The sequence below is a fragment of the Hylobates moloch genome, unplaced genomic scaffold (genome assembly GCF_009828535.3).
Source record: "Hylobates moloch isolate HMO894 unplaced genomic scaffold, HMol_V3 SCAFFOLD_1, whole genome shotgun sequence".
Taxonomy (NCBI): Eukaryota; Metazoa; Chordata; class Mammalia; order Primates; family Hylobatidae; genus Hylobates; species Hylobates moloch.
In genome coordinates, this window is record NW_026652276.1 from 84,995,563 (window position 1) to 85,135,328 (window position 139,766).

General features: G+C 36.4%; 1 protein-coding gene across 3 annotated transcripts; it reads left to right on the top strand.

Annotated features, from left to right (window-relative positions):
• Positions 1-26,603: 26,603 nt before the first annotated feature.
• Positions 26,604-121,390, top strand: ACVR1C (activin A receptor type 1C). Of its 3 annotated transcripts, none has more exons than XM_032755663.2 (9): positions 26,604-26,896; positions 68,883-69,113; positions 93,683-93,922; positions 99,629-99,859; positions 103,468-103,635; positions 105,206-105,362; positions 106,848-106,972; positions 109,343-109,473; positions 114,056-121,390. In XM_032755663.2, the coding sequence occupies exons 1-9, from the start codon at positions 26,824-26,826 to the stop codon at positions 114,179-114,181; spliced, it is 1,482 nt and encodes a 493-aa protein (XP_032611554.1). In that variant the 5' UTR covers positions 26,604-26,823; the 3' UTR covers positions 114,182-121,390. The 3 variants fall into 3 exon arrangements, with proteins under 3 accessions (XP_032611554.1, XP_058297832.1, XP_058297830.1); XM_058441847.1 differs by lacking the exon at positions 26,604-26,896 and adding an exon at positions 42,818-42,931; XM_058441849.1 differs by lacking the exons at positions 93,683-93,922; positions 99,629-99,859.
• The last annotated feature ends 18,376 nt before the right edge of the window (positions 121,391-139,766 follow it).

Consider the following 139,766-nt stretch of genomic DNA (forward strand, 5'->3'; position numbering starts at 1 on the left):
CAGCTCATTAATTCAAGAATCTCAAATTTTGAAAAATAACAGCAATCCAATAAGTAAAAATGAGCCTCTGAGCATCTAAAATAGAAGTCACTGGGTCTATCAACTAAAGCTCATGTGCTTTATTTGCAGAAAAACAATTCAGGCCTTTGTTTGAACCAATTTACTCTTATCTCACACAAAATTTTAATGTGTTTGGGTATCTGCTTGTAGCTCACAGCAAATTTAAAAAGAAACCTACTTATCCTTGGGCATTAGTCAAAAGAAGAGATTAGATTTCCCTCCAAAATATTAATAATTTTGTTGAGGACTGGTTCTGTTCACTTGAATTGGGAGATAGTATTGAAAATGCTTTTAGAAATACAAGAAGCATAAAACAAACACATTTGATTTGACTCTCTCATGAAGGATGTGATTGAGCTTAAGTCTGTTTTCAAAGCCACCGTACCTTTTATTGAAAACAACTGCATCCCTTACCCTTTGCTTCATCCCCTCTCATTTTCCATTTGTGTGTGCAACTGACAATGGTTCTAGTGCATTGATAACAGGTCCAGTCAATTACCAACTACAGAGTTCCTGCAAACCAAAAGAGTGGCTTTTAATCTTATACGCCATAGTTTAATGAGGATCTGGACTTCAAATGGAAAATCTCAAATTGGAGTTACACCATTTTTTTAGCAAAGGAGTACTTCCTGGAGGCTGCCTAAGTTGCATCATGTCAGTGGCTAGACTTGACTTCTCCAGAGAACAGCAAGAGTAACGAGAAAGAGGCTCTATGAATCAGTAGGGGAACCAGTGGGCACACTCAACTCTGGGGTGAAACTACTACTGGTCATCTGGGCAGAGAGATTATGGATCTTGGCATTAAAAACTTTCTTTTGCAGGTGGTACATGGTTACTTCATTGACTTGGAAGGGCTTTTTTTAAATTGTAGGAATATGTGGGAATGTTTATTGCAGGAATATTTTAGGAATATTTCTGAGAGTGGATTTATAAAGTGCTATCCAATGGTATTTCCGTTCGTGAGGGGAGGAAAGAGGCAGTAAAAAGGAAGGGCTTTATTTTCACATTTTAAACAATTGTAATATTTTAGTTACCTAAGGAAAAGTATATCTTTGAATCTAAAGATGCTAAAGATGAGATATCAATGATAAACTTCTGGTCTTTTTTAGTGATATAGGAAAGGGATGTATAGTGCTTTAGTCACTTTTAAGAATCCCATATTTGGACACAGAGCAATTGAGAATTTGACCAAGAGTAGCAGAGTAAGTAACAAAATGGGGGAGAGCTGCAAATACAATGCAAATCACTTGACTTGCATCTACATGTTTGTATGTGCTAGTCTCATGCTTTTGTAATCCATTTGGATGAGTGGCTCACTCTTCAAAGATTAACATTTTATGACCAAATTACTGAGAAATATCCATCTCTAGGTTAAGATGGTGAGTGAAGCATGGTATGAGGGATACCACTGGATAAGAACAAGACAAGGGATAATGTATTAGTCAGGGTTCTCTAGAGCGACAGAACTAATAGAATATATATATATATATATGTAGAGGGGACTTTACTAAGTATTAACTCACACGATCACAAGGTCCCACAGTAGGCTGTCTGCAAGCTGAGGAGCAAGGAGAGCCAGTCTGTGTCCCAGAACTGAAGGACATGGAGTCTGATGTTCCAGGGCAGGAAGCATCCAGCATGGGAGAAAGATGCAGGCTGGGAGGCTAGGCCAGTCTTGTCTTTTCACATTTTTCTGCCTGCTTTATATTCTAGCTGCACTGGCAGCTGATCAGATGGTGCCCAACCAGATTAAGGGTGGGTCTGCCCTCACCTAACATCTGACTCAAATGTTAATCTTTTTTGGCAATACCCTCACAGACACACCCAGGATCAATACTTTGCATCCTTCAATCCAATCAAGTTGACACTCAATATTAGTCATCACAGATAATATATTTGGTTTCACTCTCAAATCTCTACTTCTAATAAAAAGCTTGTCTGTTGTTCAATGCCTATACATGCAGTCAAATGCTTAAATTTGATATAATTTTATATGTAAAGAAATTCATACAATTGGCGACTTATTTACCCAATGATTAAGTGCTTAAGGCAAAAGTTGCCTTAAAAATGATAAACATACATTAGACATATATAACAAAGTTTATTCACTCACTTTCTTGACCACTATATTTAATCACACTTTGTACTTTTATAGAATGTTACATAGTTTGTAAATTATCCAAATATTTTCTTTACCTTACAGTCTTCTATTATAACATTGAGTACATAAAATTATCTTCATCACCACCATCATCACCTTCTCCATCATTATCATCTGCTATGGTTTGAATGTTTGTCCCCTCCAAAACTCACGTAGAAATTTAATTGCCATTGTAACAAAATTAAGAAGTGGGACCTCTAAGAAGACATTAGGCCATGAGGCCCCACCCCATGGGTGAGGTTCATACCGTTATAAAAGAATGAATTTGGACCCTCTTGCTCTCTCTTACTTTCTTGTCTTCTGCTGTGTTATAACGTAGCAAGAAGGCCCTTGCCAGATGACAGTACCTTGAAATTGGACTTTCTAGCCTCTAGAACTTTAAGCCAATAAATTTGTGTTCATTTTAAATTACCCAGCCTTAGATATTCTGTTATAGCAGCACAAGACAGACAAAGACACCATTATTGTTATTGAGCATGTGTTAACAATTTAACACATATCAACTCATTGGTGGCTTTCAATAAACCAATGAGGTAGATATTATTATCCTGATTATTTTTGTGAAACTGAGGCAAAAAGTTTGATAATTTACCCAAATGTATGTACCTAGTATATATAACTGAGGACAGTCTCTTAAACATTATTCTATATTGCCTTTGACCTGGTGAGACCTTAGGCAATTTTAATTTTAGTCCTTGGTTTTGCAAAATGAGCAAACTAAGGCCCATTGAAAGGAACTGGCTTTCCTTTGACATTCAAAATTCTTGATAGAATTTTGATTAGAATTCACATTTTTTGACTTTTAGTCCAGTGATCTAATATTATACTTTGTCCCCTATTTTCTAGGTAATATAATCTCCAACAGAATGTCCACTTCATAAGGGAAAAAAGGTAGAAACCAAAGCTTTACACTCTTTCACAAATACAAAGTTTGGTAGGAGTGGGGACTCAGCCTATTGATGAAATTGGACTCTAGGGATATTTTTATATTCATTATTACCTGTGAGGCCCTGTTAACCAAGATATTTCATAAACAACATAGAATAATGATTCATTTTTAGCCTTTTAGGGGAGCCATTTTATCTCCAGCATCCTTAATTCTAGAGGGTTGTAGTCCAGTATTTTTATATCTATTGTCTTCTTATCATTCATAACTGAATAATATTGAGTTATATCACAAAATCATAGTGTACCTCTCTAATATGTAATAACAATAAATTTAAATATTCACAGTCCTAGAACAAAGTTGAACAGTGCTTGAGTAACTTTGAACGAGACTTGGCTTGCCTTTCTCAGTCCTTGTCCCATTCTATTCCAGTTCGTGATTAGTTCCTTAGGTGTATACAAGACAAATAAGTTGCTTGTTTTGAAAACTGAAACATTATTATTGGTTAATAGGTGTTGAATACAACTAAAGATTCAAGTACACTAAAGAACATGTGGAAAATAAGCTTTCTTCTTCTTAATAGCTGACATTCTAAAAAATATGGAAGGGAAGGTCTTCTAGTATTTTAGGGTGCTCAATAGTATTCAATTGCGAAAACTAAAGAGCATGTTTCTTCTTATAAGTTCTATTAATTACCGAACAGAATCTGGTTTGAATGAATTAATTTTAATCCTTCGTGGTGAGGAATTTAGATTATGGAGTACCCAAAGGGCTTCATTATGAGACAGTTTCACTTATAAGCATCAATCTACCTATTTGCTTTTGAGCAAGATTTAAACTTATGGGTAAAGTATTCCCTTGGGTCAAGGCAGATGCCTTGAGAAGTTGCATTAATAACTATTTAGAGTAACTCTTTATGATTCATGAGCTAAACAGGGTTATTTTCCTGTGGCTCACCAGACCATCTGTAAATTGGCCTGACATAGAGCTTCAAAAGAATAAATACATACTAAAAAATTCAGAGTTAGAAATGAGGCTGTTTTCTTAACTTAATTTGAAATCCCAGTTGTTGTTTTGAGACAGAATCAAGTGTCTTTTATTTTAAGCTCTTTTTCATTGAGGTCTAAATGTTGACTATAGGTTAATTTCAGCATATAAACTTTAACATATGGTAAGCAAGTAAATATTTTTCAGTTATTTGACATGTATTTCCTAATGTTTGAGTATTTTGAGTATATCAAGTAGAAAATACCACAGAAACTCAGACAAAAATAATAATATTGTATAATCACTGGGTCCCTAACTTATCCATTCTCTGAATACAAATAATGTCTCCATGACTTAAATTATGAATAATATACATTTTTAGCCATGAATGTAACACGTTACTTTATAAAAATCAAACAACACAGAAGTGAATTAAAAAAAGTGATTGCCCACCTCCACTCCCTATTTCTTAGGTGTCCATGGTGTATAAAATTCCAGGCTCTCTTTCACAAACATGTCTATGTATATGCATCTATAGGCACATTGAAAATTTTTGTTTTATAAACATTGAGATCAGATTATACTTACTGTATGGTAACCTGTTTTTTAAATCTTAAATTTAGCCACATATAAAGATTAAATTAATTTTTTAACAGCTAAATATTATTCCATCTATCATCTTTTAAAAATTCATTTCCATGTTTATAGATATCGAAATCGTCTTCTAAATTATATTCTATAAAATGATTCCTGGTGAAAAGATTCTCGTAGATCTCCCAATAACATTAATAATAATTTTTATACTTGATTAAAATCCATACTTGACTCAAAATCCAAGATACACACATATGTGGTAAGAAATAAGTCTCCCTCCCACTCCTATTTCCTAGCCACTCAGCTTTTAAAGAGTCCTTCTGGGGATTATTTAGTGTGTATATATGTATACAAAATTTCTCTGCACATAAGCTACCATAATCTATACACTCCTATGTGCCTTGCTTTTTAGCTTAATAATAGATCAATTGGTTTAAACCGCCCATCCCTTTTTTCTTTCTATTATGAAGTGTTCCATTATATGGCTACAGTGTAATTTATTTAACCCATTACATATTAAATAGTTCCTTATTAATTTGTTTTCCATCTTCTCTATTACCTTATACATATGCCATTTTCACAGATGACCATATGTCTGTAGCATCAGCTGTATGTGGAATCGGTGGGTCAGAAACTACATGCAATTTTGTTTTGGAAAATTTCAGATTTTAAACCTTTTGTATGGGGAAGTTGTAACAGTATACTCTTGTACCAGGAATGTATAAAAGCGTTTTCCCTACGATAGTCCAGCACAATTTCTCTCTTTCTCTTTCTCTCTCCCTCTCTTTTTATCATGTCCAAACTGAGAGATTAAAAAATGACACCTCATTATGATTTTGTTTTCTATATTTTAAAATTATCAGTGAGGCTGAAAAATAATTCATGTGTTTAAGAACAAGAACCATTTGTATTATCTTTTCTATTTATATATGTATATATATTTTTTCCTTTTCTTCCCAATTTGATTCTTGGACATTTCTTGGACATTGAAGAGTCATGTAAACTCTTCACATACAAGGCCTTTTACTGGTGATATTAATTGCAAATTCACCTACCCCACCCTCTTCAAGCAAAATTTATCATTTACCATTTGGCTTTGTGATTATTTTGCAATGAAAAAAGTTTTCATTTCTATCTCGTAGAATTTATCATCTATTTTTAGTGGTTTCTGAGTTTTGTTTGGTATTTAATTTCCTCTTCTAATTTGTTTTTAAAAATCACTTGATCTTTTTAGTACGTCTATGGCTTAGTTTTTTCTCCTTTAGTTCTCACATATGCCTGAAAACTATTTGGTTTATTTTTATATACCAAGTTTTAAATCTACTTATACTGATTTAATGCTCAACTTACATTACACAAACTCCTATTTACTGGATTTGATTATATCAGCCATTCCATTAATCTCCCTTGGTTGTTTTTTTGGATATTCCCAAAGGGTTATTTCACAAACTATCTGGTATGAGAGAGAATAATTCCTTGGTTATAATTGTGGCTTCTGAAGTCAGATAGACTTTGATTTCAATTATGACTCTGTTTACTCGCTGTGGCACCTTCAGAAAATGTCAGTAGAAGCTAATGGCCATAGTAGTGGTAATGTCACCATTGTAAGGTTGCTGTGAGGATTAAATGAGATGATACATGCTAAATGCCCGGTATATAGTAAGTAAGTGGTAATGTTAGCTGTTATCTTCATTATCATTATTATTAATGTTGTTTTTGTTAATAATTAATATTACTGTTGTTGTTATTAATTGCCAGTAGAGTCTCAATGAGATAGCTTTCTCTGCTGATCTGGAGAGGATTTCAGTGATGTCAAAGGTGCAGTTAGTGCCCAGGCAAGGTGGCTCACACCTGTAATCTTAGCACATTGGGAGGCCGCCTCCTTGGCGGGGTGGATCTCTTGAGCCCAGGAGTTAGAGACCAGCCTGGACAATATGACAAAATGCTGTCTAAAAAAAAAAAGGTGCACTTAGTGGGAATGTTATTGTCTAAGGTGTTGTCTCTAGTCATGCCATACTACAAAAGCCACAGAATTTTAGAGCTGGTTAGGACCTGTTCGCTAATTGTGCATTGCACATTATCATTTGACTCTCAAGGGTCCTGCTTATGCCCAGTGTCCCCGAAGCTTTTCAAGAAGCCTGCAGACTCACATCCATCTAATTGTGAGATCCAAATCCAGGCCAGCAGGCCTGGTGGGTAACAGGTATAGAAAATAAAGGAGAACGTATTTATAACCATGAGGTAGGTAAAACCTTCTGGGAATTCACAAATTCTGAAGTTATAAAAGAAAGCCTCAACAGATTTTAATATTTAAAAATTCAGAATATTTCTGTGCAATTGATGTCAAAGAACAAAGTTAAAAGACAATTGTCAACCTGGTAAAAAATTTTGCAATATATACGTAAAAAGATAACAACCTTAATATCTAAGGATTTTATGCAAATTAAGAAGAAAAAGACAACCTAATAGAAATTCAAAGGATTACAAATGGCTAATAAATAATGTGAAAATGTTTAAATGCAAATTAAAACAGATATGTTTTTGGCCTTCAGATAGGCAAATACTTTAAATATTTATAATAGCCAAGAGCATGGAGAATTAGGTATTCATACATTGCAGGTAGAATGCAATTTGGGAGTAAGTAAAAAATTAATAATATATGTATACTTTGAACTGACAAAAGTTACTCTTAGATATCTCTTCTACATAATCCTGTGTGCGCATTAAGATATATGACTGAGGGAATTAATTGCAACATCATAAAGAAGAAGAAACAATCTAAATATTCATCCATAGAGGAATGATTGATTTGGAATGCTATATAATGGTTAAAAAGCGTGTAGTAAATTCTGATATGACAAGATTTCCCAAGCATATTATTATATAAAAAAGCAAGTTGCAAAACAAAATGTATGTGATGAGAAATGTATAGTGTGATAGTGTCATAAGTGATGAGAAATCCTCCAGACAAAAGTACATGTCATATGTATATAAACATAGAAAAATATCTGGAAAAACACACAACTAAGTGTTAATTTAGAATGCTTCTAACAAGGAGAGTGAAAGAGTGAGGAGGGCAGGGCAGTGGGGAGGTAAAAGAATATGGGAGATTTTCACTTTTTATTCTCTGTACCTCTTTGTTAAAAACGTTTATAACTAGAACGTATTCATGTGTGCTTCCGTAAATAAACTGGAAAAAAGATACCATGGTTAACCTTACATAATACTGTTTGCTGTGATGTGTAATGGAGTGATTGCTTCTAAAATTTAGCCTAGGATAATTTATATTTTCGGAATTTGTATTTTCAGAATACAATTGGAGAATCAATTGTGAAATTACATTATATATACATCAGGGCATATAACAGGGTTGTTCACAAACCACCAAATATAGGTGCTGGTTTTGCTGCAGCACGTTTTAAGATAATGCCTAGCTCCTCGTTAGAGTGGGACATGGGTTATAATGAGGTGATTTTTGCCGACAAACTGCACCCAGCCCCATCATACTAAATTCTGCTCTGCAGCAAGTAGTGTCACATTCTGGAATGGACTTTCTCTCTCTGCTGTAATCCTACGGAGCTTTTGCTCTTTAACATGTAAGAAAAACTGTGGCAGTATAAAGTTTCCCTGCTGTCATTGAAATTGTGAAATGGACTTACAGTTGTTTGGCAAAGCCCTTGCTCAAGGACCTTGTTAATCTTCCTTCTTGAAATTTCCTGAGAAAGAGATTGATGCCATAATATCACTAAATTTTCTGTCTCTTAGACTGGCCCTTTGGGTCTGTCATTTGTTTTCCTGTTTTTGACAACTATTTGTATAAGCAAACAACAGTGCAAACATGATGGTAAACATCAGTGATATTCATCTGCAGCGTCAGGGAGGCATCAGGGAATGAAGAGGACTGTGACAAAATGGCAAGTGCATGCCCCATCCAAAGAAGGCAGCTCTGTTCAGCTCCAGTTGGTTGTTATCATGTTGGAACAGGGCCCAGTGTTGTAGATTTTCTAATTTTTAAAGAGCAGCAAATTAAAAATTTCTTGATTTTATATGATTTCCCCTCAATTTTTAAATATTGGATAGTGTAAATATAAAATATAAAAATAACTTAGTCAACCCTATAAAACTTACGTGAAAACCAAATGGTGGGGCACCATTTTGCAACCTGTAAAAGTTATTAAAAATACAGAATCTCAGGCCCCACTCAAATGTACTAAATTCAAAACAATATTTTTAACAAGCTTCCCCAATGTCTGTGTACATTTAGCTCAACCACAGCTTCTGGCTAGCTTTCAGTCAGCTATTATTGGGATGGTAGATGGGATCTATCTGAAAGGCAAATTCCCATCCTTTAATGGTGGCTTCCTGGAACACCGATTTGAGGAGGACTGTCAGACTATTCCCCAGGTTGAGGGGAAAAAACAATTGGTGATCTTTTAGTAATGTCTATCTTGGGCACAGGCAAGTGGATAGAGCGGATAGAGGTGATACATGTGCAGTTTCTGTTCTGATCTATGCATAGAGCCATAGTGTAGGATCTATGCTCAAATAATATTTGTGTCCCACCAAGATATGGTCCCACCTTCTTCCCTAAGAAGTTTGTGGGTGTGTGTTGAGATAAAGAGAGAAAGAAAGAGAGAAGAAGGCAGGGAGAGAGAGAGCATTCATGAAAAGTATGTTTGGAATCAGGACTCTGAACCATTACTTCTAGGTTTCTAAACTTGGATTTCTGGAAAGTTTTTGAAACTTGAATAACGTAAATTTTCATCTAGTAGGTGTTGGTCTAATTAAAGTGTTGGGCTAAGAAGAAAAACACTTTCTTTCCCGGGCTGTCAATCCCATTTCTAAGAAGACCTTTTTATTCCAATCTGTCCACTGACTATTCTGCATTCCTCATTCAGGCTGTCTTGTTGGTCACAATTCTGGGGAGAAGTGGCGTGTCTGTGAATATCTATGTGCATAGTTCAAAATAGTTTGTCACTGTTTGCATCAATTAAGATGCTTTTGATTGAAAGCAAGCAGATTAAACTATATAGTTATGTACTATTTATTGCAGGAAACTAGAGGTGGGCACTCTCAGTGTTGGTTTGGTAGATCAACATTGTCATAAAGAACCAAGATTTTTATTTTCGTTTTCTTCTGCCATGCCCAGTGGGTCAGCATTGTCTCTCCTTACGGTCTCAGAATGGCTGCCCTGCTCTAAACATTACTTCCTCATGAGAGTGTCCCTGGCAGGAAGGCAGAGAGTGGGGGCAAAGAGAACCTTTCTCCTTGAGCACTAGTCTCATATCAGGAACCTAAGACTAACCCTGAAGCCTTAGCTGCCCTCCCCTTATGTATCATTGGAGAAAACTGTGTTGTAAGCCTAACCATTGGCGAAAGGGAATGAATTGGACCAATGGCAGTTTACTCCATGGAGCTGAATGCGTTGTAACCAACACATCAGAAAGGAGAGGGTAGTGAGTGTTGAGGAAATAAACAACAGTGTGTGCTACATCATATCTAGAAATCAAAGAACAGGTCGTAGTGCTAGGATGTGGAGTGCCATCTCACACCAAGGATGGCATTTCTAAAGATTAGAGATTTGTGTTCATAAACAACTTGGAGCATAGAAGATGCACAGGAGTGATAACTACTATGAATTCAGTTGTGGTGTTAAGACATATTCTATTTAAAGACTGCTCTAGTATCTGTGCACAGATGGGATGTATTTTGAAAAATTTCCATTATTTCAGGCCATTAACTGGTGCCATTTAATAAAGAGATTTTAGTTAATAAATAGGATTATTATTATACCAGGATATTCAATAAATTCTAGTTCTTCTCAAACCTGGCTATGATTCTGAGTCACACGGGCTTTAGAAATTCCAAGGGGCTATGGATGGATGAATAGCACAAATGTGAAAAATGGAATGGCCCAAGGTATTTGTAATTTGAACAATAAAAAAGCTAACAGACATTTAGTGACCTATACAGAGTAACAGTATATAAAATAAACATGCCTGACCTAAGCATACTGATGTTCTTAAGTGGTGAATGAGGTGTGGTCAGATGTAAGTAGAAACCTTCATTAAAAAATAGAGCAAACCAACTTGTGTTTGCCTCTATCCAGTGGTTTTTAACCTTCTGGGTTTAAAAGCCTCATTGAGAATTTGAACAAGGTTATGGAATGCTTCCCAGAGAGATGCACATTTGCATATTTACAACATGCTTTGAATATTAATAACTTCTTCTCTAGTGTTCTTGGTCCTATTAGAAAAACTAAAGCAGCATAACTAATAACTAACAATAGATACCATTAATTGAGTTCTTACAAGTATTCCAGGTCCAGGTTCCACCCAGATCTACTGAACTAGAAGCTTGAAGAGCTCAGAATACATAATTTTGTAAAGTCCCTTCATTGTTTCTGATGAAATTAATTGGCTCCTTGATTAGTCAGAGAAGCAAGGGCTTTAGAGTCAGACAACCTTGAGTTAAAAATTAAAACTTTGCACTCACTGAGCAAGGACAAGTCACCCAAATCCTCTGGCCCTTAGTTTATATCACCTGCAAGATGGGAAGGATAACTATCCTCAGGAAAATGTGGTAGAGGTAAAATGAGATAATGTATGACAGCATCATAGCATGCCACTAACATATGGTGTGTGCTCTATTTATTCTTTATCATAGGCACTCATAAGGGGTTTGATTTATTTGCAGTGAGGATATTGTCCAAATATTAAATGTATGTTTAATTAAATTATTTGATTTATTTTAATTAAGTTATTTGATTATTTTAATTAAATTACTTGAGCTGAAAAATTCATGGCTATAATATTTACATTAAATGTTAAAAACAGAAATTATGACACTGAAACAAAGAAAAAAATAGCAATGGCGTTATCCTGAGATGGCTTTTATTGGAGCCACATAATGTGTAAACACATTAGCAAAGCGAAGCTTCAGTAAATAAAGCTCACTGACCTCTAGATCCTCAATTCTTATCTTGATTCTAACCCTAATTTTGTAAGGCTTTTGAAAAGTTTTCAATTCCTAAAGCTTTACGATCTTCATGTCAAAAGGGTACCTTCTTACCTGTGTGGAGGGAGACTCAGACAAGTGTCAAAAATGGTTCTGGATTGGGAAAAGAGTAAAAGAAACCATGCTGTATGTTCAATAACAAACCAAATAGAATCTTTATGATGCGATGAACACTGTAAAGAAGAGTAAAGATTTGAAGATTTACTCTGGTTGTCTGCTGAACTACAACAAAAAAGAATATTCTTATTGCAAATGCCAGCTTTAAAAAGGACAAAAATGGGGAGTCAGGGTTAGGCCAAAATGAGGTCAATAAAGGTGTGGGGAAAAATAACTCAGGGAATAGGAAAGGAGAGATAGCAGACAAAAACAGAAGAAGCATTGGTGACTACTGGCATTTTTGGAGGGATTTTAAAGTAATTTTGCATAGCTCAGTAACTTACCTGGGAGATTTTCTGTCATTTCTAATATTAACATATCTTTGACTCAACCAAGGACATAAGGGGTGAGTCAGGAGCATTAAAGTCAACAACAGAGTGTCCAGAAATGGGAATCAGAACAATAAACGCTTAGGGCCATTAACAGCCAATGAGGCCACTATTATTTCTTAGGGGAACAACATAGAAGATAAATGCATGCCCTGAGCACATGAATGCTCTCTCTAAATTGAGAGTGGGGAACAGTGGCTATGAGTCAGTACCTTCATGAAGAACAGAGCCAACTTATGTTTGCCTCTTTTCACTGTGTCTTTACATTTTTTAATCATGGGCCTCATTGAAAATCACAAAGAGATTATACCTGTTCTTCCTAGAGAAGTAGTTTACATTTACATATCCATATATGCACAGTGTTTTGTGAATTGATCACCCCTTCTCTAATGTTCTTGGTCATGTAGGGAAATGGAAACAGCATAACTAATAGCCAGTAACAATAGCTTCAATTAATTATGAATTCATAAAGCTAACAATAACTAGTAGCTACTATTAAGTCCTTACTGTGTTAAAGACATTATGCAAAGCCGTTCATATGCATTATCTCATTTAATCCTCACTTCTACCCTATGAGATAAACAATATTATTGACCCTCATTTTAAGGATGAGAAAACTGAGGCTTAGGGAAGTTAAGTAGCTTGCTCTACTGCTAACGAGTGGCAAAACCCAAAATCAGACTGAGATCTTTTTGATGCCTAGCATATACTCTCAAGTACTCCCTTATACTACTTCTAAATTACTTTTTATAGACACTTGACATCACATGTTTCAACCTGGGCTCTGAGGGATTTGTGAATCATCTGCATTTATATGCTATGTTCTATATGTGTGTATGAGTGTGTTTTTGGGGGTCCATAGCTTTCATCAGATTCCCTTAGAAGATCTCATTTAAAACAGCAAAGAATCAGTCATCTAGCTCTTCCGGAGTTTAGCTCAGAATTAAGTTAGTCGTTTACAGAGTCACATCATTGGGTCACACTAAGCCTCTTCCTTCCACTCCTCTCACCTTACAGAGTTGGTATTATTAAGTTGTTTTGGAATCAAGTTTAAGTCTGGAATTAAGAAACTCTACCAGAAAAAGGTATACAAAATCTACTACTGTATTTACTTTAGGAATATTTTTGAGTATGTTTCTTACTGTATCTTTCAGTGTCATCAAAACAAAATTCCAAGTAATAAATTGTGTTTAGAAGAAAAAAAATCCTATGCATAATAAAGAATACAATGGTGTTTCTCTTTACTCAAAAGCCAACATTTCAGACTCAAATCTGCAATCCAACTTTAGTACCTATGTAGGAGTCTTTGGCCTACATGTTGCATTTTCACTTCCCCCTCAGTCATAACCATCTACTCCAATTTGTATTTTCCTTTTTCTGAATATACATACGTATATTTTATTCCATGTATTCTTATAAAGCATCTCAAATTCTTTGTGGAACAAATAGAAATACAATTAAAAATTTAACTTTTTCTCCATCATTCTCTTCTACCATGCCATGCTTCAAAAGAGGCAGAGCTTTTGAAATTTTGCAGAAATTTGTTCTTTAATATCTTAACCTTCAGTGATGCAAGGAAACAATCCCGTTAGGACAACATAATAGACTAAAATAATATTTTCAATCACTGCTACTTTTCTTGCTGATTATTTAACTAATAGAGGAATGTATCTTGCTTCCCTCCTCCCTGACAAATACTTTTCTCAAGGAAAAATAGATTTATTTCTTTCATGATTGGATTTTCTAGGAAATAGCTGTATTGTAGGTATTTTGTGTTGTGAACAGAATGAAAGTTATATGGTTTGAACTCCAGCATTAAAGGGACAGAGTTCTCTTTCAGTTGTGTACCCCTGAGTACATGAAATTGAAGTCTATCTCAGTGAAAAAATCAACACACTGGCACAGGTGTTGGCCAATACAGTGGTATCTACACATAGAGTCAACATTTTTCTTAGGAAAGAATTTTAAATTGTCTTACGCAGTTACCATAAGTAATTGGTTAAGGGTCTAAACCTTGGTGCCATAGCAAGAGTCTTGGTAATGTTTTAAGTCAGGTTGAACCAATTGTGAGCTTTGCTAGAAGACTGAAAAATTAGGAAGCACTTCAAGACAGTTTCATTGAATGTCTAGTCTAAAAACATGTATCCAGAAAATCTTACCCATAATCTTGGCTTTAATTACCTTCTGTATAAGAGAACTCTCAAATTTTTACTTCCAGCCACAACCTGTCCTCTAAGCCCTAGATTACTGACTTAGCTCTACTTGGCATCTACAGCCATTTCAAACTTAAGGTCGGAAAAGGAATTTGTACACATCCAACCTGACCCTTCTCAGTGTTCCCTCTTGAGTGAATGGCATCTTTGTCCACTTAGTGCCGACATTAGAATCCTGGGGGATACCTTGAATCATTCTACTCAATTCCTACCTCCTCCTCCTCCTCCCTTAACATAATTCTATTTTCTCCATCACCCCTGCTCATACTGGTTTCTGTTAATATCTTTTTTTTTTTCCCAGATAACTGCATAATCCTCCCAGCTAGTGGCCTAGATTTCACTCTTGCCTAGCCACAGCCCACTCTCCATACAGAAGCTAGAGTGACATTTTTAACATTTCCATCTAATTATATCATCTCCTTGCTTGAAATTCTTCAATGACTTCCCATTACTTTAAAAATTAAGACTCAAATCCTTAACATGGCCTAAAAGCTGCCTGCCTCATCTGAATACTTTTTTGGAGTCATCTCTAGCACTTTTCATATCTTGCTACACTGGCCTTATTTAGCTTCCTCTAAAACCAACTGCCTCCTTTCCTTGAATCATTTACACACACACACACACACACACACATACACACACACTCCTAATGCCTAATGTCTGTTCTACTGTCAAGATATGTTTGACTCACTCCCTAAGAAAAATCTTTCATGCCATCTCTGACAGATTCAGCCCATATGGTTTTTATAGTACCCTGTGTTTGCTCTTTGTAATACTTATTGTAATTTAATAAATCGTGTAACTACTTGTTTAAGATATTTCTCTTCTGTTTGACATAAATTCCATGAACAGGGAATGGCATCTCTCTTTTTCACTCTATGTACCCAGTGCCTGGCATATTGCATTTCACATAGTAGGTGTTGAAAAAATTAATAAACGAATTAGGTAATAAAAGATGACCCATTCGAATTAGTTAGAAAGTCCCACTCTAAATAGTTATATGATTTTACCTTGTGGAAATTATTAAAAATTAACTTTTAACTACTATTTAGTTATAGAAAAATTAATTCTAAGCACAAATTTTAGTAAAAATCAGGAATTAAGAGAATGAGCATTTATATTTATTGAGTACTTGCAATGTACAAGGCTTTTAAGTAATTCAAGGAATACTAATTCTAATGTAATTCTTATAATTATTCACTGTGAATTAATGGAAAAGTAAAAAGACCCAAGGAGTAAACTGACCATAGTTACACAGTTATCACATGGTAGAGATGGCAATATTTCCATAGTTTAACAAAAACAAGCCCACTCCCTTGAAATGGGACCAGACATATCTCCTTGTGTATGACAGGGCTATGATAACACCTTCTATGTGGAAGGCATTCAAGAAATATGTCTGAAAAATTATGTCAATTTTTAAAAATTTTGTTAACAAGAGGGGACACTATGACCTAAATCTGTTTGATGTATGTGTCAAGAAACCATTCTCTTCACACAGTAATATTTCTTCATTTATGGAATTAATGAAGAAAAGAAAGATATTAGCAGTACTGTTTCAATATACTCTAAAGATGTATAAAGACCCTGAAAACTTAGAATTTATATAAGACTTTGAGACTTTACGGAAATAATCTTCATCAAATCAATACAGAAAACCATAAATTTTCTGTTTGCCTCTGTGCCATGGCCTGTCAAATAGTTTGACCTCTGAAGTTTGTGAAATAATATGGAAAATCATCTTTCTCCATTTCGTTTTTCCTAAAGACATGAGTTTGACAGGTGTATCAGTGCTATAGCATATGTTCCAGGACTTTGAAGAAGCAGATGACAATGGTTGTCCAATTCTCAGCTCCTACCTTATTTTCTAGGTTTGGTCTCTTAAGGGACAGCTGCAGCAGGGTGATGGAACAGGCCACCTTCTTCAGGGGCAACTCATCTCTGGTGCTTTTGCATGCAAACTTGACTGTAAGTCATCCACAAAGACATAAATCTAGTGCTGCAATGGATTGGGTACTTTGCTACTGTGGGGATGGGGAGTGTCATAGTGGGGGCAGGGGGTGTGTATGTCTGAGCCTCTTTTGGTGCTCTTTTCTTTTATTCTGATATGGTTCTTCTGTGAAGTGGTAAGGCCACACATGTTGGGTGGGGGAGAGTGAGGGGTCTCACTTGAGAGAGTTGGATATTTTTGGGTCCAATCATGTGGTGAAGAGGTGGATTCTTGGAAAAGAATGAGCATTTAGAAGGTGGGCTTTAAGGAGGCAAGAGGGAATGCCTGTTGCTCTCAGAAATTAGCCTCCCATTCATGTTAGAGGCCACTGCCGCTGCCTGAGCCACAGGAGAATGAGCCTGGAGCAGGGTGGGGAGATGCCTGTCTAGAAGAACACAAGATAAATCATGAGCAAATTACATTTTATGAACTATATTTCCTGGTTATGTGTTCCTATCTGGTTTTGTTTCCTTCTTTGTTATCTGTGAGCTTTAAATGGAGTTTGTTGACGTGTTCCAGCCCCGTGTTAACTCTAATACTAGGAATTTAGAAAACAATTTTCTTCAACCTGGAGTATTAGAGAGTGAACATTTTCTTCTACTTGTGGTCTCTCATGTCCCCACTCTGGGCTCATGTACTGGTGGCAGAATGAATTATTGAGAGGTCTAGTTATCTACCTCTCCCCCACAGGACAATATTCTCTGCATTGAAACTTCAGAAGATATTACACTCGATTAAAGCAGATTCTGGTCTTCTTACAGGAATACCTTTAGCGTCTTCTTGACAGTGAGATTTCAAGTTTCTCCATAGACCTCAAATTTCTCTCTAATGGGATTGCTATTTCCTGAAAGTCTTTTAAGAATAAATTTTCCTTCTTCAAAACAAGCTTATAGACACAATATGCATATAGCCGGCTATAGTAATAGCCTGACAGAATCTTGTTTACTGTGAAATATAATTGGTCAACAATAAACATACGATGTCTGAACATTTCTTGTTCGCATGGGAGGAATGGGTGAGAGATCAGGAGGCCATTGTATGGGAGGAAGGAGTAAAAGAATATGAAATAAGAAAGGCTGGAAAGAATCAAAGATGGGCTAGGGTTACTTAACTTCTTTGCATGGGCTGAGGCATATTTTCTTTTAACTAGATTTGGGCCAACAGGCCCTGCCTCAAGTCCTTTGGCCCTGTGTAGCTGAGGTGTAGGGGATGATAAACTTTGAGCTAACTTGACTTTGAGTGGTGGATCAAGTATTGGGCGATGTTTTCTCCCAAACACAGCAGAGTTTCTTAAGAAAAACTTGATTCTCAGAGAATTAATGACTATAGGTATCAGAGTTGTTTTACATCTCTATACAATAGTTAAAGACAGGGTAACAAGTAAATAATACACTCATCTTCCAAAACGTCAGAGTGTGCTGTATATAGTAGTTCATCGTTTTAATGTAGGACAAATCTAAATAAAAATGGGTGGTTTGATAATGATTTGTTATAAACTTATTAATTCCTAAGAGCAGAGACACATTTTGGGGCTCTTATTAGAAAAAAGGTATCCTTTTTGGCAGTAGAATGGGAAAAGCTATCGGGTCACATGGTAATCAAACCGGATATTATTGGATTTGAATTTTTATTGAGATGTTTTAGCATCTTTCTCTTCAATCTCAAATTTGCACCTCTGGAACCTCAGGTGGTAGTGTTTTCTATCACTGTTGTTTTTTTTTTCAGTTTCTTTTCCTACTAGGTTTCATATTTGTAATCTGTTTCATTTTTTACATTTTGTTTTGAAAAACATGGAGAACCAAGTTCCTGTCAGACAAAACAAAAAGAAAAACAGACAAATAGAAGAAAACAAACACAATTATGTGGTCCCTTTCATTTGGAAATAGGTCATTTATGGCAACCAATATCTGTACATAAACTCTTATCATCAGAAAAGGAAAACAGAGATCTAGCATTTTTCAAAGACATTTATCAACCACATAACTAAATACTTGTAAATTTTAATTATATTTAGTATTTCACTCTTTTTTCTCACATAAGTAATTAATAACCTGTTCCTTGCATTTGTCCATTTTTTTTTAACTCAGAAAGGCTTTCCCATAATCTTACCTCATTATCAAATGTTTTGTGTGTAGGAAAATACGATTTTTCCCATTTTGCTGGATGTTAAAAGACCTTTAAGCCAAAAAAGGAGGTTTGCAATTTTACCTGAAGGTAATATTAAGCCATGGAACGTTTTATGTTTTTGATATTGTTTTTATTTTATTGAGACATGATATTTTACATATTTATGGGTTACATATGAGTGTTTGTTACATGTGTAGAATATGTAATGATGAATTTGGGAGTTTGGGGTACAAGGGTTTTTTTTTAAGTTAATGTTCAGTGGCCTCAGGATCATGAACATCACCCTCATAACTCAACATGCTAAAGTGGATTGATGCTCATCTTGTGCCAGATGCTCCTTGGCACTTCCATGCTATGCCATTTAATCTTAACGTCAAGCAGAGGAAGCAGCTACAAATATTACCTTCATTTTACAGATAAGGAAACTAGAGTTTAGAGAGGTTAAATAATAAATAATGCCAGTGTTAGATCAAGCATTGTATTTTAGATGGTTTTTAGTGATATGCTCACATTTGTGCTAGAAGATGATCTCTCTGGCTTATGGCTCTGGAATGGGTCAGAAGAGAGCAAGCCTCAGGAAAGGGAGAATTACCTGGGTGTGGAGTTGCATGCCTCTGATCCCAGCTAATTGGGAGGCTGAGGCAGGGGCATCGCTTGAGCCCGGGAGGTCAAGGCAGTGAGCCCTGAGAGTGCCACTGCACTCCAGCCTGGGTAATAGAGCAAGACTCTTTTATGGAACTAGGCTGGTGGCCGTGAGGTGGAGAGAAGTGAAAAAACTGGAGAGACTTTTATAAAGACTAGAATCCATAGAAACTGCTGATTAACTGGATATGAGGGATGAGGGAGAGAAAAGTGATAAGGAGAAAAATAGGTAATTGGCTTCTGTAGTGACAATTACTGAAATAAAAGAGACAGGAGGAGGAGCAGGTTTGGGGAGCAGGGTTCTGCTTGACACATGTTTGGTCTGACTACTTTTGGGCTGTTTAGGTAGAGATGATAGGATATACAGATTTGCAGTTTAGAAGCAAGATCGAGGCTAGAGACAGAGATTTGGGCATCTTAAGCACATAGCAGAAATCAAAGCTGTAGTTGTGGGAGTGGAGGAGATCAGCTAGGAAGAATGTATGGAAACGAGCTAGGGCAGTGGTTCACAAGATGTGGCCCAGATACCCCTGAGGGTGCTCAAGACCTTTTTGGGGTCCAAAAGTGAAAACTACTTCTGTAAGTAATACCGAGATGTTATTTGCCTTTTCCTCTCTTGGTCTCACACCAGTATACATTGAAATTTTTCAGAGGCTACATGATGTATAATCATGTCATTGATCTGAAGGTCAATGAAATATGCCTTTGCATATATTCCTGTGTTTTAAAAATTTCTCAATTTTAGTTTCTAATATAGCAAATATTGATAGATGTAACCCACTTAAACGTAAATTCTTTGGGATCCTTAAAATTTCTGAAGTGTGAAAAGGGATAATGATATACAAAATTTGAGAACCTTTGTGCTAGAAAATTTTGCCTTGATTCCATAGGCAAGGGTGATCCCCAAAGACTGGAGCGCAAGGAATAACATAATAAGAGTCATGCTAATAGAAAGTTGTCCTGATGGCAACCTCAAGGATACATTAAGATTGGGATAACATGAAGATACAGAGTTGATTTAGTTGGTAATTACAACAATTCGGGTATGAAATTACTCCAGCTCCAACTACGGTAATAGCAGCTAACATGATAATAGACAACAGAAAACAAAAATAAATGTGACTTGCTTATTGACAGAATATGAATTATTATTGAATAAATGAAAAGAGTAATAGATAACTGCATTTGGAGCAATGTGATTGGAAGAAAGATCTTTGATATGGCTTGGCATCATGTCCCCACTCAAATCTCATCTGGAATTGTAATCCCATAATCCTCATGTGTTGCGGGAGGGACTCGGTGGGAGATGATTGAATCATGGGGGCAGTTTCCCCCATATTGTTTTCTTGATAGTGAGTGAGTCTCACGAGATCTGATTGTTTTATAAGTGTCTGGCATTTCCCCTGCTGGCACCCATTCTCTCTTCTGTCACCCTGTGAAGAGGTGCCTTCTGACATGAATTTTTTTTTTTTTTTTGGGACGGAGTCTTGCACTGTCACCCTTGCTGGAGTGCAATGGCACGATCTCAGCTCACTGCAACTTCTGCCTCCTGGGTTCAAGCGATCCTCCTGCTTCAGCCTCCAGAATAGCTGGGATTCAGGCACCCACCACCATGCCTGGCTAATTTTTTGTATTTTTAGCAGAAACAGGGTTTCACTATGTTGGCCAGGCTGGTCTCGATCTCCTGACCTCGTGATCTGCCCTCTTTGGCCTCCCGAAGTGCTGGGATTACAGATGTGAGCCACTGCGCCTGGCCTTGCCATGATTATAAGTTTCCTGAGGCCTCCCTAGCCATGCAGAGCTGTGAGTTAATTAAACCTCTTTTCTTTATAAATTACCCAGTCTTGGGTATTTCTTCATAACAGTGTGAGAATGGACTCATACAGTCTTGCTGCTGGTACATTTCAAGTACAGGAAAAATAATCTTTAATATTGAATAAGGATTCATTAGATGAGCATTATCCAGTAGAAATATAATGAGAGCCATATATATAATCTAATAGCTGTATTAAAATGTAAGAAAAGTGAAATTAATTTTAATAATATATTTTATTTAACCAAAAATATCAAAAATATTATCATTTCAACGTGTAATTAATATAAACATTATTGAGATACTTTGTTTCTTTTTTTGGTATTAAGTCTTTAAAATCTAGTTTGTATTTCATACAGTACACATCAAATTAGACAAGTGACATTCAAGTACTCAGTAGCCACAAGTGGCTAGTGGCTGCCACCTTTGACACAGCAGTTTTAAACTACTCATTTACTTCAGTCAAGATAATCAGAACCCTCACGTTTTTGTCTGGGGTTTTTAATAACTGTCTTCTTTGAGTCTTCCCAGGAAGTAATAGACTTATACTATGCCATCTAATTCTCTTACGTCCTTGTGACCTCATTTGGGTAGGGTGTAATTATGGGCCCATTCTAAGAATATGATCCAAGTGGCGTGACTTGCTTACTTGGAACTGAATCTCTGACCTGCCTTTTATAGGGCCTATATAGAATATAGCTTATCAGCCCAGCATACTGACATTGATCAGTGAAAGAAAAAACAGACAAAATTTGAGTTATGGGAAAATACCCTATCAATAGTATTAAAAGGCTACACCAATCAGTAAGGCAATGAGATGTCATTTTATACCAGTCAGAATGGCCATTATTAAAAAGTCAAAATCAACAGATGTTGGCAAAGAGGTGGAGAAAGGGGAACACTTACACACTGTTGGTGGGAATGTAAATTTGTATGACCTCTCTGGAAAGCAATATGAAGGTTTCTTAAAGAACTAAAAATACAACTACTATTCAACCCAGCAATTTCACTATTGGGTATGAACCTAAAAGAAGATAAATCATTATATCAAAAATACACCTGAACTTGTATATTTATCACAGCACTATTAACAATAACAAAGTCATGGATTCAGTCTAAGTGTCCATCAACAGATGGTTGGATAAAGAAAATATGGTCTATATACATCATGGAATACTAATCAGCCATAAAAAGAATGAAATTATGTCCTTTGCAGCAACATGGGTGGAGCTGGAGGCCATTATCTTAAGTGAAATAACTCAGAAACAGATAATCAAATACTGCATGTTTTCACGTGTAAGTGGGAACTAAACAAAGGGTACACATGGACATGAAGATAGGAAAAATAGACACTGGAGACTCCCAAAGAGGGGCGGATGAAGGAGCCAGGTGGTAAGGGTTGAAAAAGTACCTATTGGGTACAGTATTCACTGTTCAGGTGCTGGGTACACTAAAACCACAGACTTCACCACTATGTATTACATGCATGTAACAAAACTGCACTTACATCCCTTGAATCTATAAAAATAAAAATAATTTAAAAATAAAGAAAAGAATTAGTGAAGGAGTGTAACCACTTTGGAAGGTGGTGAAAACAGATAATATAAGTACTGAAAATAGACTTTAAGATTTAGCAGCAGCAGTTGAGCTAAGAAACAGTTTGATATCTCCTCGTTAACCATGTCCACAGAGGGGTCCATATTTTTCTTCTTTATGAAACCAGAGCTGCCTCGTGAGGTAGATGCATTGAGGACACATATTGCAAAATTTCAATAAAGGTCCTGAAACACATGAGTATTTTCATGGAATGGAAATTAAGAAAAAAAAAAAAAAAGAATAGAAGTGAAACCAAGATTTCCCAAAGCAAAGATTTCTGGGATTAAGAGATAAGATGAGATGAGTGAAGCTGAGTGTGCCATGCACTTCTTTAGGGGTAATGTGAGTTTGGGGAAGGAAAAATGCAGTAAAATGAGAAAAGATTAGGCCTTGATAGTGCATAGCAAATTATTGTAGCATGCCTCCTCACCATATGCTCATTCCATGATAAATTCATGTTCCAAGATGAAATGAGAATTAAGATGCATGGGTTTGGAGATTCTGGAAAGGATAATAATAAAAGGAACCTGCATGATAAAAAAAAAAATCCCAAACAAAAAACCACACCCAACAGATAGTCTTTTTCAAAGCTCAATTATTACACACATTTCTCTGCCTTGTCAATTTGGGATGTTATTCTTCAATGTATCAAATCCTTACAATTTACAGTTCCTATACCAGGTTTCCTTGCTTATATAAGATTTACTCAGACAAAATCTGTTTTGCTGATGGGCTATGAACCCCTCAATTGTTTGTTGTTGTTTTCTTTTGGTTTACGAGAATACAGGAGTCATGATGTAATGTTGCTATGGCAATGAATATGTACAAATAGATGATTAAGGTGGTGGGGGGGGATGTTAAATCTTGAAAAACACATTTGCATGTAAATTCTTTCCAGTGAAATAAAAGAATCTTGCATGTAAATCTTTTTCTGTTATGTGCAAAAATATGAAAGAAGGACGTGTTATATCACATCTTGAATAATGCATTTCTATTGTTTATATTAAATGACATGAACAACTAAATATGGTACAAAGAGTATTTTTTATTAATGGTTCATTTTAAAAGACATTGGATTAAGACCAGATTAATTTCCATGGGTGTGTGTGTGTGTGTGTGTAAATAAAGTATAATTGGGACACATTATAAGGATTAAGATCTTTTCTTGGTTGCCATGAGTGTGGCATTAAGAACTCAAGCATATAAGGAATATTTATAATTTCCTAACAGTACACTTTGCTAGCTATTAGGATTGAATTCACTGAGAGTAGTTAACACCTTACTGCAAAGCTTTCATAGTACTGACATTGGAACATGCACAGGAGGATGGGGAAAATGGTATTTAAAGACCTAGTTTAAAATATTCCTACAAATAAAGTACTTAGATTTTTGATGTACTAACCTTTCTTGATGTTTTACAGAACTTTGAACCAATAATTTAAAAGATCCTGGTTCCTTTATTGGCTGGCCATGTACTGACTGACAAGATACCTAACTACTCTTTTTTTTTTTTTTTTTTTCTATATATACTGTTCTTAAGATAAGGTAAGGATCCTTGCCATCTGATGAGGATTCTTTGGAGCAGTACTGTCCAGTAGAGATGTAATGTGGGCCACGTGTGTAATTTAAAATTTTCTAGTAGTCACACTAAAAAGTAAAAAGAAATAGGTAATATTGATTTAATAATATATTTTATTCAACTCAGTAGGTCCGAAATACTATCATTGCAACATTTAAGCAAGATAAAATTATTAGTAATGTATTTTATAAATTCTTGTTTTTGTACTAAATCTTTGGATCTAGCGTGTATTTTTTATTTACAGCATATGTCGATTCAGTCTAGGCACATTTCAAGGGCTCAATATCCATATGTGGCTAGTGGCTACCATGTTGATAATGCACAATTAGACTAAGAGGAAAGCATTGAGTTTCTGTAGAATATTGAAATTATTCAATATTCGACTTCTTGGAATAATACGCTTTTTTTTTTTTTTTTGGAAAAGGAGCCCTGCTCTCTCGCCCAGGTTGGAGTGCAGTGGCGCCATCTCAGCTCACTGCAAGCTCCGCCTCCTGGGTTCACGCCATTCTCCTGCCTCAGCCTCCCGAGTAGCTGGGACTACAGGAGCCTGCCACCACACCTGGCTAATTTTTTGTATTTTTAGTAGAGACGGGGTTTCACCGTGTTAGCCAGGATGGTCTCGATCTCCTGACCTTGTGATCCGCCCGTCTCGGCCTCCCAAAGTGCTGGGATTAGAGGCGTTAGCCACTGCGCCCGGTCTTTTTTTTTTTTTTTTTTTTTTTTTCAAATGAGAGCTTTGCAACTTGCAGAGGATGTTGCTTACTAAATTTGAGACAAAATAAGTATGTGGGGAGTAAATCCCTGCCATTGTTGTAATGTGTATGGTTTAACAATGCTCTCTCATACACTACCCTTTTTGATCCTGGTCAAAGTTCTGGGAAATAGGGAGGAATTAAGTTCCACTTACTTTTGAGGAAGCGGACCCAGAAAGTTCATTACATTCTGCTATTTAGGCTCCCGGTATCATGATCTATTGGCAGATCACAATTTAAGGTGCAGTTATCAAATAATGAGCAAGCCAAACCAGACAAAATATAATGTGTCCTAGTATTTTTTTGCCTTTTTAAAAAAGCATCTGTTTTGTGGGTGTCTGAAAGGGCTCAGATTTGTCCCACATCTCCAGTTTTTTGTTTGTTTGGATCCAGGATAAAATGAGAACAAAGTTTTTTTGTGCTTAGGAATATTTTGACTTATCCAAGATGGTGGCAGAAAAGATCCTCAGGATGCCACCCACATCTCAAAGTCCAACAACCATCTCATCTCCAATATTGTGATCCTTTGATAATAAAGTCAGTTACATACAACATTTCACCATAGGTCTTTCATAGAACTTAGAACGCCTAGCATATAATTTAGTGCTGAGCTAGGTGAAGAAGCAAGCAATGTTTTACCCTAAAGCAATTTTTAGGACGCTATCACTTTTCAAGGAACCCCCTAACACTAGTAGTAATAACACCAGTATTGTATTCTTGCTTTTTCGCGTTGTTCAGACTGAAATAATTCCATTCACTTTAATGTTCAGGCTCTATAGGTGAATGAAATTTAAGTTAATTTATATACATTGGTAATGTGGCCGTTGTCCTTGTATTTTCAGGCACAATCCACATGGGAAACACACCCATTTGACAGCCTCTAGGGATTAAACAATACTCAAACAAGTTTTTCATATGTTACTTTAAACAATTCTTCCCCTTCCCTTAATCCGTGTGTGTGTGTGTGTGTTTGTGTGTATGTTCCCTTAGTTCTTCAATTGCTGAAATTGTAGCTGCCGAAATTATCTTCCATAGGTGAGGTCTTTTACCACCAGACGTGGGTCACACATTGTAGATGGCCACATCACCTGGCGCAGGTGGTCCAGCTTTGGTCGCCATTTATAGAGGGGAGGGTTCCCAAAAGGCACCCGAGAAGAGATGAAGTTTGTTAAACCAAAGCTTATAGGTCCAGAAGGCAGTCGGACAACTGGTCATTTCCAGGGATGAACAGAGAGGGCGCCCTTCCCCAGAGGCGCAAACGGCCAGGACGCAGGGGTGGGACAAGCGAGTAGGAAGCCCGCGGGGCTCTCACAGCGCAGCCTGGTTGGACTTAAGGACCCTGGATAACAAACGTCAGGAGAGCTAGGAGGCTGGCTCTTCTGTGGGAGGTTATAGAGCGGATCACCTGGGCGCAATCGCCGCGTAATTGAAGTTTCCCTAAAGTCTCAGTGGGGCTTTTCCTCCCGTGCGGAGCCCCATTCCTGAGTATCTAGTCCCGGAGGCTCCGCGCCGCTTCCCCACGCCACCTCTTTATTCGCCCCAGCTCTGGGCGATCTCACTGCCGGGCACAGGGCCGCCTTTGCCTGCCTGCCCTGCAGCAGCAGGCCCGGGCGGCTGCGAGAGGGCGCAGGGGGCGGAGGCGCGGCAGGGGCGGGCTCTGCCGCCCGCCCCACCACCCCCTCCCCGCCCGGCTGCGGGGCCAGTGGCAGGAGCGCCGCGCACCGCCAGCCGCGGGGGGCGTGGGATGGGGGCGGCCGGGGAGGGGGGCGCCCACACTGACTAGAGCCAACCGCGCACTTCAAAAGGGTGTCGGTGCCGCGCTCCCCTCCCGCGGCCCGGGAACTTCAAAGCGGGCTGTGCTGCCCCGGCTGCCTCGCTCTGCTCTGGGGCCTCGCCGCCCCGGCGCGGCCGCCTGGTGGCGATGACCCGGGCGCTCTGCTCAGCGCTCCGCCAGGCTCTCCTGCTGCTCGCCGCGGCCGCCGAGCTCTCGGCAGGTACGGTGCTGGTTTCTCTCCCGACGCCCGGAGCTGGGAGGAGGTCTGCAGGTGGGCACGGGGGTGGGGGACGCCGGGTGCTCCGAGCAAACTGACCTTCGGGGCGGACGGGGAAGCGCCAGTCGGATTGAGGGGGCGCGGGATAGGGTGCAGCGTGGGCACCTGACGTCTGGCAGCCGTAGGGGTAGACAGGTGTGTTGGGGACGAAGCCACCCGGAAGAGGGAAAAGGCAGCAGGGACGTGGGGGAGTAAGTAGTAGGGGTGAGGCGGGTGACTAATTTGTGGGCAGTTTGCAGCGGAGAAAATAGGAGAGCGTTTGTGGGTGCGCGCATGACTGGGAGCTGGGTTCACCCTGCAGGGACCGGGAGGGCTGCAGGTGTGCGTCGGACGCACGCTGTGTTAAGCCCCTGAGAGCTGCTCAAGGATGATGGCATGGTGGTGGTGGGAGGTGGTGATTTAGTCTGAGTTTTAGGAGGCGGGGAATACCCCAAAAGCCGCAGATGCCAAGCTATGGAGGCGAGAGTGGGAGCTTAAATCTGTGTGGTTTGCAACGCACATTGCTTTCGAGGTACGATCTTTACTCAGAGTTCCTGGGGAAAAAAATTCTGGCAAGCGCCCCAGAGTTTATAACAGGTCTGTGCCTTGATAGGCTAAATAGAGCCCTCTACCCAATCTAGAAGCCAGACGTTTCTTTATAATGTTTACTAGAAAGTGGGGCAAATGCATCTTTGGTAAAATCATAATGTGCTGTGACTAAAAGCCCTTTACCTCGAAAACTATTTTCATTACATTGTCCTGGATTATGCAGAGGAGGAGCAGATTCTTTGCTAACTCATTCTTTAAAAATTTCGATCAGACATTGAAGACATTTGCACATAAAAATCTGGTGTTTTCCCATAGAGCTGTGTTTTGTCCGAAGCTGATTTTGATGCATTTTGTTTTCCCAGATGACAATCTGTTTGACATTAATAGCTGTATTCATGGTGGGTCGTTTTCCTCTTAGTGACATGTGCAAGAGAATGATTTGAATGATACGATTGCTGTCATCTACAGATTTCAGTGTTTCAGATGGCCTGAGAGAATCACTAAATACAATATTCAAATATAAATTTGATTATTGAAAAGGATTAATCAACAAAATCTGAGGATTAAAGCATTTCAGTTATCTTTTAGGAAAACAGCCCAAGACTGTCGGAAAGATGATGGGATAAAGTGAAATATTTGCATTTAGAGTTAATAAATTTATAAGTGGGAGAAAACCAACTATGGGAAAGTCTTTAAAAAATGGGTGAAAACTCTGCTAACTTGGGATACTGAAAGTGCTCTTGACAATTTAATGGAGTTTACAAAAAAAAAGTCTTCAAGATATCACAGTTTTGATGAGGTGAAACTGCCTCTGGAGGCTCTCTGTACAACTCTTTTTATTTGGAGGAGCTGATAACTTGGCTGCACACATTTTTACAAAACAGATTCAATTATTTTTTAAATGTAGCTTCAAGGATATATTTTGTTGTATACCCAGAATCTTTAGAAAATTTCAGAGACCTTGAGCATAGCAACATGCCTCATGTTCCTGAAAAGGCATAGAAACTTTTGACATTGAAATATGCAAAAAATAAAAAAAGATAATCCATTCAAAGTCACTCACTTAAAATTTGAAGTCTAAGAAAAATGCGTGATATGGAATAATGTAGTAGAGACGTGTTTATTGAAGTTGAACTTTTACAAAAAACTTTTCTATGTCAAGTGCAATCATTTTCAAATCTCCTTAAGAAGTCTTTACCCCTCTGTGTCCCACGTTAACAATGTATATTGCTACTTACAGTATTTATTCTTAACTTTATATAAATCTCTGGCTATTTAGTAGAAAGATTCAAGGTAGTTTTGTTTTGCTTTTCACTTTTTCAATTGGTTTTATCACATGGTTAGCCAACTGTATTTTTACCTGGTCACTTTTACAAATTACACTGTTAATCATGTTGGCCATTTATGACATGTACTTGCCATTGTTGGAATGTTATATGAGAAGTTGTTCTTGATGTAATGACATAGTCAGTGAAACTGTGTGACAGAAGGCACCACCTTTCATCTGGATCTGCAGAGCAGGCCTGGGACTTTAAATATCTGAACACATGATAAACCAGTAAACCTTTTTTATTTTGGCTGCTCATTCCCCACATTGTTGTCACCTTAGGAGTGTCCATTGCTCCTTTTTGAGAATCTCAGAAGATAACAGCGGGTAGAGACTTAGAAAAACTATTTATTGGTCTGGACTGGAATTAAAAAAATCAGGCTGGCCAGGTGCAGTGGCTCACGCCTCTAATCCCAGTACTTTGGGAGGCCGAGGCATGAGGACTGCTTGAGGCCAGCAAGTTCAAGACCAGCTCAGGCAACATAGTGAGACGCCGTCTCTACAAAAAATTTAAAAACAATTAGCCAGTTCTGGTGGCACACACCTGTAGTCCTAGCTACTTGGGAGGCTGAGACAGGAGAATTGCTTGAGACCAAGAGTTCAAGATTGCAGTGAGCCATGATCGTACTACTGCACTCCAGCCTGGGTGACACAGTGAGGCACCGTCTCTAAAAACAAGAGAAACGAAAAACTCAGGCTCCTCTAAGTTGCTCTGATTATGTAGGTTCTGGATGCCTTGATGTTTGATAAGAGAGACCTGACATAGCTTCACAACATTCATCATGTGTACCCAAAAAAGAAGTGGCAGAAAATGTCCTGGAGTTCTCTACTTTGAAGCTGTGATTTGGATATTACATAGATTTACATATTGTGCATTCTCTTCTAATTTCTTGAAACTCCTTTGTCCTCTGGTCCAGCAAGGATTATTAAGAGCCCAGAAAGCCGTATGTTGTTACTCCAAAAATGGAATGAATATTTCCTTAATAACCAGGGTGAGAGTGAGGGTTTCAAGTAATGAAATTCTTCCCCCCACCCCCCTGCACCCCCTCACCCCCACCGCAAACAATAGTTAGCAGTTTCCGCTAAGAGTTTTCCACAGTGTTGCTGGAAGTGAAAGTGAAAGCTCAGGGCTGACTGAGTTTATAAATGCAAAAGGTGTGGCCACCTTTGCCCTTCTTGAAGCATAGTCATTTATCGGTTGATTGACACAGATGTGGCAAGAGGCTCCCTGGTTCCAAGGAAGACATCTCTGGCCCAGGAGAAACTATGCTTAGAGATTTCCTCTGAATTGCTAAACTCATACAAAAAATAAAGGACTTTGAGGTGTGAAAGTGAGTACCTAAGGATGACACTACATTTTTGACCCAAGCAATAGAAGAATGGACCCTTAATTGGGGTGGGGCGGACTGCAGGAAAAGCTGGTCTGGGGAGAGAAGGGTTGGTGCTGACACATCACAGGAGCTCAGTTTTGGATATGTTGAGTTTAAAATGCCTCTCAGATGCTGAAATGGAGATGTCAAGTAAGAAATTGGTTTTCTGGGTCTGAAGTTCAGGGTATAAGTCTGGACTGATGATAAAAAATTGAGAGCCAAGGGCATTTACTGATAACTTTCCAAAGATGCATTAAACAGAGCCACAGACTTAGCAAATAAGGCAGAGAATACCTTGTTAGATTGAATTTGAGATAAACAATGAATACCTCTTTAGTATAAGTGTGTCACAAGTATGACATGGAACACAAGTATATTAAAAATTAATTGCTGTTTAATTCCAATTTAACTGGGTGTTCTGTACTTTTATCTTGCAAACCAACATAAAAGAAGTCCTGTTTTGAGATAAACTGTTCCTGATGCATGTATTTCTGGCTCTTTTATTAAAAAGAGAAGTGAAGACCTATTTTCTAGTCCTCATCTCTAAAAACCTCTCCTGTTCTAGCTCCGTTACCGTCTTCATGTGCGTCTCCCAATGTGTCACTCCCAACTCTGCACAGGATATCTCTCTTCTTCTGTGTGAACCTGAAAGGATACCTAGCTTTCCCCAATCCTACATGAGTATCTAGACATGAAAATATGGGTGAAAAAAAACAAGAATAACTCTTGATTCCCTTGATTGTTGCATGAAAGCAGTTGGTTTTTCCCAAGTTTGCTGTATTTTGGAAGTGGTTATTTTCAGATGCAGTTTTGGAGTAGTTTCCTTTTGAATAAACTTTCATGCTTCTCTTTTAGGGGAAATGCTTTCAGGCAGTAGCCAAGACCCACTTTGTTGTACTTTTCTTGGCACTACTTGCATCTCTTGCCATAAATAAGGTTAAGAGGAGAGGAGATTGGATAGAGGCAGGAATAGGGAGGCTGCTGAGCCCTGTGGGCCTGTTATTCTGATAATAGTTTGAAGTTTTAGAGCATATTCCTAAGAGAGCAATGACAAGATTTTGGGGAAGGGGCTTGGATACATAAATATCATCCTGAAGCTGTTTAGTTCCTGCTCTAGCTTAGTCTTGACCTACCAAATGATTAATGTTATCTTCAATTTGAGATCTGTAGTGTCCTATAAATGGACAACTGCCGGCATGGATCATTAAAAAGCTCAGATTATGTTGACATATATATAAAGAGTTTATTTTAATAAATAATAGAACAAGAGAATTAATTTTCAAATATAATTAGTAAACAGAACAAAACAAGGAAAAAATTCTAAGCATAAAGAGTGTACTATGTATTATACCTTATCATGAAAAATTTTTTAATTATTTAAAAAAATTTTTGTGGCTGCATAGTAGATATATATATATATATATGTGTATGGGGTACATGAGATGTTTTGATACATGCATGCAGTGTGAAATAAGCACATCATGGAACATGGGATATCCATCCCCTCAAGCATTTTATCCTTTGAGTTACAAACAATCCAATTACATTGTATATTTTAAAATATGTAATTATTACTGACTATAGTCACCCTATTGTGCTATCAAATAGTAGGTCCTATTCATTCTTTCCATATTTTTGTACCCATTAACCGTCCCCACCTCCCCCCCAACCCCCTACTACCCTTCCCAGCCTCTGCTAACCATCTTTCTATTCTCTCTGACCATGAGTTTGATTTTTAGATCCCACAAATAAGTGAGAACATGTCATGTTTGTCTTTCTGTTCCTGGCTTATTTCAGTTAACAAAATGATCTCCACTTCCATCCATATTGTTGAAAATGACTGGATCTCATTCTTTTTTATGGCTGAATAGTACTCCATTGTGTATATATACCACATTTTCATTATCCATTCATCTGTTGATGGACAGTTAGGTTGCTTCCAAATCTTGGCTATTGTAAATAGGGCTGCAACAAACATGGAAGTGCAGATCTCTTCCATATATTGATTTTCTTTCTTTTGGGTTATATCCATCAGTGGAATTGCTGGATCATATGGTAGCTCAAGTTTTAATTTTTTGAGGAACCTCCAAAGGGTTCTTCTTAGTGGTTGTACTAATTTACAATCCTATCAACAGTGTACAAGTGTTTGCTTTTTTCCACATCCTTGCCAGCATTCATTACTGCCTGTCTTTGGAATGTAAGCCGTTTTAACTGGGGTGAGATGATATCACTGTAGTTTTTATTTGCATTTCTTTGATGATCAGTGATGTCGAGCACCTTTTCATGTGCTGTTTGCCATTTGTACATCATCTTTTGAGAAAAGGCCATTCAAATCTTTTGCCAATTTTTTTTATTGGATCATTAGATTTTTTTCCCTACAGAGTTGTTTTAGCTCCTTATATATTCTGGATATTAATCCCTTGTGAGAGGGGTAGTTTGCAAATATTTTCTCTCGTTCTGTGGATTGTCTTTTCACTTTGTTAATTGTATCCTTTACCATGCAGAATCTTTTTAACTTGATGTGATCCCATTTGTCCATGTTTGCTTTGGGCATCTGTGCTTGTGGGCTATTACTCAGGAAGTCTTTGCACAAACTGATGTCCTGGAGATTTTCCCCAATGTTTTCTTGTAGTAGTTTCATAGTTTGAGGTCTTTAATTCATTTTGATTTGACTTTTTTTGTATATAGTAAGAGATAGGGGTCTACTTACATTCTTCTGCATATGGATATCCAGTTTTCCCAGGACCATTTATTGAAGAGACTATCCTTTCCCCAGTGTATGTTCTTGGCACCTGTGTTAAAGATGAGTTCACTGTAGGTGTGTGGATCTGTTTCTGGGTTCTTTATTCTGTTGCATTGGTCTATGTGTCTGTTTTCATGTCAGTACCATGCTGTTTTGGTTACTGTAGCTCTGTAGTATAATTTGAAGTCAGATAATGTGATTCTTCCAGTTTTGTCCTTTTTCCTTAGGATAGCTTTGGTATTCTGGGTCTCTTGTGGTTCCATATAAATTTTAGGATTTTTTTTTCTATTTCTGTGAAGAACGTCATTAGTTATACCTTATAGTATCTTCTTGGTTTTCCATTGCTTTGGTCTTCTAAGTCTTACATTTTTCACAGTCAATAGTCAAAATCTCAAGATTTATCCTTACATTGTTGAAGAAATTGGGATAGTATGTTTAAGAAATTGGGATATGTTCATAAATTATACAGAAATGACTCTTTTGCTAATGGGACTTAGGAATACCCAAACACTATCTTCTGAGTCTCATCTTCAGTTAAGAGGTGACATCTAGAAAAAGGAGGTGAAACAAGGCAAAGTAACTTTTTCTTATTACCTGGAGCTTTTGTCCCCAGTTGCATGGAAAACTTGAATATGCTCTTCTTTTCAACAACTAAATAGCCCAAGGATAAAGGTAGAGGAGCTGTGATAAACTCGAACCCTGTATCCTAATTCCAGGAAACCATTGAAAGGCTATTCAGTCCGGGCAAAATGAAGCCATAGAGGCTGTGGAGCAAGGGACCTCTATTTATAATACCTCACATTAGTCCAGGTCTCATGGAAACTGGCAAGAGTTCCAGGCAATAATTTCAGGGGCAACTGCTAAGTGAGGGAAAAAGTAGAAAGTCTGTGGAAACAGGTGGCGGAATCTCTTCTACCAAGGAAGCAGGTTGTACCCTTCCCACACTTGCTGTGGAAAAGAAGGAAGACATAGCCATGACCATGAGCCCCTTGTTTTTCTTGTTCTTTGAAAGCTGGATCCCTAAAGCATGTGGGCCACTTGGTTCTCTGAAACCTGAACAATACAAATCACTACTCCTCCTACTTAGGGATCCAGTAAAAAGTAAAAGGATGGAGGAGGTGAGTGGGAGTATGAAACAGACAAGGAAGACCTTATTTCCATAGAAGCCAACACTTTGCTCCTTCTCAGGGGCTACCATTGTCTTATGATGTGCCCCTCGAATTCACTGCTCTGATTGGCCAGCCAAGCTAACACGGCTCTGCTATGTCCTGATTCTTCACTTTTTTCCCTCTAGAATAACTTCTCCTTTCTGTTGTTCTCTTCTGTCTTTTAGACAGTAGGCATGCAAAGATACTGTTTCTTTGGAGCTGTTTTAAATTAATCTCAAGAATTCATGGGTGATTCACTCGGTATGACTCAAGAGCTTGGCTTATTATTATTTTTTTTAAAACAATTTAAATTTGCCAATGACTTAAACATCCCAAATTAGATCAATCCACTTTTTCATTAAACTTTTCACTTCAAGAAAATCATTAGGATGCTCCCATTTTGAAAGTGAAACACACATTTTCTCCCAATCTATTTTGTCATTCTTATCTCATGGTTAATAAAAAGACAGGGATGGGTGCTACATCTCTGCATATTGATTAAGTACCTTTTCCTTTTTTTTATGCAACTCCATAATTGACTGAAATAAAGACTCTATGATCAAAAACAGGACGTGAAAAAAATCTAATTCATCAGGATGTGGACATGTTCAAATAGCTAGCAGACCAGATTTTGAATGTTCTCAACATAAAGAAATGATAAATGTTTGAGGTGGTGGATATGCTAATTCTCCTGATGTGATCATTGGACACTGTATACATGTATCAAAACATCACATTGTATCCCATAAATATATACAATTATGTGTCAATTAAAAAAATAATTAAAAACAACAAATATTTAGTTTTTTTAAATGCATACGTATCCAAGAGATGTTAATTTAGAAACTGGTAATCCAGATTAATACAGCTTAAAAAAACCAGATTGTTTTACAACAGAGCCAAAATATATTAAAGAGTATTAACTAATCATGTCTTACAACTTTATCTGATGGCATTTTCCTGGCCTACTCCCCTGGAAGTTTATCTTGTTTTTCTCTATCATCTCCATTTTCGTTCTCCAAGAGTAAAAATTCTACTCTGTGGACATTTGCTTGCTCTGATAGTCATGGTGAGATTGTGTTCTCACTTAAATTCTACTTGCAATCTGTCATTTGTATTTCCAGAAAATAGACATAACACAAAATTTGACAGGTTGAATACAGAATAATTATATAATTAGCAGAAGATCCTTATAGAATAATAAACATGTAACTGAATGAAACTCTTTTTGAAAATCTTTATTTCCTACAGCTACTCTTTAGCTATGTTCTATTAAAAGGCATTCCCTTTTGTAGAGAGAAGAAAGCTGACTTCATTAAAACAACTGGACCCCTTTAGAAGTATAGAGAGTTATTGTGCCAAATCAAGATGATGTTCCCCAGAATGGCTTTTACTCAACTATGCTTTGGATATTGCCATTACCTTGAAGTTTTTTTTTTTTTGCCATATTTCCTTATTATCCTTTTAATATTTATAAGAGTTGTAGTGGTGGCCCCTTTAATATTTCTGAAATAGGGAATTTGAATTTTCTCTCCTTTTACCATGATCAGTCTAGCCGGAGGTTTGTCAATTTTATTGATTTCTTGCAAATAAATAGCTTTTGGTTTTATTTATTTTCTCTGTTTGTTTTCAGTTATTTTCTTCTCTTCATTATTTTCTTCATCTGCTTACTTGAGGTTTAACTTATTGCTTTTTATTCCAGGTTCTTTAGCATGTACATTATATCAAGTGTTGGCAACATTTTCTCAAAGGGTCAGAGTTTATCCTATTTTAGGCTTATGAAACAAATAGTCACTGTTGCATCCACTTAACTCTGCCTTCGTAGTATGAAAGCAGCCATGGACAATACATAAACAGATAGGTGTTGCTGCATTTCGGTAAAACTTTATTTATAGCCAATGGGCCATAGTTTGCTGACCCACATTAAATTATTAATTTAAGATCTTTCTTCTTTTCTAAGTATTTAACTTCTAAGTTTCCCTCTCAGCAACTGCTTCAGCTCATCCATAAATTGTGATATTGTGTTTTTATTTATACTGAGTTAAAAATATTTCCTAGTTTCCTTTGTAATTTTTTGGAGCCGCCTGTGTGTTATTTGGATGTCTGTTATTTAACTGCCAAATATTTTAGTAATTTTCAGAGCTTTTTTTCTTATAGAATTCTACTTTAAATCCATTTGGGATGAAATAACGTAATCTATATGATTTCATTTATTTTGAATTCATTTGTGTTTGTTTTATAGCCTGGCATATGTCTGACCTCGTGAATACTCCATATGTACTTGAAAATACTATGTATTCCACTTTGGATGAGTGGAGTGTTCTGTAAGTGTCATTTAGGTCAAGTTGCTAGACAGTGTTATTGAAGTCTTTTCTATCTTTACTGATTCTCTGTCTTCTTGTTTCACCAGCTATTGAGAAAGGATTGTTGACATCTCTAATTTACTTATGGATTTATGTATTTCCTTTTTTTGTTTTTTTCTAATTGTTGCTTCCTATATTTGAATATTTTGTTTTTGGGTACATACACAATTAGGATTATTATGTCCTCTTGATTCATACTTGTGATTGGGAAAATTCCTACATTATCCCTGGTAATATTTGTTATTATGACATGCTTATCTTTATTACTGGTAATATGCTTTGCCTTGAGATCCACTCTGTTGATATTAATATAACTATCCCACCTTTCTTATGGTTAATATTTATCTACTTTTTTAAACTATTGATATAGTTACTCTGTTATTCCAGTTTTCTTGTGCTGAAAGTCTACATGTTATAAATTTTCCATTCTTTTATGCTTAACTCATATATATCTTTACATTTAAATTGGGTTTCTTATAGAGAGAGCATATGTTTGGGTCCTGCTTTTTTTAATCCTGTCTTACATACTTGTCTTTTAACTGGAGCATTTACAACATATACATTTAATGTATTTACCAGTATGGTTGTATATAATAAATCTGTCATCTTATTTTTGTATCCTCTTTCATTTCCCCCTCTTGCCTTCATTTGGTTAAATTGACTAAATATTAGCTTTATATATTATTTTCAATATTAGTTTCTAAGCTATGCCTCTTTATTTTTAGTGATTGTTCCAAAATTGATAATATTACCATAGCTTATTTAAGAACCTTACCATTATATGCCTCCATTTCCCTCTCTTTGTCTTTTGTGCTATTAATCTCATATGTTTTACTTCTAAATATTTTGCAAACCTTGAAACTTATAGTTATTATTTTGGCTTTACGTATTACCTTTAAAAAAATTTTAAAAATGAATGTACTATTTTACATTTACCCACCTATTTATCACTTTTAGTACTCTTCATTATTTTGTATAAATCAAAGTTTATATCTGTTGTCATTTTCTTTCAACCTGAAGATCTTCTTTCAATTTTTGTAGTTCAGTTCTGATAGCAACACATTCTAATTAATTTTTGTTTAGGGAAAGTTTGATTTTGCTTTACTTTTCCTCCCAAGTTTTATTTTTAAGCTTCAAATATACACTAGAATTAAAAGAATTTTAGTTATCGCCCATATACTGACCAATTGGATTATACCATTATTATTTTATTATATTTGCCTTATCACATATATATCCATTTATCCATCCTTCTATCCATTAATATATGTTATCTTCTGATGCATCTCCAAGTAAATTACACATAGCAGTATATTTCCTTTGAAATACTTCAGCATGCATATTATTACACAGAGTTCAACACTTTTCTTTTTGGATAAAATATTTATATATCGTGACATTCACAAGTCTTTTGTGTGTACTCATGAAATTTTGAGAGATACATTCACCTAATCTTTTTCAGGATATTAAAGATAAACATCATCACAGTGAGCTCCCTCATGTCTCTACCCAGCTATTCCTCAATGCGGTACTCCCAAAGGCATCTGCTGTTCTTTATTCCACCATAGATTAGTTTTGGCTGTTGGGTGTATTGTTTTGTAAATGTCAATTAGGTGAGGTTTATTGATAGTGTTGTTCTCATCATCTATATTTCTTACTGAGAGAAGTGTGCAGCTATACTTATGTATTTGTCTGTTTCTCCCTTTAGTTCCATTAGTTTCTATTTTATATATTTTGAAACACTTAGGCACGTACACATTTACAATTTCCATGCCTTCCTGATGCAATGACTATTTCATTAATATAAGATGTCCCTCTTTATCGCAGTAGTACTCTTCATCTTGAAGTCTACTCTAATAGTAATATAACCATGCCAATTTTCTTATGTTTAGTATTTGCATGTATTTTTTCCCTTTCCTTTACTTTCTATCAGTGTCTTTATAATGAAAGTGCATCCTTTGTACACAGCATATAGTTAGTTCTTAACTTTTACCTTTTAACACTCAGACAGTAATTAAGGTGTTTAGTCCATTAACAATTAGTATAGTAATTGGTAGCCTACCATCTTGCTATTTATTTTTCTTTTTATCATTCTTCTGTTCCTCTTTTTTGGCCCTCTTTTTGACGAGTAATTTTTTTGAGTGTTTCATTTTACTTTCTTTATGGATTTCTTAACTCTCTCTCCTATTATTATTTTTAACTGGTTGCTCTATGTTTAACTGTATTCTTTCTTAATGTTCCTTTTGAATCAATACTGTGTCATTTCACTCATTACTCTTCACACCTGACACTTCAGCCTTCTTACTTCATGCTTCTCTCTTTACCCTGACACCTCCAGTTTTAGTGTAAAGACCTTATAATAGTATGATTAAATTTACCAATAGTATAGTTATATTTACATCAACCAATAATTATGAGGAGATACTTAAGAAAAATCCCTATTCACAAGTGACAGAGCACTGATTTAGATATGATGCAGATTTTAAAACTATTAGGCAAGGAATTTAAAATAACTATGACTAAAAGCTGTAGTGGAAAATGTGGAAAATGTGCATGAACAGTTGTAGCATTTCAGTAGAAGGGTAGAGAGTGTAAGAAAATGTCAAAAGGAAATGCTAAATATGAAAAACAAATAAAAAATGCCTTTGGTGTGCTCATCAATTGACCTGACACAGCCAAAGAAAGAATCATAAATTTGAAGATGGATCACTAGAAATTACCATATAATAGTGTACTTATACTTGTTTAAAGCCATTACACTAAAGAGGGAAGCATCCAGAGGTAATAAAGAGGGAGGAGCAAAAAGACCCAACAGAGCATCCAAGAGGTATGGGGTAATATCAAGTAATATAACATATGTGTAAATGGAATGCTAGAAGGAAACAAAGGGAGAATGGGACAAAAGAAATAGTTGAAGAGATATTGGTTAATAATTTCCAGACATAATGAAAGACATCAAACCACCAAGCACAGAAGCTCGGAGAGCCCAATCCAGACAAATTTCTCTCCTCCCAAACCCTACACCAATAGACCATATCCATCATATTCTAACTGATGACATTCAAAGATAAATAGAAAATCTTGAAGGCAGCTTGCATTAAAAAATACCTCTTACATAAAGAGGAACAAATTTAAGAATTGCAGCAGACTTCTTAGCAGAAACTGCAAAACACAAACCAATGAAGGGACTTTATTTTTTTTAATTTTTAATTTTTTTACAAGAACAGTCCTATTGCAATAAAGTGACAACTTTAAATGCAGTGAGTAAAAAATCGCCAACCCAATATTCCATACTACATGAAGTTTTTTTAAATGAAAGAGAAATAGACATTTTCCAATAAATAAGAACTTATGTAATCCTAGCACTTTGGGAGGCCAAGATGGAAGGATTACTTGTGCCTAGGAGTTTGAGACCAGCCTAGGCAACATACCAAGACCATGTCTTTACAAAAAATGAAAAAAACTAGCCAGGTATGGTTGTGCACACCTGTAGTCCCAGCTACTGGGGAGGCTGAGGTGGGAGAATTGCTTGAGCTTGGGAGGTTAAGGCTGCAGTGAGCTATGATCATGTCACTGCACTCCAACCTGGCTGACAAAGTGAAATCCTATCTCAAAACAAACAGACAAAACCCACAAAAACCTCAAAAGCATGCACCACACCTGGCTACTTTTTGTGTATTTTTTTTGTATTATTGTTACTTGTAGAGACAGGGTCTCACTACAGTGCTCAGGCTGGTCTTGAACTCTTGGCCTCAAGTGATCCTCCTGCCTTGGCCTCCCATAGTGCTGGTATTATAGGCGTGAACCTCTGTCCCCAGCTGCAAGCGCATCTCTTAAAAATACTTTTAAAATGGTAAAAATAATAAGCTAATAATGTAAATAAAATGGAATAAAAATATTCAATTAATCCAAAAGCATGAGGGTAAAATATCCAAGGGATCAAAAACAATGAATGGAAAACAATGAACAATATTGTAGATTTCAATTCAGTTATACCAATAATTACATTAAATGTAATTGGTTTAAGTATAGCAATGAAAAGACTGAGATTGTCAGACTGGGTAAAAAAGCAAGATCTATATGCTATCATAAGAAATCCACTTTAATATAAGAAATGCACTTTAAATATAAAGAGACAAATAGATTGAAAGTAAAACTATGGAAAAAATTATACCATGCAAACACTAACTATAAGAAAGCTGGGGTGGCTATATTAATAACAAACAAAATAGACATCAAAAGATAAGATGCTGCAAGGGATATTCCATAGTGATAGAAATATCACTTCACTGACAAGATGTCATAATGTTGTGTATGCTTCTAGCCATAGAGCTCCAAAATGCATGAAACAACAACGGATAGAACTGAAAGGGAAATAGACACATCTTTAATTATATTTTGAGTCTTCAAACTCCTCTCTCGTATCTGATAGAATAAATAAACCAAACTTTAGAAAGGATATACAAAATCTAAAAAATAATTTTAACTAATTTGACCTAATTGACATTTATGTAACATACCAACTAACAACAGCAGAATACACATATTTTAAAGTGTGCATAGAATATTAGCCAAGATAGACCATATTGTGGGGGCATAGAACAAACCTAATAAGTTTTTAAAAAATTAAAGTATACAGAATATGTTCTCTGAATATAATGGAAACAAATGAGAAATCAACAACAGGAACTTATTAAGCAACAAACTTCTAAATACTCATAGGTCAAAGTGGTTCACCTTAGCTAGATTTACAAAGAAAATAGAGGGAATACACAAATTACTGATGTTAGAAATGAAAGAAGAACATTGCTATCCACCCCACAGACATAAAACTAAAAATAAGGGAATATTGCATTTTGTTCACAATTAAAAAATTTAGGTAAAATGAGCAAATTCCTTGAAAGACATAAACTTCCAAAGACTAATCAAGAAATAATAAATAACCTGAATAGTCCTAAAGAGATTAAAGACATTCATTTTATAGCTCAAAGCTTGAAAACTTCTAACAAAATGTCTCTAATTTCACATTACTTCACTGATGAATTCTATCAAAATTTTTAGGAAGAAATAATGTCTATTCTACATAAACTTCCAGAATGTGCAAGTGGAGGGAACATCTTTCAGCTCATTTTATGAAACCAGTATTACAGTGAAACCTAAACTAGGTAAAGACATCACAATGAAAGAAAACTATAGACCAGTATCTCTCATAGAGATGCAAAAATCCTCAACAAAATGTTATTAAATTGAACAAAAATATAACAGGATAATACATTATTTTCTTGTGGAGTTTGTCCTAAGAATGCAAGCCTGGTTCAACATTCAAAAATCTAATATTTCAATTTACCATTTCAGCAGACTAAAGAAAAACCATATGACAATATCAACAGATGCATTTAAAACCAGATGACAACACTCAACTATAAAACACAGTTGAAATAATTTAAAGTAAACCTAAATGAAAGGAATCCTATACAGTTGGCCCTCCATATCTGTGGGTTTCACATCTGCAGATTCAATCAACGGCAGATTGAAAATATTTCGGAAAAAACACAACAAAAATTAACAATACAACAATAAAAATAATGTAAATAAAAAACCAATATAGTATTAAAACTCTTTATATAGCATTAGGTATTATAAGTAATCTAGAGATTATTTAAAGTATAGAGGAGTTAAGATGGCTGACTAGGGACGTTAGACACTCACCCTCCCCAGAAAGAAGAACGAAAATTGCAAAGAGATAATCACACCTTGAATAGAATATCTAGGAGAGATCACTGGAGATCAACAGAAAAGTCACAGGAAACAACTGAGACACGGAAGAAAAAGGAAGTGAGCAGCCAGCGACTAAGATTGGCTGGGAGCCCAGAGGGGCTTCCTATTGCAGGGAATGGGTAAGTGAGAGACCCTTAGCAGTCCACATCCCCACTAGACTGTTGCCATGGGAGAGCTCCTCTACCTGTACAAACCCTTAGACTAACATGGACAATGATTTAGAGACTCTGCAGGGACATTACACTAGACAGGGAACTTGTACTGGGTCACACACATCCCTGAGACCTAAGCAGCTGCAAAATGAAATAATTGTGAGAGTTCTGCTGTCACTTGGATTCATCCTGCCCTGGTAACCATAGCCCCTGTAGTTCTACATTCTGGAAGCCTCTACTGACCTTCCCCAGTGTCTAGCTAAAGGGCTACAGGGGCACAGTGCTGGCTGGACCCAAAGGTGTTGTGTGGTCCTTAGTACTCTAGTCCACATGGAGTAGTACTACTCTCCGGGGAAGGAACTGTGCAGCACACCAAGGAGGTGGCTCCTGGCACAAAGGAAACCAGAGTGTATACTTTCCATAGCCTGAGAGTTCCCTGTCTGCGGCTGTGAGAAGTAACCCTGTCCCCAGTAGTGGCATGGACTCTGTCGTTGGGCTTGCAGTCAGAGAGTGGGACCCCTTCCCAACTCCACACACTGCTGTAGCAGTTGCTGCCACTGGGAGCTGAGGTGAGTGAGCCTGAGTGCTGATGGACTGGGAGTAGCAACCCTGTTCCCTCTGGTAATGTGGCCCTTGTGCTCAGGCTAGCACATAGAAGAGTGGGGTCCTGTCCCTCACTCATACCACTGCAACACAGCTGCCCTTGCTGCTGCCAGAGGCTGGGGTGGGCTGCCTGTTTGGAGCTGCCTGTCTGGGGCTGTGAGTGGTGACTGACCCCCACTCTCAATGTAGCCTCTGTTTTGGGGCCCATGCAAGGAGGGCAGGATCCCTCCCCACTAACCCCCCAAAACATTGCAGTCACTCCTGCAGCCAGGGGCTGAAGTAAGTGCTACCCAGAACCTAAGAGCTCCCTGTTTGGGATTGTAGTCACCAACTTTGCCCACACCAGGAGCACAGCCTCTGTACTCTAGTGTGTGGCCTGAATACAGGCTCCGCACATTGTTGTGGCCACTGCTATTGCCAGAGACCAAGTGTGCACTTCTCAGACCCTGAGAGCTACCCACAGGGGACTGATAAAAGCAGTTCCATTTATCCCAATAGCATGAATGCTCTGCTCTAGAATGAGTCCTGGAGTCATGTTCTCCACACCCTTCACCACAGATTACCTCACCTTGTCTACTACAGCCCATGCCCCTGCATATCACCAGGGGACCAAGGTCAGACTTTCCCACCCTGGCACCACAACCACAGAGCCCAAGCATGCTACCTGAGAACCTGGGGATCACCCTGCCCATTTCACCACCTCTGGCATCTGTGCACTTCCCTCAGGAACTTTAAGAGCTGGCCCACCCAGCTTGCTGTCAACACCACTGACAAAATATACCCACACATGCCACCTAGGAGCCTGGAGACTGGCCTACCCAGCCCATCACAGATACTGCCAACACCAGCACACACTGCTCAGGACCCAGAAAGTTGTCCCACAACTGCTGTTGCCATTGCCCACAACAAGCCTACCCACCCTGCCAGCATCCCAAGCAGCTACCTGGAGGCCCAAGAATGGACTCACCTGGACCCACTAACATCACAGTCAACATATGCCACCCTGGGTCTAACGACAGGCATGCTCAGCCCACTGCTGCCACCACTCGTGCCTAAAGACTGGCCCACCTGGAATTCCTGTCATCAGCACAACTTCACCACAGCCTCCACTCATAACCATACTCTAACTCACTGAGGAAATCACAGATACCACCGATGCTGTTTACTGCAAAAAAGTTATATAGAGACTACACCCACATGCACCCAAAATCAAACAGGAAGGGCCCTATCCAAACGATGTCATAGATACATCTTCAGGAAAAAGTCCTCTCCTACAAAAGGAAATTTGAAAAATTGGAAGAAGTAACTGTTATGCCAGATGTGCAGATATCAATGTAAGAACACAAGAAACATTAAAAAGCAAGGACATATGACACCTTCAAGGGAACATAATTCTCTAGCAACATATCCCAATCAAAAAGGAATTCTACAAATCCCAGATAAAGAATTCAAATTGTTGAGTTTAAAGAATCTCAGTGAGATACAACAGAACTTTGAAAAATAGTACAAAGAAATCAGTAAAACAATTCAGGATATGAATGAGAAATTTACCAAAGATATAATAAGAAATCCTGGAACTGAGGAATTTACTGAATGAAATACAACATACATTTGAAAGCTTCAACAAAAGACTAGATCAAGCAGAAGAAATAATCTCAGAACTTGAAGACACGTCTTTCAAAAAAGTCTGGTCAGACAAAAAGATAAAATAATAAAAAAGAATGAACAAAGTCTTCATAATATATGGGACACAATAAAGGGACCAAGTATACAAATTATTAGTATCCCAGAAGGCGAAGAGACACCAAAAGGGTTTAAAAACCTATCCAATGAAATAATAGATGAAAACTTTCCCAAGTCTAGCAAGAGATTTAGACATTCAAATATAGGGCCCAATGATCCCCAAACAGATACAATGCAAAAATGTCTTCTTCATGGTACATTATAATCAAGCTGTCTAAAGTCAAAGAGAAAAGAGAATTCTAGAAACAGCAAAAGTATCTCTTCACCTATAAAGGAACTCCTATCTTTTTGAAGGCTGAATTCTCAACAAAAACCTTATAGGCCACAAGAGAATGGAATGATATATTTAAAATGCTGAAAGAAGAAAACCGATAGACTAGAAACTATATCCAGTGAGAATATCCTTCATAAATGAAGGAGAAATAAAGTCCTTCTTCGACAGGCAAATGCTGAGGGAATTTATCACCACTAAAAGAAATTCTCAAGGGAGTCCTAAACCTGGAAGCAAAAAGACAACCATCATGAAAAAGATTACTATCATGAAAACACATGAAAGTATAAAACTAACTGACATGACAAACACACACATATTTGGAAGAGAAATAACTCAGATAGGACCACTACAGAACAACTAAACCACAAGGACAAATATTAAGAGAAAAAGAAAGGAACAACGAATTTATAAAACAACTGGAAAACAATTAACAATATGACAGGAGCAAGACCTCACATATCAATAATGACCTTGAATAGAAATGGATTAAATTCTCTACTTGAAAGATACAGACTGGCTGAATAGATACAAAAAATTGTCTAACTATACACTGCCTACAGGAAATGCAGTTTACCAGTAAAGACCCACATACACTGAAAGTAAAGGGATGAAAAAAGATATTTCACACAAATAGAAACCAAAAGTGAACAGGAGTCGTTATACTTATATCAGATAATAGAGGCTTTAAGTCAAGAACAGTAAAAAAGAAGACAAAGAATGTTATTATATAATTTTAAAGGGATAAATCCAGCAAGCAGATATAACAATTCTAAGTATGTATGTACCCAGATTCATGAAGCAGATATTACTAGTTCTAGAGAGAGAGCAAGACTGCAATACAATAATAGTGGGAGGCTTCAGCATCCCCCTTTCAGCACTAGACAGTTTATCCAGACAGAAAATGAACAAAGAAACATTGGATTTATACTGTACCTTAGACCAAAGGGACCTAGCAAACATATACCGAACATTCTATCCAACAACTGCAGCATATTCATCCTTTGCATCAACACATGGCACATTCTTCAGGAGAGATCATGTGTTAGGTTGCAAAATAAGTCTCAACAAATTCTATAAAATTACACTCATATCAAGTGTCTTCTCAGACCACAATGGAATAAAACTAGAAATCAATACCAAGAGGAAATTTGGAAACTATACAAATACATGGGAATTAAACAACATGCCCCTAAACAACCATTGAGTCAAGGAAGAAATGAAGATGGAAATTTAAAAAAAAGTCTTGAAACCAATGAAAATGAAAACAGCATATCAAAACCTGTGGGATATAGCAAAAGCAGTGCTAATAGAGAAGTTTATAGCAATAAATGCCCACACTAAAAAAAACACACCTGATTTCAAATAACCTAACAAGGCACCTCAGTGAACCTCAAGAGCAAACCAAACCCCAAATTAGCAGAAGAAAAGAAATAATAAAGATCACAGCAGAACTAAATGAACTAAATAACAAAAAAAGAAAGAAATTCAAAGAATCAATGAGGTGAAAAATTGGCTCTTTGAAAAGATAAACAAAAGTGATAAACTGTTAACTAGACTAAGAAAAAAGAGAAGACACAAAATCAGAAGTGAACAAGGAGATAGTATAATTGATAGCACAAAAATACAAAAGGCCATCAGAGACTGTTAAGAACAACTATAAAGTAACAAACTGAAAAACGTAGCAGAAATGGATAAATTCCTGGAAACATACAGCCTACCAAGATTGAATCAGAAAGAAATAGAAAACCTGAACAGACCAATAACAAGCAGTGAGATTGAGTTGTAATGAAAAGTCTCCTAAGAAGAAAAAGCTCAGGACTAGACGTATTCACTGTGGAATTCTACCAAACATATAAAGAAGATGTAATACCAGTTATCCTAAAACTATTAGAAAAAATGGAAGAGCAGGAAATTCTCCTAAACTCATTTTTAAGGCCAGCAATACCCTGATAGCCCTAGACAACGACACAACCAAAAAAGAAATCTACATGCCAATATCCCTGATGAACAAAGATGCAAAAATCCTCCACAAAATACTAACAAACTGAATCTAACAGCACATCAAAAAGATAACATATAATGATCAAGTGGGATTTATGTCAGGGATGCAAGTATGATTCAACATACACAAATTGATAAATGTTATACTTCACATCAACAGAATGAAGAACAAAGATCATATGATTATTTCAATAGATGCAGAAAAAGTATTGGATAAAATTTAACAACTCATTTTGACAAAAAACTCTCAATAATCTAGGCATAGGCATATACCTTAAAATAATAAAAGTAATCTGTGACAAACCAACAGCTAACATCATACTAAATGGGGAAAAATTGAAAGCCTTTCCTCTAAGAACTGGAACAAGACAAGAATGCTGACTCTCACCACTCCTTTTCTTTTTTATTTTATTTTATTTTATTTTATTATTATACTTTAGGTTTTAGGGTACATGTGCACAATGTGCAGGTTTGTTACATATGTATCCATGTGCCATGTTGGTTTGCTGCACCCATTAACTCGTCATTTAGCATTAGGTATATCTCCTAATGCTGTCCCTCCCCCCTCCCCCCACCCCGCAACAGTCCCCGGAGTGTGATGTTCCCCTTCCTGTGTCCATGAGTTCTCATTGTTCAATTTCCACCTATGAGTGAGAACATGCGGTGTTTGGTTTTTTGTCCTTGCGATAGTTTACTGAGAATGATGTTTTCCAGTTTCATCCATGTCCCTACAAAGGACATGAACTCATCATTTTTTATGGCTGCATAGTATTCCATGGTGTATATGTGCCACATTTTCTTAATCCAGTCTATCGTTGTTGGACATTTGGGTTGGTTCCAAGTCTTTGCTATTGTGAATAGTGCCGCAATAAACATATGTGTGCATGTGTCTTTATAGCAGCATGATTTATAGTCCTTTGGGTATATACCCAGTAATGGGATGGCTGGGTCAAATGGTATTTCTAGTTCTAGACCCCTGAGGAATCGCCACACTGACTTCCACAATGGTTGAACTAGTTTACAGTCCCACCAACAGTGTAAAAGTGTTCCTATTTCTCCACATCCTCTCCAGCACCTGTTGTTTCCTGACTTTTTAATGATGGCCATTCAACATAGCATTGGAAGCCCCAGCCAGAGCAGTCAGACCAGAGAAAGAAATAAAAGGCATTCAAATTGGAAATGAGAAATAAAAGGCATTGAAATTGGAAATGAGAAAATAAAATTATCCCTCTTTGCAGAGGACATGATCTTATATTTAGAAAACTCAAAAGCCTCCACCAAAAAAATTCCTAGAACTGTTCAATTCAGTAAAGGTGCAAGCTACAAAACTGACATTCAGAAATATGTAGCATTTATATACTTCAATAATGAAATAGCTAAGAAAAAATCAGGAAGGCAATCTCATTTAAAATAGCTACAAAAATACATAGGAATAAACTTAACCAAGAATGTGAAACATCTATACAAGAAAAAACAAAAAACACTGATGAAAGAAATTGAAAAGGATGTGAACAAATGAAAAGACATTCCATGCTCATAGATCTGAAGAGTAGGTGTTTTTAAAATGACCATACTACCTAAAGGTATCTATAGATTCAATGCAATTTCTATCAAAATACTAATGTAATTTTCACAGAAATATAAAAAAAATCCTAAAATTCATTTGGAATCAAAAAAGAGCCCAGATAACCAAAACAATTCTAAGCAAAAAGAGCAAAGCTGGAGACATTATCCTAACTGACTTCAAAACATATTGGAAGGCTATAGTGACCAAATGTCATTTTTCACAGAAATATAAAAAAAGAATCCTAAAATTCATATGGAACCAAAAAAGAGCCCAGATAACCAAAACAATTCTAAGCAAAAAGAGCAAAGCTGGAGACATCATCCTAACTGACTTCAAAACATATTGGAAGGCTATAGTGACCAAGCAGCATGGTATTGGTATAAAAATAGACACATAGACCAATAAAACAGAATAGAGAACTCAGAAATAAATCCACGTATTTACAGCCAACTGATCTTCAAAAAAGCTGCCATGAATACACATTTGGGGAAAAGACACCCTTTTTAATGAATGATGCTGAGAAAAGTGGATAATTATATGCAGAAGAATGAAACTGGACCCCTAGTCTTCACTGTATACAAAAATCACTGTATATAACTTAAGATGGATTACAGATTTAAATGTAAAACCAGAAACAATAAAACTACTAGAAGAAAACACAGGGGAAACACTTCATGACATTGGTCTTGGCAAAGATTTTATGGCTAAGACCATGAAAGAACAAGCAACAAAAACAAAGATAGACAAATGGGACTATATTAAACTAAAAAAAGCTGCTGTATAGCAAAAGAAACAATCAACAGAGTGAAGAACAATCAACAGAGTGAAGAGAAAACCTGTTGAATGAAAGAAAATATTAATTTCTTATTTGACAGGGGACTAATATTGAGAATATAAAATGAACCAAAACTCAACAATAAAAACAAACAAACACTCCTATTAAAATGGGGAAAGATTATGAATAGACATTTCTCAAAAGAAGACATACAAATGGCCAACAGGTATATGAAAAAAATGCTCAACATCACTAATCATCAGGGAAATGCAAATCAAAACCACCATGAGATGTCATCTCATCCCAGTTAGAAAGGCTATTAGTAAAAAGACAAAAACAACAGATGCTGGCAAAGTATCCGGAGAAGAGTGAACTCTTATACACTGTGGGTGGGAATGTAAACTAGTACAATCACTATGGAAAACAACACGGAGATTCCTTAAAAAACTAAAATTAGAACTACCATTCAATCCAGCAATCCCATTACTGAGTATTTATCCAAAGGAAATAAATCACTATATCAAAGGGATACCTGCACTCACAAGTTTGTCACAGCACTACTCAAAACCTACATTGTGGATTCAGCCTAAGTGTCCATCAGTGGATGAATGGATAAAGAAAATGTGATATATATACATGATGGAATATTGTTCAGCCATAAAACAGAATGTAACCATGTTATTTGCAGCAATATGATGGAACTGGAGGTCATTTTGTCAAGTGCAATAAGTGAGGTATGGAAAGACAAATACCATATGTTCTCATTCATATGTGGGAGTCAAAAAACTTGCTCTCATGAACATAGAAAATAGAATGATAGATACCAAAAGCTGGGAAGGAGGGAAAGTGGGAGGGGGTGCTGAAGAGGGGTTTGTTAATGGGTGCAAACGTAATTATTTAGAAGAAATAAGTTCTAATGTTTGATAGCAGATTAGGGGCACTGTACTTTCCAACAATATGTTGTATATTTCAAAGTAGCTAGAAGAGGGGACTTGAAATGTTACCAACACATAGAAATGATAAATCTCAAGGTGATAGATACCCTGACTTGACTATTATACATTCTATGCATGTAACAAACACTGATATGTACCTCATAAGACATTATGTGTCAATAAATATTTAAATAAAAGTAAAATGAAGTATAGGGGAGGATGTCCATAGGTTATAAGCAAATATTATGCCGTTTTATATAAGAGACTTTCACATCCATGGATTTCGATATCCTCAGGAGTCATGGAACAAATTCCCTACAGATATTGAGGGCATATTGTACTATATTCACAGAATCAATTGCTCAGTGTTGTCAGTTTATTAATTTTCTCCAAATTGGTCTATAGATTGCAAAGTTTCAGTCAAAATCTCAGCAGGAATTTATGTAGAATTCACCAAGATGATTCTAAAATTTATAGGGAAAGGCAAAGGAATGAGAATACCCAAGTCAGTTTTGAAAAACAAGAACAAAGTTGGAATGCTCGTAGTACCTATTTCAAGATTCATTATAAATCTACAATTTAAGACAGTGTGGTATTGACAAAAGGAGCGGCACATTGATCAACAGAATAGAATAACCAGAAATAGACCCACATATATATATATATGTCAATTGATTTTTTTGATAAAATTATAAAGGCAATTTAATGGAGAAAGAATAGCCTTTTCAACAAATTACATGGGTACATTCATAAGCAAAAATAAATAAATAAGAACATCAAAATCTCTTGCATGTTTACAAGTATTAACTAAAATGGACCTAAGAATAAAATCTAAACTATAAAAACTTCTAAAAGAAAACATAGAAGAAAACATTTTGATCTTAGGTTAGGCAACATTTCTTAGATGAGGGTACTAAAAGCATGATCTGTAAAAGAAAAATATTGAATAAATTAGACTTCATCAAAATTACAAACTTCTGTTCCTTGAAAGATGCTGTTAAGAGAATGAGAAGACAAGATGCAGGCCAGGAAATAATGTTTGCAAAACACATATCTTATAAAGCACTTGTATCCAAAAAATATAAAGAATACTCAGAACTCAATATTAAGGAAACAACTCAGTAAGAAGTGGACAAAATATATAAGTAACTGGAACTCTCATACATTACTGGTGGAAATGTAAAATGATACAAGCCCTTTGGAAAACACTTGGGCAATTCCATGTAAAGTTAAATGTACACCTTCTATACAAAATAGTAATCCCACGCCTAGATATTTAGCAAAGAGAAATAAAACTACATAAAAACAGTATATTAATGTTTATTACAGATTCATTTCTAATTCAGAAAAACGGGAAAAAACCAAATGTCCTTTAATGGATTTTTAATGGATGAATGGATAAATAAACGGTTGTATACGCATTCAAAAAAGCTCCTGATGTGTGCAACATGGTGAATAAATCTCAAATGCCTTAAACCAAATGCAAAAGCCAGACTCAAAAGACTGCATTCGTTTGACATTCTGAAGAAGGCAAAAGTATAAGAACAGAAAATATCACTGCTTGCCAGCAGTTGGGACAGAGAGAGAAAATGTCTAAAAAGTAGTATAAGTTTGGCAAGAGGGATTATGGAACTGTAGTTGTCAAAACTCATACAACTACACTAAAATAGTTACTGTAATAATTGCTATATGTAAATTACATCTCAATAAACCTGGCTCTCCTCCCCAAATTGGAGATCCTATAGATAAACTAAGAAGTCATACAGATCAGAAAGTCAGCAGATTATGTTTCAAATTGGTTAATCAGCTATATTTTTAGAATTAATGTCCTAACATAATGTCCCAAAGAATAACAACAATAGTTAAACGTGGGTACCTCTGGGAAGTGAGAGTGGGGAGATGTGGGTCACTAGATGGATGTTTTTCTTTTAAATTCTTCCTATACTTTTTTTTTGCCATGTGCAGTTATAACCTTAATTCAATGGAAATATTTTAAAATTACAAATAATTAAAATTTACTCAGTTTTATAACTTCTTTGAAAGTAAGGAATTTCTGTACATATTAAAATGCTTTTTGTCTGTGTAATCTTCATTCTGCAAAATGGTATTAAGTAGATAGAAATGAAATCAAATTAGGATAAATTAGGTTATGTTTAATTTGTTAACATGGAATAGTGATTTCTTCTCTTAGCAAAGGAAATTGCAGTCAGGGACATTATCTGTACACAGATAAAGCTCATTGTAAATGCAACATTTGCTCACCTGTTCTTTTAGGTGAAAGCACTTGGTTGGACTTGAAAGGCCATTTATCACCTACAGGAGAACACTTATGGGCTACTTGGGCTCCTTTTCTCGCTTTACTATAGAATTAAGCTTGCTTATGGAGAATTTTGCTTGCATCTGCAGTCTCTACAGAGGATCATTAATGTGTTAACAAACCTATTTTGCTGAGTCAGATTAGAGGTACCCTTTGTTGAGTACAGTGCTGTGCACATAGTGGGCAGTCAGCATTTTCTTGATTATTTTCTTCAGTCAGGGATAGTCACTGTGTCTGTTGTAACCCTCTCTCAACAATTAAAAGGTAAGAGGAAAAGTTATGGAAAGATCATCAAGCTAGGCTAGTCTTATTTATGTCCCAGAGATCAGGTAAGTTTCCATGTAGCGTAGGAGTCATTTTATGATGATGATGTATCTGAATTTTCAGGGACAGCCCTGCTTTCAAGTATGCTAGCCTATTTCAGACCACAAATTCCAATTTTTGGACTTGGAAACAGATTTGCTGTAGCTATGGTGTAGTATGGCAGTCAAACCTGTGGGTGTTTACCCAGACCCCACCATCAGGATTATTTTAGAGACCTTTGCTGAAAAGCTGACTGAAGATGTCTCTGTGATATGTTTAGCTACTCCCTGTGAACTAAATACTTTGATGGAACAAGAAATGACTTTAACAAAATAATTTTCATCCCTGATTACAGCATATTAATATATTCTTTATAGGAAATTAGGAAAAAGTGTTGAAAAATGTAAAAATCATCTTTATTCCCATACCTCAGAGATAACCACTATTAATATTTGAATGTGTTTCATTCTATTTATTTCAATGCATATATAAAAATTGAGCTGATACCCTGTATGTTTAATTATTTTACTTTTCATATTTATAGTGAGCAAGTTCCAACCTAAATAAATATTACTAAAAAGGAGGATATTACTTGATTTGGGGGTGTTTAGTCTATTTCTGTTTTTTACTTTTGTGAATAATAACTCTGTAATGGAAGTTTTAAAGAAACTTTTGTGTTTATTTCATGTAGAAGTAGAAATACAACCACAAATATCATAAATATTTTTAAGACTTGAGATAAGTATTTCAGATTGTACATCTAAAAGTTTGTTCCAACTTATACTCTACCAACTGTGTACGAAGATGAAATTTCATTGACCAACCCCCTAACCATTTCTGCATGTTATAACTTACAAAATCATTTCCAATTTGGCAAATGAAAGTTATGTCTTTGCATAATTTTGTTTTGATTATTAGTGAGACTTAAACTTTTCATGTTTATTGACAGCTTTTCTTTCTCTGTTCATCTACTTTGTTCATTTTTCTGTTGAAATTATTGGGCCCAAGAAATAATTGATTGAAAGGGAAAAATTAGTGTAGTAACCAATATGGGAGTTAATGTTCCAGTTACATCTACCCCTTCATTATGTACAGATGCCAATTTATTTTTATTTTAACAAAAATGTCTATCTTGATTTGGAGCTGCTGATTTTATCACCTTAGTGTGGCAGTGTCACTACCAAGGGAAACGTTAATCAGAACCAGAAAGTTGTGAGAAACACTGAAAGTTATTTTTAAGGAGTGTGGTTTGTGCCTTAAATGTTGAGCTCTGAATAGCCCATAACTTGTAATAGCAGGAGCTTAATTTTCGGGTGTTCTTTTTTTCTTTTTCTTTTTCTTTTTTTTTCTTTTTTTTTTTAACATTTGTGGTGTGTTAAATGTGTTATCTAGAATATCTGTTTTTAAAATTTTCATAATAATCCTGTGAGATAGGAATTATTATCCATACTTCATCAGTGCATGGACAGATTTAGAGAGGTGTGGTAACCTCTCAGGCTGCACAGCAGGGTTAGAGGTGGCTCAGGATTAGAAATACAGATACGCATCTTCCAAAGTGCAGGATCTTTTTTACTGCACCTTGCTGAATTCCAACAATGTTAAACTCAGACGCAGCCATAAACAAGGTTTTCATTTGTTTCTTTGCTATAGTTTTTTTGTTTTGTTTTGTTTTATATCACTATAAAAGAAGCAGCAAGACTCAGATGACCTACCTTAGACTTTCCTTTTGTTCTGGCTAATACGAATTCTTTGAGACTTTTTGGAGGTCGTATAACTTCTTTCTTATGTTTCCTCACTTTTATACTTTTATGTCTTGTAATATATTTGGGCAGCTGAAAAACGAAATAGGTAGTTATTTTACTTAACAGTATCTTGATAGATAAAAGGAACCAGGAGAAGCCAGGTAACCTACCTTCTTTTTTATTTTTTTATTTTTATTTTTATTTTTTGAGACTGTTTTTATCGCCCAGGCTGGAGTGCAGTGGTGCAATCTCAGCTCACTGCAACCTCCGCCTCCCGGGTTCAAGTGATTCTCCTGCCTCAGCCTCCCGAGTAGCTGGGATTACAGGAGCCCGCCACCAAGCCTGGCTAATTTTGTATTTTCAGTAGAGATGGGGTTTTACCATGTTGGCTGGGCTGGTCTCGAACTCCTGACCTCAAGTGATCCTCCCGCCTCAGCCTTCCAAAGTGCTGGAATTACAGGTGCAAGCTACCGCGGCCAGCCAGTAACCTACCTTCTGAAATAGTTATGATAATTCCTAGAAGTCTAAGAATTATATTTTTAAAAAGCATTATGGATTTTAAAAATGTGCTCCCCATTCATCAGCTCCCTTTCCCACCCATATTCTTTGAAGGGAGGGTTAGGTGATGAGCCCTTTTTATGTTTGCACAATATATGAATTTCTCATATTATCCAGGGTAAACTTTTGAGCCTCATGGTCAGTGTTGGAAAGATGCTCAGCTAGGATCAGCCTTAATAAAACAAAAAGATCCTTCCAAATCAGTTGTCCTCCTCTTCCCTTTTCAGCTCTGAGCTTGCCACTCTATTTTTAGCTAGATCAGCGTCTTACTTAGGATGGTTTCCTTTTATTTCTACATTGAGAATTATCTATTCTTTACCATATCTGATCATATATAAATATGTAACTGTGGATTGTGGTAAAAATTTCTGACAAGTGAGCCCCTGAGAACCCTTGAGGACTTTACCTTTTCGATTTTCTTTGCTACTTTCATTCTAAAGTTGAGACAGATAGTTCTGTCTTTTTCTATCTCTTCAATCTTTTAACTGTGTAATATCACTATTAATTGTTTATTACTTACTGGTTACTTTTAATTGTTTCCTTTTAACAAGTCAGAGCTTTCTTAGCTTTTAGTTTGGAACTTAATGTTTTTTGTCGTTAATTTTTTGTATTTCATGGCATATTTCTCAGATAGATTGAGTATGCCATGTGCTCCTTTCATCACTGAACTCTGCTCTTTTCTCGTTTGGTTTCTATCTTCTCTACTTTAATAGAGACTGAAAACACAAAACTGGATTTCAGTGACTTAACAGACCTCCAAAATACGAACTCTGATTATTCATGTCAGTCTTTATAAGAATGCATGATTCTCCTGAACAGTTTTCTTCCTTAACTGTGATTCTAGGGCAACAACTTGGTTTTCTGGGTATGCTGTCACTCCTATTGCTCTTTCTGATACTGGATGGTAGCCACTGATGCCTTCTGCTTTTAGGGTTATAGAACGTTACAACTGAAAGGCACATTAGAGATCATCTAATTGAATTCTTTCTTAAACAGATCAGTTGAACACGAGGCCCAGAGGTCATATTACTAGAACTAGGATTAGAACCCCAAGTCTCCTAACTTGTTCCCTAAATGCCCTGGGACTGGATTAGGGATCCTGTAGTATTTTTTCTTTACACAGGTTCACCTCTCCATGCTACAGAGTAGCAATCCCTGCTTATCACTGCAAGATGTTGCTGGAAATAGTATCCTTCAGGAGTTGATTATAATTGGTAATCATTTCCTATGGAAACAATATTTAAAGTGTATGGTGCATTCTTGATCCAGAGTTAATCATCAAGTAAATCATAGATTTGACAAACAATATATTGAACCCAAGACTGTACTAATTCAAAAAATGCATACTATCTTCCAAGTCCTGTAAAATAGACCAAAGTGTGCAGGCTGATCAAATACAGTGTTAAGATTTGTGCTCCAGTACTGATGGAGGCATTGCCAAGTGAATTTCTGGTAGGTGAACATCTATCTAGAGTGAGCTTGTTGATCCAGGAAAGCTCAGCAGCCCTGTTCCCTGGGCAGAGATGTCCCTTGTTAGCTAGACACCTGGTCTGCCATTATTAGCTTTTTCTGTAGCTTGGAGTGGGTGGCTATTATTATTCAGCTTTTTTTTTTTTTTTGAGCCCAGGCTGGAGAGCAGTGGCGCCATCTTGGCTCACTGCGAGCTCCCCCTCTCGGGTTCATGCCATTCTCCTGCCTCGGCCTCCAGAGTAGCTGGGACTACAGGCGCCCACCACCACGCCCGGCTAATTTTTGGTATTTTTAGTAGAGACGGGTTCCACTGTGTTAGCCAGGATGGTCTTAATCTCCTGACTTCGTGATCTGCCTGCCTCGGCCTCCCAAAGTGCTGGTATTACAGGCCTGAGCCACAGCGACCGGCCTATTCAGCTTTTTTCAGTTTCCAGAATATTCCATATTGAGTAAAAATAGCACTACAGAAAATTGCCCCTTCCACTTGAGACAACATTTCCATGTGGAGTATGGCCGTTCATTGTGAACACAATAGGTTAGAATAATAACAGCTTGGACACTCAGCTCCACTTTCTGATGCAGTCAACCCCCAGATTAATAATTTGTATTAGAAAAAGACTGTTAAAGCTGGGCAGGTGACTCACGCCTGTGGTCCCAGCACTTTGGGAGGCCGAGATGGGTGAATCATTTGAGGTCAAGAGTTCGAGACCAGCCTGTAATCCCAGCTACTCGGAAGGCTGAGGCAGGAGAATCACTTGAAACCAGGAGGTGGAGGTTGCAGTGAGTCGAGGTTGTGCCACTGCACTCCAGCCTGGGTGACAGAGTGAGACTCCATCTCAAAAAAAAAAAAACTATTAAAAGAAATAAAATAAAGGTAACATTATAAAATACAATTATGTTTATCTACATTTGAAATTTTTAAAAGATAGCCTTGATTTTGGTAAAGTCAGACCTTAATTCTGGGATTTATGTCTTTACTTTCTTAATTGGTAGTATAATGCTCTTTTTTCTTTTTTTAATGTGAGCTATTTTATTTTTATTCTTTTAATAAATATTTTAATTAAAAATCATAATTGTATATATTTATGAGGTATAATGTGTTGTTTTGATATGTATACAGTATGAAATGATTAAATCATGTGAATTGACTTCTTTTTTGAAATAATGGTAATAGAGGATGCTTTTTTTTTTTCAATGTTCTTCCTTGACAACACAAAAATTTGGTGTAACCCTTGGTTGGGTCCCCAAATTATTTTTGAAATTTTACTGGTGAGTGAAATTTCCAAATCTGGTAACCATCATTATCAGGTATGATTTTATGTGAGCATAAATATAACAGCTATAAGACCAATAGGACCTATGTGAATATGCAAATTATAATACACATTGGGGTTTAATTATCAATTTCTCATTTCTTCTTACAATTTAGAAAGACTTCACTGGCAATATTTGGATAGGTGGAAACTTTTGGTTCAAATAAGAGATTTCTCTCAATAAATACCGGTCTAGCAAATCCTCCCAGGCTAGAATGGTGATCTTCAAGGGCATTCGAGAGTGGAGGGCCACTATTTCCAAATGAAAAAGCGTCATCAAATCATCACTGCATTGATTTGCTTCTAGACAAGGCATTTTATTTTAAAATTTCAAGTAACAGAAAATCGAGAGCGCGACATTTTATAATTATTTTAAAGACACACAGGTTTTAAAAATGCTTTGAGAAATGCTAATCCGGAGTGGAGGTCATTCTGTAAAAAACAGCCTGCCTTCTGCTTCTGCTGCCACTAGATGGTACCCTGGTGCGCCGGGAAGCCGTCGGAGAACGTCTCCCTGGGGTTGCGCTGCCGTCGGGCAGGTGGCGGAGCCCCGCGGGAGCTGTCGTCCGGGCCGAATTCACTGCGCCAACGTCTAGCGGAAAGCTAGGGCGTCCTGGAGACCCCAGGGTGCCCCTTCGCAAATTCATCAGGCGAAGGGGAGGTGGAAGCCCCTGGCCGCTGCTCTGGGGGAGGGCTCCGAGCTCCAACCTGCAAGTCCAGGCAAGGGGAGCCCCGCGGGGGCGGGCCGGTGTGTCAAGGTCCTTGTTGGGGTGGGGAGCGCGCTGGGGACCGGGAATGGAGTTCCATCAGGGCAGTGAGTGTTACCAAACCCGTTGACAAAGTGGGGGCAGGTTAGTGCACATGCAGTGCCGCCTCGCAGCGGGAGGTATTTCCACACTGCCTGGTTTGGGAGGACTGCTGCGGTTTCCTCAGGCTGGTGGGTGCTGTCTGGACTGTCTTGGAGGACTACTGAGAGGATGGGCTGGGACTCGTCCTCCGAACGGCAGGAAGGCTGAACAGGTGCTTCTCAAGATTCACCTCCAAGAAACCTTCCCACCCCTGCCCCATCCCTTACCTGCAGCCCCAGCCGGATTCAGTAGTGCTCCACCTCTGTGTCCCAACGCAGCTCACAGCTCCTACATGTTGTCCTGACTCAGTTTACCACACTGTCCTAACATCCTTTAACCTACACGGCCAAGTTGCTTTAGTGCATGCCTTTTCTCTCTCTCTCCCTCCCTGCCTTGACTCTTTGCCAAAGAGTTTGGCATATAGTAAAGTACTCTTTAAATAATGATTTTAAAAACTTATCTAAAGACTTGCCATAAAGTAATTCATTTACTACTGTCAAGGAGATTTGTATATTATCTATGATTTGGATGATCCATATCAAAATTGCATATACATTTAAGTGTCTAAAAAACAAATCAGAAATTGGAAGAAAATATTGACTATTTAGAAAATATCTGGATGGGAGATTTTCTAAGCTTTAAAGCAAAATAAATTGCAGAGTAAAATATTGATAGACACAGTTTATGTCTATCATGTTATTAGGATTTTAATGAGAACATCACTATGCATATCTAGTGTAAAACTCCATGGAGTAGTATTTGGAGAGGTTGTATGCATTAGTGGTTCGGGGGTTATGGGATTAGGAGTGATGTATTTTATTTTTCTTTCTTCTTTATGTGTATTATTTGACTTCTTTTTGACAAGGGGCAAGTATCTTTCTGCCCCCCACCCCCCAAATAATGAAGGTAATGTGTTAGGAAAAAAGCAAATAAATATGAAAGTGGGAAAAGCTATATGTAACACCTATGACAAAGGATTTCTATATCTATTCTATATCTATTTCTATTCTATTCTGTTCTATTCTATATCTTTATAAAAACCTCTTTCAAATTGAGAAGAAACTTTAAAATTCATCCAAGAGATAAATAGCATGGACAAAAATTTCTTCTGTACTTTGCAGTTTTCTACAATTTGTAATTCAATACATCTTTATTGGATTTCACCACACTGCCAGACCCTATTCTAAATGTTGGGGATGTGATGGTAAATAAAACACGAGAAGGGCCCTGCCCTCATGAAGTTTTCGTTCTAGTGGGTCTAATACTATTAAAAAGCGAATTACAGATTGTGATACGCAGCAGGAAGGATGGGGAGCATATCCTCGAGCAAGGGGAGTCACTGAAGATTTCTCTGATGTGGTGACATTTGAGCTGAGACCTGGAGAATGAGAAGAAAGGGGAGAATACTACAGGCAAAGGGAACAAGAAGAGCAAAGGCCATGAGGAGGGAAACTTGTTATATCACAGCTGCGAAAAGGAGACCAGTGCTCTGGAAGGCTGAGTTATGAGAGATGAGGTTGGAGGAGTGGGAAGAACCCAGACTATTAGCCTATCAGGTTATGATAACGATTGTGGATTTTGCTTTATTCTAAATGTAATCAGAATCCATTAAACACTAATATTCTCCTAAGCAGGAGACAATAGATTAAGAAACCCCAATTACTGGGGAACAGTTTGATGTGGAACCACTTAGGCTGCCAGGGTAAGAAAATAACCTTTGAAATTAAGAATTATATGTGAGGAGTAGCAGAGGAAATGTGTCCTGTGATTGGGAATACTGTTTTCTTTGACACTTCAAATAGGGTCTGTTTTTTCCCCCACGTGGCTGCAAAGTCTAAACTGGGCCAGAGGACTCCAGATAGTCTGTATCCTCCCTAAGGAAACAAAGATTCAGCCTTGGAGACACTGCTATATATCCAAGAGCAGTTATCACCAACTGCTACCCCTGCTAGCCTGTTGCCCCCTCATGCCTTGACTTCCAAAGGCAGGAAGGAGAAGGCTGCCATCTTCCTATCTGAGAATCCTGCATTTTCATCCTTTCAAAGGGATATTTGAAGATAATCCACACAAATAATTTTGTCGTGAACCATTTTGATTATGTTGTATCCCTTTATGGTTGATTAATAATTGTCCCACACTGGAGGAGCTTAGCAGCTAAGGTTATTAATGGTATTTCTGGAAAAAGCCTTCTTTGAAAGGTGAAAATTTCAGTTAATCACCACGCTAATAAGCAAAAATGCTAAACTGAGAAATTTTCCCATTAAGTTTTTAAATTGCACTAAAAGCTTTATGACATTGTGCCATCATACCTGTCCTTTCCATATGTATTCAAAATTTTGAGGCAGTAAGTAAATAAATAACACTCTTCTAGCCAGTTTTAAGCTCTAATTGCTGTCACCCATTGAAATATTATTGGGAAACATTTTCATATCTACTTAGTAGAATGTAGACTATTCAGATTGCTGAAGTGTGGTGCTCTTTTGAGTTGCTTTTGGTCTTGTGTACCATTTCTGTGATCCTGTGGGCACTAAGATCGAGGGACTCATCAACAGTCTCTGGATGTCTCACATAACTCAGAGAGGCTATGAACATTTTCAGGCCTCTATCACTTTCCCCCCATCGCCCCCAAATCTCATGCTGATATTGGAAAGAACGTTCGGTTATCGTGTAATACATATAGTACAGGATAAACAATTTTTAATATTAATTAGAGATGTTTTGTTGATTTATAAACCAGTAGAATTCTCTCACCCACTGAAATAGCAGGGTGTGAATTTGGGGGCACAGACCTATCCTGTTCACTTACCCAACCCCAACTCTCTCTTTTTATCTATCATAGGTAATCCTTAAGTCACTTATATTGAGAATTGTGACACAAGTTCAGAGTAGCAGAGGACTATAGACCTGGAGGGGTCTTTAGAAGTCTTCTAGCCTGCTTCTTGACCTCCTCATTTTACAGGTGAGGAAGATAAGATCTGGAGAGATTGGGGAACATGTCTAAAGTCTCAGGTGGCTGGTGGCCAGGTGAGCTAAAACCTCCAGTTTCAGTCAGTGTTGCCTTTGGACTGAGAAAATTCCAAATGGTTAGTACTAATAATTTACAGTATGCTGAATTCTAACTAAATCGAGCCCTACAGCTGGAAGTTTAAGCAGTTCTCCTGGACAGAATCCCTGTTGGTAGGGTGGTTTCATTCCTTCTCAGCTCTAAGGGTGAGGCCTTCTTTAACAGGGAATGTAATTGCTACTTTGTGCAAAGGAACAGTTTTTCTTTGTGATGGGTGTTTTCCCTTATTTGTGGAGTTCTGAATTTTTTTGGTTGCAGTCTGAGAAGTAGTATTTCTACCAGCTGAATCTTTATTGAAAGCTCATTTGGCCAAAAAGTTTGCATTTATATTGCCCATATTTTATTAATGCTACTTTCTTTCTTTCTTCCTTCTATTTTTCCTTACCATTAAGAAACGCAAATGCTTTGAAATGACCACATGACAAGAAAATAAAATTTTGACAAGGAATAGAAAAGGAAGCTAGATCTATGCCCGATTTTCTTTGACCCTGTCTGGCTTTCCTTCAGATTTGCTAGTGCTAGTTTTCCTGGCTTCTTTCCTGCTGCTGTACTTTTCATATTCAGCACACTGAAAAGCTTGAATTGTTCCCTTTGTTAACTCAGAAGCCTGCAAATGATGAAAAGATTACATATTCAGCAGGTCAAATCTGAGACAGTTTTCTGAATTAAAAAAATATTTTGTGTTTCATAGCCTGGTCTAAAACTAGAGAAATTGAATAAACTAATGTCTGGAAAAGAAGAAAGAGTTTATGTCAGATGTTTATGTTAAGCACTGGTTAATTTTAGCATATAGACCCCAAACATAGGAAACATAGTAGTATGTAACCAAGATATTGAAAATACTGTCTAATTCAAAACACCTAATATTTGCCAAATAAATATTTGGCTTTCTAATAAGAATAGCACATAAATGCAGATCAACAAATTTGGTTCTTTTTTGTAGTTAGATGGTTTTTATATTTCTGGACACCAGGGTGTGCTAGCCATCACATGTAAATATGGATGAATATTTATTTTCTGGTTGGTTAGGAATGTGCACATCCTTTAGTTGATGTGGGTAACAGATGTCTTGTGGGTAACAGATGTCTTGCCTTTTAGAGACGAACTGGCAAAGAGTGGATAAAAGGGGATAATTAAAGGGGTAGGAGGAGACAAAAGCAAAGTACAATCTTCCTTGTGGTGAAAAATCTAATAAACCTCCTTATTATGGGTAATTGTTTTCCTTCTTCAACTTGATTTGCTGTCCCTTTCTATAGGACTCAAGTACACTGTAATGGGAAAGTATAAAATAAACATGAGACAAGACTACTGCCTACTAACAACCAGATTTATTCTGTCACAGAATATTGTAGTGTAATTGACTCAATGAACATCAGTTTTTTTTGAAAAGACAAAATATGAAATCATGTCTAATCACTAATGGCAACTTATATTGTAATTGGCAGCATAAAGGTTCTGTGTTGAGGATGGTTAATGTAAATATAGTTGAGTTATATGTCAAATGCAGTGATATAGTGGACTGGTGGGAAATGAAATATGAGAGGCTGAGTATGTCGTATGTTACTTATTCATCTTAGGCCCTATTTAGTTTGCTGTTTGTTCGCTGTCAGTCCTATCATACTGCCAGTTGAACTGGAATAAATGGGAACATGTAGCAGATGTTTGAAGCCATTATCATTAACAAATCCTCAATTTTGCCAGTGTTTTTCATCGTGCAAGATTTAAAGTAAGGTGTCACTTTCTGTCTTAACTGTATCACCTAGGTCTATATTATTCTTATGATTTGTACCTTTTACTTTTAACCAGAGTAAATTTTTATAGCTTGTTAAACATTCAGTGAGTATCCACATAATTTCTTGGTAAGAACTATTATGTAATCATTTTTATAAGGAGCCAGTAGTGCTTCAAAGAGAAAGTATCAGATTATGTACTCAGAGCCTTACTTAATACAGAATTTAGATAAAGCTGTAAGGTGAGATTATTTATTTTAGATGCAAGGCACATGATATTGAATTTTATTTGACTGCATGTCCCCTCAGAAAATAGGTAGGTAGAATTCATTTCAAAAATACCAACTGTGTTTTAAAGGCTATTGGAATAATACAGATCAGAATCCTAGTTTTCAATTGTTAATTAGTTATCAGCTTCTTTCTGCTGTATTAGAATTCTATTTTATTCACAATTGCTAGAAATTTGTGGGGTGGGAGAATTGTTCACATACCCATTTTTTTATGGCACCTTACTCATGAAAGGTACCATTGCTTGAGTAGTCCAGAGACTGTTACATAAGTCAGTCACTTTGTCTTTCTGAGCCTCATTTTGTTATGTATGAAATGGAGATAGTGACAACTAACTCCCACAGTTGCAGTGGGATTATATGAGATGATGAATGCATGTGAAACTGACATATATTTAATTGTTGAGTGCTTTATGATTGTCTTCACTCAGTGGATTCATATTCCTTAGTTAGTTGTGTCAGTTGCTAAGTTTCTCTTGGAAATAGAGCGTCCAAGGAGATTCTGATGAAATGTCCAGTGACAAATGGTTTGAGATTGTGTGTCAGAAGAGTTACTCTTTTTCCTACCTTTAGCCCCTTAAAATATGAAAGTGAAGAATAACCATAGTGCAACAAATGTCTTTTTTTTTTTTTTTTTTTTTTTTGAGACGGAGTCTCGCTCTGTCGCCCAGGTTGGAGTGCAGTGGCGCAATCTCGGCTCACTGCAAGCTCCGCCTCCCGGGTTCACGCCATTCTCCTGCCTCAGCCTCTCCGAGTAGCTGGGACTACAGGCGCCCGCCACCACGCCCGGCTAATTTTTTGTATTTTTAGTAGAGACGGGGTTTCACTGTGATCTCGATCTCCTGACCTCGTGATCTGCCCGCCTTGGCCTCCCAAAGTTCTGGGATTACAAGCGTGAGCCACCGCGCCCGGCCACAAGTTTCTTAACATTAAATGAGTTTTCCTATTTTGTAATTGTAGATTTCCATAAGCTGTAAATAAGTAGGGTCATAAAATATTGGTGTTATGTAAGAGTTTAAGATTTTTGGACCCACTTTCCCTATGCTGTTCATTTTCTATTTTCAGAGGACAACATTGAGGCTCTGTAAGGTTAAATGTCTTCTCCAAAGTCAATCAGCAAGTTAGTGACAGAGTGAGGGCTGGGACCTTTGTCTTTTCCTGAATTCTTTGGCTGGACCATCACCAGATACTACCTGCTGTGTGACCGTCTAGAATCTAGTCTGGGTCATTAAAAGAAGGAGAGCAGTCAAATCACTCTTGACAGAGCAGAAAGAGATGCATTTCTTTATTATGCCTTTTAAAGGGTCTCTGCACCCTAGTTCATTTGGCTATTCCTTTATGAGTTACAAATATATTTTGATTGTTTCGCTTGTTTGCATAAGGCAACTGACCTTACCTCCTTCAGTAGTAGGAGAGATAGTCCCTAAGTCTTTATATAGTATTTCCTATGTGCCAGACATTGGTCTAACGGCTTTATATAGGTTAACTAATTTATTCTCCACAACAACACTATGAGGAGATATATTATTATTAGTCCTGCCTTTCATATAAGAAAATGGAGGTAGAGGAGACAAAGTGATGCCTAAGATTACAAAGTTAGTATAATCAAATTTGTAAGATTGGAACTGGAGAATACTAAAAAGATTTCATTGTCAGTAGAAACCTAGATGAATGCTTGCCCATGATATGATTTCTCTTTTTGCAAGGAAAGTGCCTTGAAACATGTTCTAAAGCACTAGATTTTATCTATATCGCTCTATAGAATCCCAATCAAGTTAGAATATATGGTTCTTCTGTATCACATAAATATTGATGAAAAAGTGTATTTATTAATGTTGGTCACCACTAGAATAAATAGGAAAGTCAGCTGTTATGCTTGGTTCAATGCTGATAACAAAACAATATTTTATTTTAGGATTGTATTTCCCTTAGGATACCAGTAATAAAAATGTTTTTAGAAATGATGCTTCATCAGTTAAGAAAAATTATTGATAGAAGAGAATAATTTCTATATGATTGATATAGAATTTGTTCATTGTTAAATATTCAGTCATATAGGAATAGTACCCATTTTTGCTCCCATATCGGTATTTGAAGTTAAGTAAAAGTTGTCATTTATGTATCAAATATTTTACAAGTACAAAAGCAACTCCAATTTGAGCGATTAGCAATTTAAAGACTTTAATTTTACTAACAATGATTATATGGTAAAAATTTGAACATTTAGATAATTATGGAAGGGAAGTTGTGATTTAACAAAAAGTTCATTACATTAGTAATACATTTATTTATTTTTGTTTTTGTTGCATTTGCTTTTGGGGTCTTAGTCATAAATTTTTTACCTAGGGAATGTTGAAAATAGTTTGTAGGTTTTGTTCTAGAATTTTTCTGGTTTTAGGGCTTAGAGTTAAGTCTTTAATTCATCTTGAGTTAATTTTTGTATAATGTGAGAGGGGGATCCAGTTTCATTTTTCTATGTGTAGCTATCCACTTTTCCAAGAACCATTTATTGAATAGAGTATCCTTTCCCCAGTGTCAGTTTTTGTGTGCTTTGTCGGAGATCAGTTGGTTGTAAGTATGCAGCTTTATTTCTGGATTCTCTAATCTGTTTCATTGGTCTATGTGTCTACTTTTATACCAGTACCATGCCGTTTTGGTTACTGTAGCCCTATATTTATAGTATAATTTGAAGTTGGGTAATGTGATGCCTCCAGATTTGTGCTTTTTGCTTAGGATTACTTTGGCTATTCAGACTCTTTTTTGATTCCATAAAAATTTTAGGATTTTTTTTCTAATTCTGTGAAAAATGATGTGTTTTGATAGGAATTGCACTGCATCTGTAGATTGCTTTGAGCAGCATGGTCATTTTCACAATATTGATTCTTCCAATCTATGAGCATGGGATGTTTTTCCATTTGTTTGTGTCATCTATATCTCTGCACAACCAAAGAAATAATTAACAGAATAAACAGATAACCTACAGAATGGGAGAAAATATTTGCGAAGTATACATCCAAAAAAGGATATATCCAGAATCTACAAGGAACTCAAGAGAATCAGCAATAAAAAAGCAAATAATCTGATTAAAAAGTGGGCAAATGACACGAACAAACACTTCTCAAAAGAAGACATACAAATTGCTAACAAATATATGAAAAAACGTTCAACATCACTAATCAGCAGGGAAATGCAAATTAAAATCATAGTGCGATACCAGCTTACCCCAGCCAGAATGGTCACCATTAAAAAGTCAAAAAACAATAGATATTGGTGTGGATATGGTGAAAAGCAAATGCTTATACCCTGCTGATGGGAATTTAAATTGTTACAGTGTCTATGGAAAACAGTATGGAGAGTTCTCAAAGAACTAAAAATGGAACTACCATTTGATCCAGCAATCCCACAATTGGGTGTCAAAAAGATACCTGCACGTGTATGTTTATTTCAGCATAGTTCACAATTGCAAAGATATGGCATCAACTTAAGTGCCCATCAACTGATAAATGAATACAAAATGTGGTGTGTGTGTATGAGCATGTATATATATATATACACACACATATATATATGGTGTGTATGTTTGTGTATATATGTGTGGCATATATACCATAGAATACAACTCAGCCATAAAAAAGAATGAAATAATGTCTTTTGCAGCGACTTTTGATGGAACTGGAGGCCATTATCCTAAGTGAAGTAACTCAGAAACAGAAAACAAAATACTGCATGTCCTCACTAATAAAAGGGAGCTAATCTATGAATATGCAAAGGCATACAGAGAGACGTAAAGGGTATTGGAGACCCAGGAGGTGGGGGAGGGTGGGAGGGAGGTTAGGAATGAAAAATTATCTGTTGAGTACAGTGTACACCATTTGGGTGATGGGTACACTGAAAGCTGAGACTTCACCATTATACAGTTCATCCATGTAACCCAAAACAACTTGTACTCCTAAAGCTATGAAATTTAAAGAATTTTAAAACAATAATACAAAGCTTATTTAGTATTATACTGTTTAGAAACAATATATTTAAATGAAATTTGAATAAATAACTCAACCACTAGACGCTTCATGCTAACAAATATTTTACATCAAAACATAAATAGGCACCACTTTGGACATGTGAGATGGTGGTGAGTGTGTTTGTGTGTGTGTGTATGTGTGTGTGTAGTAAGTGGAGAATGTTGGGGAGGTGTAGATAGTGAACAGATTAGTTTAACAAAGTGTAATTTTTCACAGTTGTATTGGTATAGATATTCTAAATTCTATTATTGATTTGCCTTACTTTATGGACTAACTAGATGTGCGCATTAAAGAAAATTACCTGAAGGTCATGGTGTCTGTTCAAATGATTCATTCTAATACACGTTCTTTAGTGAAGAGGGGAAATATAGTGGCTCACCAATGCCTTAAAGGAACTACGACAATAACAATTGTGTTAAAGTGTCACAGAAAATAAATATAAAGTGTCACAACTATTTTTTTAGAGACATAAGTATCTATGGTTAGCTTTGCGTTTAGCACATTTGCTTAAAAGTTTAAAGGAAGGAGGGCAAAGGAACAGAACACACTGAATTGTTTGGTTACACAGCTGCCATAACCCCACTTAAATGTTCTATGAGTGTTGCTGGACAGCTCCCCTTGGTTGCTGTGATACTGTTTCCTAGCATTTCCTAGGAGCTATTGATTTAGGAATGAGCTGGTTGAACTTAATATGGGGGTATTTAGAGCATGGATGAGGAAAATGCTTTGAATATAGTAGCAACTGGATAAATCACAAAAATATTAGCCATAGTAAATGATAATTGGACAGGATGTTTAGTGAAACACATGATGGAGAGGGAGTAAGAGCTTAGCATGTGTTTAGCAAGTGTTTTTATTTAAACCCTTTTTCCATTTTCATTAAGATTGAATTTATATTCCCAGGTATTATCAAATAAAGTGGCATGATATCTTTTGTATTTTAAATCTTTTTGCCTTACTCTTTCCAGGACTGAAATGTGTATGTCTTTTGTGTGATTCTTCAAACTTTACCTGCCAAACAGAAGGAGCATGTTGGGCATCAGTCATGCTAACCAATGGGAAAGAGCAGGTGATCAAATCCTGTGTCTCCCTTCCAGAACTGAATGCTCAAGTCTTCTGTCACAGTTCCAACAATGTCACCAAAACCGAATGCTGCTTCACAGATTTTTGCAACAACATAACACTGCACCTTCCAACAGGTAAGGGGTTTATCTTTGTTCATTCCAAATTTAATTTTACTCTTGGGAAACTATAAGAATGGTAGGAATCAAACTGTCTTATGTTTCTTTAAATAAGAAAATCTGTTTTACAGTTCTCTTTTTGATTTTGGCTGGTAAAATTCTCTAGAGTCTAGCTGAGGTTGAGTTTTTTAAAAATTGCACATCATTGTCAAAACATTGACAATAACGTAACAATTTTGAAGAAATTTGTCCACGTGAATTGTATTTTTGAAATGATTAATGAACCTAAAGTCAAATGTAAATTTTTATGGATTTTTTTAAAAAGAAATTGAGATTGCTTCTTGGCCTTTTGGCTAAGATCATGTGTAAAAGACATTGAGATATATACTGAGAAGAAAAAGAGCATAACTAAAAATAGCAGATTGCCAAGTTTTCTGGGGACAGAATCTTTTTTTCAGGGGTATCCTCTGCATATCTTCTTCATCTACCCACATTCAAGTGAGAGCACACCCCAGAGAGATACAGGCAGAATGGAATTGACCCTTCATCATTGTTCAGTTATATTTCTGCCTTTCGTCAAATTATACAGTGCTTTATCCCAATTTATAAGAAGCTAAAAATCCTGATCTGGCCCTTTATCAGGAACCCGGGATCTGAAACTTTGGAAGATATTAAGGGGCATGTAATTCTGAATTTAAAACTAGTTTATGATGTGAAAATAGTCCTGCTATTGAATTTCTTTAAGATTTTTAATATAACAATAATTTAATGATTATCAATACAGATGTATCTATACAGAGATACATATACTTCCTTACAAATTAACATTTTAAGGCAATGTTATCCAATCTCAGGTGTTCATATATCATCATATCAATATACCACTGAAGTACTTTTGACCTATTTTTTAAATAAACCACCTTTTAATTGAAAAACATTTATTTTATAAAATATAGTATCACTACCACAAATTAAAAACCAGTGTACTTGCCCTAAATAGACGATAACTATGTAAACAAACAAACAATGCTCCTGCATTTCAGTTAGGTATTTTGCGTTTTCTCTTTTTTAAAAGAGAGAAGTGTAAAAGACATATTAGCAGGAAAGGAGACTTTTTCTTACAAAATCCGAAAAAACTAAGAGAATAAGAGAAGGAATCATAATATGACTCAGTGTTATGTAATATCATGTTTGTTTTCCATCCCAATTCATCTCAGAAAAAAACTCTTAAAGTAATTCCATGTACCAGCACTAGTACTTGACCCAATCCTTGGAAACACTGTCATAAGGCGTTATCATGTATATTGCAACCTCAAAAATTATACTTGGCATATTTCATCCCTGAACGCTACTTGCAGTCATGGATTTTAGACCACACTTACTCTCTCTATCTCAGATGCCATAGACTTCCTTGCTTTGTTGGTGATCTGGGATCTATTATGGGCACTTGTTTCCTTATATTTCATCCCCCAGTTTATCTGTGCACCAGAGACACCTTAAAGTGAAGGCTCCTTATGTTTAATGGTCTTCTCCATAGCCAAATACATAGGATTTTAGGGGTAAAAAGGAGAGTCTCCTCTTTAGCTTTGGCAGTGACTTGTAATGTGTCTTCCCAATGGTGAATGATCCTCAAGACTACATTCTTTGACTATAACAAAAGGTATTAGAGGGCAAGATGTCCCATATGCAATTGTGCAAATCAAACGTACTTAAGGCAGCTAGAATGTAGGTCCTTCCCAGCCCAGCTGTAAGCTCTACCAAAGTACTGAGAGGTCTATATGTTCTACCCTTAAGTTAATCAGTAACTAGTCTTTCTTTTTCAACAATCAACTTTATTAAGGTCTAATTTAGGTATAATAAAATGCACATGTTTTATTATTTATTTACTTATTTACAAAAAAATAGTTGCTTTATCGAGAATATGTGTGATGAACAGTGGGAGGACAGCGGGTGATTAGATCTGGGTAATTAGCATATTCATCATCTCAAACCTTTATCATTTAAAATGCACACATTTTAACTATATAGTTTGATGAGTTTAGACACATACATATGCCCATGTAACCACCACCACATCTCCATTACCTCAAAATGTTCTCAGTCCCACTTCCACCAGGGCTAGACCACTGATCTATTTTCTATCATTGTAGATTGGATTTATTTTTCCTAGAGTTTCCCATGAAAGGAGTCATTATGAAACATTTTTTGAAGGGGGGAGGAATTGGCTTTCTTCAGTCAGCATAATGTTTTTGAGATTCATTCATGTTGCTGGGTTTGTCAGTAGATTACTCCTTTTATTGCTGAATAATGTCCCATTCTATGGATATATTACAATTTAAAAAAATCCACTCATCCATTGATGTGCATTCAGGTTGTTTCCATGTGGGGCTGTTATTTGCAAAGCTGTTACGAGCATTCACATACAAGTCTTTGGATATGTGCTTTTATTTCTCTTCGAAAATACCTAAGAGTGGAATTGCAGGGTCACATGATAAGTATATGCTTAACTTTATTGTCTCCCAAATAGTTTTCAGACTGCTTATAACATTTTATATCCCTAACAGAAATGTGTGATAGTTTCAGTTAGTACATATTCTTGCCAACACTTGGTATAATCAGTCTTTTTAATTTTAGTCATTCAAGTGGTTTTTGTGTTGGTATTTTATTGTGGCTTTAATTTGCATTTCCCAATAATTAATAATGTTAAATTATTTTTCATGTGTATATTAGTCATCATTTATGTATCTTCCTCTATAAAGTGTCTATTTGAGTATTTATTAAAAATTGAGTTTTTTTGGCCAGGTGCGGTGGCTCACGCCTGTAATCCCAGCACTTTGGGAGGCCAAGGCGGGCAGATCACAAGGTCAGGAGATCAAGACCATCCTGGCTAACATGGTGAAACCCCGTCTCTACTAAAAATACAAAAAAAAATTAGCCAGGCGTGGTGGTGGGTGCCTGTAGTCCCAGCTACTCAGAAGGCTGAGGCAGGAGAATGGCGTGAACCCAGGAGGTGGTTTTTTTTTTTTTTTATCTTCTTCTGGTTGAATTGGAAGAGTTCTTCGTATATTCTGAATACAAGTCCTTTATCAGATAGATAAATTGTGAGTATTTTCTTCCATTCTATGGTTTGCCATTTTGTTTTCTTGAAGGTATTTTTTACAGAGCACAAGGTTGAAATTTTGATGAAGTCTGATTTATCTTTTTTAAAAAATTATGATAGTTTACTAGTTTTGTGTCCTGAGTTTTTGTCTACCCAAAATTCATATGTATTTTTATGTTTTCTTCCAGAAGTTTTAATATTTCAGTTTTTACAATTAGTTTCAATCTTTGCATTCAGTTTCAACTTAATTTGTGTTATTATGTGAGGTTAAGGTGGAGTTTTATTTTTTCCATGTGGATTTGAAGTTCTTCTAGCACCATTTATTGAAAGTCTATTCTTTACTCATTGAGTTATGGTGGCACTTTGGTTGAAAATAAAGTAACTTTATATATGTGGGTATATTTCTGGCCTCTTCTGTTCAGTTGTTCTATATGCCTTATACTATCATCAAACTGTTTTGATTATTGTAGTTTTATAGTAAGTATTGAAATCAGGTTTTGTGAATTCTCCAACTTTGTTTTTCCAAATTGATTTGCCTGTTGTAAGTCCTTTGCATTTTTATCTAAATTTTAGAATCCACTTGACAATTTCTACAAAAACACACGCTGAGATTTTGATTAAACTGAGTTGAGTATGTAGATTAATTTGCAGAGAATAATCATGTTCACAATATTGAACTCTTAATCCACGAACATATTATTTTTTTTCTTCACCTAGTTAGTTCTCCAGTTACTCTTAGCAGTGCTTTGTAGGTATCAGAGAACAGGTCTTACAAATATTTTGTTGACTTTATCTCTAGTGCATGTTTTTGATGCTAGTGTGAATGGTATTTTTAATATCTCAATTTCTAAATGTTAATTGCTAGTATATGGTAATAAAATTAATTTTCCCCTTTTTATTTATGATATCCTGAAAGCTTGTGAAAATAACTTATAGGCTGGGTGCAGTGGCTCACGCCTGTAGTCCCAGCACTTTGGGAGGCTAAGGCGAGCAGATCACTTGAGGTTGGGAGTATGAGACCAGCCTGGCCAACATGGTGAAACCCGTTCTCTACTAAAAATTAGCACGTGCCTGTAGTCCCAGCTACTTGGGAGGCTGAGGCGGGAGAATTGCTGGAACCGGGGAGGCAGAGGTTGCAGTGAGCTGAGATCGCGCCACACTGCACTCCAGTCTGGGTGACAGAGTGAGACACCATTTCAGAAAAAAAAAGAATGAAAGAAAAGAAAATAAGTTATATTAGTTCTAGTAGCTTTTTTCTAGATTCTTTGGCATTTTCTGCATACATAATCATCTTATCAATGAATATAGACCAGTTTTTATCTTCTGTTCTGATATATAGAAGATACAGAATTTTACTTCTTTTCCTTGCGTTTTTGCACTGGATGAGACGGCCAATGTAATGATGAATAGGAGTGGTGACAGAGTGAAGATCCTTGCCTTTTTCTTGATTCTAGGAGGAGTGCATTCATTCTTTTACCCTTAAGTATGTTGTTAACTGCGGGTTTTTTTGTAGATGCCTGTTATCAGTTGAGGGAATTTACTTGTATTCCTAGTTTGGTGAAAGTTTCTCTTTAAAATCATGAATGGATATTACATTTTTAAAAAGTAGCTTCATGAGTTTATTGAGATTATCATGTAATTTTTCTTCTTTAGTCTGTTCATATGATGAATTGCATTAATTGGTTTCAAATGTTATCTAAAATAGGAAAGATATGTGTTGTCTGGCCACTAATTAATGTCTACAAGAAATGCTATGGAACATTTAATTAAACTTAAGCTTCTTTTTAATTAAAAAAAATTTTTTTAAGACAGTGTCTTGCTCCATGGCTCACTGCAGCCTTGAACTCCTGGGCTCAAGCGATCTTTCTACCTTAGCCTCTTGAGTAGGTGGGACTACAGGCACATGCCACCACGTCTGGCTAATTTAAAAAAAAATTTTTTTTTTGAGATGGGGTCCTACAGTGTTGCCCAGACTTATCTTAAACTCATGGCCTTAAGCAATCTTCCTGCTTCAGCTTCCCAAAGTGCTCGGATTACAGGCATGAGCCACTGTACCTGGCCAGATGCAAACCTTTTTATTTGAAAAAATTGGGGACTTTCAGGCTGAGCACTGGATGATGAAGCTAGTGCCAACAACTCCACTGTTTCTGTGTCATCAGTGAGTGTGATTGACATCTCCCCCTCTGCCTGTAGGGATTTGTCAATTTCAAAGTGATCACAAAACAGGAAATATAGAAATGTACTCTGAAAAGTAGACAGTGTGATATTTCTACAGTATTTGATAGTCTGCATCATGGTCATGTACTACACAGTAGAAGAAAGGTCGGGAGGTGACCAGAAGAGGTTGGACAAAATCTCGGACTTCCCTTTACAGTTTCACCTGAAAGCCAAGTGGATCCTTGCCTCTCTGGCTCTTTCATCAGTCACCCCAGATGGTGGGGTCATTTCTGGGTAGCCGACTTGATGTAAGTGCAGTAACTCAGTCTCATGCTTCAGCTGGTCCTCTCTTCTGTACTTAGATACTATTTGTTATGGTTGGGCCTTTGTTTTCTTTTTGTGTGTGTGACAAAATTTTTCTCCTGACTAGAGCTCATGACTCCCCTCCCGTCTCCCCCAGTAGGTGTGTATCCTTACAGTGGTTTCTGTCTGTGAGCCCCCTAATCAGTCCCCCTCAATTCTCCTCACAATTCCTTCCTGATTTCATGTAATTTCGGCCTTCTGTCTCTATTCAACATGTCTCTTAAACCCTTTTTTTCATATTTTCTAAGTTTTGAATCTTTGATGATTTCAATGTCTATAGTCTCTGTGAGTTTGGTTCTGCTGTTTTTGATTCTGCTGATTCATATTCTTGGTGACTTCTTTCCTTGTGTTTTTTAATGATTTATTTTATTGTGAGCTCATGGTCTTGGGAAACCTTATCTGGAGGAAACTTCTGAAGCCTGTATTTAAAATTTGTTCCTCCAGAGAAGATTTATATTAGCTTCTGCCAGCTGCTTGGGGGGTGTTACCAACCCAAAACCATTCAGTGTTTTGATTAGGTTTTTGGGGCCAAAGTAATAGAGTGAATTCTGACTCTAAGCCTGCCTGTAAGGGATACACACTTGTAGTGAGGAACTCTCAGATTTTTTGTGTGTGTTTTTTCTGCTTTACCCAGTCGGGCTTGAGACACACAAGCATATACCCTATCTCTCTCTGGAGAACTTTTTATTTTGTTGTCTTGTTTTGTTTTCATGGCAGTGCCATTCTTAGTTGTCTGATTTATGCAAAAATCGCTGATCTGACCTTTCACTGTTTCGGGAACCATATTTTATTTCCCAGCCTCGTGATACAGTGTGGTAAACTGAGCACTTCACCACCAAGAGCTGGCAGATGCCTCCAGGGTCAAGGCAGCCACAGTGCTCAATCCCCTCTCTGGATTTGTACTTTATTCTTGGCTGTCAAGCAATTCATTTATTTTCGCACCAGCTTTATCATAAAATAGAAAAAAATTGTTGATATTTTATTCAGCATTTTTATGTGTACTGTAGCAAGAAGGGTTTCTGTGGACATCTAAAGTGTAACTTGGCAAAAATGGAAATTCTAAGATAGTTTATTTTTGAAATGATGCTGGCATAATTATCTATCCATCTGGAAGAAAACAAGACTGTACCACAGTGTCATACCATATACAAAAATAAATTACAGCTTGATTAAATATCTAATTGTGAAATATAAAACAATTTAAATGTCAGAGAAAAATTTAGAAAAAAAGATTTTTTATGACTTTTTAGTATGGAACTGTTCTTAAGTAAGACAGGAAACCCAGCTGCTATAAAAGGAGAAGAAAGATGTAATTGACTTGATGAAAACTAAAATAAAAATGAATGATAAAAGATAACATAAATAAAATCAGAAAACAATTTAAATATTGGGTAGAAATGTAGAAATACTTGTAGTATATATGACTGGAAAAAGATAACTATTTAAAAGATAAATAGTGCGCGCGCATGTGTGTGTGTGTGTGTGTGTGTGTGTGTTAATTGCAAGACGGGTTGGGGAAAGAGAGAGGGTGCATGAGAGAGACTGAGAAAGGGGAAATGCTAAATGAAAAAAAATGAAAGGGCATAAACAAATTTTACAGAGGAGAAAATTCAAATGGGCAAATATTGAAAAGATGTTTAACCTCACTATTAGCTGGTATTCCATTTTTCCCACCTATTAGATGGGCAAACGTTAAAAAAATGAGGACGTTTTTAAATAAAAGTATCCGAAATTTAGATAATAATATCTTAATAAGGAAATTCAGTGACTCATATGACAAGAAATCTGGAAGTAGTCAGGGTCTATTGTTTATTAATAAAGAGGCTTGACAATGTCACCAGCCTACTTCCATATTTCAGTACTTCCAATAACCAAGCATACAAGGATGTGAGGCAGTATGAATAAGGACAACAGAAAAGAGCATATACCAGAAACAGACAATGGCTTCATATGTTGGAATTAACAGACAAAAATTATAGGCCAAATATTTTCCAAATGTAAAGAAACAAAAGGCAAACTTGAAAATATTTTTAGGGAATAGGAAACCATTAAAAAGTGACTTAGCAGATTTAAACAAGCACAGAAGAAAACTCTTAAAAATTAAAAATACAGTAACTAATTTACAAAACTTAGGGATAGGTTTAAGAACAATTAGCATAAGAATGATTGAGGAGAGAAATAGGGGTCTTAAATACAGGTCAGAAGAAATAATTTTGTGTGCAGTATATAGAGAATACAAATGGAATATATGGAAGAGAGAATGACAAATAGAGGAAAGTGAAAGAAGAGTTAACACATGGTTTCACATATGAGTCCAAAAGAGAGGGGAGAGAAAATTGGGCAAAGCAGTGTCTGCAAAGATAACAGCTCAAAAATTTTCAGAATTGAGAAGAACGCCAGTCCCCAATCCCAAGAAAGTCAATGAATATCAATAGGACAAATAAAAAGACTTCCAAAGCTTAACACATGATAATAAAACTACAGAACACCAAAGACAAAGGGAAGTCCTAAAAATTGACAGAGGAAAAAAGTTAATTAGAGCTGAATTTAATTTAATGTTAATGAATTTAATTGAATATAATGTTAAGTTCAGTTGAACATTAAATTCAATGAAACTCAATTTAACATTAAATTCAACTAAATAGATCAACATTAAATTCAGCTCCTTTGAATTGTCTTAATTAAATTCAATTAAATTGAATTCAATGTTAATCAATGAACATTTATTAACATGTTAGCCCAGGTAGAATTAACACTGTCTTCTCAATACCAAGAAGTGAAAAGAGAAATAGTGTAATTATATTTGCAATATTTTGAAAGAAAATAGCTAGCAACAGAATTCTATATCCAGCAAAAATATTTTTAAAGAAGGAGGGTAAGGAAGAGGCCCTTGTAAAGTAACAGAAATAGAGTGAGTTTGCTATTAGTGACCCCTTGATAAAGGAAATTCTGAAGGATGTACTTCAGGCAGAAAGAAAGTAACATCAAAGTTCTGACATGCAAGGAGGAATGAAAAGCAAAGAAAGTGAGAATATGTGACTAATTCTAAAGAACATTATTGACAATAACAGTAATAATCATATAGGGCTTTAAAAATATTAATATAAACCATCCATTCAGTGTAATAATGGCATACCAGATGTGTCAGGAGAGGGGCCAATGGAGTTAAAATGTTCTAAGGACCTTATTCTGTCTAGGAGAAGGGTAAAAGAATTTTTAAGCATTAATGCTTTAAAATGTGCCTGTTGTCATTTCTGTGTTACTTTTAAAAGAATAGAATGTGAGTATATTCTTTCTAATCTTCAGTATGGAAAAATGGAATAATAAAAACAAATCCAAAAAATGTCAAGAGGTCTGGGCATGGTGGCTCAAGTCTGTTATCCCAGTGCTTTGAGAGGCCAAGGTGGGAGTGTTGCTTGAGCTCAAGAGTTTGAAATCAGCCTGGGCAACATGGCAAGACCCTGTTTCTACAAAATTTTTTTAAAAAATTAGTCAGGCGTGGTGGCGTGTGCCTGCGGTCCGAGCTACTTGGGAAGCTGAGGCAGGAGGGTTGCTTGAGCCCAGAAAGTCAAGGATGCAGTGAGCCATGCTCACACCATTGCACTCCAACCTGGGTGCCACTGCACTCCAGCCTGGGCAGGAGCATGAGACCCTGTCTCCAAAACAAAAACAAAAACAAAAAAACAAAAACAAAACAGAAAAACCAAAAGAAGCCAAGAAAAGAGAGAAAAGGAAGCACATAGAAGATGTGACAAAGAGAAAGCACCCAAATATATCAGTAATAATTAAATGTAAATAATTTAATGTAGATAGACTTAGCATTCCAGTTAAAAAACAATGATTATCAAAGTGTAGAAAACAAATTCAATTAAATGTTTAAAATACGTATCTAAAATGTGGGTCTACAGAAATGTTGAAATTATTGTGATGGTAAATATATATCATACATATATTAAACAAAAGTGTTAGTTTACTTAAATTAATAGAAGACAAAACAGAATTTAATGCAAAAAATTACTAGAATTTAAAAATGTCGCTTTTTAACAGCTGAAGTTTCAGTTTACCAGGGATTTTTAAAGAAATCTAAATTTCTGTGTACTTAAGAATGAAGTCTCAAAAATAAAGAAAATATTTACAGATCTGTAAGGATGAATAGAGAAGTCCACAATCTCGGAGTGAGATTTCAACATACCACTGTCTTGGTAATTGATATTACAGTAGATTTTTTTAAATTAGGAGAATATACAAGGTTGAAACAACATGATTTATGAACAACCTACTTTTTAGAAAATTATAATTTACTGAACCTGGATAGTCTTGTGACATTAAAGAACTTGAATCAGTTATAAAATGAGCAGTAAAAATATATTCTCATTAAGAAAATTTCAAAGCCCAAAAGGCTCTACCAGAAAATTGTGCTAAACTTCCAGGAACAGGTAATTCTTACACAAACTCTTCCAAAGCGTAGACAAGGAGGAATCTCATTTTATGCAGAAATTTGATATCAAAAGCAAACAAAAACAGTATAGAAAAGGAAAAGTACAAGCCATTCTCATTCATGAACATATGTGCAAGCATCCTAACTTTGACCTGGAACCATATAGGAAATGAGACTCTGGGAGCCATAGTTCAAGTTTACCCAAGTTGACAAGAAAATGATCAAGCACAATGATAGACCTATTTTTTTAAGGCAAAGAAATGATTATTCCAGGCTGGGCACAGTGGCTCACGCCTGTCATCCCAGCACTTTGGGAGGCTGAGGTGGGCGGAATCCAAGGTCAAGAGATTGAGACCAGCCTGGCCAACATGGTGAAATCCTGTCTGTATTAAAAATACAAAAATTAGTGGGGCATGGTGGCACATGCTTGTAGTCCCAGCTACTCGGGAGGCTGAGGCAGGAGAATTGCTTGAACCCGGGAGGCGGAGGTTGCAGTGAGCCGAGATTGCGCCATTGCACTCCGGCCTGGTGACAGAGTGAGACTCTGTCGCCAAAAAAAAAAAAAAAAAAAAGAAATTATTATTCCTCAAGCCAAGATAATGGTTGCCCTGGGGGAAGGGATAAGGTTGTGATCATGTGGGGGTTTCTCAGAATGGGGGTGCCAATGTTGAGCAGGGAGGGGATTTACATGGTCATTTATAATTAACTGTTATATTCTACCTATATATTGTACATAATTTTCTGTATATTCATTATATTTCACAACAAAAGAAGAATAAAACATCAAGTTTCAAAGTAATGTGTGAGTATAGGTAAAAAATCTATGGAAGTTCACACATTCTGTTAATATCTGGAGTAGGTATTGGAGACAGCTGACAGGCAGAGGACATTCTTTAACTCTTCCCTTGTCAATTTGTATAGTGCCTGACTTGTTTTGTTGCACATATATTCTTTTTCTAATTAAAAAACCCTAATGAGTCAAAAGTTAATATGACTATAAATAAGTGTATCAAAGACATCTGGTTTTCTTCCATACCCATTTCACAGGAGAACTTAGACTTTTTAGCTGGTTATGTGGCTGTCTACCTAACAGATAATATTTTCAGCTACTCTTGCAGCTAAATGTGGTAATGTAACTAAGTTCTGGCTAATTAGATAAATGGCAGTGTTTTGGAGGACTTTGGAGAAGACTCATTAAAACAGCACTGTTGGCCAGGCATAATGGTTCACATCTGTAATCCTAGCACTTTGGGAAGCCCAGGCAGGAGGATCTGTTTAGCCTAGGAGTTCAAGACCAGCCTTGGCCAGATGGTGAAATTGCATCGCTACAAAAAATAAAGGAGTTAGGCTGGGCGCAGTGGCTCAAGCCTGTAATCCCAGCACTTTGGGAGGCCGAGGTGGGTAGATCACCTGAGGTCAGGAGTTTGAGACCAGCCTGGCCAACACAGCCAAACCCTGTCTCTACTAAAAATACAAAAATTAGCTGGGCCTGGTGGCACATGCCTGTAATCCCAGCTACTCACTTAGGAAGCTGAGACAGGAGAATCGCTTGAACCCGGGAGGCGGAGGTTGTAGTAAGGTGAGATCGCACCATTGCTATCCAGCCTAGGTGACAAGAGCAAAACTCCGTCAAAAAAAAAAAAAAAAAAAAAAAAGAACTTGCCGGGTATGGTGATGCACACCTGTAGTCCCAGCTACTTGGGAGGCTGAGGCAGGAGGATCCTTCAAGCCCAGAAGGCCAAGGCTGCAGTGAGCTATGATTGCACCAATATACTCTAGCCTGGGTGATAGAGCAAGACCCTGTCTCTTAAAAAAATTAAATAAAAAATACAAAACAGAATTGGCACATGAGTATATCACCATCATCATGCTGCCTGGATGCAAAGGTTGGAGTTATAGCAGCTGCCTTGGATCATGAGGATGATGGTTTCACTGTAGGACAGCAACAAGGGAGCTGACAGGGTCCTGACTGAAAACTTTATGAAGCCATCCTGCTGCTATTGGACTACCCATCTTCAGTTCTTTTTCCCATGAGGGAGAAAAACAATTGATTTATTTGGTTTCCTCTGTTATTTGTAGTTAAACCCAATTCTAATTAACGTAAAAGCAGCAAAGCAAGTCATCCAGAGAGGCAGCAAAGCAAGTCTACTGCCCATAAAAGGTAGAATTTTTGTTTGTAGATCAAATAAAACCTGTCTATGAGATAGGCCCATAGACAGGTTTTATTTGATCTACACAGTTTCTGGGAAAGGAAAATGGATTTGTTTATAATGTTAAACATTAAGAGTCTGCTATGGTCTAAATATGTTCCCCCTAAGTTCATATGTTGAAATTCTAACCTCTAAGGTGATAGTACTAGAAGGTAGTAGTCTTTTGACTTGATTAGATCAGGAGGGTGGAGCCCTCATGAACGAGACTAGTGCCCTCATAAAATGGGTCCAAGGGAGCTCCTTTGCTCCCTCCACCATAAGAGGACACAGGGAGAAGGTGACTTCTATGAACGAGAAAGCAGCCCTTCACCAAACATGGAATCTGCTGGCATGTTGATCTTAGACTTCCTAGCCTCCAGAACTATGAGAAATAAATTTCTGTTCTTTATAAGTTACCCAGTGTATGCTATTTTACAGAATGGATGAAGATAAAGTCTTAATATAAAAATCCAGATTCCTGGCTGGTCTTGAAAATTCAGAAGATATGACATCCTTGAGGTCTCATGCTATCAGTTGGCTGAAGCTGAATAGTGACTGACTCTTCTGTGTCAGGCATGGGCTTTTCTTATTTATTTCATTCATTCATGATGTATTGTGCTTATATCCACTGGCCTAGAGTTCCCACTATCAATAGTTTAGTTATATTTTAGCATAGTTGAGTTGTTCTGTTTAATACAATTTTGTATCTTACTTCCTTAATATTAGACAAGTATTTTTTTCCTGTGTAAAGGAATCCCATTTTGTTGCTTGGTTCCTTTATGGCTGGGTTGTATTTTGGTTTGTGACAGAATTGATTTCTGTAGACTCTGGGTGATAGCAGAGACATGCTCAGAGAAATCATGATGATGTCAAATAGCACCAAGAGCACCTTAACATTGTCCATGAAAATTCATCCAGAATAAGATCAGGAAGCCTGGGCTAGAGAAGCTGGAACTTTTTAGGGTTAATTTTGATAAGAATTGCTACTTAGTTCATGCTTGCACTAACTACAGCCCTTCATATGGAAATAGACTATTCAACAAAAAAAACCTTCAAATTTCAGGTATCTTTGTTCCCATTTTGCTACCGAAACACCCAGTGCTTAAAAGGGTAAGTGAAGTAATAATTTCTGATTTTTCCCTCCATATTTCAATATACTATTTTAATAATGCCATTATATTTTTCACTAATTCAAATAATTACTTTAATAAAGAAAATATGACAAAACATTAAAATGTGGGCACTTTATTAACTTCAGTACAATTTCTGCCTTCCTGTTCTGTTCTGAATTGCGTAAAGAGGAAAAGGAAAATTGATAATTTAATCAATTGTGGTAGGTGTATGATACATATTGATTAGGCACATGTCTAAATTAGAGTTTTTAAACCAAACCAAAGGTTTGCATTTGAAAGAAGATAAACTGCCAAAACATTAAAATCAAATTTATCAAAAACTAATAATTTTAAAGCAAACTGTAATTACAAGAATTGCAGACTCAAAAAGTGAGTGTTATTCTTTTGGGAGTTTAAAAGTCTTGTCATTTTCATTCCTCTTAAAAGACCCATTGTTGTTTCTTAACTTTCTTCTGGTTTTCTATTTGAGACATAAATTCATTACTCTAGTCAGGAAAAGGTGACATGTGCATGCTGAGAAATACTCACCGGACCCCTTGTGGAATTGTTCTGCCATCACACGAACAAATCCATCTATAGCTCACTCTCTGGGGACTCAGGGCACACCTGACAGGTGTGCCAGACAGGCTTTTTTCCCCCCTAAAATGAAAGGTGCTATGATTTTTATTGTTTGGAAAGTGCTCTGAAATATAGCATCTAAAAGTCAGACTTGTGTCTTAAAGTTTAGTATAGGAGGCATTTCTTGTCTCCAGAAACAAGTACACTGATTTACATTATGAAATTTTGTTCATAGAGATGTAATAGGAAATTGAAAGCAAAGTTTACAGCAAATTCTAATTGAGGATTGTATATTATATAAGACTTTACTCTCTCGGTTATTTAAATACCATTACATTTTTACTCAAATATTTTTGAGGTGATTATTACATATAGGACATTGAGCTATATGTAAGCTATATGTGAGCTAGGTCAAAATGTGATTATTTCACATCAGTTTTTTTCAAGTGAACAAGCTGCTTTGTGTGAATATATTAGCTGTGGAGAAGTTATGCTAGCATAGACTTTATCACAGAGAAGTATAACTTTCCCCTGTCATCAGTATTTTAAGTGTCTTCTGTGAATACAACTCTGTACTATGTGCTGGAGAAACAGAGAGATTAACATATGGGTGCTGCTTCCAAAGACTTTCATTTTTTTATGTAAAGGGTTGATTTAAGAAAAAAAGGACTCTAAAATATTTCTTGAATAATTACTATCTAAGTTCTTTAAAGACATGCATTATTTGAGAATATGTGTTTTGATAACAGAGATTAAGAGACTATCATTTCTGCTAGGTATGTGTCCTGAAATTAAGAAAACTGATTATGGAACTTATTTATATTCTGCTTACATTTTATTAAGCTTACCTCTGCTTGAGTGAAAGTTCTTTATACTTTTTATGACAGTGATTATATTCTTTAATCCAAGATTCTTGTTTATTTAAAGCGTAAAAATGTTATTCTTCTTAAATTCCAATGCTAATGGATAAAAGATTTGCAGCCTCTTGATGTTCGTCATCTACTCCCAGAAAACCAGCAGCACAAGGAGAACATGTCCAGGAAATATTTTTATGTGTGGCACTCCCTGTCAGCTATAAAATTATGAAACCTGGCCAGATGAAGATCGTTTATGCAAATAGCCATTTATAGACTGAGCACCAAACAATGGAATGGCCCATCAATAGCTCGTTTGATTCAGTTAAAAGGGAGAAATACTTGTCATGTTATTTCTGCCTCCATAATGGCTTGATTTGATCTCTGGATTAGAAAATCTTCTGCCCTTATTCAGTATATAAGGTTCATATTGATCCCAAATAACCCCTCTGACATAATTATGTTTGCAAAAGAGAGGCCATTTGCTGCATGGCAAATGGAGCATGTTGGAGGGATCTAAGCGAATTAACTTGTAATTGGATGATTCTTGGTGAAACTTACAATGGTCACTTGACCATTGTAAGGGAAGGGAGTCAAGGATGGGAGAGTGGAGGGGGTATCTGCCTGCAAACAGTAAGTACAGATTTACACGGGAGGACTAGACAAAAAAAATTGATGTTTGTGACTTAGCTCCTTAGCCCATTCTACTTCAAATTCCTATCAAAGTGCAGTTACATATTCTTTTATATTGGACTGATTCATCATGAATGGAATATCTCATGATAATCTTTTTCTTATTTTCCTCCCCCCCTCTCTTTTTTTATTTTTAAAAGAATTTTACTTTAAATTCTGGGATACATGTACAGAACGGGCAGGTTTGTTACATAGGTATACGTGTGCCATGGTGCTTTGCTGCACCTATCAACCCATTATCTAGGTTTTAAGCCCTGCATGCATTGGCTATTTGACCTAATGCTCTCCCTCTCATTACTCCCCACCCCTTGACAGGTCCCGGTGTGTGTGTGTTCCCCTCCCAGTGTCCATGTGTTCTCATTGTTCAACCCCCACTGAATAAGTGAGAATATGTGGTGTTTGATTTTCTGTTGCTGTATTAGTATGCTGAGGATGATGGCCTCCAGCTTCATCCATGTCCCTGCGAAGGACATGATCTCATTCATTCTTATGGCTGCATAGTATCCCATGGTGTAGATGTACCACATTTTCTTTATCCAGTCTATTATTGATGGGCATTTGGGTTGGTGCCATGTCTTTGCTATTGTAAATAGTGCTGTATTAAACATATGTGTGCATATGTCTTTATAGCAGAATGGTTTATATTCCTTTGGGTATATACCCAGTAATGGGATGGCTGGGTCAAATGGTATTCCTGGTTCTAGATCCTTGAGGAATTGCCACACTGTCTTCCACAGTGGTTAAACTAATTTACATTCCGACTAACAGTGTAAAAGTGTTCTGATTTCTCCATAGCCTCGCCAGCATCTATTGTTTCTCGACTTCATAATCGCCATTCTGACTGGCATGAGATGGTATCTCATTGTGATTTTGATTTACATTTCTCTAATGATTAATGATGTTGAGCCTTTTTTCATATGCTTGTTGCCTGCATAAATGTCATCTTCTGAGAAGTGTCTGTTCATATCCTTTGCCTACTTTTTGATGGGATTTTTTTCTTGTAAACTTGTTTAAGTTCCTTGTAGATTCTGGATACTGGACCTTTGTCCGATGGGTAGATTGCAAAAATTTTCTTCCATTCTGTAGGTTACCTGTTCACTCTGATGATAGTTTCTTTTGCTGTGCAGAAGCTCTTAGTTTACTTAGATCCTATTTGTCAATTTTGGCTTTCTTTGCAATTGCTGTTGGCATTTTCATCAAGAAATCTTTGCCCATGCCTATGTCCTGAATGGTATTGCCTAGGTTTTCCTCTAGGATTTTTATGGTTTTTGGTTTTACATTTAAGTCTTTAGTCCATCTTGAGTTAATTTTTGTATAATGTGTAAGGAAGGGATCCAGTTTTAGTTTTCTGCATATGGCTAGCCAGTTCTCCCAGTACCATTATTAAATAGGGAATCTTTTCCCCATTGCTTGTTTCTGTCAGGTTTGTCAAAGATCAGATGGTTGTAGATGTGTAGTGTTATTTCTGATGTCTCTGTTATGTTCCATTGGTCTATATGTCTATTTTGGTACCAGTACCATGCTGTTTTGGTTACTGTAGACTTGCAGTATAGTTTGAAGTCAGGTAGCATGATGTCTCCAGCTTTGTTCTTTTCACTTAGGATTGTCTTGGCTATACAGGCTCTTTTTTGGTTCCACATGAAATTTAAAGTAGTTTTTTTCTAATTCTGTGAAGAATGTCAGTGGTAGTTTGATGGGAATAGCATTGAATCTGTAGATTAATTTAGGCAGCATGGCCATTTTCACGATATTGATTCTTCCTATCCATGAGCATGAAATGTTTTCACATTTGTTTGTGTCCTCTCTTATTTACTTGAGCAGTGGTTTGTAGTTCTCCTTCAAGGTCCTTCACATTCCTTGTTAGCTGTATTCCTAGGTATTTTATTCTCTCTGTAGCAATTGTGAATGGGAGCGTATTCTTAATTTGGCTCTCTGCTTGTCTATTGTTGGTGTGTAAGAATGCTTGTGATTTTTGCACATCGATTTTGTATCCTGAGACTTTGCTGAAGTTGTTTATTAGCTTAAAGAGTTTTTGGGCTGAGATGATGGGGTTTTCTAAATATAGAATTATGTTATCTGCAAACAGACAGTTTGACTTCTTCTCTTCCTATTTGAATACCCTTTATTTCTTTCTCTTGCCTGATTCCCCTGGCCAGAACTTCCAATACTATGTTCAATAAGACTGGTGAGAGAGAGCATCCTTGTTTTGTGCTGGTTTTCAAAGGGAATGCTTTCAGCTTTGCCCATTCAGTATGATGTTGGCTGTGGGGTTGTCATAAATAGCTATTATTATTTTAACATATGTTCCATGTATACCTACTTTATTGAGGGTTTTTAATATCAAGGGATGTTGGATTTTATAGAAGGCCTTTTCTGCATCTACTGAGATAATCATGTGGTTTTTGTCATTGGTTTTGTTTATGTGATGGATTACATTTATTGATTTGCATATGTTGAACCAGCCTTGCATCCCAGGGATGAAGCCAACTTGATAGTGATGGTTAAACTTTTTGATGTGCTGCTGGTTTGCTTAGCTAGTATTTTATTGAGGATTTTCACATTGATGTTCATCAGGGATATTGGCCTGAAGTTCTTTTTTTGTTGTGTCTCTGCCAGGTTTTGGTATCAGGATGATGCTGGCCTCATAAAATGAGTTAGGGAGGAGTCCCTCCTTTTCAATTGTTTGGAATAGTTTCAGAAGGAATGGTACCAGCTCCTCTCTGTACGTCTGGTCCTGGGCTTTTTTATTTTATTTTATTTTTTTGGTTGGTAGGCTATGTATTACTGCCTCGATTTCACAACTTGTTATTGGTCTATTCAGGGATTCAACTTCTTCCTGGTTTAGCCTTGGGCCTCCTCCCCCAATCTTAAAGTTTTCTCCATATAATATATAACATATTATATGGAGAATATAATATATATTATATGGAGAATATATTATATGGAGATATACATCATTATTATATATATATTATATATATATATTTTTTGGGATGGTGTCTCACTCTGTCATCAGGCTGCAGTGCAGTGGCGCAATTTCAGCTCACTGCAACCTCTACCTCCTGGGTTCAAGCGATTCTTCTACCTCAGCCTCCCAAGTAGCTGGACTAGAGGCACGTGCCACCATGCCCAGCTAATTTTTTGTATTTTTCGTAGAGACAGGGTTTCATCATGTTGGCCAGGATGGTATCGATCTCTTGACCTTGTGATCCGCCCACCTCGGCCTCCCAAAGTGCTAGGATTACAGGCGTGAGCCACCGCACCCAGCCTTCTCCATATTTTTACTTGTGAAGTTGCTTGGGAATTATTCTCTAGATGGGTCATATATTACATAGTAGATCTTAAATTCCACAAGGTCATGGACTCTGCCCTGCTTTTCTGGCATTTCCTGCAGAGAGATTTTCTCAGTTAATGCATACAAAGCAATCCATTTGGAGCTAATCTTTGAATCAACTTAGTAAAGCATCAAGAAACCAGTTAGAAATGTGTTCTCATTACCATCTAGCAAATATTGGAAATAATGGTACCCACATTTTAGGATGCTGTGAAGTGGCAGGTTAAGGGAGGTTCATCATGATAATTTGGGAGATTTCTCATTGCTTAACATGTCACTCTGTTTTTTACAAAAGCGATTATTCCTATTGAACTAATAAATGAGCTAGCTTTGAATGTTGTAGTGGTAGTGTATTCTCTCTTCTATTTCAGCTGTACATATTATTTCCTCTTATTTTTCCCCAGAAACTTGTAAAGTAAATAAAGACTCTTTAGTTGAATTCACAGGAGTGTGTCATAGGTTTATAGGGGTTGATGGACAGAACATCATCACATCATTCAGTTGACAGTGGTGGCATTTCTTCCAGGTGCCAGGACAGAAACAGACCCATCAAAAAGCATCTCCAGCAATATTCCCTTTTGGTTGGTGTGTTACCTGAGAACATTTCAAAGTCACAAGCTGGAGAAAGAAATGCTTTCTTTTTTATGCATGAAGGGGAGTGAGAAACCAGTTGAAGACTTGATATTAATAGTTATACCTTCATGAATTGGACCTTGCAAAATGTTATCTTTTTACTTGGGAAAAACTATTAATAAAAGGAGGGAGAGTGGTTTTAATGCAAAATGACAGTGACTTTTGGGATGGGAGCACTAACCTTGAAAGGTTTTATAAGAATGGACTTTGTTTGGATGAAGATCTCTGTTTTTTTTTGTTTGTTTGTTTGTTTGTTTCTAAACAATTTTCCAGCAGGACATATCTCTTCACTCCCTCTATTCTCAGAGGGTTTCTAATATGTCACTCCATTGTAATGCCTTGGTTTTTAGTCAGCTGATTGCCATTTTAATATAGTGGGGAAATGTGTCTGTAATTTGAAATGTAGATATTATATTAGAAGATTTCCATGCCAGTAGTCCATATGAATTATTTGAAGCAATTGATCAAGTACACACCTCCACTTCTAAGTGTGAGCAAAAGTTCTGAGAAGGAATTTAGAGGAAAGATATTTTATTCTAGTAAAGAGTTTGCAAACTGGGGAGAAATAGCCCTCAGCTTAAACTGAAGGTGCATTCCAGAGAACAAAGGCAGGGTTTGTTTGGCTTTTATAGAGAAAATTCCCATTTAGGTTTTCAGTCAGGTCCTCCTATGAAAATGAAAGATTAGAACTTGCTTAGTTCAGATTTGTTGATGCAGCTGGGTTCTGATTGGTTGATGCAGGCCACAGCCTATTGGTTGATTCAGGTAACATGGGCAAGAACAGTTAATTATGAAAGTTTCAAAGTGAAGCAGATGTATGGCTTTTCTGGGAACTCAGAGTATGTGTGTAACCTCTAGTCAGCAAATGGCCACTTGGTTCTATTTTAAATTTAGGCCCCGTTTGCCACTCAGGATTTGTCTTGAGGAATTGACTTTTTCTGGTTCACATAGCCATCTCCTTCTTATAGCATATGCTAAAGAAATGTAAATTAATTAATTTGAAGGTCATGTAAATCTCATAAACATCAATATTTTTTCATACTTTCAATAAAGGAGCAGAGAAGGAAATGTGGGGATCATGCCTACATTGTCTTATCTTTTTCTTTTCATCTTGAGGCTCTCCTTAACGCAAGAAATAGGAAGTAGTGAGGAGGTGATGGGAATAGTAAACTGTTCTGGGAGAAGCTGATGCATTTAAACTAAGTCTTCACTTGGGCAGTGGCCACCACCAGTGACTTTCACAATCACTAGTTCCACGCAGGTCTCCAGGGAGAGTTGCAAAACTCACGAAGACAAATTAAAATTTCCTTCCTTCCTTCCTTCCTTCCTTCCTTCCTTCCTTCCTTCCTTCCTTCCTCCTTCCTTCCTTCCTTCCTTCCTTCCTTCCTTCCTTCCTTCCTTCCTCTTTCCTTCCCTCCCTCCCTCCTTCTTTTCTTCCTTCCCTCCCTGCCTCCTTGCTTCTCTCCCTGTTTCCTTTTTCTTTCCTTCCTTCCTTCCTTCCTTCCTTCCTTCCTTCCTTCCTTCCTTCCTTCCTTCCTTCCTCTTTCCTTCCTTCCCTCTCTCCTTCTCTCCCTTCCCCCTTCTCTTTCTGCTATCTTGTTAATAATTGCTTCCCTTGCATTTTCTCAGTTTAACATATTGTAGGGCTTATTTGGGGAAATATTTGTCAGCTAGGCCCTCACCTTTCTGGGTTAGTGCTTTTCTCTCATTTCTCCCATCCTCTTCAATCTAATTTTCTAAGGAGTGAAATCACTTGAATTAACAATGCAGCACTCCTCTCACCTCACTTTTGGGATTTAACGTGTCCCCCCATGGGTCCGCTAATTCTATGGGGAATGCATCTCACTTGGCACAGAAAATCCCCTAAATTGCAAAGCATCAATTAATGAGAGTTTTCCTGTGATCAAGAATGTAAAACCTGCTAGAAAAATTAATATGTTCATCAAAGTTAACTATTATTGAAACGTATTTTTAGCTGCGTGATTGTTTTCTTGTACTCTGATTCGCTGGATGTAGACTACAGTTTTTTTTTTTTTTTTCATTTATCCCCTCTAGTGATTATCATCAGCATTAGGTTTAAAGCATAGTTTTACAAATGTTTGCTTTTAAAATTCCTCAGTGTTTAACGAGTTCTTACTGAATGGTGTTGCTAGACTTTTTCTAGCTGAGTAATCTTTTTTCCTTACTAACTCATATCGGTAAATTTGTTCACAAAAGTAGAAACATTGTTCATCTATAATAAACATCTCTGAGAGCCATAGCCATCACTAGAGCAGTGCACTTTTATGGAGATTATTCTATTTTTAGGGCTGCTGACCTTTTGCTTTTTTATTAGTTGCTATAGTGATGATCTGAGCTCTGCTTAATAGAGCTTTACAAAAATGATGACGATCAATAAGCTTGTTAATGCTAATGTTTATATTGATGGTTCCTAGTAACACATATCAAAATAAAATTTAGTCATGTAAATGTATTCAATACTGGAATTGTGTATTTAAAAACACATTTAAATAGATGTTTATGTAAGATGCAGGAGATTAAATGCATTCTGTGGCTTTTTTAGAAAAACTAGAATACCTTTGTGCAGACATAAAAATATAGAGACAGTTTGAAAGATCATTGTGAAATACACAATCAAATCATTTTATAACAGCAAACTTCAGAAGTTGGAAGTACCATGGCTAATGATTACTAAAGCAAAGCGAAGTCAGATAATTCTTTTAGTACCTGTTCTAAGAAGACTCTAGGCCAATTTCTCCTCATATGCACCTGTATAACTACTAATGATTTCAGAGGAATTCTGAAACACTCAGGGGAAGAAAAGTTGGTAATCAGTTAAAATTCACTAGGCAAAGTAGTAGAACAACAGCACAGATTATGATTGTTTCTGAAGTTCACTTAACAATTTTAAATTTTTTACTTACTGATAGTAGATAAACTACTATCTTTGGCATTATAGTGAAATTTCTATCAACACATTTGTGAGGAATTTGATTCTTTTTCCTTCAGAATTAAATAATATTTGTTTTCAAATGATAGTCATGTATTTTTTGACACATTGTAGGTAAAGTGCAAGAATGTCTAAGATATTAAGCTCTTTAGCATTGTCAGTGCAAAGGAGGACATCTGGGGAATGGCGAAACTATCAAGGCCCATTATCATTGCAATTTGTTTAGATGCTAAGGTGCTGGTGTCAGGCTATTGCTTTCCAAGCGTAGTCTCCCGTTCTTTCTCTGTCCTGTGAAGAATCATCTGGAGAGGCAGTTTGCCAAAGGTTCACAGCAAGAAGATGGTAGCCCACAGGTAGAGCTGGTTTCTCTCTCTCTCGAACCTGCATTCCTCTCCTTCTCCTTGATGTTTGAGAACCTAAGTCTCCTCAATTCTGTTCCCATAGTCTATCAAATATGCTCTACGATTTATTAAAAACAAAAATCAACACCACAGTAGTAGGACAAGGGGATGAAATGGGATTGATGCAGAGGCTATCTTTAGTCAACGAAAAGGAAATGAACAATGTGTCAGTTTCAAGTGTCAAAATAACTTCTTTGAAAAAACACAGGAAATTATCTGTCATCATAGATTTTTCATGTATCACTTTTTTTCTAAATTAAAAAAAGATTTCTTAAATGCAAGATGAAGTTTAAGCAAAAAAATTGGCTTCATGTGTTTTTAAAATTAGAATCACAAATTTAATTATATCCTTATGTTACTTGGTTTCAATGATCACATTTATTTTTCTAAAATGAAAAGTCTTGTCTCTTATAGGAATACCACTAGTAGAACTTTTAGTGATTCTGTCATTTAAGAACTATTTACTGATCATCTACTATGTGTCAGGCATCATTGTAAACACTGGACATATGGCTGGGAACAAAGCAGGCAAACTTCTTCCTCTCCCAAAGCTTGTGTCCTCTGGAGGGAATTGGGTAATCAATAAATGAGTATATGATGTGTCAGGTGGTGATCAGAGCTAGGAATTAAAATCAAGCAGGACAAGGGTCTTGAGAGTGTACAGGGAATGGGAAGGAAGTGCTATTTTAGGTAAGGTTGTCAGCCAACACCATGGTCTCCCAACTGGCTTCTTGCATTAGGTTTCTAATTGGCCTATTCACTTTTATTCTTGCTTCTCTAGTGTCTATTCACACAGCGGCCACTCAGAATAAAAGTTAGATCGTGTCTCTCACCTACCAAAACCCTGAAACAACTTTTTAGAATAAAATTCACAGTCCTTTTCTTAATCATTTTCATCCCACCATCACTCCCTCTCTCTTTTCTGCTTCATTTTTTTTTTTCTGTAGCACCATTCTTTCTTGCTTTTGTGTTAAAAATCTGTTTAGTAGATGAATGAGAACATATATGACTCAAGAACAGGAATTTGGGCTCTTTCCTCACCATTGTATCTCCAGCACCTGGAATAGCAGCCACACATTGCAAGAGCCCAATAATTATTTTGGCATGAAAGAATGAATGTACATGCTTTAAAAGTGGACTGCTGTGGCCAGGCACGGTGGCTCACGCCTGTAATCCCAGCACTTTGGGAGGCTGAGGTGGGTGGATCACCTGAGTTCAGGAGTTTGAGACCAGCCTGGCCAATATGGTGAAATCCTGTCTCTATAAAAATAGGAAAATTAGCCAGGTGTGGTGGTGGGCACCTGTAATCTCAGCTGTTCAGGAGGCTGAGGCAGGAGAATGGCTTGAACCTGGGAGGTGGAGGTTGCAGTGAGCCCAGATCGCACCACTGCACTGCAGCCTGGGTGATAGAGTGAGATTCCATCTCAGAAAAAAAAAAACAAAAGACAAAAAACAAAAGTGTACTGCTGAATAATGGAGGGAAAATAGTAGACAGAAAAGAGTGAAATGCTTCAGAGATCCTAAAACAGATCCCATGTGCTAGTTTCCATTATTCTAATCATATTTCTTATTGTCACCTGCCATAACCATTCCTAGCTGCAGCCTAATCTCATTTCTTTTTCTCCATCTTTGCTTATACCGCAGAGAGCCTTTACCAATGAACATAAGCGCATACTGTGTAGCTGAATATTCTGGATGTGAAATTTTGGTGATTGCAATTCCAATTCCAAAAATACTTAAAATGGGTTGATTTATGGTCATGTTCTTTCTTCTTTAAACTGTAGCATCACCAAATGCCCCAAAACTTGGACCCATGGAGCTGGCCATCATTATTACTGTGCCTGTTTGCCTCCTGTCCATAGCTGCGATGCTGGCAATATGGGTATGCCAGGGTCGACAGTGCTCCTACAGGAAGAAAAAGAGACCGAATGTGGAGGAACCACTGTCTGAGTGCAATCTGGTAAATGCTGGAAAAACCCTGAAAGATCTGATTTATGATGTGACCGCCTCTGGATCTGGCTCTGGTATGTTACCATTGTCCATTTTTTTAAAATAAGAAAACTCTTTATTTAAAAGTAAATAAAAACTTTTTAACAAAAAGGGCCCAAATATTATGAATTCTGTCTTGAAAGGATACATGGTGAGCTCTGGTATAGGAACTCCTTTTAGTACCTGAGGAAGAGAAAAACCATCGTGGCCTATAGAATTAAGTCTTCTCAGTTGCTTTTTGTAGCTTTAGGTGTTCAGATTCTTACATTCACTTTCCTTCAGAATTTATTTCTGAAGCAAAAAAGCAATTTCCCTTCTCTCCTCCCTGCTTCCCCCCATTATGGTCACTAACAATCACGATTGCTTTCTTGATAATGTTTTATGGACACAAAAGAGTTAGGGTTGTAGTATTTAAGGTGTTGAGTTCTGAGGGAAAGATGTTGGTTGTACAAAGTAGTGTTCTTTGAGCACTTTTGCTTGTGGTTATGAGGATTTTCAGAATCTATAGACACCCCCTGAGATGTCTGTGAAGCTAACGGAACTCACCTGAAATTAAATCAAGAATATGTTCTTAAAGCAAAGAAACAGAAGATTAAAGAGAGCAGTGCAGCATTCCTGTGCTGGCTTTTGCTGGCTATGGTTACATACATGACTCTCTTCCTCTTTAATGGAACTCAGAACCCCAGATAAAGCATTCAAAGTACCAGGCTGTATTATAGCCTAAATGAGCCTTTCTCACAACACAAAGCATTTGAAGGTTTTTTATTTTTATTTTTATTTTCATTTTTTTTTATTTTTTGGCAGGGGGTTGGGGGAGTGGGGGGGCAGTTTTCCTCAGAATAACAAACTCCCTAAAATGGTAGGGGATTCCATATATATATATATATATGGATATATATATATCCAGAAATCCTGCCAGCTCATGGTTTACAGAAATATGAACAAGAGTAACCCTAGGTGAGCCACTTCAGAGGCCCCTGCATCTCTTCTTGTTTTGGAAGGATCATTAAGATAGTAGCCCAACATTTTGAAGAACTCCCTTGCCAATGGCTTTCAGGAAAACCCAGGCAGTAACAATTAACAGAGGTAGACAACAGAGGGTGATAGCATCTCTGTGTGCATCCATATTTAGCATGAAGCTGCTTTGGATTCATCAGAAAAGAAAAGCATAATCAAATCCAGATAGGTCGCTCCTTCTGGGGCAAAATCACCTGGCCTCCCACTGACAAAGTCTAAATGTTTACACCATCACTGTACGCATTAGGCAGCATCTTTCAAAGGAAGAATACTGGTAAGAAAACCCCCAAACTGCAAACTTTTAAAAACCGGAATTTAAATTAAATTAAATTATTGGCTAGACAACTGGCACCTACCTTCCTTCCTTCCTTCCTTCCTTCCTTCCTTCCTTCCTTCCTTCCTTCTTTCCTTCCTTCCTTTCATCCTTCCTTCCATCCTTCCTTTGTCTCCTTCCTTCCTTCCTTTGTCTCCTTCCTTCCTTCCCTCCCTCCCTTTCTTTTTCTTTCTTTCTTTCTTTCTTTCTTTCTTTCTTTCTTTCTTTCTCTTTTCCTTCCTTTCTTTCCCTTCCTTCCTTCCTCCTTCCTTCTCTTTCTTGCTTTCTTTTCTTTCTTTCTTTTTTTTTTTTTTTTTTTTCCAGATTCTCACCCTGTTACCTAGGCTGGAGTACAATGGCGCTATCTTGGCTCACTGCAACCTCTCCCTCCTGGATTCAAGTGATTCTCCTACCTGAGCCTCCTAAGTAGCTAGAATTACAGGTGTGCCCCACTATACCTGGCTACTTTTTGCATTTTTAGCAGAGATGGGGTTTCACTATGTTGGCCAGGCTGGTCTCAAACTCCTGAACTGAAGTGATCTGCCTGCCTTGGCCACCCAAAGTGCTGGGATTACAGGTGTGAGCCACTGCACCCGGCCATATTTTTCTTTAAAATTAAAACTTGTTGATATTCAATACTCTTTCATTCTTTGACTCTGACACTTTGAGGCCCACTGTGCCCTGATTTCTTGAATATTGATAACATTCTAGGCACAGAGACCTCTGATTTATGGCAAGTTTCTTGAAACCTTATGTAATTTCTTTATAAGGTTCAAGAGGTTAAATAACTCTCTGCTTAATCCCCATCCCCCAAAACATTTTAATTTATCTGAAGATGTTAGATAAAAACGTGCATTTTGGAGCTATTCCTTAAATACATTTAAGATAACCAAAGATTTTCCTTTCAAATGAAAGTAATTCAGATTTTAATACTAGAGACTGGGATTTAGTTTGAGAAAGTAGTCATGGGCTAGGGCATAAATCAAAAATTAATGTTACATTTTCTGGTGTTTTTTGCATGTTTAAACCTAAATCTGGAATTACTGATTCTGGACTCTCTCGTTTTCAGATTATTCTAAGATCTCTCATTAAAAAAAAAAAAGTAGTAAATGTACCCAAGCATGGATGATTTCTTTAAATACCAATCTGAAAGAGCTTTAGGCATTTTTCCCCCAAAGCCAGTTGCATACGTTTGGCAGTGACCAGTGGCTGAAAGTAACAGAAGACCTCCCTGCCTTTGATAATCAGAGAGTGGGTGTATCCACAGTGAGGCTTCAGTCATAAAAGCTCACCTGTAGGGAGGGGATTGGAGGAGGGGGGAGTCTGATTCCCTCTGCTTTTCTTAACTGGCCAGTAACTTTAAATGTGAGACAGTTTTGTCAGATGCTGAGGAACAAAAACTGTGAAGCGTATTCTTGACCTGGTCAGGGACAAATTTCAAAGACATGCATAATGCCTGCAAGAGGGGAAAATGGACTGATGAGAAAGGATGGTGTCCCAGATGGCTTCCAAGAAACTGGGTAGATTGCTGCTTTTCTCTTGTGGTGTGACAATTCTGACTGATGGCGACATTATTGAAAGCTAACCTTCTACAACCCCTGTTTAAAAGATTGAAATGAACCTATAGGGAGAAGCAAAAATCCATGTATCTTCAAATGAAACGTCTAGGTGCATAACAGAAGAATTAGATTCATTTTGGTGGTTGCTTTGAAAGATACCAAAGCAAGTTTTATTGAGTTTTAATGTCTCAATTTAATTGTTGTCTCGAGTACTTTATATATTGTTCTTACTTTGTTCCTGATCTGCACCACCGATTATGTACTTGATTAATTTGCCGTTTGAAAGCATAAGCTTATCTAGCTCTCTATCCATTTGCTGTGTTTTGCGTAGTACTGGTTGTTGGTAGTGATGTTTCTGTGAGTTTGCATGTATATATATGGATAAGACTATAGGTTAGCAGGAGGAAGGGAGAGACTGAGATTGAGATTTGGCCTAATAATTGTTAGCATAACTTTTAGTGTGTGGTCAAGTAGTAAAATTGATTGTTGCCTGCAAAAACAGTCCAGGCTGGGCGCAGTGGCTCACGCCTGTAATCTCAGCACTTTGGGAGGCCGAGCCAGGTGGATCACTTGAGGTCAGGAGTTCGAGACCAGCCTGGCCAACATGGTGAAACCTCTTCTCTACTAAAAATACAAAAATTAGCTGCGTATGGTGGTGCACATCTGTAGTCCCAGCTACTCAGGAGGCTGATGTGGGAGAATCGCTTGAACCTGGGAGGTGGAGATAGTAGTGAGCTGAGCTCATGCCACTGCACTCCAGCCTGACAGAGCAAGACTCCATCTCAAAAAACAAAAAACAAAAACAAAAACAAACCAACAAACAAAAACAGTCTTATAGTTTGCTTCTAGAGAGGAAGAGTTTGCACTGAAGATCAGTGTTTTAGTTCTAGGTCTGCCTCTCACTAGCAGCATAATCCTGGGAAAGACTTTGATTATCGAGGGGTCTCAGTTTTGCCATCTCTAAAATGATAGGGTTGAACCAGATAATTTCAAAAGAACTTTCTGCCTGTAGGGTTTTGTGACAATTGTTGATATCTGTAACAGCAGATTTGTAGTCTGTGCTTATTTAGCCTGTGCTTATATGTTCATATGAGAACATATGAATGAACAGTGACTCGTTTTAGGTGCAGGGACCAAAGCCCCTGCAAGACAGGGTCATTGCTATGAGGGCTCCCTAGCTGTCTGAGTACAAACACAGTAACTAAATGTGACTTTTCAGAATAAATGTAGACTGTAACCTCTTTAACTATTTTTCCTTTGATTTTAAGAGTAATAAATATCAATTGTGGAAATTAAGAAAATGTGGAAAATTAGAAAGAAGACTATCATAACTCACCCCAGTTTCACCAAGAGAAATAACCATCATAACATTTAACATGTTTCCTTTTGAGTCTTATTTTCTGTGCATATTTTGAATAGCTAGATACACTTATATTTATAAGAATAAAATGTACTATGCTGTTTTTATTTAATATTATAGCAAAAGTATTTTTTCATGTTATTAAGTACTTCTTCATAAGCACCATCATTATTATTGGCTCTGAGTAAGCCATCCTAAGATTAACATAATGTTAACCATTACTGAGCATGTAATATGCCAGATACTGTGCTAGGTGCTGAACATGCTTATTAATTCTCATATCATCTCTATGAGATGTGTAATATTGATTATCCCCAGTTTTTCTGATGAAGAAGCTGAAAGTGCAGACAGGTGAAATAACTTGCACATGATTACCAGGTGGCAGAGCTGAAATCTGAACCCGCCTGTGCTCTTAATCTCTGTACTTTATTTCACAATTATTCCATTACCTGACACTTTTACTTATTTTATTCCGATAAATAATAAGATATTAAACATCTTGACATAAATTTTTCTACATTTTGCATTAAGTATTTGCGACAGAATTCTAGAGGTGGAGTTAGTAGTTCAAAGAATATAAGCATTATACATACATTCAAGATATATTTTCTTTGAAATTTTTTTTTGTTCCGCAGAAGATGCTCATTTGATATCTTATTTGACTATATCTTGCTTTTAGTGTAATATCATTATCTCACATGATTGTTGTATTTGATTCTTCACTTTCCAATTTCAGCTTGGTTTTGAAAAAATTCACAAATAATTATATTGCTCTTCCAGTTGTACCAGGAACCATACATTTTATTTTAGAGGCTAACACTTCTTTTTTTTTTAATTAATTAATTTATTTTTTTGCTTTTACTCTTGTGTACTTAGTAACCTGACTGGCTTTGATGGGCAAATGAAGGAGATTTGCAGCAATTCTTAGAAATCAGACATCTGCAGCAGCAGGCTATGTTCAAAAACTTTTTACTTGTGAATACGAGAAGACAAATTCATACTCATAATTTGAAGTATTTTTTTCAGCATGCTTTGACATTAAATAAGTTTGCTATAATGGTACTTATTCCTTCAAAATAGATAAAATTATTAAAGCACTTAAATGTTTGCTTTTTTTTTTTTTTTGAGACGGAGTCTCACTCTGTTGCCCAGGCTGGAGTGCAGTGGCGCAATCTCGGCTCACTGCAAGCTCCGCCTCCCGGTTCACGCCATTCTCCTGCCTCAGCCTCTCCGAGTAGCTGGTACTGCAGGCGCCCGCCACCACGCCCGGCTAATTTTTTGTATTTTTAGTAGAGACGGGGTTTCACCATGGTCTCAATCTCCTGACCTCGTGATCCGCCCGCCTCGGCCTCCCAAAGTGCTGGGATTACAAGCGTGAGCCACCGCGCCCGGCCAAATGTTTGCTTTTTTAAAATCTGAAAACAGTGATTATTATGAGAGTTCTTTCCTGGCATTTGTGTTTAATCATCAATTCCATCTTTTCTTTGGCAAGGTCTACCTCTGTTGGTTCAAAGGACAATTGCAAGGACGATTGTGCTTCAGGAAATAGTAGGAAAAGGTAGATTTGGTGAGGTGTGGCATGGAAGATGGTGTGGGGAAGATGTGGCTGTGAAAATATTCTCCTCCAGAGATGAAAGGTCTTGGTTTCGTGAGGCAGAAATTTACCAGACGGTCATGCTGCGACATGAAAACATCCTTGGTTTCATTGCTGCTGACAACAAAGGTATTTCCAATCTAATTGTGTTCAACAAGTAAAAAATGTCTAGAGCGAGACTCTGTCTCAAAAAAAAAAAATGTTGTCTAGTATCAGATAAGAAAAAATAAACTCATCTCTTCCTTCTTCTTTTTTTTTTTTTTTTTTTTTTTTTTTTTTGAGACAGAATCTGGCTCTGTCACCCAGGCTGGAGTGCAGTGGTGCAATCTCGGCTCACCGCAAGCTCCGCCTCCCGGGTTCACGCCATTCTCCTGCCTCAGCCTCCCCAGTAGCTGAGACTACAGGCGCCCGCCACCACGCCCGGCTATTGTTTTTTTTTGTATTTTTAGTAGAGACAAGGTTTCACCGTGTTAGCAGGATGGTCTTGATCTCCTGACCTCGTAATACGCCCGCCTCGGCCTTCCAAAGTGCTGGGATTACAGGCGTGAGCCACTGCGCCCGGCTCATCTTTCGTTTTAAGAAAGTCTATATGAAAGTTTAATTTATATAAAATCCTTTCCTCTTTCCCACGGATAAATGTACATAACCATACAATGAAGCAGGGCAAATGAGTGATGGGAAATCATGATGTCCGGATAGCCAGGGTGGTGCTTAAAATGTTTGCTGACTGGTTTGGTGCAGGAACCAACTAATCAGAACAGAAGCCTCAACTGGAACAGAATCCTGGAGAACTCTGCCACGCTAGGTTTATCCATTACTTGCTGCTTGATCATGAAGAGATATGGAGGCATCTGGGTGTCTAGGGCAAAGGAGTATCATTGGGAGTTTTTGTTTGCTTTATTGAGACACAGTCTCGCTATGTTGCCCAGGCTGGAGTGCAGTGGCACGATCTCAGCTCACTGCAACCTCCGCCTCCTGGGTTCAAGCGATTCTCCTGCCTCAGCCTCCCAAGTAGCCCCAAGTAGCTGGAACTACAGGTGCCTGCCACCACGCCTGGCTAATTTTTGTATTTTTAGTAGAGACAGAGTTTCTACTCACTGCCAGTCTGGTCTTGAACTCCTGACCTCGTTATCTGCTCCCCCTCGGCCTCCCAAAGTGCTGGATTTACAGGCTTGAGCCACCACCTCCTGAGCCTGGCTCCGGAGTTTTGAATAGCAGCTATTTACCAACCAGGACAGAAATGTTTCAATATTTTAATAACCAATACAGACATACCAATTAATACTAGCTGAATGTTCAACTTTGTTAGGGCTGTATTTTTCATCCGTGTAACAGCCTTCATCTTCAAGACTCAAATTTTCTGAAAATATTATCTCTTTTGATTGTATTAGAATCCTGGCAAGCAAGACAATTTTAGTGAACTTTTCTATTAATGTTACTTTGAGCACGATTTGTATCTTGAGGCCACCATTAACGGTGCCAAGTAGTGTTTGTTATTTTTTGAGTTTCATGGAGCAAGTCAGAGCATCAGCTTTCTGATATTTAAAATAAGTTCTCATAAAATATTGTACCTATGCTTGTATAATCACAGATTGGATATAAACTTCATTGATTATCTATGCTTTTTCTCTTCTTTTTTACAAAATTGTTACTCATCTAACTGTTCATTAATGCCCCTAATAGGCAACAAAAGTGAGGAAAACTTGATTCAGTCAACTTTTAAACTTTAGCTCCAGTTAGTAATACTCATGAAGAACTTTGGTAGAGTCAAGATTGTAACCCCAATCTAAAAAAGGGTTAAGACAAATTATCTATGAATGTCAAGGATCCACCATTGACTGTGAAAATTAAGAACCTATAGTTAATTTTATCTAATATACACTTAATCATAAAAGTATTCATTATTAATTGGATGGAAAAAGAGAGGCTTAGCATTTAGCATACATTTTGGCCATAATTATGTTTACTGATGATTTGCCATTTCTGATTTGCTAAGGAGAAATGGGGTAAAGGCAAGATGGCTAACAAAAACAGTTCTTTCCAAATTTGTAACTACATATACTTTGAAACTATATCCAGATCACTGAGGATGAGACATTTCTCATTTAGCTGTTAAGAATGTTTTCTTTTCCCTCCTAATCTTGAGCTGAACTGCCTACTGGTTGGATTGATCAGCAATGCTGTCAAAGCAGTTATGACTGTACGTGGATCATCTTCATAGGCTAGTTTAATCATGATGTTTATTGGATTATAAAATAATATGCATTGGCCAGGCACAGTGGCTCACACCTGTAATCCCAGCACTTTGGGAGGCCAAGGTGGGTGGATCACCTGAGGTCAGGAGTTCGAGATTAGCCTGGCCAACATGGTGAAACCCCGTTTCTACTAAAAATACACACACACACACAAATTAGCTGGGCTTGGTGGCAGACGCCTGTAATCTCAGCTACTCAGGAGATGGGGGCAGGAGAATTGCTTGAACCCAGGAGGCAGAGGTTGCAGTGAGCCGAGATTGCACCACTGCACTCCAGCCTAAGCGACAGAGCAACATTCTGTCTCAAAAAAATGAATAAATAAAAAATAATAGTGATAATAATAATATGCACAAGACATATTATCCTTGGTTTTCTCTTCTTGACTTTAACCGGTCTACCTCTATCATCTCTTAACTTGTCAGTGGCTTTTTGCATGATTCCAAATGATCTCTAACTTCACTTTCATTTTTTAATTCCTTTACCTTTTGCAACATTGACAGTTTCACTCTTTAGTCAACTGTCTGACAAAAGCATTGATGTGAGAGGGCAAGATAGCCACTTGTGTCAATCAGGGAGAGAGGTGTGAGTAAGGGTTGTTTTTATATGTTGTATGTTAATGAGCTTTACCATGTTATGTTGACTTTTAAATTCTTAGGAAATTTTATCACTACCCAGATTTGGAAATTAAATATTTGGATAACAGAGAGCTGTTGTACATACAGCATCTGGACAGACAGGTCCTTAGCAAATGTTCATTATAGATCCTTTCCCTGAGTGTCAGAACTGGTCAGGACTGCCCAGGGTTACTGTAGACATTTTATTTCAAAAGCTAAAGCTCACTCTACTAATATGTAGAAAAGTTTTAGGGTAATTTCTTTTCTAAAAGTCTTTTATAAGATGGATTAGGTTTTGGCTAAATGAGGTAAATTATTTGAAAATGTCTAGTAATTGTGTTTGGCTCTTACTATAAGCTTTTGGGGAAATAATCAACTCTATATTTTGAAAGGTGAATAACATCAACAGTTTTAGAATGTTAGAGCTTTTATGATAGAAATAATACTTTGCATAAATTTGTTATATTTCTGATCTTTATTGGTATAATTTTTCTTAAAAGCTCAGGGTAATTTATAGCACACACTGAACCTAAATGCATCTCTCAGTGGTTTCTCCTATAATGTGGTTACTATTGCCAGCAGGTATTGATAGAGAGGAAATAAGAAAGGAGTTGTTCAGTTGTTAGAATCAATCACAACCTCACAACTTTCTATTTTTATGGTGGGCACATATAACAAGTTCCAACATATCAATATCTTCAGGAATTCATTGAGAATTTTTTCTTTACTAACTTGGACTGTAAGCATTACCACTGAAGCAATTAATTTTGCTTTGTTAACAATACAGATTAAACACTGATATTTGTTAAAAGGTTTGGCTTCTTTCTCAATCTGTATTTACAACAACAAAATTATATTTTCTTGTTAGATAATGGAACTTGGACTCAACTTTGGCTGGTATCTGAATATCATGAACAGGGCTCCTTATATGACTATTTGAATAGAAACATAGTGACCGTGGCTGGAATGATCAAGCTGGCGCTCTCAATTGCTAGTGGTCTGGCACACCTTCATATGGAGATTGTTGGTACACAAGGTATGTATTTCCTTTTCATTTTTTTTCCACTTTGAATGTGAGGATAGAAGTACTTATATTTTAATTTATTAGGAATAATTAATTATTATTTCTTTAGGCTGGACATGGTGGCTTATACCCATAATCCCAGCATTTTGGTAGTCTAGGTGAGAGGATCACTTGAGGCCAGGAATTTGAGACCAGCCTGGGCAACATAGTGAGATCTACATCTCTACCAAAAAAAAAAAAAAATATGGTTGTGGTGGCATGTGCCTTTAGTCCCAGCCACTTGGGAGGCTGAGGTGGGAGGATCACTTGAGCCTGAAAGGTCCAGGCTGCAGTAAGTTACGATTGCACCACTACACTCTGGTTTGGGTGACAGAGCGAGACCCTATCTCAAAAAAAAAAAAAAAAAGTAAAGAAACACTAAAGGTAATTTTTAAAGATAAAGGTGTTGTCATGATATAGTCAACTCTCATCAGTATGCTCACTGTTTTGTATCTTATCCATGATAATATTTAAAAAAATTTATTCCTAGTGGTTCTGTCTTTGCCATTTAGCATATGTACCCAGAGATCTTGCTTTAGTGGCAAATGTCCTATATTCAGAGAATACAAATAATTTAAATGTTTACCTTTGATAATTAAAAAAGTAATTGGAAAGTATAATATGATTTTGAAAAAAATATTTGTATATCATGTACTTGAAGCTAAATAGTACCTACTGCCATTTCTATTTGTTGAGTTAAGAGGTTGGCTCTAGAGAGTCAATTAGTCTAGACAGGTCAGTGGTTCTCACATTTGAACTCATGATCTCTTTACACTCTTAAAATTATTGAGGACTACAAAGGTTTTTGTGTATGTAGCTTATATCTATTACTATTTACAATATTAGAAATTAAAACTGAGGAATTTAAAAGTACTTATTAATTTGCTTAAAATAACCAATTAAATGTTAACATAAATATTTTAAATACAATAACATTTTTTTCTAATACAAAAACTGATTAGGTGAAAATAATGGTTTTGTTTTACATTGTTGCAAATCCCTTTAATGTCTGTTTTAATGTCTGGGTTTTCATACCTCTTCTTCATTCCGTCTGTTCTCATATGTTGTTTTGGTTGAAATATGTGAAGAAAAGATGGCGTCACACAGATGTGTAGTTAGAAAAGAGTTGCAAGGACCTTGGGGATCTTTTGGCTACAACTGAGAACTGCTGGTGTGGGGTAATAGAAGTTTTCAGGCTTGTTTTGTAAAACAATATTTGCCATGTTCTTATGAGGACATAGCAGTACTAATTCTTTCCCCATCTATTAAAAAATATTTACTAGTGATCTAGTCATCTAGTGCTCTAAGCAATAGAGGCATGGTGATGAACAAAACAGCTACTGTCCTTACTCAGTTTACAGTTTACTTGGGAGAGACAGATGGTTCAGCATGTACATAAATAAACAAGATAATTTAGATAGTGACAAGAGCTTTGAAGAAAACTCTTTTTGAATTAGCTCATTTTGAGCTGTCTTCAGGATGATTTCTCTTGAACAGTCTCCGGTAAAGAAAAAAATGGATATGTTCTTCTTATGCTTCATAGGTAAACCTGCTATTGCTCATCGAGACATAAAATCAAAGAATATCTTAGTGAAAAAGTGTGAAACTTGTGCCATAGCGGACTTAGGGTTGGCTGTGAAGCATGATTCAATACTGAACACTATCGACATACCTCAGAATCCTAAAGTGGGAACCAAGAGGTAAGATGACTGACTTGGGTAGCATAGTAAGATGTGAGAGCACCCAATAAGCATGAATGTCCTCATGTGTGTGGAGGAGGCTCAGGTCCAAATGGGAAGCCACTGGGCCCAAGAAATCCGGAAGTCTTCTCTGGATCACTGAGAAGTTAGTGGGCACAATGGTTATAAAGCAAGGAGTGTTGGCATTTTGGGCCATATGGATTGCAGCCATTTAGGTACAGAGTCCAGTGGAGAGAAATGGTGGAAGAGATAGTGGTGTATTATTTTTAGTGTGCCATCTTCTGAGAATGCATTTTCCTACAAATAAGAAAAAAACGTCAGCAGTATGTAGCTCCTCCAAAGCCTTTATCTCCCATAAATGAACTGAAACTCAGGACTAGTTCTACATATTCAGGTTCTATACAACAGACACAGAATCAATATGTTGAAATAGATAGGTAGGGACTCTATATGCTAGATGCACTTATGTGCTACTATATTCCCTTATTCTTTAAATATATTATATAACAATTTATGTATTACCTATACTTATAATTAAGTCTCCCAAATTGATATGTATTAAGATAATATGAGTTTGGATACAATTCCCACTTTCAAGGAACAGAATCTCTGAAGATTAAGAATGAGCATGAAGTAACAACATATACCACACATGTGTCAGGTCAGGCCCATTAGGAATGAGATTTCTGGTGTTTTTCTTGTTATAGCCAGCCTGTGGCCATATGGCCAGCCTAGTTCCAATTCTTTTTACTTGAATTTCAGGCTCTACATTACTTTGGCAAAATTCCAGAGTTCTTGACCTTGAAATTAGAAACAACCAAAATATTTTCTTGGAGTTGTTAAAGGCCCTTGAGAGTAGAGAAATTCTAAGTTGCTATAGCTGGTCTTCAAGCCGTATTTGAGATTCCAGGACAGTGCCTGTGAATGCCTCTTGTGATTCACTGGGAGACTTTAATAAGCCCCAGGAACACTTCGGGGCAGTTTATTCACACTGGGCAGCCCTAAGGAACTTCTTTTCCCTGTACAAGAAAAGCCTAACCTTGCCCATCTGATTATCCCCACATCAGGAACCTTCAGGGAAGCCTTGGATGCTGGATTCCTTCCGAGGATCTAACGCCCTTGCAAGAACTTGGGAGGGTGTTGTATCCTCACTTCAGTATTCTGGGAAATCTCCAAAATCTTCCTAGTACAGCAAGGTTCAGTCAGGCCCATGGACTGTAGATTTCTTATACTGACTCTTGTTCAAACATGGCTATATTTTTTGGAGCAAATGTGTAAAAAAATTGTTTACTGAGAGAAAGTATGGGTGGAGTGCTGCTGAGCACACTTGATGGTTGAGTCAATAATGTATTCTCTAATTTTATTCTATTATAGTGCCTCAAATCTGCCTTTTAAAATGGCATAAGCTATCTTAATTTATTAAGACTGTTTTACTGGACTGCTATAAAGTCATACACAGAATCTGAAATGTACATGTTTTTGAAGGTATATGGCTCCTGAAATGCTTGATGATACAATGAATGTGAATATCTTTGAGTCCTTCAAACGAGCTGACATCTATTCTGTTGGTCTGGTTTACTGGGAAATAGCCCGGAGGTGTTCAGTCGGAGGTAAAATTTTGGAAATATCCTTTGTGTTTGCTTTTCCTTGATACTCTGAATACAAGATGTAATATTCTATCTTTTTTCCCCAAGCACTATATTCAATCAGTTTTTTAGTATTTAAGAGAATACCTTTTGGTGATATATTTCTAGTGGCAAAAGTGGGATATCTTACATGTAATGGAGATTTTATATTGTGATTACTGCTTAGCGGGGTGACAGTTCTGATAATTTTTATTTCCATATGACACTTTATGAAGTACTTGAAAATTATTTGAGTTTGTAAACTGTAAGCTGGTATTCCTAACTTATATCCCAAATAAGTTAAATGATTTGCTGAGGCAACAGGACTTGAAGGGTTCAGTTTCTTAAGTTTTCTTGTTTTTTTTCTTCCCTGTGATATGATAAATACTGTGGGGTTGGATAAAGGTGTGGGAAGAGGTGGGCAAAGACAAACTTCCTACTTTTACTGCTCCCAGCAGTTTAGAACTTAATAATGCACCTGGGCGTGGTGACTCGTGCCTGTAATCCCAACACTTTGGGAGGCTGAGGCGGGCGGATCACTGAGGTCGGGAGTTCGAGACCAGCCTGACCAACTTGGAGAAACCCCGACTCTACTAAAAATACAAAATTAGCCGGGCATGGTGGCTCATGACCTGAGATTGTGCCATTGTACTCCAGCCTGGGCAACAAGAGCGAAACTCCGTCTAAAAGAAAAAAAAAAGTACTTAATAATGAGAGGAAGAATTAGGGAGGGGGAAGCCCTGTAAATATGTCTGATGAAACAGTTGCATCAGTGGAGAAAAAGTTAAATGCTGGTAGAAAATGGTTTAGCGTTTCTACTTTCAAGTAAGACAGACTTAGGACTAAGCGTTGGTTTAGCAAGTCCTTGAATGTCCAACTTCAGGCAAGTTACTTGTGATTTCCCCATCTGTAAAATGAAGATAATACAAAAACTGATCCCTTGGGCTTTAAGAATTTAATGAATTAATTCATGTGAATCTTTTAGTACAGAGCCTGTTCACAGTAAACATTCAATTAAAGACCTGCCATTATTAAACTATTGTCATTTTTTTGCACTTTGTATTGATGTCATTTTGCATTACATTAATCTCATTTTTAAAAAACTTTGCAGACTTTATGAAAAGCTTCTAAGGTTAAAATTATGTCTCAATGAGCAAACATACATACTTTTTCTCTTTTATTCATAGATGATATTATAAAACGTTCAGGGATCTAAAACTGTTTATAGAAGCAATAGAGTTATAGTGGTGCTGAATGTGGACACTAGGGTTTGAATTACAGATTTGCCACTTACTAGCTCTATGTCTCTGAACAAATTCATAACATTCTGTGCTTCAGTTTCCTCGCCTATAAAACAGAAATAGTGTTGTACCTTCTTTAGTCAGTAGTTTTGAGGACTGATTAGTTAAAACCTGTAAAGGCCTTAAGGCAATGCGTGGCAAACAGCAAGATTTCAAACATGTTAATAATTTTTTATAAAAATTTCATATGGATATTAGTCTGGATTTGCTTTCAGATTTTGTCCTTAACTTTTCTTCAACTGTAAAAATAGTAATTTAGCAGACATGAATTATAGTTAGTTGTCTATGGCATGTCTTACATATTTTAAGTTAAAAGCACTGCAGTTAATTAAAAAGATTTTATAAGGGATTTCTTGGAATTTAAGTAGTATTCTAATAATTGAGGTCGTCTTTGTCTTTGAGACTCTTTAAATATTAATCTTCATGTTGAACTGTCTATCTTCAACTACCTTTGTCTTCTCCAGAACATTCTCAGGTTCAGTAGTTCTACAGTCTAAATGTAAGAAACCCAACATTAAAAAGATTGCCTAAAAGTTTTCAAAGAGAGAAAGCTGTTTTGTTTTGAAAAAATTATCTGTTGGGAAAATGTGCATACTTCATTCACAAAGCAATGAAGCTGTGCTACAAATTTCATAATCAGAAGAAAGTAGGCATTACTTTTAATTGTATAATGGCATTTTAATTGAATAAAAATTTACATAATTTTAATAATAGAAAAATATAAAACTTATTTTATATAATTATAAAATAGAAATGTTATATATTATATAATTATAAAATTATGTTTTATATATTATAATTTTATATAATCTTATGTAAATTTTACAGTTATGAAAACATTTATAATACAAAATTTTATAACTTTATATAACTATTCAACTGGGTGATTTAAACTTATATCCTCGATTTTATAGTGACACATTATTTTAATAAACTCGACTTTCCAGTTCCCTGGGGTGTCACTTGTGCCTAGAAAACTTAATTGGTATTATTTAAAATAGACATCTTTGTTTATTATTTGCACATGGAAATTTATTACACAAATTTCTTACAGGAATTGTTGAGGAGTACCAATTGCCTTATTATGACATGGTGCCTTCAGATCCCTCGATAGAGGAAATGAGAAAGGTTGTTTGTGACCAGAAGTTTCGACCAAGTATCCCAAACCAGTGGCAAAGTTGTGAAGTAAGGCCATGTTTTTATCTATGTTTTTCTTACTATATTTTTGAGGTGAGTATCAGCGAGACTTTTCAGAGACCATATAGCTTTTCCTTTTTAATGTAAGCATCCAATTCATTCCATATATGTAGACATATGTCTTTTTATAAGTCTTCAGAAGGATTTTTTTCCCTTTAGTGCTGTGCATGCATAATGCTAGGTTACGTGACAGTAACAAATCCTGAAATCTCAGTGGCATTCCACAAGACTTTATTTCTTGCTTACACAAACTGCTCTGCAGGTTAGGCAACTCTTCATGACACCTGTTCTCATTGCAGTAACTCAGTAATCACTCTGATTTGATCCCTGGACACATAGTTTCCAGATCTCTAGGTCAGGTGAAGAGAGGAGCTGGAGGATCACACACTGACTCTTTAATGCTTTGGCATCAGGTGACACACATCTCTTCCACTCATGGCTCTTACCAGAACTTGTCACATGGTCCCACCAAACTGCAGGGGGGCTAGGAACTGCAGGGAACATGGGTAGACTCAGTGGGTAGTTAATGTCTCTGCCACCCAGAATATTACAATTCCAATCATCTTTATATTCAATAAGTTATACCTCATCTCTAACCTGCTAAAGTTTGAACTTATTCTCTCATTAGAAAAGCTCCCTCACATCAGAGACTCCATTGTTATTTATCTCGTCATCTCCAGCAAACCAGTATTTAACCATAATGTACTAGACAAACAGTAAATGGTTATTGCAATGCTTGTTATGCCTTATGTGAAGATAGAGATTTTTTTCTAGCTCTTACAAGGAAAAAGAGTAGAAGGTGGGAAAAAGACTCTAAACCATCTAACTAGTTCCAGAACCATTCTGATACTTTAATCACTCTCATTTCAGTTATTGCTGTCTAATTTTTGCCATATTTTAATGTAATGAATGAGGTCTTTTTTAGGTGATGTCTTTTAGTCTGGCTTTGTTTTAGGGAATATTTTATATAGTTGCCTTTTTGCCTCATTTTTCTGTTCTTTCATGTTTCTCAATCCTTTTCTAATTTTATCATGTTTCTCAACCCTTTTTCTAATTTTATCTTGTTTCTCAACCCTTTTTCTAATTTCTAATTCAAAACACAAGATTTGTGTTTTGTTATTTTTATGTTTTGTGTAGATGTCTTACCTACATACTTGAGAAGCAAATTTTGAAGCATTTATAATTTAATTGAAATTAAATTAAAAACTTTCTAATATTAATAATTTATGTACATGAAACAATATAAACTTACAGTGTTTAAAGTATAATAGAATGAAAACTAGTAAATCCACTACCAGGTTTGAAAAATAGAACATTTTCAATACCTTTGAAGATTCCTTACCCCTCTGAGAGGTTACTTATATTATAATCAATTATTTCTTTACTATTTTCTTGCTTTGCTTTTGAGTTTTACTATATGTATTTTTTTTAGAATATATACATACATCCAGAATAACAATATGTTGTTTACTTTTGCATATTTGTGAAACTTACGTGATTGAAGTTTACTGTAGATATTCTTTTCAAAATGTTTTTACTCTCCATTATATATGTGTAGCTATAATCTGTCTATTTTCATTGCTGTGTAGTATTTCATACAATAGAAGCATGTGCTATATCTATGAGGTGATGATACAGCATTTTCCTTTAGTTTTTTAATGCAATGACTTACATTTATAGATTTTCCAGTGTTAAACCAAATATACATTCTTGGAATAGACCCAACATAGTCATTTTAGTGTGATCAATTTTGTACATTCCTGATATATGCATTTTTTGTCCAGTACTTTGTTTCCGTCTTGTTTTATGTCAATCTCGTGTAATAGATATTGGCCTCATTTTATACCATCATTATTTAGACTTATTCACGTTTATCATTTTCTTTGCTCAACATTTCTTCTTACCTCTCAAATCATTTTCTGACTTCCTGATGTGAATCCTTTAAAAGTATTTTATTTAATTTTTTTAGAGAAGGCCTAGTGGTTGTAAGATTTTTCAGTTTGGGGGTATCCAAAATGTCTTTATTTTGTCCTCAATCTTGAACAAATAGTTTGTCTAACTACAGAAATTTAGGTTAACAGTTATTTTCTCTAAACACCTTAAAGTTATTATTCCACTATTACCTGTCTTCCATTATTGCTGTTGAGAAGTCAGCAATAATCAATCAATACATTTTTAGTTAATTTATCTTTTCTTTATGACTACTTTTAAGAACTTCTCTGTCTTCAGCATTCTGCAGTTTCTCTATGATGTCTTCAGTATAGATGTCTCTTGGTTAATCTTGCTTGGAATATTTGGACTATCTGATTCTAGTGGTTTGTGGCTTTCCTCAGTTCTGGAAAATTCGGAGTCATATTTCTTCAAATAGTTTTTCTCTCATTGTTTCTATTACTCAGTTTTGGAGAACTCATTAGATGCATGTTAGAGCTTTCATTACACTTTGCTTTTTTTTTATTCACTCATATTTTCTATATTTGTGTCACTTTGGTATGTATCTCTCAAGATTTACTTTTCAGTTCTTTAATTCTGCCTTCAGATATGTCTAATTTGCCATTTAACTCATCCATTGAGTTTTCTACTTTATTTTTTTATTTATTTATTTTGAACCTTTATTTTAGAGCATTTAGACTCTTTGTATGTGCCAAGCCTGGTTCAGTCCGTAGGGATATGCCGATGAGGGGGCCACAATCCTGTCATCATGGAATTTAGAGGGTAATGAGGAGTCAGGGCAGAGAAGTGAACAACGTATATGTTGCTCAAAGCTGGAGGGAGAATTCATGCTCTCCTGAATTCTAGTCCATGGTCCTGCATAGCTACTTTATTTATTTATTTTTTTGAGACAGAATCTTGCTGTGTTGCCCAGGCTGGAGTACAGTGGCATGATCTCAGCTTACTGCTACCTCCGCCTCCCAGGTTCAAGTGATTCTCCTGCCTCAGCCTCAGGAGTAGCTGGGATTACAGGCATGCACCACCATGTTGGCCAGGCTGGTCTCAAACTCGTGACTTCAGGTGATCCACCCGCCTCGGCCTCTCAAAGTGTTGGAATTACAGGTGTGAGCCACCGCATCTGGCCAATTGTTGTATTTTTGCTATCAAGGTATTTTATTGGTACTTTTTCACTTTCTAAAACATTCTCATTTTTTACTCATATTTTGTATTTCTCTTTCCTTTAAAAAACATATTTTATATACTTATATCATTTAATTCTAGCATCTAATGTTTTTATGGGCCAAAACTACTATTTACAATGGACTCTTGCTTATGGTACCTTTTTTCCTTATGTGTTTGTGAATTTTCATTAAGAGCTCAGGTTTACTGCAATGTTTAAAGGCACGGGCTTGTTTTCTCCTTCACCAAGAGCCAAGACTTAGGCAATTTCCATTAGAAGGACTTAGGCAATTTGCCTTAGAAGGTTTCAGGGAAATAGTCATCCTTAAATTGAGGGCTTTCTAAGCATTTTTTTTTTTTTTGGGGACAGAGTCTTGCACTGTCACCCAGGCTAGAGTGCAGTGGTGTGATCATGGCACACTGCAGCCTTGAACTTCAGGGCCTAAGCAATCCTCTCACCTCAGCCTCCTGCATAGCTGGGACCACCACACCTGGCTAAGTTTTTAAAATTTTTTGTAGAGACAGGGTCTCCCTGTGTTACCCAGGTTGGTCTTGAACTCCTGGGCTTAAGCAATCCTCTCACCTCGGCCTACCAAAGTGCTAGAATTACAGGCATGAGACACTGTGCCTGGCCGGCGTCTTGATCTGAAACTTTCTGTGTGCTGTGGGCTGTACTCTCTATTACATGCGATCCATCAATTCTGAAGTTCTAGACCATGAGAGTAGCAGATACCCCTATGGCAGCCACTTGCTTCAGCAGTTTCCTGTATTTCTCTGTTTTCATGCATTTTCATTGTTTTCCCCTCTTAGTATTTGTCTTATCTCTTTGCTAGTTCATTTTTAAAGTCCAGGATTTTTGATATTTTTACTTGGATCATAATTTTTATTGTAGTATAATTTACATTTGGTAAAACTCACAGATCTTAGTATACAGATTGATGAATTTTTTTCATATGTGTACACCTGTGTAACTCATCACCAACATCAAGATACAGGGAATTTCCAAGCCTTCCCATATCCCTTGATGTTTTTCATGTCCCATATTCCCAGAAATCAGTGGATTGAAACATTTTTTAGTTAGTCTCTACGAGGTTAATATTTGAGTTTTGATAGAATTTTTGAAGGGGTTTGACCCTAATCTTCTTGTATTGTTTTAAATTTACTATTTCTTCATCAAAACTTAGTTAGCATCAATGGCAGGTATAGCGGTGCATGCCTGTGTTCCAGCTACTTGGAAGATTAAGCAGGAGTATCTGTTGAGCACAAGAGTTTGAGGCTGTAGTGTGTTATGCTTGCACCTGTGAATAGCCATTGCACTCCAGCCTGGTGAACATAGCAAGACACCATCTCTTAAAAAAAAAAAAAGCTTAGCATCAATTCCTGGGTTTATGGCTTTACTTCTTTTGTGCTCTGTTTTACGTAGAGTAGCTAAAGTCTTTGATATTTTTTTTCTCCCTTAAAGGCACTCCGGGTCATGGGGAGAATAATGCGTGAGTGTTGGTATGCCAACGGAGCGGCCCGCCTAACTGCTCTTCGTATTAAGAAGACTATATCTCAACTTTGTGTCAAAGAAGACTGCAAAGCCTAATGATGATAATTATGTTAAAAAGAAATCTCTCACAGTTTTCTTTTCCATTTTCCCCTTTATGTGAATGTTTTTGCCATTTTTTTTTTGTTCTACCTCAAAGATAAGACAGTACAGTATTTAAGTGCCCATAAGGCAGCATGAAAAGATAACTCTAAAGTTAAGCATGGGCAGGAGTTGACTTCATCCAATCTCTATGTTATGTTTAATTTTATTTTGAAAGCAACACCTCATCTTTTTATTTAATAAGAAAGAAATATATTGCAAAAGTATAAAATAATCTCTATAAAAATGATATAGTCGTTAAGTTTTTATTTTACTTGAAACAAGAGCACATGAATGAACAGGAAAAGATGTAAAAACATTTTTTTCTGAGATGAAAACATATTAATTAAACATGCAAACTAGAGCATGCTATCTTAAATAGAAATTTAGGTCATGCAATCTATGTTTTCCCCTTTTTAAGTTAGCAGGACTTTTTAAAAGTAAATATTGCTCTAAACTTTAATATATCAAACGTGAAAGTGGAGCTGCTCAGTGGAAGATGTAAGTGAGGTGGGTGTCCCACGTGCTTGGTCTCCCCTTCTGCTGTTCTCCTGTTCTTCATAATCCACTACTGCAGCAGTCCCTGAACCACTAAACTTGTTCCTTTCATTTACAAATAGATACCTGATATCCTGAGACACTGAGAAATGTCCTAGTCACACAGCTAATGGCAGAACTAGCACTAGGTCCAAATCTTGTGGTAATGAACACTGTAGGGTTAGCTAGCTTCCTACTTTCCCTTGAATAGTGATTTTCTCCCTATGTAATATCTTTTATTATGATATTTGTGGTTTAGTCATGCAGAAGGCATATTGAGTTATTTTGCAGAATCATAATGGACCCGCACGAAATCTCAGAACCATATCTGTTGACATTTTTTCTCATAGAAATATCGTGGTTACCCCATTTGTTAATGAGTATTAATGTTTTCTGAACACTTCCAAAGATTAATCAAACATAAATATTCATTGTCTGAAAATGTCTTTAAGATACAATTCAGAGGTCCCTATTTCCTTTGTACATACACACTTAGAAAGAAAAGACAAAAAAGGAAGAGGAAGGAAGGAAATATTTTGAGAATATATTGAGAAGAATTAAGAAAACTCTTCAATGAAGTGAACAACCAAACCCTACAGAGGGTATCAGAAACAGCAAATAGATATTCCTCTACCCTTTCACAATGAGTGAGTACAGAAGAATGCTCATGATAGTTTTGCCTTCATTCTACTTTCTGTGGACACAGAGTAATGAATATTTAATGGGACATTGAATATACCCTTCAAATCTATAATGCTACTTTGGTAAACAAGATTTAACATGATGTCTTTTGTGCTCCTAAAACATCTTTTTTCAAACTCCATTCCTTAGAACATTCTTCTACTGAGATGGTCCAAGACCAAAAGTGTTCTTTGATACTTGCTTAGAAAGTGATAGTACATGTTAGCATATAATGTATTTTGAAGAGTGAAGTAAATGCTATTGATAACAGTAAAAAAAAAAAAAAAAACTAATAACAATAAAGAAATGCTACTTGATTTTTTTTTAAACTGGATTGCTCAGATTACCTGATCATGGTGGAATCCTTTTATTAAGAGGAGGGAAACTTTACTATCCCATATTTAACTGTTCTATAAAGCAAAGCACAGCTTGGGTAATAGCGTTCTGAAGGATATACTTCTGTATTTTCTCATAGAGTACAATTTAGTGATTATGCTTCATTTCACTATGGAAATATGTTACTGAATCTGTCTTCATTTTACTGAGTTGAAATAAGGAAGGCAAAAAACTGACAGCTATGGAGTTTGCATGTACTTCCATACTCGTTAATGCTCTCATCCACTTATTAAATAATCATAGAGCACCCATATCTTGCTTGCCACAATATCAGGTACAAGAGGGAATACAAAGATAGATAGGTCCTGCCCTCAGGGATTTTAAAGTCTAATTTTGGAATGGGAATAGGGATGTGAGTGTGTGGGGGAAGAAAATAAATTGACAGATAAAATACGAAGTGGGATGTCTTGAGTTCTGCATGACAGTGGGTTTCTAGGATAGGTCTGAAAATTGCTTTCATTTGCAACACACTTAGAAAGTAGCTTTATTTGGATATTACAGACGATCTAAATATATCATCAGTTTTTAAAAGTGCCTATGTGAAGTGATTTTTAAAAAGAGCCTATATGAAGGGGTAATCTTGCTTGTGCTTGTTACTAATTTCTCTTAGATTGTTTTTCTGCATATATAAGAACGAAATTATTTATTTACTATGGTTGTACGTGCCTCAAATAAACAACAATGATATTTCTTGTTTTATTTACTTATGTTGGGTAAACATGCTTATTGAATTTTTGAGAGAGGATTTTTTAACATCTCCATTTTTCTTGTCATTATGTTTTGTAGCTTATTTGAGGGTGTCTAAATATAATTTCGTATTTTATTGGTTCAACTTTCACTCTGAAGAAATCCGTATGTTAGTACATTTTGAGGTATTTTTCTTGTTCTTGTGTTGGTTAACTATGACTCTTAACTGAGTAGTCTTATATTTCAATTACAAAATACATTTTTTAAGAAAGAGAATAGAGCAGCAAAAATGATAAGGAAAATGTTAAAAGTTGTAATATTTCCTTTACTCTTAACAGGATTATATATAGAACATGCTCACATACAAAAATAGGATGATGAAGTTTAGAGCATGAGGCAGGCTTCTTGTATATACTTATGCTGTCAAATGTTATATTGTTTTTAATGGAGTCCCATTGTGTAATATATTTATTTCTTTTACATTTTGTTATAAGCAAAAAAAAAAAAATTCTCCTTAGGTCAGGTTCAGAGTATCAGTGTTCTTTACTCCTTACAGATATTTTGGCTTTGGGGTATAATACAAGACTTGGGAAAACGCTATTATGAATTTTCAGTACTGTATAAAGTGGTGATGGGATTTAAATGCAGCATCACTTTCTGAAAATAAGAGAAACATTATTTGTTGTCAGTATTTCAGCATGAACTTGTTGCCTTGTAAATTTTGCCTTTAAGTTTGTAATTGGTACAGATTCTGTTGTATGCTTTCTTCTATGTCTAAAATATTTGGCATGTCACATCTAGAATTCTTAATTTATGTTCTGACTTGAGAGTTAAGTGAAACATGACTGTCGTGCACTATTTTAGGCATAGCACTTGCTTTTCATCTTTATACTTTCAATTAACTTTGCATTTTAAATTTCCATGATTGTATGAAAATAGTAACCTGGTTGCAGTATCTGAAAAAATTAAGATTAGCTTTTATTTAAAAATGAAAATCTACAATAGATTCATTAGGTTAGAAGTTCCAGAATAATTTATTATTTTATTACACCTACTATTGTAGAATTACTAATAAAACAAAACTACTTCTATTTTCCTGGAATTTTGCCACCATGTGACTTATTGGGGCAGAGAAAACTCAGGGTTATCTTTGAGTCTGCGCAAAAGTACCAGGGAACCTGCTTAGCAAATCATCTGAAAACAGGGAGCTGATGTTTGCCCTTATACAAAGTTTGAGTAAACAACTTAAAATTGCTTGCTAGGGTATAGTCTTTGATTGAAATAAGTATGAGAATGTATTTCGCTAAATAAATGTATTTAAAATATAGAAATTTTATTTCCCACTGGAAAATTAAGAAAGTAACAGTACCAAATGAATAAAAGCTGGCAGTTGATGTCTTCAATAATCATTCCCTTAAAATAAATTCACAAACACATCATTACAAGCTACTTAGAAATGTTTAGTATTCGTATCTTAAAATGGCACCATTGTGGTTTTCAAAGATATTTTAAACATCTTTTGTGAAACATACCGTTTCTGTTTGACAATGCTTTGTTCTAGCTTTGTGTGCTGATACCTACATGGAATTTTTCTGCTATTTTAGTGAAAACAGTAATTCTTTTTTCTTGAGAGCTGCTTCTAAATAACAAAAAAGTCAATTGGAATGTAAATTTTTAAAAAATGTTAATATTAAATAGAATTTTTATAATATGGGCATTTTTCAAAACATTTAATGAAAATATATAGATATTTGACTTTCTTTTTTCCATCTAGCCTTGCCTTATATTTCATTATTTTCCTCACTTTTTTTCTTAATATTCCCTCACTGTCTTTCAACATTATCATTAGTTCCTAATTTTAAAAATAACTATTATTTAACTTAACCATCTGGAATTTAGCCTTCTAATGAAAGAGAATCCCTTAGTACTCTCAGAGATTATATAACTTTATTCCAATTTTGTTTAGATGACGAAACCAAGGATCAGAGATTAAATGACTACTAGTTATTAGCAGAACTCTTATGAAAGCCTGGTGGTGACACCTAGCATTGTTCCCTGCCGTATCCCCAAATTTTACTGATTAAAAATTAATTCGCATGCATCTAAACCTACCTTGAATGCACACTAACGTAATGTGCCATTCAATGATGACGATAAAATCCCACTTCTCTTTGTGTTTCTACTAAAATAATTTACTCACTCAGGGTGAGGTCAGTGAGAAAAACTAAACTAGGCTAAGAAAGAGTTGTAGAATGATTGTCGAGCTAAGTAGGCAACCACTGGGGTGCTGATAAAATTAATGGATAAAATTTAGGAACTGTGAGAGTATAGAATTTCTTAGTGCAAGTAATGATTAGAGAAGCTTCCTGACATCCCCTACCCTTTCTGTAAGGATTGTTCTTTCTCTTTGTACCTTGGAATGGGGGTGATAGGTGATTTGATAGCTGAATTTGGGACTATGTCCAGTGGGATATTGTCTGACTTTTCTCTTTCTCTTTTTTTTTCCCCTCAGTTTCTTATTAGTTTGTCTTTGGCATTCATCTTCTTTTAGTGCATTAAAAAATGTTTGGCAGATCTTATCATTCCCAAGTCACTCTGTAATTCCTGTATTTCTTTAGTTATCGTTTAACCTGTCCAACCTTCTACACAATGAACTTCTTAACAAGATTTTAAGTTCCTCACCGACGTATAAGAGGTTTCACCTCATAACTTCTCCAGTGATCCTTCATTTGGCACTATAGAGTATTTGTTAATGGCAGAGATGATTTTTCTTTTAAAACCTAAAGACTAGCTGTTAATTGTATTCTAGCTTTTAGCTAACATATAAAGAATGTCTACTTTTGCTTTAATGCTAAATTCCACTTGAGAAATAGAGACTGGGAAAGACAATTTGAAATATATGCCCCATAATGTGATGGTTAAATTTATTTCTGCTCTTCCATACCATTGCTTTGTTTTGCTTTTGACAAACTAAGCCATTATACTGTTAGTTTGGAATATAATACTACAGCAAAATTAGGTAACAATCCCTATTTTGAAATTCCCCTAACAATAATAGAACTGCCAGCATACTTTTCTCTTTCAGTTGTAGATGAATACATTTGAGAGAATATGAGCTCTATTTCATCCTAGATTTTAATATTTTCAGATGTGACTGTATTTCCTGATCATTGGTCTAAGTTATCCTAAAAGAAATTTTTCTCTCCAGACCTAACAGTTTTAACTGCAAGAGTTTACTGTGGGTTATGTTAATCTGAATTTTAATAGGGCCACTAAGAATCTGAGTGCTTTAGGAGATTACCCTTATACCCACTGCCATCACATCCAATCAGGCCTGTTGTGCTCTATACAAATCTTCCCAGCTGAGGGGCAGGTGTGGGCTAAAATCCAACTGCAATTGGCTCCCAGGCATAATTTTATATTTTACAGAAAAGCATCTTATTGGCTTATATATGTTTAAAGAATGGTCTGGCTTATACATCTTCAGAAAATGAGAATTAAAAAGTCAAAATAATTCTTGACATCTGCAAATTGAACAAAGAACTTAGAAGAAATAATACTTTATCTTTTCATCCTGGCATTCCTGAGAGAAGAAAAATTGATTATTTATTGTGTTGGTTTAATTTTTCAACCCAGACAATCTGCAGCAAGGCACATGGACCCTAATTTTGATATCGTCCATACAGTTTTCATTCTGTGCATGGAGACAATTACTGACTTTGCCTGTAAAGAGAGAATTGTGTGCCTAAATTTTGTCTAACAAATGCAAGCATAGAATGAAATTCACTAATATTTCTATTTCTTCCATAGGCTAAATAATAGTAACTAAGTATTTTTAAGGACCCAGCGCTTTTTTTCTCTTTACACAAAATGAGAGTATCTGAGCCAAAATATTAAATTCTAGTTCATTTCCACAATGACTAGTGTCAAGCTCATGTACTCTTCTGATTCTAGACTGGAGAAGATTATTCAGACTTGATCTGTGTTTCAGGTTTTTAAATGTCCTAAAAACAGAAAATTAGATTCAGATCTCAAAAAAGGAATTTTGGATTGACTTTCAAAGTACTAATACTAATTATACTTTTCTTTTGGTAGCGTGACTCTTCTTATACCTAAGAACATATTACAAATGTCAAAACCATTGCATTTTGACATTGCAAAACATGCCTTGAACTCTTGAACTACTGTGAAAAGAATCACCGTTGTAAAGACTTTTTGTAAGCTAGCTGATACTCTGAAGTATGTAAAAAGATTGTCTTTCAGCCGACAGGCCCAAAGGAATGTATATAAGGAAGGAATATGAAAAAATAAATTAGGTTTTAAAATAAGAATTGGGCAATAAACTGTATCAAAAATATGTAGATGGATTTTAGTAGTTGTAATTTAAACGTTGAAGGTGAAGAGAATTTCAAACTCCAAAGAGAAATGAATGATATTCAGATGTTTCATTAATTTCTAGTCTGTGAAAATATGCATTTTATAGTAATATGTATAGACTTATTTTATTTAGAAATAATAGTGTTTTAGAATTTATTAAAAACTCAGTGATAGCCTTTATACCAAAATGTTTAACTTTACCAACAGCAAGTCATAAAAGTATTTATTTTAAAGCTTTTTAATATTATCGTGTAACTTTCATCTGTCTTCAGATGTAAATAATTATCTGCCTAAATGTTATATTTTTATGTATGCATTTTCTGAAAATGTATTGTTTTGTAAAGTGGGAAAGATAATAAATCAAGCACTTCTTGCACTTGTTTCTGTCAAGCATATAGAACTCTATTTTAAATAAAGGAAGATGTGTCGTATTTTGGTTTTTATATAATTATGTTCTATTATTTTTAAATTGTGTTTTATTTGTATGCAGTGTATGCGGAGGGTGTTGGAGACTTAAATGCTGCCTCCAATGGGCACTGGAATTTTACTTCCTTCGTTCCTTTCAACCAAGGAGTTATAGAATTCTAGAATTTCAGAGCTGGAAGGGATACTTCTTCAATAGCCATTTCTCTACATGGCATTTAGGACAATAGATTTTGTTCTTTTTTTCTACCACCCAACTGTTTTTTTGCACTTTTTAGACAATTACTAAATGACTACTGGGTTGACCTGCTCTCAAACCTAAAATAGCTCCAATTACACTTAAAATCACAAGTACATGGTCTACAAGCCTTTTCAGACACGGAACCAGACAACTGCTCTACCTTCATTTCCAGTGTGCCCACATTCATCCCCACCTGTTCTCCAGACCCTGGCTTCATTCTGTTCCCTGAACTTGCCAAACACATGCCTGTCCCAGAGCTTTGCTCCCACTGTTTGTTCTTCCTGGAATGTTAAAGGTCTCTGTAAGAATGCCATCACACCAAATTAACCTTTCTTGCTACCCTTTCAAAAGTAGCACATTTTGACATTCACTACCCATTTCCCCTGTGTAATTTTTTCTTTACAGCATTTAGCATTAATCGGCATTCAATTATATATCTGCTAGTATATAGTATCATAATGACTAAATCCTTGAGCACTGGAATTGGGAATTAGGGATCATTTCACTTATGTTCGAAGATACAGTTTTAAAATATTAAGAGTAATGTATTGTTTGGGGCAGTAAAAAAATACTCTATGAAACTCATTATTCACACCCCAATATCTGCAATAAACGTTAGGATTGTGTTTCAGACCCAGTCAAGAATAGTTCAGGTTAATTTCTAATTCATGATGGCTGTTTCAGAATGACATTATGAGAAGATTAAGTATTTGGTTTATATTCTGAACCCTACAAAGTTGGTGTTTTCTCAGACTTAGCATAAGAGAGGCAGAACACTGAATTGGTTTTATTTTTGGTATAGATTCTTAACTTCTTTTGTTTATCTTTTTTTTTTTTCCATTTTGGGGGCAGTTTTGTTAATGAGTGTCCTGAATATTTTGCATTAAGTCAGTACTAACCAGCTTCACTAGCCAAATATTCTTGGTTAACAATCATTAAGTCAGGTTCTCAACTGCTTCATTATTAGCTGCTGCTTGGAGTTGCGGAAAAAGGCAAAATATTTATTTCATATCAGTGTAGATTGTGAAACCTATGCATGAAATAAAATGAATGCTTTAGTTTCAGTGGCATTAGCAATAGCGTTTTCTTCCTTCAATTGTAATTCTGCAATTTCAGCATCTTAATTTTAAAACACTAATATGTGCAAACTTTGGCAAATGTTCACATTGATGCAATAGTTTATCTACAGTGTGAACATAAAATTGGATAGTTACTTTTTTGCATCAGGATAAATTCCTGGAGATTAGGGGATTACTGAATCCAGGCTGTTTTATGGAGTGTTCTGGAAGTGATTTTCAAGAAATGCTCTGTGACTTTTAGAAGAAATATACATATTTTGGCAGAGAGTTATTAAAACATTGGTTTGAATAGTTTCTTTAAAATCTATTTATTAGAAATATTTTCCCATAGAGTGCTTTAAGTTTTTTTGTTTGTGTCTTGTTAATGATGTATGTAACAAACTTGCAATTACAATCACTTTTATATTTAAAAGAGGTTAATATTCCTTTTCCTTCAAATATTAGTTAACAAATTTTTATCAAACATTGCTGCTAAGTGTATAGTATCGTAGCAGTCATATAAGTGTTAAGAAAACACTAAGTTCTTGCACTCAAGAATATAATCTATTTAGGAAGGCGAGATATGCACATGGAAAGCTATCTAACGTTAGAAGAAGTGATACAAGAGATGTCGTAAGAAAGAAAATTATTAAGGCCTAGTGTGGGTACAAATATTAAATGTGGATGAAGACATAGAAATCAGGTATTGATTATGTTGGAAGAGCCAAGAAAATTGACGTGCTGAGGCTTGTGGGATGGGAAAGATTTGTTTAAGTAGAATACAAGGAAGAGGTTGTCCCTGGTTGGAAACGTGTCTAAAACAAGGGCTGATGCTCATGGCAGTGAGTAACCTACAGAACTGGGATTGAGGGATTCTTTAAGGATTAGATTACAGCATTTAAACTTGATCCTGTCATTGAGGGAAACTCTGAAGGTTTTAAAGCAGCAGTGATCATGTGAAGTTGGCATTTAATAAAGGCAGTAAAAGAATTACCCTCTTAAGAGGTTTATCAAAGTAACCTGAAGATTACAACATACCCTTTCTTCCCTAACTAATAAATATTTAGAGATAGTACACAGGTGAAGAATTTCAAGACGAGCTATACAAGCAGTGTGATGTGAGTGTTTTTATGTGGTATATTTTCCCTACTTTTTAATGTATCTTAAATGCAAAGCAAAATATTGTCATAAGGAAGCCAAAAAATAAGTGACATTTAATCTTTAATCATTTAGTTTTATTACAATTGTGACACAAAGAATTTTAAAAATACATACACAGAAAGAAACAATCATTTATAAATGTCTGCCTTGTAATTCCATCTTTGCACAAAGAAATTTCTAGGTGCCACTGAACTGTAGGCATTAAATTTCAAATATAATCGAATCAGGTTTAGAAATACTAATGGTGTTTCATAGAAGAATCCTTGCTTCAGCAACTTAGGAAATTACACTTGATTTTCTTTTGAGTGTTATTCAATTGTGCTTGAAATTGTTCATTTGAACCCTTCTAAACAACAAGCAGGTGGTTAAATGTGGGCACTGTTTAACATTTACACAAAAAATTCCAAGCACAATGCACTTTTGCTCTGTGAATGTCAACTGGCTTTCCCTTCTCTCTCATAGCCTGTCCTTCGCTGGCCATTAGATTTGACCTTGCTACATCCCTGAAAAGAGAACTGGCTGAAATGTAGCTACTTGCTAGGGAGCATTAGACTATTTTTATAGTCCTGCAGCTAAAGCTTTTAATGTGGCAACTGCTGGTTACTGAAGCAGTTTAAGAAAAAGAACTGCTGAGTTTGCCTTTTATTTTTAAATGGAGAAACACAAGGTGACAATCATATAAGATATAAGTGAAGCGGAACAGGGGAAATACAGCCTAGGATTTCTGTATAGAGCAAAAGCAAGAATTTGCAAAACACATTTCAATTCTATACTGCAATCTGGATCTTTACTTTTATATAATACATGAACTAGTTCATAAAATGCACTTTTGTCTATGTCAGCTTTTCCTTTATCAGAAATACATGGGTGATACCATAAACATCTTACTGAGAATTTAGTCACTGTGAGGTATTTGTGAAATAACCAAAAATTTACAATTGGGTGGAAGTATGACATTCGCAAAGACATAGACTGTAGTTCTTTCCTTTCCAAAGCAAACATTTGTTAAGTGTAGGGTACATTCTCTCTCCCCATTTTCTCTCTGCCCATTCACTCCTCGACCCACTACAATGGAACTTCTGACTTTCCTGTAAAACGGCCTCCTCTATGCTAAGTATTTTGTAGTAGTCTAGTGCAAAGATATTTACCCTTTTCTTCCTTTGTCCCTCTCTGGCCTTTGCAACAGACTGTCCTCTCCCATAATTATTTTCCTTTGCTTGATTGTTCTCCCCCTAACTCTTCTTTTTCTCTGTATTCTGCACTTCATCTTCTTCTTCTTTTTGTTTTTTTTTCGTTTTTTTTTTTTTGAGACAGAGTCTCACTCTGTTACCCAAACTGGCGTGCAGTGGCATGATCACAGCCCATTGCAGCATCGACATTTCCAGGCTCAAGTGATTCTCCTCCCTCAGCCTTCCCAGTAGCTGGGACCAGGCGTGTGCCAGTAAACCTGGCTAATTTTTCTATTATTTGTAGAGACAAGGTTTCACCATGTTGCCCAGGCTGGTCTCAAACTCCTGGGCTCAAACAATCCACCCGCCCACCTTGGCCTCCCAAAGTGCTGGGATCATAGGTGTGGGCCACTGCGCCTGGACTGTATTTTCCTTTCTTTGTGTCCCTACAATGCTAATATTTACCTGTGTCTAGCTTTGGCTGTCCTAAACACTCCTCCTTGGTGATCTCATCTACTCTTTTGTCTTTAATAAGGCTGGTGATGTTCAAACCTGCATATTTGTCCCAGACTTCTCTTCTAAGATCCAGGCCCTAATGTCCAGCCTCTTCTTTATGTATCCACTTGGTTATAACATAGTCACTTCTGATTCCAATGTCAAAATGTAATTTTTTGTGTCTGACTTCTTTTGCTTAGCATACTGTTTTTGACATTCAGTCATGTTGTTAGATGTATCAGCAGCTTGTTCTTTTACATTGCTGGGTACAGTTGTATTCTATTAACATACCACAATGTGTTTATGCATTCACCTGTTGAACATTTGGATTGTTTCCGGTTTGGGGCTATTACGAATAAATCTGCTGTGAACATTGATGTTTAAGTGTTTTTGTGGATTTGTGTTTTCAATTCTCTTGAGTAAATACCTAACACTATAATTGCTGAAGTGTAAATACTTACAAGTAGAATTAGGTAAATACTTAGGGGTGTAAAGTGTATGTACCGTTTTATACTCACTGTCAGTATATGAGAGTAATAGTTGCTCCAGAGTTTTTCATTGTAGCTTTTCTGGTGAAGTGCAGTAGTATCTCATTGTTATTTTAAATTGAACTTCTGTGATCACTAATAATATTTAGCTTCTTTTCCTGCAAATACTGACTTTGTGTATTTGGAGTACATCAAAATATTTTGCCCACTTTTTTACTGGTTGTTTGTTTTCTTATCATTGAGTTGTAAGTATACTTTATGGATTCTGGATACAAATATTTGACAAATATCAAGCCATTTTTTTCATGACAAACCTGTTTCCCAGCCTGTGATCCCTCTTGTTCAACCCAATAACCCAGTCCTATTGTCCCTTCTTCCTTAATATATCTATCCTTCCTCTTCATCTGTATGCCACCATACCACTGTCTCACTTCAGGCCCCTACCAGTTGTTACTTTGGTGTCTGCCATGGTCTTTTCTCATATTGTGTCTCCATTTCCACTCCTATTAATTTACTCTCTTTCAGATAACTACTAGTGATTGTTCTAAATTATAAGTATAATCACCTTATTTTCCTCTTTAAAATATTTTAAAATCTTAATTTGAAACTGTCTGTTTATTTCTGGACAAAAATAGAATTTCATAGCAACTCAATTTCCTTCCTTTTCTCCTCCCTCAGCTAATCCCTCACCTCTTTCTCTAATATACCTGTCAACTAGAACTACTGGCAATGCTATAAACACTGCATGTGTATCTATGATTCTAGGATTTCGTGTAATTATTTTTCCATCTTTCTGGAATTTCCCTGTCTCTGTCTAACTCACATGATTCACTTTTATTTCTCATCAGGCTCAGTTTAAACATGATCTTCTTTTGAATATTATCTTACTAATTCGTTCTTGATGTAGGTACCTGTCTTAATCGGAGTTTTCTAGAAAGAGAGTCTGAGGAAGGGTCTAGGTGTTGATGGTTTACTTGGGAGGTGCAAAGCTAGTGCAGCCAAAATGAGGATCTTCACTTTGATTATTTCCCTTAAACTCAGATGAATAATTGGGATAAATAAATAAGCATGTGTATATCTGAATCTTACATTGTTTTCTGTAAATCACAGCAAATCTATGAAAAACCTACAGTTATACCTAATGGTTAAAGACTATACTTTCCCCTAAGTCCAGAAATAAATTAATACTAATTTTCACAACTTCTATGCAACATTGTATTGGAGATCTAGTTTGTGAAATAAAGTAAGAGAAAGAAAGAAAAGAAATACAGACTGGGGCTGGGTGTGATGGCTCATGCCTGTAATCCCAGAACTTTGGGAGGCTGAGGCAGGAGCATCACTTGAGGTCAGGAGTTAGAGACCAACCTGGGCACCATAGTGAGACCATGTCTCTACAAAAAATGTAACAAAATAGCCAGGCACGGTGGCATGCACCTGTAGTCCCAGCTACTTGGGAGGCTGAGGTGGGAGGCTCACTTGAGCCCACGAGTTCAAGGCCACAGTGAGCTATAATCACATCACTGCACTCTAGCCTAGGCAACAGAGTGAGATCCTGTTTCTAAAAAAGAAAAAAAAATAGAGATGGAAAAATAAGAAGTAATTGGGGTCAGGTGACATGATTGTGTATATTTAAAAATCCTAATGAGTCTAATAAAAAGCTACTAGAATTAATACTTTAATTCAGTGAGGCCACAAGATATAAGATTGATATGAAAAATCAATTTAATATGAATGGAATTATACAGTATGTACTCTTGTTAAGTGTATGCATTGCAAATATTTTCTTGCAGTTGGTAATTTGCCTTTTCATTTAGTAAGAGCAGAAATGTTATTTTATTTATTTTTATTTTATTATCTTTTTATTTCCATAGGTTTTTGCAGAGCAGGTGGTATTGGGTTACATGAGTAAGTTCTTTAGTGGTGATTTGTGAGATCAGCAGTATACATTGCACCCCAATTTGTAGTCTTTTATCCCTCACTCCCCAGCAGAAATTTTAAAATTTGAAATTTAAAAATTTTAAAATTTAAAAAATGAAGACCAATTTATTAATTTTTTTCTCTGTGGTTTTGTTTTGTTTTGTGCTCTATCCAAAAATCTTTGTCTACTTCAAAAATATGAAGAATCCTAGCCCATGTTTTTTTCTAGCAGTTTTACAGTTTTAGCTTTAACTTTATCCCTGATACATTTTGATTTAAGTTTTGTATATGGTGTGAGATAGAGGTCACATCCATATGGATGTCTCATTGCTTCAGTATCTGTTGTTGAAAAAAAATTCATATTTAAATATACTGGCACTTTTGTCAAAGTTTGATTTGTCATGTATTTGTTTCTATATTTCCTATCTGTTTCTTTTATCTGCATGTCTTTGCTGTGTCAGTTGCACACTGGATTATCCTCACTTTATAGTAATTCTTGAAATGATGCAGTATAAGTCCTCCAACTTTGTTGTTCTATTTTGAAATTGTTTTGTGCTATCCTAAGTCTGTTAATTTCCATATAAATTTTGGAACCAGATTGTTATTTTTGACACACACAAAAAAACCCTGAGAGATTTTTATTGGGATTGTATTGATGTCATAGATCAATTTGGAGAGAATGATTTCCTTAAAAAATATTGAGCCTTCCAATCCATAAACATTTTATATTTCTCCATATGTTTATATCTTCTTTAATTTATTTAAACAATGTTTTGAAGGTTTTCTCCCCATCTATTTGTATTGCACTTATTTTGTTTAATTTCTCCGTGAGTATTGCCTGCTTTTAAGATAATATTGTTAAAGGTGTTTTTAAAATTTTCATTTTTCAATTTTTCCACTGTGGTAATGTTTGGAAACACAATTGATGTTACTAGATCAGTTCCCCCAGGGCTTAGGCTTCACCTTAACGACTTTTCATTTATCCACAGTACTGAGAATTGTGGCTTAGACATACAAAGCAACTGGTAAATATATGTTCAATTTAATGAATTTATGCTTGAGGATTATTTTAGCTCAAAGTCTAAGTTCAATCAGTGAAGCATTAAAGTTTTAGTCCCCAGAAAAATAGACATGCCATATATTCTTCATAAACTTTAAAAATCTCGTGGCTGGGCGTGGTGGCTCACGCCTATAATCCCAGCACTTTGGGAGGCTGAGGCAGGCAGATCACTTGAGGTCAGAGGTTCGAGACCAGCCTGGTTAACTGGTGAATTCCAGTCTCTACTAAAAATACAAAAATTAGCCTGGCGTGGTGGCGCACACTCTAAGTCCCAGCTACTCCACTCGGGAGGCTGAGGCAGGAGAATCGCTTGAACCCGGGAGGTGGAGGTTGCAGTGAGCTGAGATCATGCTACTGCACTCCAGCCTGGGCAACAGAGTGAGACGCCATCTCAAAAAAAATAAAGATGACTTTTTTGACAAGTGGTTGAATAAGTAAATCAACAACAGCTTTTCATTTACAGGTGAGAAAACTGAGGCTTAGATATTAAATAACTCGCGATATGTGGTAATAGTGATAGTCATAAGCACAGAAATCTGAACGGTTTAGAGAAAAGTGACATACTGAGGTTTGAATTTCACAACTGGCTATTTGCTCTAGATTGCCAAAGAGCCCAAAGATGAATTTTAAAATAAGAGAGGCTATTCTACCTGGAAAACTTCAGTGGATAAAAATAGAGTGTGGGTGGAGGTAATATTCCATTCTCTTTTTTTCTACTTGTCAAAAAAGCACGAGTAATTTCTGCATGTATGGATTCTGCTGCATATATATTTTGACTAATAAGCCCCTGGAAAAAAAAGGGACACCTTCTCAGAAGTTGGCAGTGTTTTTCCTTTGCCCGATAGCATGTTATAGTGGACCTGGCTACTAGAATCAATCTTCTGAGTCGAAAACTAGTTCTCTTACTTACTGATCCTTTTGTCCTGAGTTGTTCAGAATCTGAATGGTTTCTATCCTTTTCAATTTATTGAGTTGTTTTATGGTCCAGAATATGGCTTATGTTGGTGTGTGTTCTGTGAGCACTCAAAAAGAATATATATTTGTAGTTTTGTGTATAGTATTCTGTAAATATAAAGTCAAGTTGTTTGACAGTGTTGTTCAAATATTTTTATCCTGATTTCTAATTATTCTACCAATTATTGAAAGAAAGGTGTTGATATTTCCAACTATAATTATAGATTTGCTGATTTCTTCTTGCACTTTATCAGTTTTTATTTCTGGTATTTTGAAACTGTTTTTAGGTGCGTATGTATGCACACCTAGATTATTATGCCTTGTTGATGAATGAATTCCCTTATTATTATGAAATATCCCATTTTATGTCAGATAATATTCCTTGATCTGAAGCTACTTTATCTGATATTAATATAGCCACTGAAGCTTTGTTATGATTAGTATTTGCATGTTATATATTTTTCCATACTTTAATTTATATGGGTCTTATATTTATAGTAGATTTCTTATAGATAGTGTACAGCTGGGTCTTATATTTTTCTCTAGTCTGGCAACTTTTCACTTTTAAAAATTAGAGTGTGCAAGGAACAGAAAACCAAACACCTCATGTTCTCATTCAGAAGCGGGAGTTGAACAATGAGAACACATGGACACAGGGAGGGGAATGACACACACCGGGGCCTGTCATGGCTTGAGGGGGCAAGGGGAGGGAGAGCATCAGGACAAATAGCTAATGCATGCGGGACTTAAAACCTAGATAATGGGTTGATAGGTACAGCAAACCACCATGGCACATGTATACCTATGTAACAAGCCTGCACATTCTGCACATGTATCCTTGAAACTTACAGTAAAATAAAAAAAGGGAGTGTACAGACCATTTATAGTTAACGTAATTATCAACATAATTAATTTTAATTTTATTACTTTACTATTTTTTCCACTTTTCTCATCTCTTTTTTTTTTACTTTTTTCTTGTTTTTGATTAGTTCATTATTTTTAATATTCCAATTTATTTTCTCTATGACTTATTAGTGATTTTGCTTTATTTTTTTAGGGTTTGTTTTATGATTTACAATATATGTTTTTAACTTATCATAATCTACCTTCAAAAACTGTTACGCCACATTATATGTAATAACAATCTTACAAAGTATTTTTAGTTTTCTCCCTCCTGTCATACATTTTATTTCTGTATCTATTTTGGTTGTCATACATTTTATTTCTGTATCTATTATAAGTTTCACAATGTAGTGATGTAATTTTTTGCTTTAAACAGTCCATTTTAAATAATTAAATTACATTGAAAATATTTTTAATATGAACTTTTTTTCTTATATTTACTATAGCTGATGCTCGTAACTTCTTTGTATAGATCTGAGTTTGGACTGATTTTTTTTTTCAGTCAGAAGATTATTTTTAATGTTCCTTATAGAGCATGAAATTCTCTCAGCTTTTTTTAGTTTAAAAATATCTTCATTTTTGAAGGATATTTTCAGTGGACATAGAATTCTAAGCAGTTTTGGGGATTTTCTGGTTTATTTTTGTCAGCACATTAAATACATTGTTTTAGCTTCTAATTTGCATTGTTTCTGACAAGGCCAGGAGTAATTCTCTTTCTCTGTTTGTATTGTAACTTTTTTTTTTTTTTGCCATCATAAGATTTTTCTTTTTTCATGGGTTTTCAGCAATGTTATTATAATGGGCTTAGGTGTGGTTTTTGTTTGTTTTTATCCTACTTTTGTTTCACTGAACTTCTGGATTTGTGTGTTCATGGTTGTCATTAAATCTGCAAAATTTCTGTGCTCCACTATGTCTTCAGAGTTGTTTTTCTATTTCACGCACTATTTCCTCTATTCTAGGGTGCTTCAAATACATGTATATTGGACAACTTGATATTGTTCCATAGGTAACTGAAGTTCTCATTTTTCTCAGCTTCTTTTTTTCTCTGTGCTTCAATTTGATTCATTTCTATTGCTTATTTATTAAAGTTTATTACTCCTTTATTTTGCATTTTAAAATTTCCTAATATACCCTTCCAGTGAAATTTTCATTTCAGATACTGTATTTCTCAGCCCTAGAAGTATCACTTGTCTCTTTTATATAGCTTCCATTTGTTTACTATTTCTATATTTACTTTAGTGCTTGACCATATTTATAATAGCTATTTTCAAATCTTTGTCTTCCTCTGAGTCTGTTTTTTTAAAACTGCTCTTTCATTTATGAATTATATATCTTTTCTCTTTGCATATCCAGTAATTTATTATTAGATGCTGGACATTGTAAAGGTTACATTATTGAGTGTCTGGATCTTATTGTCATCCTTTCAGAAGAGTTGAAGTTTGATTTGGAAGGCATCTAAGAGGATTGAAGAATAGTTTGATCCTTTTAAGTCTTGTTTTTAAGTTTTGTAAGGGAAGGTCTAGAGTAGCTTTAACGCTAGGACTAGTTTAATCTTATTACAAAGGTGTAACCCTCCTGGATTTCAACTGAATGCCTCAGGTTTCAGTAAACTCTCTACACTCTTCTTGGTCAGTACACAGACATCTCCCAAGCTGTGTGTGAACTCCGGGGATTGTTCTTTTTACTGCTTCTCAAAAATTGTTCTTTGCTTTGTTTCATGAAGATTCTCCTAAGTAGGTACTATGTAGTATTTAGAAAAAGACTCAAGGGTACCTCACTGCAGAGTTTCAAAGTTGCTTCCTTGTGAAGCTCCCTCTGGTTCTGCAAATACCAGTTATCTTAGACTTGTCAAACTTCAATATCTGTCTCCTTCACTTAGCAAGACTGCCGTGTGATAGCTTAGCTTGGTTCGGCCTTTCTCCTCACAATCTTTCAAGAAGTGCCTCCAGGAAAAGAAAGACCCTGGGCAATAGTGGGGCTCGGTTCATGTGTTTCCCTTATTTTAGGGATTATAATCCTATGCTGCCACCTGTTGTTAAATGCCTGAGTTTTATTTTATATGTGTATATATAGTTATATATATATTTCACACATATTTCACACATATATTTCACACATATGTTATACATATATATATGTTTCATTCATATGTATATATCCTTTTTTCTCCTGATTTTTAGCTGTTTATGGCAGGAGGGCAATTTTAGTACCAGATAGTCTGTCATGGATGGAAGCAGAAGTCCCTGTTTTAATTTGTAAGATTTTTAATGCGTTATATTTTGTTTATTCAATTACTGATTTAAAAGCTTATTTATTCTATGGACTTGGTCTTTTGAGACTGAATCAAGTCAAGTGCAACAGAATAATAAATGCCTAAAATAAAATTTTGGACATGACCAATTTATTAAAATGTGTTCATATGACAGAGACAGAGAAAGAGCATGAGAGGGAGAGAGATTAAAAGAGTTTCACAATCATTTATTCATATTGAGAGAACTCCTCAACATATAGTTCAAAGTGCTGAATGATAACAACTTTTCAGGGATGGACTACTTGTAAGCCGTTCATACATCTACACAATTACCCCCTGCAATGATCAATCTCACTGTAGGAATGGCTGGAATATAATATTTTTTATAGTGCCTATGTTCCTTGTATGTTTAAGGTTAGTTATCTATGAAATTTGCAATTTTTACAGATTATTATAGATTTTTATTCAGAATGAATGTAGTTAGTTACATATACTTTCAACATTTCTATTTTCTTTCTGATAGTTGCATTTCCCCCACCTCTGGCATGTTAGGGGCCGGAGGGGCAGGTGCTTGATATGCCCCCAATGTGACACTATGCCTCCTTTTCTTACTCCCACTTTTTCTTCTTTTTCTTTCTGATTTTGTGTATTCTTCCATTTTCCAGTCTTGGTTACTCAAGAAGCAGTAGATAATGAGGACTGTAGTGCTTAGGGCTGGTTTAGAAGAGGAAGAGTTTTGCTTCATTACTTCCTCCTTCACATGGCTCGGTCACCTCTGAATTATGACTCATATAAATCTAGCATAAAGCTACATTTAGGCTCTTTTGAGGCTAGCTTCATGAAACCAGAGCTTGTATATTGAAATTTGAGAAAGAACCACTCTAGGGGCAGATTGACGCAATCACCAGTGGCTTTTAGTTTCATCAAAATGTACCTTCTTTCATGCCCACTCTAATGAAATAGGAATGCTGAATTACTGCAAACTGATTTCTGTTTCAGTTGAGAGAGCTTATTTAAGGGTAAGATGGAGCAAAGAGAGAATGTGTGTTTGCTTAAGTATATGCAATTTCTATCTATTGGATTAGAAAAAAAATTTTAATTTAACCTTTTTTGTATTGATGTGACTTTTTTTCTCCTGCTAATTTTTCTGAAGGCAACATCTGTAAAGTTGACCTTCAGCATTACAGAAAATAGGTCACTTTCCTAAAATATATTTTAAAAATACTCTTCTCAATGATACAGACCATAGAAATAACTATTTTTTCCTGGTCACTGATATTTTAAGAACTTGATGGGTTTGATCAACATTAAAAAAGGTATACACACATTTACACTCATGAGATTTTACATTCAATATAAGATGTCTTTAAAGACCATCCATATACTTCATGTTAAGGCAATACTTTGGATTAAGATGGAAGAGGAATGTATATTTTACTTGAGGCAGGGAACTGACATGTGGTAAGTATCTTTTTTTTTTTTTTTAATGAGGTGAGTCTTGCTATGTCACACAGGCTAGTCTCATGTGAGTCTCACTGTGTCACACAGGCTGGATTCAAACTCCTAGGCTCAAGGGATCTGCAACTGTGCCCAGTTGAGCACCTCTTTCTTAATGTAAATTATTTCATTTAACCTTTTTGACATGGATTGTGTTATCCAAAAATGGCAGAAACAATTTTTTTAGTCTCACGTGCTCTTCTAAAATACTACCACCTGAACTTATGGGTCCTGTGTCACTGTCTCAATAAAAAGAATGCTTCAGAAGTGCCATACATGACTTTAAAATATATAAATCTAAGGGGTACAAGTGTAGTTTTGTTACATGGATTTATTGTGTAGTGGTGAAGTCTGGGCTTTTAGTGTAACCATCACCCAAATAATGTACATTGTACCTATTTAGTTATTTCTTATCCCTCACCCCTGCCTTTACCCTCCCACCCTTCTGAGTCTCCAGTGTCTATTATTCCACACTCTATGTCCATATACATGATTTTTGAGGCTAATTCATAAAAGGCAGTACTTCTTCCTGGCTCACTACTTCTCTCACATTCTTGGAAACCTGCCACCCATGTTGTTTGGAAGCCCAGGACACATAGACTTTATATGTAGGTGTTCTGGCCAACAGCCCCAGTAAGACCTCAGCCAACATCCAGTATCGACCATTAGACATGAGTGTGAACAAGCCTTCAGAGGATTTCAGGCCCTAGCCTACAAGTTATCCACAGACATTAAGTCTACCCACTGAGGTCTTAAATAGCATGGAGCAGAGACAAAATGTGAATTTAGCCTTCAGCTTTTGAACTGCCCCTGCTAAGGCTGAGTTGAGCAGAGATGAGCAATCCACACAGAATACTCCTCAAATTGCAGGTTTCTGAGCAAAAGAAGTGTCATGCTTTCAATTCATTAAGTTTTAGGGTGATTTTATTGGCAGCAGTAGATAGCTGGAACACATTTGGTTCCAGGAATTGAAGTGCAGCTAAAACTAAACCTAATACATGTGGCAATAGCTTTAGGGTCAGAGGCAGGTGGAAATGGGAAATGTCTTTAGGGGAGTGTTACTGAAAACTTAAAAGAGATCAAGGAAACTATCAGAGGAAGCCTGGTGACCTTGAAAAGGCTGTTGGTGAGAACTTGAAGAAAAGAGAGGAAAATGTTTTTGGAAGCTGGAGGAAAGGGGACTCATGTAGTGGCAGAAAGCTTAGCAATAATGTCTCCTGCAGTAAAATGGAAAATAGGAAATATACCTATATTCTAGCTAAAGAGTTTTGCAGAAAGAGGGTTGAAAGTGCTTTGCCTTCTGTCTGATTCCTAGCTGCCTGTAGTAAAATGCAAGGAAGAGAGATGAGCTAAAGAAAGCACTGTTATATATAAAGTCTCCAGGACTTGCTGGGTTGGAAAAGAAAACTGTTTCTCATTCCCAGCCTCTCCAGATGGCAAATGATGCTAAAATTAAGATGTGGCTTCTGAGCAGAGATCAAATCCAGGGTGCTGTCAGGAAAACATGGTCTAAAGATAAAACCTTTTGTTAAGGCCTCATAAAGTTTTGAGATAGTGTATTTTAGACCATTTTGAACAGAAAAAAGCCCACTAATGACCTTAAGGGGTGTTTCACAGACTACTTCCATATAACAATAGGGTTTCTCAAAGTCTTAAGGGAAGCATTCTTAAAAAGAGCCAAAGTTAGAAAAAGTCTTATCTCTGTGGGATTTGGGCATGTGGCTTTTGTCTAATGGAGTGGATTATAAATTGATTCATAAGAAATCCACAAAGTGTTTAAAGGAATTTTAGCATCTTGTATTGAAAAGGATGGAGACAGAACAAAATTCAAAGAGGATTTTAACTCCTAAATTTCCACGAGCAGGAAGCAGAGCAAGAAAACTTTAACTACAAAGGCAACTTACATTTTATGAAATGGAAAAGATAAGTCAGTGGGTCAAACAGCTCGAAAGGCAGAGTAAAGAGCTATGGAGAATTTCTAGGTAGCAGGACTGATTCCTAATGGAGGAAATAGATATATGTACGTGGCTGTATTTCAGAATGATTCAGTACCTGCTGTATTTCATCTGTTTTCTCCTTACTGAATGTGAATACACTTAATGATTTTCTTCAATCTATCACATTGCATGTCAGGTGTGTGTGGAGTGGATGAATCATCTTTTAGTTCACAGATCTCCATTTCAAGAGGAATGACATTCAAAGGGCTAAACTTAAGGAATCACATTCAAGGAACTTCATCTGATTTAGATGACAGGATCCTGAACCTCAAGCTTGATGGGCTTGGGGAAAGGGTTAAGTGTATTTGCATGTGGAAGAGATGTGAATTGTTGTCTCCTGAAAGTGGATAGTGGCAGATTTTAGTTTCCAATAATGACCTCCATAATAGTTTTGATCTCAATGCTCTTACAGAACCTCGCCACTCCCCCTTTAATGGATACATGTCCCACCCCCTGAATCCTGGGTAGGTCTTTGTGACTATTTCAAAGAATATAATGCTGCAAAAGTGATGCTGTGTGACTCCTGAGGCTAAATCATAAAAAGAAATAGAGCCGCCACCTAACTGCTCTTTGTCTTGGAATGCTTGCCTTTGAAATCTGGGCCCCATGTTGTGAGGAAGCCCAAGCTACAGGGAGAGGCCAAGTGTAAATGTTCTGGCTGTCAGTACCAGCTAAGATCTCAAACAACAGCTGGAATCAATTGCCTGACTTCTGAGTAACTGAGACTTCAGATGATGCTTGTTCTCAGCCTTCAAGCTGCCCCAGACACTGAGTGGAGCTGAGGTAAGCTATCTTTAACATACCTGATCACATTACAAAATTATGAGTGAAATACATATCATTTCTAAGTTATTACAATATGAGGTGATTTTTTTTTATACAGGAGCAGATAATCCACCAAGAATACTGTAAGTTAAGTACAATCATCTATGTTATAAAAAAGGAAATATGCTGACAGCTACATAGCATGTAAGTGGCAGTGCTGAGCTGTGAACCCGTGTTCTGGAATCCAAGGTTTGAGTTCTAATTTTTGACCCACTCCTGTAAAAGGGCATATATAGGTTGACTAGAAAGACATTGAGTTGAACTAGAAAGTCCATTCAGCTCTAGCCCAGGATGATTGAACCCAGTAGAATGAAAATGAGATTTGTAACCTGCAAGTGTAGAGGCTATCCTTGAAAGCAAGGCATATTTTGTGGTAAAAAATTTTTATGGTCAAATTTTGCCCTTATATCTACAAGACTTAGTGGGACTTTGATCAAGCTATATAATTTCTCTGTGTGCAAGTTTCCTCAATTGTGAAATGAGGATATAATATCTAACTTGCAAGTTGTAAGGATTATAATTTTGTATGCAAATAAGGGAAACTCTTATGTCTGAATATCTTAAAGTAGTCATCTAAAAGTCACACTGGAATATGAGTGGCACACACCCATTGCTCTCTGACTTCTGAACAAAAATGTCCACACTGAGCTTGGCCACTGCCCTTTTCCCTTTTGAAATCTTGCTGCCACCTGCTCTTTCTTCCCTACCTTCAGATACTCACTGCCCTATGGGTCTTTGGCTGTCAGGAGTCTGGCTGCCTCTTCCATTACTCCTCTATAAAGCTCCTCAAATCTCTTGCCCTTGCCACAGGCTTTTCTGCCTTGAAATTTAGCTAATCTTGATTATTTGTTTAATGACATTCAGGTGCAAATGAAGCATAACCTTGTAAGACCTTTACACTTTAAAAGAACAGCTCGTTAACTACTTTGAATCTCTAATTGATAGAATTAGTGGGAGAGACAATTTTGTTCCCAGAGTTCTTTGCCTACTCTCTCTCTCTCCTCCCACAATAAGCAAAAAATACTCCTGAAAGTTACTTTGTAACCTCTCTGTATCCCTTTTGGGAAACAGTCTGTACTCTGACAGGACCTAATGGAAATGAATTTGTTGCCTGTGGGAGAACTGAGGTGGGCAGCAAACATAAATGAACTTTATTTTAAAATTGCAACAATTTTTTTTTCTACCTCTTGTCCTTCTCAAATGGTGGATGGTGATGTTGGTGGAGAGGCTACCATTTATTGACTATCTTGACAAGTACTTGATGCAATTCCCATTTAATACCATTGTCTATGTATTTACTTTTTGGGTTAGCCTGATTTGGTCTTTTAAAAAATATATTCATTATTGGTGACTATTTGAATTCTCTCTGGAGGGAAAGGGGAGAGAAAAGGATAATTATGCTGTTCCTTTGACTATGGCAGAGTGACTTCCATCCAGTTTGTTTAACACAGAAGCACAAAACATTTCTGTACGCTGTGCAGTGGAAGGTCATGAGGCAGAAATGGCGTAGAACAAAGTATATCACTGGAAGGTCTTTTGAAAAGGTGTTTGTTTCACTCTTTAAGAAATACACAGAGATTTTCACAGTTCAGGATAAGGAGTGATACGAAGAAAAACAGAGGTGGATAGAGTTCGTGTTATATCACTTTTTTTACACATTAATACTGTCCCCTAAATACATGAGATAAAACTTAAAATGCATTATAACCTGGGCTGGGTGCAGTGGCCCACACCTGTAATCCCAGCACTTTGGAAGGCCGAGACGGGCAGATCACTTGAGGCCAGGAGTTCGAGAACAGCCTAGCCAACATGGTGAAACCCTGTCTCTAGTAAATAAATTAAAAAATGAGGTGGGCGTGTTGGTGTGTGCCTGTAACTCCAGTTAATCGGGAGGCTGAGGCACGAGAATCTCTTGAACCCGGGAAGCAGAGGTTGCAGTGAGCCGAGATCATACCACTGCACGTTAGCCTGGGTGACAGAGTGAGGCTCTGTTTAAAAAAAAAAAAAAAAAAAAAAAGTATTATAACCTGATAAAGATATAAACATATTTTGTACTAAACAATGTTAGCAGCCCCCATCCGAATCTCTGGCTCCATTTCCAGTCAATACAGAGTTGTCCAATTTATCACATTCTCTTTGGATTTATTACACTGAATTTGCATTTTGTTCAAATGTTCTATCTTACAATAATTAAACGTAAGATTTTATCATAGTAACCTCCCATTTTCTGGTTCCCTTTGACCACTGAGCCCTCTGTCCGGGAGTCATGTCTTCATTAATGTCACCGAGTGGTACCAGTACCTCCCTAGTCTCAAACTTTTCACCATGTCCGGCTATGTATCATAAGTTTCTGGGCAGCTTGAAAATTTCTAAGGCCCGGCCAGGCTCGGTGGCTCACGCCTGTAATCCCAGCACTTTGGGAGGCC

Bases quoted from the DNA above. Each gene is read 5' to 3' on its own strand.
- ACVR1C (XM_032755663.2), top strand. From the start codon at position 26,824: ATGACCCGGGCGCTCTGCTCAGCGCTCCGCCAGGCTCTCCTGCTGCTC. The intron at 26,897-68,882 runs GTACGGTGCTGG...TACTCTTTCCAG, and splicing joins GGCCGCCGAGCTCTCGGCAG to GACTGAAATGTGTATGTCTT. The intron at 105,363-106,847 runs GTAAGATGACTG...ATGTTTTTGAAG, and splicing joins CCTAAAGTGGGAACCAAGAG to GTATATGGCTCCTGAAATGC.